The 140091-nt window shown below is 38.4% G+C and overlaps 3 protein-coding genes across 4 annotated transcripts; all 3 read right to left on the minus strand.

Annotated features, from left to right (window-relative positions):
* Positions 1 to 19984: 19984 nt before the first annotated feature.
* Positions 19985 to 44620, minus strand: LOC103113912 (UDP-glucuronosyltransferase 2B31-like). Its single transcript, XM_007523512.3, has 6 exons — positions 43868 to 44620; positions 41908 to 42056; positions 36620 to 36751; positions 35636 to 35723; positions 26792 to 27011; positions 19985 to 20588 (listed from the first exon to the last, which is right to left on the minus strand). Exons 1-6 carry the CDS (start codon positions 44589 to 44591, stop codon positions 20309 to 20311), a joined length of 1593 nt encoding a protein of 530 aa, XP_007523574.2. The 5' UTR covers positions 44592 to 44620; the 3' UTR covers positions 19985 to 20308.
* A 14548-nt stretch (positions 44621 to 59168) lies between these two features.
* On the minus strand, positions 59169 to 85335 carry LOC103113914 (UDP-glucuronosyltransferase 2B17-like). Its single transcript, XM_007523516.3, has 6 exons — positions 84598 to 85335; positions 82332 to 82480; positions 76114 to 76245; positions 75095 to 75182; positions 72697 to 72916; positions 59169 to 60350 (listed from the first exon to the last, which is right to left on the minus strand). Exons 1-6 carry the CDS (start codon positions 85319 to 85321, stop codon positions 60071 to 60073), a joined length of 1593 nt encoding a protein of 530 aa, XP_007523578.2. The 5' UTR covers positions 85322 to 85335; the 3' UTR covers positions 59169 to 60070.
* A 25851-nt stretch (positions 85336 to 111186) lies between these two features.
* Positions 111187 to 124918, minus strand: LOC103113916 (UDP-glucuronosyltransferase 2B18-like). Of its 2 annotated transcripts, none has more exons than XM_007523520.3 (6): positions 124174 to 124918; positions 121294 to 121442; positions 116993 to 117124; positions 114848 to 114935; positions 113695 to 113914; positions 111187 to 112761 (listed from the first exon to the last, which is right to left on the minus strand). In XM_007523520.3, the coding sequence occupies exons 1-6, from the start codon at positions 124895 to 124897 to the stop codon at positions 112482 to 112484; spliced, it is 1593 nt and encodes a 530-aa protein (XP_007523582.1). In that variant the 5' UTR covers positions 124898 to 124918; the 3' UTR covers positions 111187 to 112481. The 2 variants fall into 2 exon arrangements, with proteins under 2 accessions (XP_007523582.1, XP_060043805.1); XM_060187822.1 differs by lacking the exon at positions 124174 to 124918 and adding an exon at positions 123772 to 123853.
* Between the last annotated feature and the right edge of the window lie 15173 nt (positions 124919 to 140091).

Here is a 140091-nt window from a genome sequence, read left to right on the forward strand (position 1 = left end):
ATTGTATTTGAATCAGTGAAGATGTTGCAAAGGCTTATGTATGGACAACTTTTGTGCAAGTTTTCCTCTAAGTATTTGATGGCTTCTAGCCTAACCTCTAAATCTTTCATCTATTTGGAGTTAACTATTGTATATGATGAAATTTGGTGGTTCAGTTTCACTATGCTAAATGTTTCAACCCAGTTTCCCCAACACTATTTGTTGACTAGGCTCTCTTTTTTCCTTGTTTTGGGCTCTCATAAAAAATTAGTTGACTGTAGGTGTGGGGGTGATTTCTTGCTCTTAGTTCTATTCCACTGGTCTGTGTTTCTCTTTTGGTTCTGCTACCAGGCCATTTTGATTATAATGGCTCAATAGTATGTTTTTTTGTTGTTGTTGTTGTTTTTCCATTCTTTTTATTTCTCAGGATCCCATTTTCATTGTCATGTGATCTCTAATTATCATTTCTTTTTTTTAATTTAAGAAAGTATTAATTAACAAAACCATAGGGTATAGGGTAGGAGGGGTACAATTCCACATGATTCCCACCACCCATTCTCCATATCCCACCCCCTCCCCTGATAGCTTTCCCATTCTCTATCCCTCTGGGAGCATGGACCCAGGGTCATTGTGGGTTGCAGAAGGTAGAAGGTCTGGCTTCTGTAATTGCTTCCCCGCTGAACATGGGCATTGACTGGTCGGTCCATACTCCCAGTCTGCCTCTCTCTTTCTCTAGTAGGGTGGGTCTCTGAGGAAGCGGAGCTCCAGGACACATTGGTGGGGTCAAAAGTCTAGGGAAGCCTGGCTGGCATCCTGATGACATCTGGAACCTCATGACTGAAAAGAGAGTTAACATACTAAGCCAAACAAATTGTTGAGCAATCATGGACCCAAAGCGTGGAATAGTGGAGAGGAAGTGTTAGGGGGGTACTCACTGCAAACTCTAGTGTACTTCTGTTTACAGATATATATTTTGCAGTAGTTTACGGATACGTGTGAACATATGCTCTCTCTCACAGAAACTGGTGTATATCTAGGTTTTGGGACTTTGTTACAAAGTGAACCACCTGAGTTGCAATTAGAGTATACTATGAAAGGAAAGGTCTCACCCGAGTGATGAAGCTGAAGGGTTGTCATTCCACATGTGTAGTCTCTGGACACAGTCTGAAGTGAAGCATGTTGAGGTGGCAATCATTGTGTTGGTTAGGTTATGATCGGCTGATGCAATATTATTTGATATGGATTGGGAGAGGCATACGGGAAAGTGGGCCCTATCCAGTGGTTCCAATATTGGGGGAAGTAGGGGCTCTATAGTGGAGATGTGAGGTTCCTGCTGTCTTAGGGTTCAAAAAGACAATCGATAGTTAATGTTATCATCACATTATTTGGTAATTGGGTTAACTTTGAAAAGTCCTTTTGTTAGGGTTTGCTGTACAGTAGCCAGTATCTTGTATATAGCTATGCTATTGGTTGCTTCTGATCTACTTGGTCTAGGCTTTTGAGAGAGTCCGCATATCAGTTACACTGCATATATTGAGAAAAGATTCAGTTTGTGTTTTGAAAAACTTCGAGATAATTAATTTTCCCCCTCTCGTATTAATTAACTACTGATTTATATGGCTACATTTTACTAGGAGTGTACATAAACACCATTCCCACCACCAAAAGACTGTGACCCATCCCTCCCACCCACTCCCACCCCCCGCTGTCCCAGGAAGCTGCATGTCTACCCCTCACCTCAGGGTTATTACTTTGGTACCTCTTACAATTTGGTCAGGTCCTGCTTTTAGTTTCCCTTTCAGATCTTCTTCCTCAACTTCTGTTGATGAGTGGGATCATCCCATACTCATCTTTATCTTTCTGATTTATCTCACTTAACATAAATACTTCTAGCTCTGTCCAAGATGGGTCAGAGACGGTGGGTTCATTGTTCTTGATAGCTGCATAGTATTCCATTGTGTATATATACCACGACTTTCTCAGCCACTCATCTGTTGTTGGGCACCTGGGTTGCTTCCAGGTTTTAGCTATTATGAATTGTGCTGCTATGAACATAGGAGTACACACCGCTTTTTGGTTGGGTGTTAAGCAGTCCTTGGGGTATAACCCCAGGAGAGGAATTACTGATTCATATGATAGGTCCATGTCTAGCCTTGTGAGACTTTTCCAGACTGCTCTCCACAGAGGCTGTACCAATTTACATTCCCACCAGCAATGGAAAAGGGTTCCTCTGTCCCCACAAGCTCTCCAGCATTTGTTGCTGCTGTCCTTTTTGATGTATGCCATTCTTCCAGGAGTGAGGTGGTATCTTAGTGTTGTCTTAATTTGCATTTCTCTGACAATCAGTGACCTAGAGCAGTTTTTCGTATGTTTGTGAGCCTTTTGGATCTCCTGTGAGGTGAATGTTTTGTTCATATCCTCTGCCCATTTTTGGATGGGGTCATTTGTTTTTTTGGTGCTAAGTTTGCTGAGCTCTTCATATATTTTGGTGATTAGTTCCTTGTCTGATGTCTGGCATGTGAAGATCTTCTCCCATTCTGTGAGGGGTCTCCTTGTTTGTGTGATAGTTTCTTTGGCTGTGCAGAAGCTTTTCACTTGGATGCATTCCCACTGATTTGTTTCTGATTTAGTCTTCTTTGCATTTGGGTTTGTATCTTCAAAGATGCCCTTGAGGTTTAGGTGGGAAAGTGTTCCACCAATGTTTTCCTCTAAGTACTTGATAGTTTCTGGTCTGACATCTAGGTCTTTGATCCATTTGGAGTTGATTTTTGTTTTTGGTGAGATAAGGTGGTTCCATTTCATTTATCTGCATGTTACAATCCACTTTTCCCAGCAGCACTTATTGAAGAGAGCCTCCTTCTTCCATATAAATACTTTGGGGCCACTGATCAAAGATTAGATGTCCATAGTTATGGGAGTTTATTTCTGGGCTTTCAATTCTGTTCCACTTGTCTGTGTGCCTATTTTTGATCCAGTACCAGGCTGTTTTGATGATGATGGCCTTATAATATAGTTTGAGATCTGGGAGTGTGATGCCTCCATTTCTGTTTCTTTTCCTCAAGATTGCTTTGACAATATAGACCAAAAATGGACAAAAAACTGCTGTGGTGTATTTCCTTCTCTCTCTCTCTCCATATAAATGTGTATATATATATATATATATATATAGTCATCTTTTCATTGTTATTGATATTATTGATGTCGTCATTGTTAGATAGGACAGAGAGAAATAGAGGATGGGGGGACAGAAAGGGCAAGAGAAAGACAGACACCTGCAGACATACTTCACTGCCTTTGAAGTAATTCCTTTGCAAGTGGGGAGCTGGGGTTCGAACTGGGATCCTTATGCTGGTCCTTGCACTTCGCCCCACGTGGCTTACTTACCCTGCTGTGTGACAGCCCAACTCCCCTGTGTGTTCCCTTTTATCTATGTAAAACACTGATGCTGCTATCATAAAATGAGTAGAAAGCAAGCTTAGTTAGTAATAGTAAGGGAGGCTTCTATACTGTCTTCTGTAGTGGTTAAGTGATCTTGCTAACCCACAGAGGTTAAAACAGACAGGTTCATCACGGCCATTCATCTTCTAAGTAGCCAACGGAACAAAACAGAAAACTTGCCTGATCAAATGAGTGCATGCCCAAGTTCATCACAATGCTCGGTGCCAGACTTGGAGAACCATCCAGATGTCCAAGCACAGATGAGTGGGTAAGGGAATTGAGCAGATATGCAGAATGGATGCTACTCAGCTGTAAGAAACAGTGGCATTGGCTCTCTTGTGATGGCATTGGAGGGGGTCATGATCAGTGAATAAGTTAGAGGGAGAAGAGCACATAGCTGATGAGCTGGCTCACAAGAAGGTTTAAGAAGCAAAACAGCAGAAGGGTGGATGCTCAGTCAGCTGTGGGCTGTCTCAGTAGATCCCTGGATTCCCAAGGGCAGAGGGTGGTTTATGCTTTTGTATAACAGAAGGGACCAACATAACAGAGGGTCTCTTTCTGGATCCTGCGCAGATTCTAGCTATGGGAGGCATCCGTTTCCTCATTGCTGCAGAAAAAAAAACCAAAATGAGAGTAAGACAGAGGGCAGAGAGCACTGTTGTAGCACTCACAGAACTTCCTTTCCATCCAGTTCTTCCTTGAGGGTCAGATTAGTTTCTAGAAGAAATTTGTTTTTAGATGTTAGAAGTGGGATTTTTGGTCCATTTGTTCTGATGTCAGTACACATTTCGGACTCATCTCTGAGCAAACACGCCATCATTTTAAATACACGAATGCCAGCCAAAGTTAACTTTTATTTAGTACTGAGCAGGAGGAAAGTGAGGTCATATGAGTGGTGGTGATTATGTGAAAACTGCACCCTTCCAATATTGCTCTCAACTCCATTACATCACATTTCTCTGGGGAGACAGCATAATGGTTTTGCAGAAGGCATTTATCCCAGGGAGTTGGGCAGTAGCGCAGCAGGTTAAGCACAGGTAGCACAAAGCACAAGGACACAGGTAAGGATCCCAGTTCAACCCCCTGTTCCCCACCTGCAAGGAAATCGCTTTATAAGCGATGAAGCAGGTCTCTATTTTTCTCTACTCCTCTATGTCTTCCCCTCCTCTCTCCATTTCTCTCTGTTCTATGCAGCAATGATGACATCACTAACAACAACAATAAAACAACAAGGCCAACAAAAGGAAATAAATAAATAAATAAATAAATAAATAAATAATATTTAAAAAGAAGATATTCATCCCAGACCCTCTGGGGTCCCAGGTTCAGTCTCCTGTACCACCAGCTCTGGTCGGTCTGACTCTCTCTGTGCATCATTCTTATCACAGATCTATTTTCTCATAAAAATCAGTATTAACAGAACAGATTTATTTCCTTTCTTCTTCAAAAGTATATTTTCTTTGTTGGAGTTTAGTGAGAGAGTGAGGTCCAGGTTATTTTGTAGCGCAGGAGAGTGTGTCTCTGACCCTCTCTGCAGTCTCTCCCCAGCCACCTTCTCTGTGTAGAGGACTATTTCCTGACAAGAGCAGGACTGTAAGTAAGCACATGAGCAGGGTTCTTTCCTATTCCCTGTTGCCTCTGACCAGGAGCCACAGGGTCATCTATAAACCCCCTGCTGAGTCAGAATGTCTTGGTTTGTTGCTTTTGTAGGAATCCAGTGTTAGAATTCATATGTGTGCTTTTGTGTGTGGCAGGGTCACTCTCAAATCAGGGGAAGAAACTGGGAGTTAGAATGAAATGACGGCACAGATACTCTGACTTGGGGTTGCCTGATCTTGATGGCTGCCTGCTCTGGATTAGCATTCTATGAAAATATGGTAATGGTTAGCTGGGAGCACACAGTACAATGGGCCAAGTTCTGTGAGCCCATCCAGTGACACTGGAGTAGACTGGGTGGGGCCCTGTGGTGGTTTCTGAGGGCATATTGTGTCAGAAAGCCATTTGGTTCCTTGTAGGGAGACTGTCGCTAAGCTCAACAGGGAAGGACTGGGCTTTGGCAGTTGACCACAAAGCCAAACTTTGAACTCAACTAGACTTTTGAGGGGAACATGTGGGAGAGAACAGTGTCTTCTGTCTGGGGTTAGGGACTTGTTCTGTTAAATTTTGCAGTTGTGCAGCTTGCCAAACAAAGGTGCTGTCTGATGGGTGTCAGAAGTGAGGGTGGGGGTTGGTGCAGTGGCTTTGGGAGGCTGTTTCCCTGTCTTCTGGGATTTCCACCTGGGGATTGTGGGGGTGGGGAGGTTGAGTGCCTAGGTGCTGTCAAGGAGGGAAAGCAGCTCTGGTGGTGTTCTTAATAGCTGCATAGTTTTCCATTGTGTATATGTACCACAGCTTTCTCAGCCACTCATCTGCTGTTGGGCACCTGGGCACCAGGTTTTAGCTATTATGAATTGTGCTGCTATGAACATAGATGTACACACATCTTTTTGGTTGGGAATTATGGAATCCTTAGGGTATATCCCCAGGAGAGGAATTACTGGGTCATATGGAAGGTCCATGTCTAGCCTTGTGAGAGTTCTCCAGACTGCTGTCCAGAGAGGCTGGACCAATTTACATTCCCACCAGCAGTGTAGAAGGGTTCCTTTGTCCCCACAGCCTCTCCAACATTTGTTGCTGCTTTCCTTTTTGATGTATGTCATTCTCACAGGAGTGAGGTGGTATCTCCATGTTGTCTTTATTTGCATTTCTCTGACAATCAGCCACCTGAAACAGTTTTTCATACGTTTGTGAGCCTTTTTGATCTCCTCACAAGTGAAAGTCTTGTTCATAGTCTCTGCCCATTTTTGGATGGGATCACCTGCTTTTTTGGTGCTAAGTTTGCTGAGTTCTTTTTATATTTTGGTGATTAGTCTCTTGTCTGATGTATGGCATGTGAAGATATTCTCCCATTCTGTGAGGGGTCTCTTTGTAGGATAGTTTCTTTGGCTGTGCAGAAGCTTTTCAATTTGATGCAGTCCCATTGGTTTGTTTCTGCTTTAGTCTTCCTTGCAATTGGGTTTGTTTCATCAAAATTGTCCTTGAGGTTTAGGTGGGAAAGTGTTTCATCAATGTTTTCCTCTAAGTATTTGATAGTTTCTTGTCTAACATCCAGGTCCTTGATCCGTTGGAGTTGATTTTTGTTTCTGGTGAGATAAGGTGGTTCATTTTCATTCTTCAGCATGTTTCAACCCAGTTTTCCCAGCACTATTTATTGAAGACAGACTCCTTCCATTTAATACTTTGGTCACCCTTATCAAAGATTAGATACCCATAGGTGTGGGGTTTAGTTCTGAGCTTTCAGTTCTGTTCCAATTATCTGTGTGCCTATTTTTGTTCCAGTACCTGGCCGTTTTGATGATGGTGGCCTTATAATTTAGTTTGACATCTGGGAGTGTGATGCCTCCGTTTCTGCTTCTTTTCCTCAATATGTTTTTGGCAATTCTAGGTGTTTTCTGGTTCCAGATAAATGAATGTAGTTTTTGTTCTATTTTCTTAAAGAAGCTTGGTGGAATTTTGATGGGTATTTCATTAAATTTGTATATGGCTCTGGGGAGAATATTCATTTTGATGATATTTATTCTTCCAATCCATGAGCATAGGATGTCTTTCCATTTCTCGGTATCAGTTTCTATTTCCTTGAAGAGTGACTCATAGTTTTCAGTATACCAGTCTTTCACTTCTTTGGTCAGCTTTACTCCTAGGTATTCTATTGATTTTGTTGCAACAGTGAATGGGAGTGATTTCTGGATGTCTTCTTCAGTTTTAATGTTTGCAAAGAGAAATGCCACTGATTTTTGTACATTGGTTTTGTAGCCTGACACCTTGCTATATTGACTAATAACTTCCAGTAGTTTTCTACTGGATTCTTTAAGTTTTTCTATGTATACTATCATGTCATCTGCAAATAGTGAGTTTGACCCTTTTCCTTCCAATCTGTATTCCTTTGATTTCTTTCTCTTGCCTGATTGCTATGGCAAGAACTTCCAATAGTATGTTGAAGAGTAATGGTGATAGTGGGCAGCCCTGTCTAGTCCCTGATCTGAAGTTAAATGCTTTCAATTTCTTTCCATTGAGTATGATGCTGGCTGTAGGTTTGCTATATATGGATTCCACTGGTTTGCTATATATGGATTCCACTATCTTGAGGAATTTCCCATCTATTCCCATTTTTTGTAGAGTTTTGAGCATGAAATGGGTTTGGATTTTGTCAAAGGCTTTCTCTGCATCTATTGAGATAATCACATGGTTTTTGGCTTTGCTTTTATTGACGTGGTGAATGGCATTGTCAGACTCTGAAAAGTTTGGCACATGTTCAAGCCCCCCATTCTCACCTGCAGGAGGAAAGCTTCACAAGTGGTGAAACAGTGCTGCAGGGTTCTCTCTCTCTCTCTCTCTCTTTCTCCCTCTTAATTTTTCTGTCCTACTGATTTAAATAAAGTTAAAAATCTTTTAAAAAGTTAAATGCTTTTATATAATTTATATGGCATATTTTCTATAGTAATTTCTCTGTGTTAAACCTTTATTGATTTTTCTTTTTTAATAGCCTTAATCCAAATTTCCAGTTGTGTTAGTTAAAAATGTAATTATAACATCTCTTTCTTATATTTGTTTTTCTAGGTATGTCCTATTCATCAGCTTCTGTTTTGTGGGATTAGAAGCAACTGGATTGCATTACATTTTTCTCACCTTTACAGTTCCATAAAGTCGTCCAAGTCCTCTCTTGTTGTGGCCCCAGATTACAAATATTGTGTCCCATAAAAATTGAAGGCTTTCTACATGCTGGTCACTACTTCATGTGTATATTTTTCAATTCATGAACTTGGGGGCCAGAGATTGCTCACAGGACATCCATTATCATATGCAAAGTCCAGGGCTCAAGTCCTTGGTCCCCACTTCCAGGGTTGGGAAGAGCTTCATAAGTGGTGATATAGTGCAGCAAATGTCTCTCCATCTCTGTCTCCCTCTCATTCTTCAACTTTTGGTGTGATAAAAATAGACAAAAAAAACAAATAGGCCACTGGAAATAGTGGAATCATTGTGCAGGTACCTTGAGATACCCTGGTGGTGAAAACCAAAGAAGTATCATGCAAATGTTAGAGATCAGACTTCTGACTCACTTAACTGGATTAGAGTTCTTGATTATGGTAGCTCAGCAAATTGCCTTGCTTTGTTTTTATTTTTTGTATGTGTCTGTGCTTTTAAGAGAGACACTGGGACAGAGTCTAGAAAACCCTTCCAGCATTTGTGAAGTTTCACTTTCATTTTTCGTTTTTCTTGGGTGGTCCTGGAAATAGAACCTGTGGTCTCCTGCATGTAGGCCATTCACTCTACTTCTAATCTCTTCTTTGACTCCTTACTTTGCTTTTTTAAAAAAAATATTTATTAATTTATTCCCTTTTATTGCCATTGTTGTAGTTATTATTGATGTCATTATTGTTGGATAAGACAGAGAAAAATGGAGAGAGGAGGGGAAGACAGAGGGGGAGAGAAAGACTCCAGCAGACCTGCTTCACTGCCTGTGAAGCGACTCCCCTGCAGGTGGGGAGCTGGGGGCTCAAACCAGGATCCTGATGCCGGTCCATGTGCTTTGAGCCATGTGCGCTTAACCCGCTGTGCCACCACTCAGCTCCTACTTTGCTTTCATAAAATCCTTGCTTATGTACATTTCAATTACCATCTGACTACTTAATTTAATGTTTCCTCAAAGTTTTAGTTAACAATCTAGTTTTGCTTACTATAAAGTGCTCTCTCATGAACAGGTGCTGTAAGTGTAACAAGGGTTCTTTTTTTTCCTGAACTCTTCACAATTCTAGCTAGTTTGCATTCTCATCCACACATTAGTAAATATTAGGCCTTGCGGGTTGGGCAGTGGCATGCTGGATTAAGTGCACATAGGACCAGGCGCAAACACCTGCACAAGAATTCTGGTTTGAAGACCCCGGCTCTCCACCTGCAGCCTTGTTACTTCTCAAGCAGTGAATGAGGTCAGCAGGTTTTTATCTTTCACCCCTCTCTCTGTGTTTCTCCTCTCTCAATTTCTCTATGTCATATACAATATAACAGAAAAAATAGGCTTCCAGGAACAGTGGATTTGTAGTGCTGGCACTGAACCCCATTGATAACACTAGAGGTAAATCATAACAATAATGATAATAATGATAATAATCAAATAAAAAATGAAATAAGCTTAAAAATAAATAAATAACTACAAGGGCTTAACTATTTGCCAAAGTGATAGCACTTTAGTCAACTCCCCTATCAGATGATCAGCATTGTTTTGCCTTAACTGGTGGCTAAACTGTACACTATTTTATTATTAACATTAACATTCTTAATGATTTGTGTGAACATGCTTTCCTTCCTACTCTTTATATAACTAGCTAGCATAAAATTTCTGGTTATATGATAATTTTGAGTATGCTCTTTGAAAACAAGAAAGGGCGAACCCTGGCTCCCCACCTGCAGGGGAGTCACTTCACAGGCGGTGAAGCAGGTCTGCAGGTGTCTCCTCCTCTCTGTCTTCCCCTCCTCTCTCCATTTCTCTCTGTCCTATCCAACAACGACAACAACAATAATAACTACAACAATAAAACAATAAGGGCAACAAAAAGGAATAAATAAATAAAATAAATTTAAAAAAAAAGAAAATAAGAAAGGGTAACCTCTACCTAAGTTCTGTAACAGTTTTCATTCTAACCAGCAATATATGATAGTTTCAATTGTTGTATATCCTTGCCAATCCTTTTTTTCCCTTATATATAGGGTCCTTTGATGCAGTCATGTATGTATTAAACTCTTATCTCACTTTATCTTTGAATTGTAGCTCCCTGATACTTAGTGATGTTATATACATATTGAGGGAGTAATAGAGAAGTCTTATGGTTAATCTGCTTAACCATTGAATGAAAGAAAACAGTTTTTCTCCACAGAGACACACCCTACTAGGGAAAGAGAGAGGCAGACTGGGGGTATGGACCGACCAGTCAACGCCCATGTTCAGCGGGGAAGCAATTACAGAAGCCAGACCTTCTACCTTCTGCAACCCTCAACGACCCTGGGTCCATGCTCCCAGAGGGATAGAGAATGGGAAAGCTACCATGGGAGGGGGTGGGTTATGGGGATTGGGTGTTGGGAATTGTGTGGAGTTGTACCCCCCTACCTTATGCTTTTGTTCACTAATCCTTTCTTAAATAAAAAATTTTAAAAAAAAAGAAAGAAAAATGTAGTAAATTACAATAAAGAGGGGAATGCTATTTAAAAGGATGAAAGTTTATGAAAAATATAAATGTGAAGGGATTTGATAATCTTTGTTACATACCTACCTTCTGGAGCAGTGTGGGTGTGAAGAATTTTGTCATCATTAAAGAGAAAATTTAAAATGAAAAAGAACAAGACAGCAAAGCAGATGTCAAACATGCTTAATTAGCTAGGTAGGGTTAAGACTTTCAGACTTGAATTCAAAGTCTGATTTGCAATATTTGTATTGATGTTTTTACTGGTAAGTAGCAATGTGGTCTGAAGAATTTTCCACTGATTAAAGAAAATTGAATTAAAAATAAAAAAAAAAAGAAAACAGTTTTTCTGGTGGAAATTGGCATTGACATACCTTATTCAATTCACTCCAATAGTCCTGTAAAATATTTGTCACTGTTCATGGCTTTCCTAAGGCAGTTCTACCCCAGGCATTAGTGTTCTTTATTTATAAGAAATAAATTTTAAACTATCTTCTTCACAGTTCATCCAAGGACACAGAACAATTCTGTATCACAATACTGTCCCACCAAATGATGGCATACACAACACCAAAGTTCATGTTATTTATTACCTGAGTGATTAAAGGTTAGAAGTTCACATGAACTATTTCTAGACTTTAGACTTTGCAATCACACATTGAGGTTGTTGTCTGCATTTGCTCAGTTATGAGCTAGAGACTCAAGTTTCCTTCTTCAGATTCAACTTATTTGCTACAACTTTCTATCTGTCTTCATTTGCTTAGAATCTCTTTCCTGTCCTACTATAATATGTGTCTGATCTCTGATAATTTCTTTTTTTATAGCATGTGGATGGATATATTATATATTAGATCTTAATTTTATTTACATCTCAAAGAATGACAGAAAATCATTATAGCTACACTTGAAGAAAAAAATAACTTTGAAAATCTGGTCTAAGATATTTAAAAAAGAGCTAAAAAGGCATGAGGATTTCCTAATTAAAGAGAAAGAAGACTAAAAGTAAGTTCTATTTCTGATAGTAGTGTTTCATTTTTTTCTTGAATATTCTTCCTACTTCCTCTTCTATTTCAAATAATATTGTTTTGATCTTAAAATCCTGCTATTTTTTCCTCTGTGCTATTGAGTCTACCTGTGAAGATTTTCAGGTTCCACTGACTTTTATTCAATGCACTTTTCAAACAAAAGGTAGCTTAGAAGCTCATATCTGAAGGACATTTTCTTATGAAGTCATAGTCTTTGTAAGATAACCAGATACTTTTCACAAAGTATGGATATGTAAATTGTCACATTTAATTTGGCTCATTGCATATTAAATCAAAACATGTTTTACTATGTAGACTAATGACTTGTATCCAACAATATTTCAGGTCTTAGGAGGTAGTCTTTATGCACTTGGTGCAAGATGTGTAATTATTAGAGACCTTAAAGTATAGATTCCTGAGTATAAAATAGTGATACCATCTCTTCATAGAACAAAAATTCTTCAAGTAATGTGACAAAGTATCTGAAATTAAATAAAGAAACATGAGAAAGAGATAAGACATTTTACTCAATGCACCATACCTAATTGAGTTAGAAATATTTAACTCCCTAGTCTACATAACTGCTTTGATCAAGACAATTAATACAATTTTAAATATGGACTTTTAAGGATTCAAAGAGTACATCAGAGTGGATGTGTGGAGAGCTGGCAATAAAACTATTACTACGGGAGGGGGGGTGAAGATGGCGGACTGAGAAGCTGCTAGCAGCGTGTGCTCTGATCACATCTGGAAACGGTAGGATTTTCTGCCTTTAGCAGGCCAGTCAACAATTATAGTCACCAAAGAGGTGACTATAATTTAATTTGGGTTAAGAATTAGAGTAAAGGTGGCACGGACTAGCGGGCGGGCTGCTCCAGACTTCCCGGGTGGCGCCGGGCAAGGCGGGTGGGCCAGGCATTTTCCTCCTCCCGGGAAGGCGGCTCCGCCGGTTGCAGAGGGCTGCTGGACGGCCAGCAGAGGACCCGGAGGGAGCACTATAACTCAGGGGCTTTCTCTTGGGAGTCTCCGGGGACCACCGCGACCCTGAGGGCGGATCCAAAGACTTCTTAAGTATAGCTCTCATTGGATCAAAGGACTTGGAGCTAGTTTTCATTTTTGAGAAATCCTTTAAAAAAGTCTGGAGGGGGGGGTTTCCCGGAAGATGGTGGACTGAGAAGCTGCTAGCCGCTGAGGTCTGAACACATTCCCTGGAAACAATAGAAAAATCCCCTGGATTTTCTGCCTTTAGCAGGCCAGCCAATAAGGTGTCATAGCGGTGACAAGGAGATGACTATAACTTAATTTGGGTTAAGAATTAGAGTAGGGGAAAAAATTCTTATTTATTCCTTTTAATTTTCAAGCATACCTCCTACCCCCACCACCATAAGCAGTCCCTGGGGACCAGCTCCTAGCAGGATACCCCACACCACCAAACAGGGTGCTTTATGAATTCACTGATACACATTTGGGAAGTTCCTTGCACTGCTCTTTAATTACAACTCTTTTTCTTATCTTCTCCCTTTTCTCTCTCTTGTCTCTCTCTCTCTCTTTTTAATCTTGTCATACACTTCTTCCTTCATCTTTGCCTTTCTGAATTTGTGAATTACTTTGGGGAAGAAATCTGACTCAGAGTGGACTCTCTATGTGTGTATCTCTGCTCTAGTTCCCTTTCCCCTATTTTTACCCCTAGAATATATGGTGGATAGTAGATTTGCATAACTGTCTATCCTTGCTATCCTCTCTTTCTTTTCTCTTTCTTCACTGGGATTTGGTTACTATTTTTTCATGGACTGGAGAAATTGTTTGGCTAACTGGTAACGATTAAACTACTTCAATACTTACTTCAGTTGCTACTGTAATTCCGGAGGTTGGTGACTGCAATTGTCATAAAGGTATTTAGTATAGTGTTACTTGTACTCAAGACACAACAACTGAGGAACAACAGAGCATAAAAAAAAGAAACACATAAATAAAAAAATGGGTAGATCAAAAACAAGTAAAACTGCTACCCCAATGAATTAAGACAAGAGCCCAGAAGAAACTACAAATCAGCCAGAAGTAACCATAGATAAGAAAAGTATGCAAGCAATAATAAACTTATTAATCACAGAAATGAAAACAACATTGGAGGAAAGGAATGGCAGTATTAGGGAAACAACAGTTGAGATGCCCAAGGAAAATACTGATTATCTTGAGGCAATCAGAGAACTGAAAGCTGAAATAGCTGTAATGAAGAAAGAAGCTGAGGCAAGGGAAAGCAGACTAACAGAAGCAGAAAACAGAATTAGTCAGACAGAGGATGAGTTAGAGAAAACAAAGAAAGAGGTGAAAGAGCTTAAAAAGAGATTGAGAGACACTGAAAACAACAACAGAGACATATGGGATGATCTCAAAACAAGTAACATTCGTATAATTGGCCTGCCAGAGGAAGAAAGAGAGGAAGGGGGAGCAAACATTCTAGAGGAAATAATAGAAGAAAACTTCCCAGACCTGAATAACAGAAAGGATATCAAGGTTCAAGAGGCCCAGAGAGTACCAAACAGAATCAACCCAGACCTGAAGACACCAAGACACATCATAGTCACAATGAGAAGAAGTAAGGATAAAGAAAGGATCCTAAAGGCTGCAAGAGAGAAACAAAAAGTCACATACAAGGGAAAACCCATAAGATTATCTGCAGACTTCTCCACTCAAACTCTAAAAGCCAGAAGGGAGTGGCAAGATATCTATCGAGCCCTGAATGAAAAAGGGTTTCAACCAAGGATAATATATCCTGCTAGACTTTCATTCAAACTAGATGGAGGGATCAAAACCTTCTTAGATAAACAACAGTTAAAGGAGGCAACCATCACCAAGCCGGCCCTGAAAGAGGTACTCAAAGACCTTTTATAAACAAGAACATCACTATAATACTTGCAATATATCAGAGCAAACAAATATGTTGTAGAACAATGGCACTACAATACATTAAATCCATAATATCAATAAATGTCAATGGCTTAAACTCACCCATCAAAAGGCACAGGGTGGGGGGATGGATCAGAAAACATAACCCAACCATATGCTGCTTGCAAGAATCCCATCTGTCACAACAAGATAAACACAGACTTAAAGTGAAAGGATGGAAAACTATCATACAGGCTAACGGACCACAAAAAAGGGCAGGAACAGCCATTCTCATCTCAGACACGATAGATTTTAAATTAAATAAAGTAATAAAAGATAGGCAAGGACATTACATAATAATTAGAGGATCAATCAGCCAAGAAGACTTAACAATTATTAACATCTCTGCACCCAATGAGGGACCATCTAAATACATTAAGCAGCTACTGAAAGAATTTCAAAATTACATCAATAGTAATACAATAATAGTGGGAGACTTCAATACCCCACTCTCACACTTAGACAGATCAACAAAGCAGAGAACCAACAAAGATACAAGAGAATTGAATGAAGAGATGGACAGACTAGACCTCTTGGACATTTTCAGACTCCTCCACCCCCAAAAACTGGAATACACCTTCTTTTCAAATCCACATAACACATACTCAAGGATAGACCACATGTTAGGCCACAAAGACAGCAGCAACAAATTCAAGAGCATTGAAATCATCCCAAGTATGAGTAAAACTAACATTTAACAACAAACGGAAAATTATTAAAAGACACAGAATTTGGAAACTAAACAACAAGCTCCTTAAGAACCACTGGGTCAGAGACTCACTCAAGCAGGAAATTCAAATGTTCCTGGAAACTAATGAAAATGAAGACACAACCTATCAAAATATTTGGGACACAGCTAAAGCAGTACTGAAAGGGAAACTTATAGCCATACAATCACATATTAAACACCAAGAAGAAGCTCAAATGAACGACCTTACTGCACACCTCAAGGACTTAGAGGAAGAGGAACAAAGGAAGCCTAAAGCAACCAGAAGGACAGAAATCACTAAAGTTAGAGCAGAAATAAAAAACATAAAAAATAAGAGAACCGTACAAAAGATCAATGAAGCCAAATGTCGGTTCTTTGAAAGATTAAACAAAATTGACAAACCCCTAGCCAGACTCACCAAACAAAAAATAGAGAAGACTCAAATTAATAGAATTGTAAACGATGCAGGAGATATCACAACTGACACCACAGAAATCCAGAGAATCCTGCAAAACTTCTATAAAGAACTATATACCACCAAGCTAGAGAATCTGGAAGATATGGAACAATTCCTAGAAACCTATGCACTTCCAAAACTGAACCAAGAAGAACTACAAAATCTAAATGCACCAATCACAGACAAAGAAATTGAAACCGTTATTAAGAATCTCCCCAACAACAGAAGTCCTGGACCAGATGGCTTCACAAACGAATTCTACAAAACTTTCAGGAAACAGTTAATACCCATACTTCTTAAGCTATTCCATAAGATTGAAGAAACAGGAATACTCCCTTCCACCTTTTATGAAGCCAACATCACTCTGATATCAAAAGCTGATAGGGACAGAACAAAAAAGGAAAACTACAGACCAATATCTCTGATGAACATAGATGCCAAAATATTAAACAAGATCTTGGCCAACCGGATACAGCAACACATCAAAAAGATTGTTCATCATGACCAAGTGGGATTCATCCCAGGAATGCAAGGCTGGTTCAACTTCCGTAAGTCAATCAATGTCATTCACCACATCAATAAAAGCAAAGCCAAAAACCACATGATTATCTCAATAGATGCAGAGAAAGCCTTTGACAAAATCCAACACCCATTCATGCTCAAAAGTCTACAAAAAATAGGGATAGATGGGAAATTCCTCAAGATAGTGGAGTCTATATATAGCAAACCTACAGCCAACATCATACTCAATGGACAGAAGGTGAAAGCATTCCCCCTCAGATCGGGGACTAGACAGGGCTGTCCACTGTCACCATTACTCTTCAACATAGTATTGGAAGTTCTTGCCATAGCAATCAGGCAAGAGAAAGAAATCAAAGGAATACAGATTGGAAGGGAAGAAGTCAAGCTCTCACTATTTGCAGATGATATGATAGTATACATAGAAAGACCTAAAGACTCCATTAGAAAACTACTGGAAGTTATTAGGCAATAGAGCAAGGTATCAGGCTACAAAATCAATGTACAAAAATCAGTGGCATTTCTTTATGCAAACACTAAATCTGAAGAAGAAGACATCCAGAAATCACTCGCATTTACTGTTTCAGCAAAATCAATCAAATACCTAGGAATAAAGTTGACCAAAGAAGTGAAAGACTTGTATGCTGAAAACTATGAGTCGCTACTCAAGGAAATAGAAACTGATACCAAGAAATGGAAAGATATCCCATGCTCATGGATTGGAAGAATAAACATCATCAAAATGAATATTCTCCCCAGAGCCATAATACAAATTTAATGCAATACCCATCAAAGTTCCACCAAGCTTCTTTAAGAGAATAGAACAAACACTACAATCATTTATCTGGAACCTGAAAACACCTAGAATTGCCAAAACCATCTTAAGGAAAAGAAACAGAAATGGAGGCATCACACTCCCAGACCTTAAACTATATTATAAAGCCATCATCATCAAAACAGCATGGTACTGGAACAAAAATAGGCACACAGACCAGTGGAACAGAATTGAAAGCCCAGAAGTAAATCCCCACACCTATGGGCATCTAATCTTTGATAAGGGGGCCCAAAGGATTAAATGGAAAAAGGAGGCTCTCTTCAATAAATGGTGCTGGGAAAACTGGGTTGAAACATGCAGAAGAATGAAATTGAACCACTTTATCTCACCAGAAACAAAAATCAACTCCAAATGGATCAAAGACCTAGATGTCAGACCAGAAACAATCAAATACTTAGAGGAAAACATTGGTAAAACACTTTCCCACCTACACCTCAAGGACTTCTTTGATGAATCAAACCCAATTACAAGGAAGACTAAAGCAGAAACAAACCAATGGGACTACATCAAATTGAAAAGCTTCTGCACATCCAAAGAAACTATCACACAAACAGAGAGACCCCTCACAGAATGGGAGAAGGTCTTCATATGCCAGACATCAGACAAGAAACTAATCACCAAAATATATAAAGAGCTCAGCAAACTTAGCACCAAAAAAGCAAATGACCCCATCCAAAAATGGACAGAGGATATGAACAAAACATTCACCTCAGAGGAGATCCAAAAGGCTAACAAACATATGAAAAACTGCTCTAGGTCACTGATTGTCAGAGAAATGCAAATTAAGACAACACTAAGATACCACCTCACTCCTGGAAGAATGGCATACATCAAAAAGGACAGCAGCAACAAATGCTGGAGAGCTTGTGGGGACAGAGGAACCCTTTTCCATTGCTGGTGGGAATGTAAATTGGTACAGCCTCTGTGGAGAGCAGTCTGGAAAACTCTCAGAAGGCTAGACATGGACCTTCCATATGATCCAGTAATTCCTCTCCTGGGGTTATACCCCAAAGACTCCATAACACCCAACCAAAAAGAGGTGTGTACTCCTATGTTCATAGCAGCACAATTCATAATAGCTAAAACCTGGAAGCAACCCAGGTGCCCAACAACAGATGAATGGCTGAGAAAGCTGTGGTATATATACATAATGGAATACTATGCAGCTATCAAAAACAATGAACCCACCTTCTCTGACCCATCTTGGACAGAGCTAGAAGTATTTATGTTAAGTGAGCTAAATCAGAAAGACAAAGATGAGTATGGGATGATCCCACTCATCAACAGAAGTTTATTAAGAAGATCTGAAAAGGAAACTAAAAGCAGGACCTGATCAAATTGTAAGTAGGGCACCAAAGTAAAAACCCAGTGGTGAGGGGTAGACATGCAGCTTCCTGGGCCAGTGGGGGGTGGGAGTGGGCGGGAGGGATGGGTCACAGTCCTTTGGTGGTGGGAATGGTGTTTATGTACACTCCTAGCAAAATGTAGACATATAAATCAGTAGTTAATTAATATGAGAGGGGAAAATCAATTGTATATCTCAAAGTTTCTCAAAACACAAACTGAATCCTTTTAATATATAGGCTGTGTATTTGATATGCAGACTCTCTCAAAAGCCTAGACCAAGTAGATTAGAAGCATCCAATAGCACAGCTATATACAAGATACTGGATACTGTACAGCAAACCATAACAAAAGGACTTTTCAAAGTTAACCCAATTACCAAATAATGTGATGATAACATTAACTATCGATTTTCTTTTTGAACCCTAAGACAGCAGGAACCTCACATCTCCACTATAGAGCCCCTACTTCCCCCAGTCCTGGAACCCTTGGATAGCACCCACTTTCTCATATGCATCTCCCAATCCAAACCAAATAATATTGCATCCACCGATCACAACCTAACCAATGCAATGATTGCCACCTCAACATGCTTCACCTCAGACTGTGTCCAGAGACTTCACGTGTGGAATGACAACCCTTCAGCCTCATTACTCGGGGGAGACCTTTCCTTTTATAGTACACTCTAATTTCATCTCAGGTAGTTCACTTTCTAACAACGTCCCATAACCTAGATATAGACCAGTTTCTGTGAGAGAGAGCTTATTTGCACACATATCCATAAACTACTGCAAAATATACACCTGAAAGCAGTAGTACACTAGAGTTTGCAGTGAGTACCTCCCTAACACTTCCTCTCCACTATTCCAAGCTTGGGATCCATGATTGCTCAACAAATTGTTTGGCTTCATATGTTAACTCTCTTTTCATTCACCAGGTTCCAGATGCAACCAGGATGCTGGCCCGGCCTCCCTGGATTGAAGACCCCACCAATGTGTCCTGGAGCTCAGCTTCCCCAGAGACACACCTTACTAGGGAAAGAGAGAGGCAGACTGGGAGTATGGACTGACCAGTCAACGCCCATGTTCATCGGGGAAGCAATTACAGAAGCCAGACCTTCTACCTTCTGCAACCCTCAACGACCCTGGGTCCATGCTCCCAGAGGGCTAGAGAATGGGCAAACTATCATGGGAGGGTGTGGGTTATGGAGATTGGGTGGTGGGAATTATGTGGAGTTGTACCCACACAATTGTCAAAACTCAGGAAATCTAGCACTATGACAGTAAGTGCTGGTATAATCTAGAGACATGAAGGCAAATAATGTGAAGGAGCAGGAATTAGCTGGGAAGTAGCTCCTCAATATTATCTATTGCAAACAAGTAAAAAGGATTTAATGTGCAATTGTTTCAATTTTTCTACCATTTCTCTCTCTCTCTCTCTAATCACAGCACTACTCAGCACTGGCTTTTTATTTTCCTTTATTGGGGGATTAATATTTTACAGACATCAGTAAATACAATAGCTTGTACATGCACAATATTTCTCAGTTTCTCACATAACAATACAACCCCCACTAGATCCTCTGTCATCCTTTTCCAGGACATGTATTCTCCCCCCCGTCCCGCATCATCCCACACCAGAGTCTTTTACTTTGGTGCAATACACCAACTCCAGTTCAGGTTCTTCTTAGTGTTTTCTCTTCTGATCTTGTTTTCAACTTCTGCCTGTGAGTGCGATGGAGGAGTCCCATCTATGAAGCACACCAGATCCTGGTTTCAGATGCAGCTAGTCTCTTTTTTCTCTCTTCCCTGATTTAGTACACTTCCGGAAACAAAACAGACAGCCTGCTGTGATGATATATACAGTAGCTGCCACACACGCCAGCAGGAATCCAATGACATCCAAAGAGTGGTACTGGACCCAGGTGAGGTCATGGGCAGCTGGCCTTAAGTGCTTGGCTCCTTTGTGGCGCATGACAAACTCGATCCAGAAGACTGCTCGGTCTAGAGGCTTCACTGGCTGATCATGCTGAATCCTTGATAACTTCATGGCATTCTCTTTATACCTAGGAAGAAACACAAAAACAGAGACATTGAAGAGATGAATTAACCCAAGTATATTATTCCATAAAATCTCATTAAAATCTTACACATATTGTTCAAAATAATTATTTGAAGCATTTATGGCTTGTATATTATTTGGAGCTTCATAGATATTTGATGTTTAAGTTGGAATTTTGTGATTTACAAATACATGTGAGACTTAAGAGGAAATAAAAGATAGTGTTTTATAAGCCATTGTAGAAAGTATATATAAGATTGTTTTAATACATCCTTAGAATAATCTTTATGAATTATTTATAGGAGAATTATGGTTATGAGTGAAATACCCCCTCTGTGTTCCCTGTTATCTACTCTTTTTCCTTCTACGTTTGTTTCCACCATTATATTCAGTTTTTCTTAAAATATTCATCTTTTATGATATACTTTATTCATTTTTTGCATCTGAATTCTCATCCCAATTATAATGAATATAAATATAGTGTTTCTGTTCTTAAATATTTTATTTATTTTTTGAATAGAGATAGAGAAATTGAAAGGCAAGGGGAAGATAGACAGCAAGGGAGAGAGAGATATCTGTGGCACTGCTTGACTGCTTGTGAAGCTTTCCCTCTGCAAGTGGAGTTTGGAGGCTTGAACCTTGCGCATGGTAACATGCATTCAAGGGCACTGGGCTGTAGTGCAGCAAGTTAAGTGAATGTGACAGGAAGCACAATGAGGGGAGGTAAAATCCCTCTTTGAGCCCATGGTTCCTCACTTGCAAGAGTGTCACTTCATAAGCTATAAAGCAGATGTCTATCTTTCTCTCCCCTTTTCTGTTTTTCCCTCTTCTCCTGATTTCTCTGTTTTATCCAAAAACAAGGGCAACAAAAATGGGAAAAGTGGGGATTCGTAGTGCAGGCACTAGGCCATAACCCATCCCCAAATATGGTGTTTCTTTGCTGTCCAGGACTTAATATGTTCATACACTGAAAAAATATAATTTTCCCCATGTACACTATGATGTAGTTTCATCGATCTTCTAGCAATTCACTAAAGTCCTCGAAAATGTTCTCAACGGGCAGCTTTGCATTTTAGGCCCCACTGTTCTCTTCTATGGCTCTCTTTTGGCAACATTCCAAGGCATGTTTCTATTCTTTAAAGAGACATCAATTTCAGAGTTGGAGCTCTTTTAAGATTCTACTGATGATCATTTCATGATAGTACTCTGTATTGTTTCTTCATTTGTTTGACTGTCTGGACATGTTTTTCTTTTACATTCTAGAATTTATTCTAGAATTTTAAAATTCCATAATATTTCTAAACCTATATATGCATACATTCTATTGGGTATATAAGTTGAAGAGGAATTGTTGAAATATTGCACAGGCTCTTGTGCTAAATGTAAATATATATGGGCCCTAGGTTAGGTGGCTGAGGTACACAGTTAATTGTATTCATAGGTTTTTTTTTTCAAGAATGAGATCTACTCTCAGTCCTGATCCAGCTTTTTAGCCCTTTTTTTCTGCTCTGACACCATCTTCTCAGACAATTGTCCAACTCCATGTTAGATATCAAACTCAAGCAAAACTATGACAGTTGTGCTCCCCTTGGAACATAGTTACGACGGTAGCTTCTTTCCACCCTATGATTCCTATTCTTATCTGCTCTATTCCTACTTTTAGTTTCCTGTTCATTAATCATTTGTCCAACTTTATATCTTGCTGTTTTTTACAACCAAGTTGTAAATGCTATTATGATTCCATTCTGATTTCCCTGGGCAGGTGACCTCACCAATGTGTCTTGGAACCTCACTGCTTCAGACCCTTGCCCTACTAGGGAGAGTTAGAAGCAGGCTACGGGATATGGATTGACTTTCTAATTCCCATGTCCAGCAGATAAACAATTACAGAAGCCAGAATTCCCACCATCTGGATCTCCAAAATAATTTTTTTCCATATTCCCAGTGGGGGAGAAATAATGAGAAGAGGACCAGGAGCCTCTGAGATGTGACTCCATCAGGATCTGGAGAGGGAGGAGGCAAAAAGGAGGGATATTTGGATGTAATAAAAGATATATGACTTAGAAAAGAAGACAAATGGGGCCTATAATAAAGTGTGGCAAATATATATATAAATATAGACAGATGTAGAAATAAAAGTCAACCCATATATGCAACCTTAGGAGAACTGCAGTAGCTTATAATAGAGGGATTGGGGATCCAGAACTCTGGTAGTCAGTATGGTGTGGAGTTGTACCCCTGTTATCTTGTAATTTTGTAAATCAATATCAAATCACTAAGAAAAATTTGAAAAACAGGAAAGAAAGAGAAATTGTTGAAATATAGTGTACTCATGAGGTTAGGTACATACAAAATCATATTTGTGTGTAAAAGTTATGTAAGTACATATTACTATTTTTTATTTTAATGTATTTATTTATAAAATGGAAACATTGACAAGACCATAGGATAAGAAGGTGATAGGGACATCTTTGATGGAACAAACCCAATTGCAAGAAAGACTAAAGCAGAAACAAACCAATGGGACTACATCAAATTGAAAAGCTTCTGTACAACCAAAGAAACCATCACACAAAGAGACCCCTCACAGAAGATCTTTACATGCCATACATCAGACAAGAGACTAATCACCAAAATATACAAAGAGCTCAGCAAACTTAGCACCAAAAAAGCAAATGACCCCATCCAAAAATGGGCAGAGGATATGAACAAAACATTCACCTCAGAGGAGATCCAAAAGGCTAACAAACATATGAAAAACTGCTCTAGGTCACTGATTGTCAGAGAAATGCAAATTAAGACAACACTAAGATACCACCTCACTCTTGTAAGAATCGCATACATCAAAAAGGACAGCAGCAACAAATGTTGGAGAGGCTGTGGGGACAGAGGAACCCTTCTGCACTGCTGGTGGGAATGTAAATTGGTCCAGCCTCTCTGGAGAGCAGTCTGGAGAACTCTCAGAAGGCTAGACATGGACCTTCCATATGATCCAGTAATTCCTCTCCTGGGGTTATACCACAAGGACTCCATAACACCCAACCAAAAAGAGGTGTGTACTCCTATGTTCATAGCAGCACAATTCATAATAGCTAAAACCTGGAAGCAACCCAGGTGCCCAACACCAGATGAGTGGCTGAGAAAGCTGTGGTATATATACACAATGGAATACTATGCAGCTACTAAGAACAATGAACTCAACTTCTCTGACCCATCTTGGACAGAGCTAGAAGGAATTACGTTAAGTGAGCTAAGTCAGAAAGCTAAAAATGAGTATGGGATGATCCCACTCATCAACAGAAGTTGAGAAAGATCAGAAAGAAAACTAAAGCAGGATCTGACTAAATTGAAAGTAGGGCATCAAAGTAAAAACCCTGTGGTGAGGGGGAGGGTAGATATGCAGATATGCGGCCCCTGGGCCGGCGGGGGTGGGGGTGGGGCTGGGGACAGGGGGGTGCGGTGGGACACAATCTTTTGGTGATGGGAATGGTGTTTATGTACACACCTACTAAATTGTAGTAATATAAATACTATTCAATTAATAGGAGAGGGGGAAAATTGATTGCATGTCTAACAAAGGGACATTTCAAAGCTAACCCAATTACCAAATAATGTGATGATAACAGTAACTATCCATTGTCTTCTCGAACCCTAAGACAGCAGGAACCTCACATCTCCACTATAGAGCCTCTACTTCCCCCAGTCCTGGGACCCTAGGGTAGGGCCCACTTTCCCGTATGCTTCTCCCAATTCTTATCAAATAATATTGCATCTGCTGATTGCAACCTAATGAACACAACGAGTGCCATCCTAGCAAGCTTCACTTCAGACTATGTCCAGAGACTTCAGGTGTGGAACAACAACCCTTCAGCTTCATCACTCGGGTGAGACCTTTACTTTCATAGTATTCTCTAATTTCATTCCAGGTGGTTCACTTCCTAACAAAGTCCCAAAACCTAGATATAGACCAGGTTCCAGGAGATAGAGCATATGTTCACAGGTATCCATAAACTAGGGCAAATATATACCTGAAAGCAGTAGTACACTAGAGTTTGCAGTGAGTACCCCCAATACTTCATCTCCACTATTCCAACCTTTGGGTCCATGACTCTTCAACAATTTGTTTGGCTTTGTATGTTTAACTCTCTTTTCAGCCACCAAGTTCCAGATGCCATTAGGATGCCGGCCAGGCTTCCCTGGACTGAAGACCCCACCAATGCGTCCTGGAGCTTAGCTTCCCCAGAGATTCACCCTACTAGGGAAAAAGAGAGGCAGACTGGAAGTATGGATCGACCAGTCAACATCCATGTTCAGTGGGGAAGCAATTATAGAAGCCAGACCTTCCACCTTCTGCAACCCACAACGACCCTGGGTCCGTGCTCCCAGAGGGATAGAGAATGGGAAAGCTATTGGGGAGGGGATGGGATATGGAGATTGGGTGGAGTTGTACCCCTCCATCCTATGATTTTGTTAAATAAATTTTCTTAAATAAATTAATTAAATAAATAAATTTTCTTAAATAAATTAATTAAAAAATAAAAGAATGTGATAGGATCTTAACAAATATATACAAAACTTCTACACACAGAAGTGTGACCTATGTAAAAAAAAGATCAGAAAAGAGAATGCTGGTGAATCTTTGAACAATTCAGTTCTCTTGTTATATGCATAGGGAAATAAATTTAAAAAAATAAAAGGAATTTTCATAAAAACATCTTACTGAATGGGAGAGATATTTATACATGTGGCAAGGAGTAATGCCTCAAATATACAAGGAACTCATAAAACTCAACAAAAAAGCAAATACCTGGATTAAAAATTGGATTGGGACCTATATAAATGCTTCTTCAAAGAAGACACACAGAGGACTAATAGGCAAATGAGAAGATGTTTATCATCTGTTATCATTGAGAAAATTCAAATAAGAACATGGAATTATCACCTCATACCTATGGGAATGACCATTATCCAAAAGAGAGGAAATACATATACAGTATGTATAAAGAGGTGACTCATATAAATGTTGGTGGGGTTGTAAATAAGTGCAGCCATTATGGGAAACAATATGGAGATTCCTTAAAAATAAAAACAGACACTTAAAGTGAACCAACTGTCCCACTAATTTGAAGAGATAAGTGGCATTCCAATGTTTACTGCTGTATTTTTTTATCCATATAATCTGGCAACAGCCTAGGCATCCATGACCATCTTGGTAGACAAATGATGTAACACATACCTATGTATGTACATATAAACACATGCATATACAATACATATATGAATATTTTCATCAATAAAGATGGAAGCTTGTTATTATAAAAGCATGGGTGACTGAGATTATTATGCTAAATGAAATGAGTCAGACAAAGATACACTCAATGTGAATGACTTCAGCTTTAAGTGCTTACAGAGAAAATTAACAGATAAATTAAAAACAACAATAAAAATATTGGAAAAAATAAATAAAAATTGTGGAGTATAAGATATGTTTATGGTTATCAGAATAGAGGGAGGAGAGGGAAGTGAACATTAAGAAATATGTTGGTTTATCTCATTTAATATGATTTTTTTCAAGCTCCATCCAAGATAAAGTAAAGAAGGTGAAGAATGAATATGAGATGATGTCACTCATGGACAGGAGTTGAGAAATTAGAAAAGAAAGGGGAAACACAAAGTAAAACTTGGGCTGAGTTTGATGTATTGCACGAAAGTAAAGGACCCATGGGGGTGAGGGTGGGTGTTTCATGTTCTCCTGCTTGATGGTGGAGGAGGAGCTAGGCTGTGTTTGACAGTGTTTTCCAGCAAACTGAGAAATTTTGTATATGTATCAAAAAATGTATCACACTAATTCCTCCAATAAAAATAAATAAATAATAAAATAAAATTATAAAAAGACATTGGGGCATTAACAGGAGAAAAAGAAACTCTCACATATTAATAACTTGTGACCCACACCTGAAATCTTTATAATGTTATAATACAATGATGCTTCAGTAAGAAACATGGTTTTAATTGCTTCAGTAAATGGTTAGCTCTTATCATTGATGCTAAAATCTAACATTGAAATATCTGATTAAAATAGATTTATGATTAGTTATGTCATACTATTAATTTTATAATTAAAATTTCAAAGATAGGAAACTCATATTAACTTATGACACTAGCCCTGTCTATAAATATTATCAATGAAAATTTGGTGATACTCACGAAGGGTCATTAATTACTGTCTTCAGTGCACTGAGCAAGTCTTTGCTTGACATGGTGTCTAAGTTCAAACCAACAGCTGCTCCCTTTGCCTTCATATGAGCAATGTTGTCAGGTTGATCAGCAAACAGAGGAATGCCCACCATAGGGACCCCATGGTAGATGGCTTCATAGATGCCATTGGTCCCACCATGAGTTATAAAAGCTTTGGTTTTTGGATGACCTAAAAAGAGGTGGATTTTAGGAAATTATTAACTATAATTTGGAGAAATAAATGAAAACAAACAATATAAGGCAGCAAAGGAGACAGTATTTCAGACAGCACATGATTTAATACATAAATTAATTAAATTATTTTAGATCTCAAGAAAATGTGATTTTTTTTTTTTTGCTAGGCTGGTAAATGAACAAAGCATATAACTTGAAAACTGAATACACAAATACTAGATGAATAGACTAAAAAGATCATTCTAGGTAAAATAAACATCTTGTATGTATATAAATAAGGAATTAGTGATGGCATATTAGAACAGAATGTTGTAAATAAGTAGTGAAACCACCTAGTCTAACATGCAAGAAATTGACAATGTTGGCACTGCAAATAGAGAAATTATATATATATATATATATATATATATATATATATATATATATATGATGTACGTTGCAGCTTTACAAAAATGATGCTATTTTGTTCTAGAGGAAATGATGAGTTAATGTCAATATATGAGGGATTGTTGTATTTCTTTCTTTTTTTTCTTTCTTCAGAGTTATTGCTGGAGCTCAGTGTGGCAACTACAAATCCACTGTTCCTGGTTATTATATTTTTTAATTTTTTTTAATTGGAAAGGACAGAGAGAAATTGAGAGAGGAGGAGACAGAAAGATAGAGAGGAAGTTAGACACCTGAAGACTTGCTTCACAGCATTTGAAGTGTTCCCCCTCCAAGTGGGGAGCCAGGGCTCTAACCCAGATCCTTGAGTGGATCCTTGTGCTTAGTACTGTGTGTGCTTAACCAGGTGCACCACTGCCTAGTCGCAGAATGGTTATTTTTCAATTTTTCCAAGTACCTATTTGAAAAGAGAAAAAAAAAAAAAGCAATGAAATGTGAGAACTAAGAGAGAGAAAATCCTGGAACTTGAAACGTTTTCTATGAAAAGTAACTACGCGGGGGTTCCAGGAAGATGGCAGACTGAGAAGCCGCTAGCGGCGTGAGCCCTGATCACATCTTCTGGAAACGGTAGGATTTTCTGCCTTTAGCAGGCCAGTCAATAAGGGGCCCTATCGGTGACACCAAGGAGGTGACTATAACTTTATTTGGGTTAAGAATTAGAGTAAAGGTGGCATGCACTAGCTGGCGGCTGCTAGAGACTTCCCAGGCGGTGCCGAGCAAGGCGGGTGGGCCAGGCATTTTCCTCCGCCTGGGAAGGCGGCTCCTCCGACGGTTGCAGAGCGCTGCTGGGCGGCTGGCAGAGGACCCGATGGGAGCACTATAGCTCAGGGGTTATCTCTTGGGAGTCTCCAAGGACCACTGCGACCCTGAGGGCGGATCCAAAGACTTCTTGAGTGTAGCTCTCTTTGGATCAAAGAACTTGGAGCTAGGTTTCATTTTCGAGAAATCCTTTAAAAAAGTCTGGAGGGGGGGGTTTCCTGGAAGATGGCGGACTGAGAAGCTGCTAGCCGCTGAGCTCCGAACACATCTCCTGGAAACAGTAGGATTTTCTGCCTTTAGCAGGCCAGCCAATAAGGGGTCCTAATGGTGACACCAAGGAGGTGACTATAACTTAATTTGGGTTAAGAATTAGAGTAGGGAAAAAAGGGGAAAAAATTCTTTTTTCTTCCTTTTAATTTTCAAGCATACCTCCTTCCAGGCCCCCCCCCATAAGCAGTCCCTGGGGACCAGCTCCTAGCAGGATACCCCACACCACCAAACAGGGTGCTTTTTTGAATTCACTGATACACATTTGGGAATTTCCTTTCACTGCTCTTTAATTACAACTCTTTTTCTTATCTTCTCCCTTTTCTCTCTCTTGTCTCTCTCTCTTATTTTTTTAAATCTTGTCATATACTTCTTCCTTCTTCTTCGCCTTTCTGAATTTGTGAATTATTTTGGGGAAGAAATCTGACTCAGAGTGGACTCTCTATGTGTGTATCTCTGCTCTAGTTCCCTTTCCCCTCTTGTTACCCCTAGAATATACGGTGGATAGTAGATTTGCATAACTGTCTATCCTTGCTATCCTCTCTTTCTTTTCTCTTTCTTCACTGGGATTTGGTTACTATTTTTTCATGGACTGGAGAAATTGTTTGGCTAACTGGTAACGATTAAACTACTTCAATACTTACTTCAGTTGCTACTGTAATTCCGGAGGTTGGTGACTGCAATTGTCATAAAGGTATTTAGTATAGTGTTACTTGTACTCAAGACACAACAACTGAGGAACAACAGAGCATAAAAAAAAGAAACACATAAATAAAAAAATGGGTAGATCAAAAACAAGTAAAACTGCTACCCCAATGAATTAAGACAAGAGCCCAGAAGAAACTACAAATCAGCCAGAAGTAACCATAGATAAGAAAAGTATGCAAGCAATAATAAACTTATTAATCACAGAAATGAAAACAACATTGGAGGAAAGGAATGGCAGTATTAGGGAAACAACAGTTGAGACGCCCAAGGAAAATACTGATTATCTTGAGGCAATCAGAGAACTGAAAGCTGAAATAGCTGTAATGAAGAAAGAAGCTGAGGCAAGGGAAAGCAGACTAACAGAAGCAGAAAACAGAATTAGTCAGACAGAGGATGAGTTAGAGAAAACAAAGAAAGAGGTGAAAGAGCTTAAAAAGAGATTGAGAGACACTGAAAACAACAACAGAGACATATGGGATGATCTCAAAAGAAGTAACATTCGTATAATTGGCCTGCCAGAGGAAGAAAGAGAGGAAGGGGGAGCAAACATTCTAGAGGAAATAATAGAAGAAAACTTCCCAGACCTGAATAACAGAAAGGATATCAAGGTTCAAGAGGCCCAGAGAGTACCAAACAGAATCAACCCAGACCTGAAGACACCAAGACACATCATAGTCACAATGAGAAGAAGTAAGGATAAAGAAAGGATCCTAAAGGTTGCAAGAGAGAAACAAAAAGTCACATACAAGGGAAAACCCATAAGATTATCTGCAGACTTCTCCACTCAAACTCTAAAAGCCAGAAGGGAGTGGCAAGATATCTATCGAGCCCTGAATGAAAAAGGGTTTCAACCAAGGATAATATATCCTGCTAGACTTTCATTCAAACTAGATGGAGGGATCAAAACCTTCTTAGATAAACAACAGTTAAAGGAGGCAACCATCACCAAGCCGGCCCTGAAAGAGGTACTCAAAGACCTCTTATAAACAAGAACATCACTATAATACTTGCAATATATCAGAGCAAACAAATATGTTGTAGAACAATGGCACTACAATACATTAAATCCATAATATCAATAAATGTCAATGGCTTAAACTCACCCATCAAAAGGCACAGGGTGGGGGGATGGATCAGAAAACATAACCCAACCATATGCTGCTTGCAAGAATCCCATCTGTCACAACAAGATAAACACAGACTTAAAGTGAAAGGATGGAAAACTATCATACAGGCTAACGGACCACAAAAAAGGGCAGGAACAGCCATTCTCATCTCAGACACGATAGATTTTAAATTAAATAAAGTAATAAAAGATAGGCAAGGACATTACATAATAATTAGAGGATCAATCAGCCAAGAAGACTTAACAATTATTAACATCTCTGCACCCAATGAGGGACCATCTAAATACATTAAGCATCTACTGAAAGAATTTCAAAAATACATCAATAGTAATACAATAATAGTGGGAGACTTCAATACCCCACTCTCACACTTAGACAGATCAACAAAGCAGAGAACCAACAAAGATACAAGAGAATTGAATGAAGAGATGGACAGACTAGACCTCTTGGACATTTTCAGACTCCTCCACCCCCAAAAACTGGAATACACCTTCTTTTCAAATCCACATAACACATACTCAAGGATAGACCACATGTTAGGCCACAAAGACAGCAGCAACAAATTCAAGAGCATTGAAATCATCCCAAGTATGAGTAAAACTAACATTTAACAACAAACGGAAAATTATTAAAAGACACAGAATTTGGAAACTAAACAACAAGCTCCTTAAGAACCACTGGGTCAGAGACTCACTCAAGCAGGAAATTCAAATGTTCCTGGAAACTAATGAAAATGAAGACACAACCTATCAAAATATTTGGGACACAGCTAAAGCAGTACTGAAAGGGAAACTTATAGCCATACAATCACATATTAAACACCAAGAAGAAGCTCAAATGAACGACCTTACTGCACACCTCAAGGACTTAGAGGAAGAGGAACAAAGGAAGCCTAAAGCAACCAGAAGGACAGAAATCACTAAAGATAGAGCAGAAATAAAAAACATAAAAAATAAGAGAACCGTACAAAAGATCAATGAAGCCAAATGTCGGTTCTTTGAAAGATTAAACAAAATTGACAAACCCCTAGCCAGACTCACCAAACAAAAAATAGAGAAGACTCAAATTAATAGAATTGTAAACGATGCAGGAGATATCACAACTGACACCACAGAAATCCAGAGAATCCTGCAAAACTTCTATAAAGAACTATATACCACCAAGCTAGAGAATCTGGAAGATATGGAACAATTCCTAGAAACCTATGCACTTCCAAAACTGAACCAAGAAGAACTACAAAATCTAAATGCACCAATCACAGACAAAGAAATTGAAACCGTTATTAAGAATCTCCCCAACAACAGAAGTCCTGGACCAGATGGCTTCACAAACGAATTCTACAAAACTTTCAGGAAACAGTTAATACCCATACTTCTTAAGCTATTCCATAAGATTGAAGAAACAGGAATACTCCCTTCCACCTTTTATGAAGCCAACATCACTCTGATATCAAAAGCTGATAGGGACAGAACAAAAAAGGAAAACTACAGACCAATATCTCTGATGAACATAGATGCCAAAATATTAAACAAGATCTTGGCCAACCGGATACAGCAACACATCAAAAAGATTGTTCATCATGACCAAGTGGGATTCATCCCAGGAATGCAAGGCTGGTTCAACTTCCGTAAGTCAATCAATGTCATTCACCACATCAATAAAAGCAAAGCCAAAAACCACATGATTATCTCAATAGATGCAGAGAAAGCCTTTGACAAAATCCAACACCCATTCATGCTCAAAAGTCTACAAAAAATAGGGATAGATGGGAAATTCCTCAAGATAGTGGAGTCTATATATAGCAAACCTACAGCCAACATCATACTCAATGGACAGAAGGTGAAAGCATTCCCCCTCAGATCGGGGACTAGACAGGGCTGTCCACTGTCACCATTACTCTTCAACATAGTATTGGAAGTTCTTGCCATAGCAATCAGGCAAGAGAAAGAAATCAAAGGAATACAGATTGGAAGGGAAGAAGTCAAGCTCTCACTATTTGCAGATGATATGATAGTATACATAGAAAGACCTAAAGACTCCATTAGAAAACTACTGGAAGTTATTAGGCAATAGAGCAAGGTATCAGGCTACAAAATCAATGTACAAAAATCAGTGGCATTTCTTTATGCAAACACTAAATCTGAAGAAGAAGACATCCAGAAATCACTCGCATTTACTGTTTCAGCAAAATCAATCAAATACCTAGGAATAAAGTTGACCAAAGAAGTGAAAGACTTGTATGCTGAAAACTATGAGTCGCTACTCAAGGAAATAGAAACTGATACCAAGAAATGGAAAGATATCCCATGCTCATGGATTGGAAGAATAAACATCATCAAAATGAATATTCTCCCCAGAGCCATAATACAAATTTAATGCAATACCCATCAAAGTTCCACCAAGCTTCTTTAAGAGAATAGAACAAACACTACAATCATTTATCTGGAACCTGAAAACACCTAGAATTGCCAAAACCATCTTAAGGAAAAGAAACAGAAATGGAGGCATCACACTCCCAGACCTTAAACTATATTATAAAGCCATCATCATCAAAACAGCATGGTACTGGAACAAAAATAGGCACACAGACCAGTGGAACAGAATTGAAAGCCCAGAAGTAAATCCCCACACCTATGGGCATTTAATCTTTGATAAGGGGGCCCAAAGGATTAAATGGAAAAAGGAGGATCTCTTCAATAAATGGTGCTGGGAAAACTGGGTTGAAACATGCAGAAGAATGAAATTGAACCACTTTATCTCACCAGAAACAAAAATCAACTCCAAATGGATCAAAGACCTAGATGTCAGACCAGAAACAATCAAATACTTAGAGGAAAACATTGGTAAAACACTTTCCCACCTACACCTCAAGGACTTCTTTGATGAATCAAACCCAATTGCAAGGAAGACTAAAGCAGAAACAAACCAATGGGACTACATCAAATTGAAAAGCTTCTGCACATCCAAAGAAACTATCACACAAACAGAGAGACCCCTCACAGAATGGGAGAAGATCTTCATATGCCAGACATCAGACAAGAAACTAATCACCAAAATATATAAAGAGCTCAGCAAACTTAGCACCAAAAAAGCAAATGACCCCATCCAAAAATGGACAGAGGATATGAACAAAACATTCACCTCAGAGGAGATCCAAAAGGCTAACAAACATATGAAAAACTGCTCTAGGTCACTGATTGTCAGAGAAATGCAAATTAAGACAACACTAAGATACCACCTCACTCCTGGAAGAATGGCATACATCAAAAAGGACAGCAGCAACAAATGCTGGAGAGCTTGTGGGGACAGAGGAACCCTTTTCCATTGCTGGTGGGAATGTAAATTGGTACAGCCTCTGTGGAGAGCAGTCTGGAAAACTCAGAAGGCTAGACATGGACCTTCCATATGATCCAGTAATTCCTCTCCTGGGGTTATACCCCAAAGACTCCATAACACCCAACCAAAAAGAGGTGTGTACTCCTATGTTCATAGCAGCACAATTCATAATAGCTAAAACCTGGAAGCAACCCAGGTGCCCAACAACAGATGAATGGCTGAGAAAGTCGTGGTATATATACATAATGGAATACTATGCAGCTATCAAAAACAATGAACCCACCTTCTCTGACCCATCTTGGACAGAGCTAGAAGTATTTATGTTAAGTGAGCTAAATCAGAAAGATAAAGATGAGTATGGGATGATCCCACTCATCAACAGAAGTTTATTAAGAAGATCTGAAAAGGAAACTAAAAGCAGGACCTGATCAAATTGTAAGTAGGGCACCAAAGTAAAAACCCAGTGGTGAGGGGTAGACATGCAGCTTCCTGGGCCAGTGGGGGGTGGGAGTGGGCGGGAGGGATGGGTCACAGTCCTTTGGTGGTGGGAATGGTGTTTATGTACACTCCTAGCAAAATGTAGACATATAAATCAGTAGTTAATTAATATGAGAGGGGAAAATCAATTGTATATCTCAAAGTTTCTCAAAACACAAACTGAATCCTTTTAATATATAGGCTGTGTATTTGATATGCAGACTCTCTCAAAAGCCTAGACCAAGTAGATTAGAAGCATCCAATAGCACAGCTATATACAAGATACTGGATACTGTACAGCAAACCATAACAAAAGGACTTTTCAAAGTTAACCCAATTACCAAATAATGTGATGATAACATTAACTATCGATTTTCTTTTTGAACCCTAAGACAGCAGGAACCTCACATCTCCACTATAGAGCCCCTACTTCTCCAGTCCTGGAACCCTTGGACAGGGCCCACTTTCCCATATGAGTCTCCCAATCCAAACCAAATAATATTGCATCCGCTGATAACAACCTAACCAACGCAACGATTGCCTCCTCAACATGCTTCACCTCAGACTGTGTCCAGAGACTTCACGTGTGGAATGAGAACCCTTCAGCTTCATTACTTGGGTGAGACCTTTCCTTTTATAGTACACTCTAATTTCATCTCAGGTAGTTCACTTTCTAACAAAGTCCCATAAGCTAGATATACACCAGTTTCTGTGAGAGAGAGCTTATTTGCACACATATCCATAAACTACTGCAAAATATATACCTGAAAGCAGTAGTATACTAGATTTTGCAGTGAGTACCTCCCAACACTTCCTCTCCACTATTCCAAGCTTGGGATCCATGATTGCTCAACAAATTGTTTGGCTTCGTATGTTAACTCTCTTTTCAATCACCAGGTTCCAGATGCCACCAGGATACTGGCCAGGCTTCCCTGGATTGAAGACCCCACCAATGTGTCCTGGAGCTCTGCTTCCCCAGAGACACACCTTACTAGGGAAAGAGAGAGGCAGACTGGGAGTATGGACCGACCAGTCAATGCCCATGTTCAGGGGGGAAGCAATTACAGAAGCCAGACCTTCTACCTTCTGCAACCCACAATGACCCTGGGTCCATGCTCCCAGAGGGCTAGAGAATGGGCAAACTATCATGGGAGGGTGTGGGTTATGGAGATTGGGTGGTGGAAATTGTGTGGAGTTGTACCCCTCCTACCTTATGTTTTTGTTCATTAATCCTTTCTTAAATAAAAAATTAAAAAAAAAGAAAAGTAACTACGCCTAAAATAGAGACATTTTAATTCTAACTGTAAGAGATTTCTGACTACAATATATTGTCAAGCTATATCTTATCCTTTCTCCCACAATACTTGAAAATAAATATAAGAAAATCAAAATTTACTTTTGAGTTCTTTCATTAATAAATGGACAATAATTCTCTTTTTTGAATGAACTGTTGTTGGAGTGATATCAGTCCAGTTTTTTAAAATTTCTCCCAGAATCTTACCAAGAAGGTCATTCTGGGGAAGCCACTTATACAGCCGAGTATTTTTCCCTAATGTGTCTGGTTTCTTGCCTTCAAACCTCCATAGAACCTAGTAGGGAGAAAAAGGTTTCTTATTCCAATGGACAAATTCAGTTTTACCAAATTCTAATTCTAAAAAGATTATGAGATAACTGTGTTAAATGGCCTTCCTATTAGACAACGAGGAAAGTAAGTAAACATAAAATTAAATTAAATTAAATCCAATGGAACAACAGTGTTACTGTCATTTTTTTTGGTCAGAGACAGCCTGAAAAGGACCACAGCATTGAAGTTTCCTTCACTGCAGTGGAGGCAGGCTCAAACTTGAAGGATCTGCAAATAGATATTTAAATAAATTCCAGCACACCATACACATGAGACATTTCATATGCACATTTATTGTTCATTAAAAACTCCCTTTGTCCTGTTTTCACATATAATTTGTTTTTTAAATAATATTTTATTTCTTTATTTCTTTTTGCTTTTTATAGTTTTTTTTAATGTTTTGCCTCCAGGGTTACTGTTGGGGCTCAGTGCCTGCACTATGAATCCGCTACTCCTGGAGGCTATTTTTTCCCTTTTTTGTTGCCCTTGTTTATGGTTGTTGTTATTATTGTTGTTGTTATTGCTGGATAGGACAGAGAGAAATCTAGAGACAAGGGAAAGACAGAGAGGGAGAAAGAAAGACAGACACCCGCAGACCTGGTTCACAGCTTGTGAAGCGATCCCCCTGCAGATGGGGAGCCAAGGGCTCGAATTTGGATCCTTATGGCTGCCCTTGCGCTTTGTGCCATGTGCCCTTAGTCTGCTGTGCTACCTCCTGGCCCCTCTAATTTGTATAGGTTAGTTTAATATTCAAGAAATCGGTTTTATCATGAACTACCACACCTGAACTTTCTATAGTCACATCCTTTACAGATTGAACTGACGTTAATAGTTGCACACTGTCAGGGTGGCTCATCTAACCTTTTGTGGAATCTGCGCAAGGCCTGACGCAATCATGTTGGCAGTCTCCTCTGACATGTTTCTGACCATTGATCCCAGAGTAAAGACCACAATGCCGTTTTCTCCAGAGCTCTGAACAAACTGTTCCATTTCCTGTGAGGAGATAATGTACTCCATCATAAGTGAACAACAGGACAGCACACAGTAGTGAAAAGATTACTAGAACAAGTAAAACGAGAACATGAAGTATTTCAAGAGTTTTCAAGGTCATAATATTTACGAATTACAGTAACATATGCATGATATAACATTTATCATTTAAACAATTTCTCAGTGCCCATTTCTGTATTCTTTTTTTTACTTTCTTTTTTTTTTGTAATTTTTATTAATTTTAATATGTGAGAGAGATACAGAGAGAAAGATGAGAGTACTGCTCAGCTCTGGCTTATGGTGGAACTGGGGATTGAACCTGGGACTTCAGAGCCTCAGGCAAGAGAGCCTTTTGCATAACCATTATGCTGTCTCCCCAGCCCCCATTTCTGTATTCTTAAGGATAGTCCTGTTCTTGTGAAGTCTCTGCAATGTTAATGTTACAAAACTGGAATTCTATAAACAATAAATTTTAATGGTATACTTCCTCTTTGGAAGCCATCATTCTGATTTCAGTGCCTATGAATCTGACAATCTGACACCTCATATAATTGGAATTGTAGAGTTTCAGAGTGTTTTGTGCCACTTGGCATAATGCAGCTAAATTTGTTTATGCTCAAGAATGTAGCAGAGCCTTCCTCCTCTTTAATATTGAGTAATATGCTATGGTATTTATATAGTCACTTCTTTTTTACTATATACAACTAATCAAATAAAGTTACTGAACAATCCTGTGCAAGAGATGTTTTTTGACAATATAGACCCAGACTTTTGATTAACAGTTTTAACAGCTTATATGTATTCTTTATGGAAGACATATATCATGATCTTCGTTCTTTACTTTTTAAAATATTTATTTATTGGTTAGAGACAGCCAGAAATGGAGAGGAGAGGGGAGATAGAGTGGGAAAGAGACAGAGAGACACCTGCAGCCCTGCTTCACCACTCATGAAGTTTTCCTTCTGAAGCAGACCAGGAGCTTGAATCTGGGTCCTTGCGCATTGCCACATATGCGATCAAGCAGGTGCACCACCTCCTGGACCCCCAGTAGGACCTTAGTTCTCTTTAAATTCTTTATCATTATTTTTTCTCTTAATAGCTTTGTTTTGTGCCATATATTTTCCTTGACTCACATGCTGTATCCAGGTAACCTTTCAGTAGTTTGCCTATGGTGGGGGATGGCTCCTACACTATTATAATAACAATAACATCCCTTAAAATTTTGTTTTATATAATAACAATAATCTATCTTTTATAATTTTCTTTTATGATAGCACTGCTTGACTCTGGCTTATGGTGTCATGGCGAATCCAAACTGAGACCTTAGAGCTGCAAATAGGAGAGTCTCTTTGCATAACCATTAGGCTAATATGTGTGTGGCATATATCTAGAAAATAATAATTATTCAATTTTTGTTTCACTAAATACAAGACTGCCCTATTATGTTCACTAAATGCAAATTATTTCATCATTTTGGAAATATTTACTTGAATAACTGATAAATATGGTTATTGTATGTTGATTATTTTACCTACTAGCTTCATTCAGATTCTAATGTTGCAAAAATCATGATGCCAATTATCATTTTTCTTCTTCTAAATAAAGTATAAATATTATGGATGAGAGTTTGAAAATAGAAAGCAAGTAGTTTTCTGTTAATATCATCTTTGTAGTACAAAAATAAGGCCATGTCTCTCTGACTGATTTGAACACAAGTCTTGTTTGGCAACAAATGTTAACAGTTTCTATTAGTATTACTGTGATTGAGGTATTCATTTTTCTTCTCCAAGATCTACCACGTTTCACTTTAGTTTCGCTTTAGTTTGATGTTCAGGGAGAAGTACTGAGAGAACAGAGTTTGATTCTACTATAAATGTTGATATAAGGCCTTCCCCAAATCAATCTGCTTCCATGCTTGCATGAAATAGATAGCTACATCAGATGCATTTCTCTCTTAGACAACTCCAGGAGCCATCAATAGTTAAGTAACTTTTATGGATAGACTATCTTTATCAGCCTATTTCTAAGTAAGCTGTTCCCATCAGTGGATGACTACATAAAGAAAGTGTGATATACTTTGCAGTACAAAAGACCTGGATTCAAGTTCCTGCCTACTGGTATTTTTCTCTTCTCTCACTTAAAAAAAATAAAGTGTTATTTATTATTATTTTATAAAAAAGGAAGAAGCATAAATTGCTAAGCTGTATTTCATAGTGCCTGTATCATTTTACATCCCCAACTCAGCAATACATGCAAGATCCAGTTTCAATGCATTTAGTGTTGTCATTTTTTAATTGAACCATTTTAATAGTATGCAGTGAACTCTCATTGTGAGCACGTTATAGTTTTAATTTACATGTTCTTGACGGCTAATAAAATTAATATTTTTCCACATGTGCAGGGACCAGCGTAAGGATCCTGGTTTGAGCCCCCAGCTCCCCACCTGCAGGGGAGTCAGTTCACAGGCGGTGAAGCAGGTCTGCAGGTGTTTATCTGTATCTCCCCCTATCTCTCTTCCCCTCCTCTCTCCATTTCTCTCTGTCCTATCCAACAATGAATGACATCGACAATGGCAATAATAATAATCACAACGAGGCTATAACAAAAAGGGGGAAAAATGGCCTCCAGGAGCGGTGCATTCATGGTGCAGGCACTGAGCCCAGCAATAACCCTGGAGGGGAAAAAAAAAAAAAGAGAAAAAAATATTTAAAAAAAAGGAAGTGTGATATATCTGTAGGATGATATACCATCTCACTATACAAATCAATAATACATTTGACTGTTGTGACAATAGGGACAGAAGTCAAGGGTGTTAAAATACATGAAATAAGTTTAAAAAAAAAGTGAAACTTCCTCTTTTTTTTTTTTTTTCAGAAGGAAACAAAAGTGAATAACAGCAGCAACAAAAAAGTATCAACACTCTGACAACAGAATGATGATTACTAGAGAAGAGGTGGAGGTGAAATACTGGTAGGTTAAGGGAGCTGAGTGCTTGGCTGTGGAAGGTAACTGGCATATGTGGTGGATGTGGATGATATAGCTGTAATTATTAGGGATACATCTGGGGGTACCTACGGTGATTTAACAGTCTTCAATTAAAAGAGGACATGGACAGAAATTTCACGGAGGAAGAGATACAAGGGGGCAACAGATATATGAAAAGTTGCTCAACGTCAATGATGATCAGAGAAATGAGAATAAAGACAAGGATGAGATTCCACTTTACACCTGTGAGAATGTCATACATCAGAAAGGACAGAAACATCAAATATTGCAGAAGATGTGGAGGAAAAGGGAAATTTCTGTAGTGCTGGAGTAATGGTCCAACCATTATGGAAAGCAGTCTGGAGGCTTCTCAGCACACTAGAAATCAACATACCCAGCAATTCCTCTCCAAAAAGAAACAACGACATATATCAGAAGAGATCTATGTATACCTATGTTCACAGCAGCACAATTTGTAATTTCCAGAACTTGGAAGCAACCCAGATGGCCAACATCATATGAGTGGCTAAAAAAATGTGGTATATATACATGATGGAATACTACTCAGCTGTCAAAAATGAAGTCATCTCCTTTGCATCATCTTGGACGAAACTTGAGGATATCATGTTAAGCAAGATAAGCCAAAAGGAGAAGGACAAATACGGGATGATCTCTCTTATAAGTGGGGCATAATAAATATATAGGGAAAGAAAGTGAAGGATCAAAGTGAAATGTGGACTGTTAAGGTATATTGTATCAAAGCAATAGGACCCTGGGTAGATGGGAAGAATTGAGTTCTTCACTGCAAACTAAGTTCCCAAAAGGAAAAAAAAATCTTATACTAATAGAACACTATTATGTTGCTTTAGCAAGTCACCTGCCAACAACTCTTGTAATAAAACACATTTTAAAATAAAAAAATAAAAATAAAGAATATACTTGATAAGTATGATCAAAGTTTTATGGTGCTGCCCATTTCAAAGTAAACAAACAGGATGTCTTAAAAGATCACAGGGGCAGGACTGTGGCACCTAGTTAATTGCACATAGTACCATGTGGTAGGGTCCAAGTTACAGTGCTCACTGCCAACAGCAGGTCAGCAGAAGTCTTCTCTATTCCTTTCTATCACTCCCTCCCCTCTCCATTTGTCTCTGTCTTATAAAATAAAATAGAAAAGAAAAAAAGGAAAAATGGCTTCTGGAGCAATGGTTTGTAGTGCTGGCACCAAGCCCCAGTAGTAACCCTGGAGGCAAAAGGAGAAAAAAAAAAATAATCAAATACTTTGTAAAAGGTTGTTCTTAAATTATATCACAATAATATATCAACCAAATATTTTTTCTGTTCTTAGCATACCATCTATGTGTAACAAAATTCTTTGTCTTTGGGAAGATCAGGGGCTGCCCACATGCATGAAGTTATGCTCCTAGGTGATGATTTTCATTCAGTTAGAGAGACAGAGGTACAGGGAGAAGAGAGACGCTATAACACTGAGATGTCTCCAGTGTCTTTGCATTCATGAAACTCAACTGTTTTCCTGTTCTGTATATAATGTGGATATTTGGGGGCCCTGTTGTTGTTATATTTGGTTGAGTGTATGCATTACAGTGTGGGAAGACCTGGGTTCAAGCTCCAAGTCTCTACCCGCAGAGGGAAAGCTCCATGAGAGGAGAAGCCATGATTCAGATCTCTCTCTTTCTCTTTTATCTCCCCTTTCCCTTTTAATATTTCTCTGTCTCTATCTATAACAAATAAGTAATAGACTAAATAAAAAAACAGACTGTTGATTGTTGTAACAAAGAGGTGCCAGAAATTATCTGTTCTCTAATTATTTTTTAGAATTTGTAGCTATTATTATATAAGCATTTTATTTGCAATAATTCAATTAGCTAAGATATCAAGAACCATGTTCTACTGGGCATACTTTTCATATATTGTATAGACTTGTTGTATGCAGAAAACAACTGTTCTAGAAAGTGCTTTGAGCTTTCAACTTCTGGAATCTCATTGAAGAATTATCTTAATATTAAAGTGATGGCAAATCAACTTTGAGTTTCATCTAAACGTGTTGTGAGTCCACATCTTTGTTTCTGAGGAAAAGTTTTCCTTTTAAGCTAGAATACTTAGAATACTATGAAGAGGCTTCAAGTAGAGAAAACTCCATAAGAAGAGATTACCTTAGGCAGGGATTTGGCAGGTTTACAGTGGAGCCCTCCAATAAATTCAAAGTTCGGCAAGAAAGGACGAGGAAATTCAAAATCCCAATAGGTTCGAATGAGCCACATTTCAGCTTTCTTCATAGTCTCATGTAATGTAGTGGGTCTGCCTGTATCATAAAAGAGTAGCAAAAGACAGAGGAGATAATATTATTGTGCTATGAATATACCAGGTAATTTATTGCAAGAATCTTGGAATAAAGTAGTCAATAATGCTATATATATTAATATATACACACAGCTTCACGTATATATGCAACTACTGAGTTGTTGGAAATGTCCTGATGCATTCTGGCATAGAACACAGAAAACTATGTCACAGCTTTTCTGACAACCCAATAAAATATATGCATACAAATCGCACATTACATATGTAGATCATATATATACAAAATACAAAGTGAAAAGATTTTTTGAGGGTGCCAGGCAGTGGTAAACCAGGTTAAGCACAAGCATCAAGCGTAGGAGCCTGGTTTGAGCCCTTCTCCCCACTTTCAGGAGATCTGCCTCACAATCACTGAAGCAGGTCAGCAGGTGTCTATCTTTCTCTCCCACTCTCTACCTCTCCATCCTCTCTCAATTCCTCTCTATCCTCTCTAATAAAAAAAGAAAGGAAGAAGAGAGACTTAAAAAAAATTAATCTATAGAAACCCTACCTAAAGAGGATAAAAAACTAGGAAGAATGTGCCACTCCCTGAGTAAATGAATAAGGTGCAGGATACCTTCACCTCCCGCAGGAAGTGGTATTTGCCCTCCCTTTGATCTTACAAGAGGTGTTCCTAGACTCAGAAATAACTGTTTGTCCCTATGTGAATGGACTCCAATCTGCACTCCTTTTTGTGACTTGTTTCTGACTAAGATCATGCTGTTGGAATAACTCATTGCTTTTGTTTGAGGTCCACATTTGCATGTCTGATGTCTAATTGTGAAAGAGTTCCTCAGATAATATGGCAAAAATACTTAAATTAGATAAGGAAACTGATGAGAAATAAGCACAAACTTTTACTAAATTCTTCTAGAAAGTTGTTCTAGAACTATATAACTCCCAGGACCAGATGGTGGTGGGTGCACCTGATTGAGCACACTTGTTACAAGATGCAAGGACCTGGGCTCAAGCCTCTGGTCCCCACACGCAGAGGGAATCTTTGGGAGTGGTTAAGCAATGTTGCAGCTGTCTCTGTATCACCATCCATCTGTCTTGATTTCTGGCTGTCATTTTCCAAAAAATAGATAGGGAACTTAAAAAAATTAAGGATTTACATAACTGCTTAATCTCTGCGTGCATTAAGCTAGTTAATAAAGTTTTAATGCCACTTTTAAGAGTTGAAAAGTCAGCACAGCACGTAGAATTTTGAAGGCCGTGAAACTACAGTGTATAAAAAGTACTGGTGGATAATGTCATTACAAGTTGTTAAAAACCATATCATGTGTAACACCATTATATTGGAGTGAACTTAAATGTAAATGTATGGACTAAAGAAGACTAAAATGTCAGTGAAGCATCAACATTTATAGCAATTGCACCAATCCATCAGTACATTTCAATAATGGAGAAGTCCATGGAATTATGTGACTTGAGATTAGTGGGGAATCTCAATTTAGGACTGTGGACCTCATGTTTCTGTTTGAAATAAGGACTATTGCAGATGAGTAAACGAGACTGGACATGGAATTAGTTAAATAAATAACAGTGGATCAAGCTGTGATTGCTGGAGTGGAGATTCCTTTTAATGGACCATGCAGTCCTAAGTGGCCCTGTAATTTGAGTTTTTCTGTAACAGTTGTGAGGCTAGAGAACATTTTATATGTTAATTTCATCATCTCAGTTTCATCACCACTTGTAAAGTCCAAAGCTAAGTTTAGATACTTTCAGGAACTTGGGATGTAAGGGCATCAGGTTACTAAGTAAAACATTACTTACCTAAGACTTCACTGTAAAAGGGATCCCACAGTTTCTCATTCACAAATTGAAACCAGAAGTCAAAATAAAGAACATAAATCATGTTTTTGACCCTCTGCATGAATGACATATGATCACTTAATTCTGACAAAACAACAGGCACATAGGCTGGTGGAAGGGGCATTCCTCCTTGATGCCGCTCTAACTCATAGCCTGGAGTAAAGCGGAGAGTGTACATGAAAGGGACATTAAGCAGCTCTCCCAGGAGTTCAGCACATGGAGAAACAGGATCTGAAAGAACAAGATCAAACTTTGATTCTTGTAGCTTCATCATGAGATTCTTGTTCAGAACTGCTTCTCTACAGAGCTTATAAACCACAACATGAAATTTCCAAAGTTGTTCTTGTAGTATAGAAAAATGTGACCAAAATGCATCTTTTGGCATCTTGTAGATCCATGTATGAATCACTTCCATGATAACATTGTTAAATTCATCTTTAGAGACTGATGTGGGGTAAGTCTCAAATTTAATAGCAGATGGTTTGCTGGGATCAATGAGAATGGAAGCCGAAGATGTCAGAACAGTCACTTCATGACCTCTCTGGGCAAGCTCATCTAGGATTGTCTTGATGTTCATCCAATGACTGTATTCTGTGGGCCACACCAGCACCTTTCCACACTTCCCAGAGCTAAAGCAGCAAGCCACTTGTAGCAGCAGAAGAACTGAAATACCCTTCATCGGCATCTTGGTGGAATAGGATTCCACTTTGCAAATATCTGTGCCTTTTTGCTATTGCAAATGCTTATATCCATAGAGAAATCAATCAAGAAGTTAAAATGTAACTGACACTCTGCAACATATTTACGTAGGAAGGACAACCAAAGTATTTAGATAAATATCAGATTGGAAAACAGAAAGGTATGGGGGGTCGGCAGTTAAGCACATATACTTTTCTGCACAAGGACTCAGGCCAGAAGCTGGAATGGAGCCCCCATTCTTCACTCCCCAACTGTAGCAGGGGTTCTTTACAAGTGGTGAACCATGTATGCGATTGTCCATCTTTCTCTCTTCCCTCTTTGTCTTCCTTTCCTCTCTAAATTTCTTTCTGTCTTATGAAATTAGAGGAGGAAAAAAGTAAAGAAAAGAAGAAATGGCCACCAGGAGTGGTGGATTGGTATTGATGTCAAGACCCATTGATAACACTTATCCATAACATCTTATCTTTTGACCTTGTAAGTTTTAAAATACAAGGAGGTTCAGACACCACTAAAAGCATTCAGATCATAGTGAAATTAAGTATAACTCAGATACTTAGCGCCCCAACTAACCTGGCTATAATAATTAATTATTGATATTTTAACTTTCTCTAAGATGATAAGAAACCCTCTGCATCTTCTTTAAGACCTGCATTTCTCCTAGTCCTGGTATCTCTAGGATATGCCCATACTTCCTGAAATTCCTTTTCTATGATTCCTTACCACCATACCAACCCTGTCAACTTTAACCAAATCTCTACTGGTGCTGCCACCCCGCATTGTGCTGCTATTGAAATCCTACTGTGGACTATAACGTCAGATACCAGACTGAGAAGTCAACCTCGTAACTCTTCAAATCTGGTGCTCCACTCTGACACCATTCTCTCAGGCAACATTCTCATCCAACCTCAGGCTAGTTACCAAACTCAAGCAAAACTATTATAGTTGTATGCCCCCAGGAACATGCCTAAAATGGTGTCCCTAGCTTTCTTCTACCCTAAAGTCCCTAATCTCATCTGCTCTGATACTACTTCCTGGTTGCTGTTCATTAACCATCTTGTCTCAATTTAGATCATGCCACCTTCCAGGTACCAGGCTGCATGACTCCACCCCAACTTCTCTGGGCAGATGATCTCACCAATGTGTCCTGGATCCTCGCATCTCCAGTGCTCTGGTCCACTAGGGAAAGATAGAAACAGGCTGGGGGTATGGATCGATCTGTCAACACCCATGCTCAGTGGAGAAGTAGCTACAGAAGCCAGAACTCCGACCTTCTGCTCCCCATAAACAACCTTGATCCATACTCCCGGTGGGGGAGAAGTGATAGGAGGAAGATAAGGGGACTCTGCACTCCAGCTCCATCAACACCTGGAGAGAGAGAAGGGAAAGGAGAGGGACATATGGAGGTAGCTTTGATGTCATGAGTGGTTTAGAGGGAAAGAGAGGACTGAATCAGGAAAAGAAGGGGTAACTGTATGAATGTGAACAGATAGTTGTAGAGAAGATGTTTGGCCATGTCTACAACTTTAGGGGAACTGTGGTGGATTGCAGTGGGGAGAGTGAAGATTCAGAACTCTGGTAGTGGGAATGGTGTGGATTCAAACCCCTGTCGACATGTAATCCTTAAATTTAAAACTTAAAATTTAAAATTTAAACAAAAATAAATATAAATAAATAAAATTGAAGACCTTGTATATGCTGGTCACTAACTTAAGTGTGTATTTCTCAGTTCATGAACTTGGGGTCCAGAGATAGCTCATATGGCATCGCGTACATATTATCATATGCAAAGTCCGGGGCTCAAGTCTTTGGTCCTCACTTGCAGGGTTGTGGGGAGCTTCAATGTGCTAGAGCAGTGCAGCAAGTGTCTCTCCATATCCTTCTCATTCTTCATCTTTTAATGTGATAAAAACAGAAGAACAAAAAGGCCCCTGGGAATAATGGAATCATTGTGCAGGTACCCTGAGATAGCCTGATGGTGGAAACCAAGGAAGTGTCATGCAGGGTTAAAGATCGGTCTTCTGACTCACTAACTGGATCAGAGTTCTTGATTATGATAGCCCAGCAAATTGTCTTGCTTTGTTTTATTTTGTGTATGTGTCTGTACATTTAAGAGTGATACTGGGACACAGGCTAGAAAACCCTTCCAGCATTTGTGAGGTTTCCCTTTCATTTTGTTCTTCTTGGTTGATTCTGGAAATAGAACCTGGGGTCTTCTGTGTGTCGGCCATTCACTCTACTTCTAATTTCCTCTCTGACTCCTTGCTTTGCTTTCATCAAATCCTTGCTTATGTACATTTCAATTACTGTCTGACTACTTAATTTAATGTTTCCTCAAAGTTTTAGTTAACAATCTAGTTTTGTTTACTATAAAGTGCTCTCTCATGAACATGTCCTGTAAGTGTAACAAGGGTTCTTTTGTTCCCTGAACTCTTCACAAATCTAGCCAGTTTACATTCTCATCCACACATTAGTAAATATTAGGGCTTGAGGGTTGGGTGGTGGCTCACCGGATTAAGTGCACATAGTACCAGGTGCAAACACCTGCATAAGAATCTTGGTTTGAAGGCCCAGGATCACCATCTGCAGGCTTGTTGCTTTTCAAGCAGTGAAGAAGTTCTGCAGGTATTTATCTTTCTCTCCCATCTCTATATTTACTCCATCTCAACTTCCTTCTGCTCTATCCAGTTAAATGAAAAAAAAAAAAAAAGGCTTCCAGAAGCAGTGGATTTGTACTTCTGGCACTGAGCCCCATCGATAACACTAGATGGAAATAATAATAATAATAAAAATAAAAAATCATAGAAAAATGAAATAAGCTTAAAATAAATTGGTAAATATTAGAGCTTCACTCTTTACCAAATGTGATAGCACTTTAGGAAAATCCCCTGTCAGGAGATGAACATTGTTTTTACCTTAATTGGTGGTTATTCTTGTACACCTTTTAAAATTAACATTCTAATGATTTTCGTGAATGTGCTTTCCTTCCTAGTCTTTATATAACTAACTAGCATTAAATTTCTCTTTATATGATAATTTTATGTATGATCATGGAAAATAAGAAAGGGTAACTTTTCCCTAAGTTCTGTAACAATTTTCATTCTAACCATCATCTTTGTGATAGTTTCAATTGCTGTATATCCTTGCCAATCCTTTTTTTTTTCTTATATATTGGGTCCTTTGATGCAGTCATGTATGTGTTAAAGTCTTATCTCACCTTATCTTTGAATTCTATTTCCCTGATACTTAGGGATGCTATATATATATTGAGAGAGTAGTACAGAAGTCTTCTGGTTAATCTTCTTAACCATCAAATGAAAGAAGACAGTTTTTCTGGTGGAAATTGGCATTGGCATGCCCTATTCAATTCACTCCAATAGTCCTGTAAAATATTTGTCACTGCTCATGGCCTGTGTAGTGGTGCCTCTCCTAAGGCAGTTTTACCCCAGGTATTAGTGTTCTTTACTTAAAAGAAATAAATTTTAAACTATCTACTTCACAGTTCATCCAAGGACACAGAACAATTCTGTACCACAATACCAAATGATGGCATACACAACACCAAAGTTCACATTATTTATTGCCTGACTGATAAAAGGTTAGAAGTTCACATGAACTTTTTCTAGACTTTAGACTTTGCAGTCACACATTAATGTTGTTGCCTGACTTGCCCAATTATGAGTTCAGGTTCAATTTATTTCCTAGAACTTTCTATTTTTCTTCATTGGCTTAGCATTTTTTTCTGTCTTCCTATAGTATGTGTCCTGATATCTGAAATTTTTTTTGGAATGTGGATGTATCTACTATTTATTAGATGTTAGTTTAATTTATTGATGAGGAAGAGAAACATTATTCACTCTAGCATGTGTGTTGAGGGGTGGGATTGAATCTGGGACCCTAAAATGGCAATCCTGCACTCTACCTGTATAACATCTCACAGGTCTGTGGCCTGTCAATTCTGTTTAGTCTTTCTCTGTTTTCTGTTTGTGAAGTGGGCCTATCTCTACCTAAAGCAATTATTGGTAGACAAGTACTTGTTGCCTTTTTTCTGCTTTGCAGTCCTTTTTCTTCTCCTATGCCTTTGCTTTTTATTTCCTGTGTGGATGTAGATTTGATGGCAATTTAATGATTTTCTGTAATGAGAAATCAGAATTATCTAATATTTTTTGGTTTTAGATAGAGGCAGAAAGAGTAAAAATACACAGGCCTGATGCTTTCTTCCATGGAGTGGGGGCAAGGCTTGAATGCTGGTCCAGAATCCTTTTATCTATTTCAAACATTTATTTCAGAGGAGACAGAAATTTTCCTATGTAAATAAGTGGAGAAAGACTGACAGTGAGAGTGAGACTAGCCAGATCACCACTCCAATACTCCAGCATGAGACTGGGGATGAGAAAAGAAGCTTCAGGCAGGCAAGTCCTGAATCCACCAGCAGAGCTAGTTTCCCAGCCACTCTGTTTATCCTTTGCTTAAGACAGGTCTGCTTGATGGTACCAGGACATTCTCATATAACAGCTGACACTTATGACAATCTATTTGAATTTCGTTACAACTGAAGTTTATTTATTTCAGCATTCATTTTCTTTTCTTTCCTTCTTCTTTTCCTTCTTTCTTTTTTTTTTTTCTAGAGCACTGCTGAACTCTGGCTTATGGTGATGCTATGGTCTGAAACTGGGACCTTTGGTAGCTCAGGAATGAAAGTCTTTACATAACCATTATGCTGTCTCCCCAGTTCCTATTTCAGCATTTCCCTTTTTTAAATTGAGAGACTGAGGGCTTTATCAGAGCAATGCCCAGTAATGGCATGCCAATGCGAAACACTGAACCCGCAGTCTCTGAGGCCCTGGGCATTCAAGGAATGTGTTCTCACGCAGAGCTCTATTTTCCAGGTCATAGCAATTTATGCTTACATGATATTTAAAGTGTTCTTCCTCTTTCTCCTACTTTCTTAAGTTTCGGCTGTGAGATCATCTGTTATTCATCTTTGTCCTTTTGGGTGATCTCATTTAACATGATTTGTTTGAGCACCTTCCATCCAAGATGAATAAATGAGGTAATTTTGTCATTTTTAATAGCTGAATAGTATTCCATTGTATATATATATCATAACTTTCTTTTTTGATTTAATTGTATTATCAGCTCTGGCATATGATCTTGCTAGCGATTAAACATGGGACCTGTGTTGCCTCAGGCTTTTTTTTTTTTTTTTCATTACCAGTCTATGGACTTCCCAGCCCTTAGCACAACCTTCTTAACCACTCACATTTTGCTGGGCATCTAGGTTGTTTTCATGTTTGCACTATTACAAATAGTGCTGCCATGAACAAAGAAGTTGTTGAATAAATCTCTTTCAATAGGCGTTTTGCCAAGTGAATCCTGACAGGACTCAAATCAAGCATTTACATAAAATAAAATGAAGAATTCCTTTTTAAAGTGTGCAGTTTCAGACACAAAGCTAAAATGTGACTCATAAAGAAAGACATGTTGGGGATGATGATGATGATTATTTTTTACCAGACCACTGTTCATCTGTGCTTCATGGTGGTGCCAGTGACCAAACTTAGGACCTCAGAGCCTCAGGCATGAAAGTCTTTTGTGCAAAACTACAACCTTCCTCTCACTCCAGATGGGGCAATTTTAAGAGGAATAAAAGAAGGCAAGTGATTAAAGAACATACAAATTGGGCTATGTTGGTATACCTTCTCTGCCATGTAGGTGACTCAGATTTGAGACAGGTGCCCTACTATGCTAGGAAAAGTTTAGTGGTGTGGTGCGTCAGTCTTTCTCTCTGATGTCTATCTTAGAGAAATTTGGAAGTAGATCCCAGTGAGAAGAAAAATAATGCAAATCAACATTTCCCCAATAAAATAATAATGAAATTAGAATAAAATTCATGGGCTCAAAATGGTTGGAATTAGAGGTGATTATGCTCAGAGAAGTAAACAAAGAAATGAAAGACAGCTAATGGATGGTTTCACTCATATTTGGATTCTAGAGATTGATACACATGAACTTACAAAACAAAAGAACAAAAAACCCAAAACCAAAACAAAACAAACAAACAAAACCCCAAAGCAAGCAATTTCTGAGACTTGTGAAAACAATGGTGGTTGTTTTTGGAAGGTGGGAACACAGAACTTTGGTGTGGAACTACCATACCCATGTACAGATACCCTGTGATCTTACAAATGTGTAACCCACTATAATCACAAACACGAAAAAAAGAATAAAGAAAAAAAGAAAGGAAGGGGAAAAAGTCATTGACTCAGTTAAAAGAAACAGTTATAATGGTGGAAAAGCGCCAAAACTGGTGGTGAGGGGTGTTTTGCAGACACCTTTTCCTGGGAGATGAAAAATTTTATCCATGTGTTAACAGCGTGCTATAAACCAATAACCTTACAATAAAATGATAAATGAATAAAAAAGAGAAAGGTAATGCACATTCTCTATAATAAATAACCAGGCTTTTTTGTTTTTGTTTGTTTGTTTAGGGGGGTAGAGAGAAAGCTGCACACTGTTCTTGGACCAATATTTTTTATCCAGAGACGATATGTAGGGAGAGATACTACAGCAGTAGGGTTCCCCTCCTGAACATTGAAACTCCACTGGTGCCTGGGGTCTTTGTAAGCTGTGTGCCCTTCCTGGTAAGCTGTGCCTCAGCCCAATTTAAAGCTGGTTTCACTGAAGTCAAATTTTCACATCATTTTCCTCTATTTCATGAAGGTCTTTGGTGAGATTTTAATTTGCTATTTTGTTTATACATATTCCTCTGTTTCCTCATGTTCCTTAAGTCTCTTGGTTTCTTCTCATTAAACAGTGTCCACGTGTCACTGTCTTGAAGGAGTGGCTTGTGTAAAAGATGAATTTCATCACATACCCCTGCCTCACCTCTATTTGTCTCTTGGTGTTTTGTGGCTAATCAGTAGCCCTATTTTACTTTTAGGGCTTCCTGTAGTGAGGGTTTGACAAAAGCTGTCCATGTGCCAAAGGGAAGTTAAAATAAACTTTGAGTTAAAAACAAACTTTCAGGCTGGGGAGACAGCATAAAGGTTATGCAAAAAACTTTCATGCCTGAGGCTCTGAGCTCCCAAGTTCTTCTGTCCCCAACACAAACAAAAGCCAGAGCTGAGCAGTGCTCTGGTCTAAAAATAAATAAGTAAACAAAAATTAAATTATCTAGGCTTACTCCTAGATAATTTATTGTTTTTATTGCTATAGTAAAAGGAATTGATTTCTGGATTTCAACTTCTAACTTAGTGTTTGCATAGAGGAATGCTACTGACTTTTGAATGTTAATTTGGTAGCCTGACACCTTACTGTATTGTATTGCCTGATGATATCCAAAAGCTTCTTGCTGGATGCCTTAGGTTTTTCCATGTATGCTATCATGTCATCTGCAAATAGGGAGAGTTTGACTTCTCTTCCAATCTGTATCCCTTTACTTCTTTGCTCCTGCCTGATTTCTATGGCAAGAACTTCCAACACTATGTTGAATAGTAATGGTGATAGTGAGCAGCCCTGTCTAGTACCTGATCAGAGTGGAAATGCTTCCAATTTTTCACCACTGAGTATGATGTTGGCTGTAGGTTTGCTATATATATATAGATAGTAGACTATCTATATATATATAGATAGTCTATAGACTCTACTATCTTCAGGAATTTTCCATCTATTCCCATTTTGTGTAGTGTTTTGATCATAAAGGGATGTTGGATTTTGTCAAAGGCTTTCTCTGCATCTATTGATATGACCATGTGGCTTTTGGTCTTGCTTTTATTGATGGTATAAACCCCACTTGGTCATGATGAACAATCTTTTTTAATATACTGCTGTATCCAGTTGGCTAGAATTTTGTTCAATATTTTAGCATCTATGTTCATCAGAGACATTGGTCTATAGTTTTCTTTTTCGGTTATGTCCCTATCAGCTTTTGGTATCAAAGTGATATTGGCTTCATAGAAGCTGGAAGGGAGTATTCCAGTATCTTCAATCTTCTGGAAGACTTTTAAAAGTAGAGGGATTAGTTCTTTTTTGAGGGTTATGTAGAATTCATTTGTAAAACCATCTGGTCCAGGACCTTTATTCTTGGGGAGGTTTTTGGTAACTGTTTCAATTTCATTAGCTGTGGTGGGCCTGTTCATGTTACCTAGTTACTCTTTACTTAGTTTTGGAAGTTGGTAGGTATCTAGGAAATTGTCCATTTCTTCCAGGTTCTCTAGCTAGGTGGCATACAGTTGTTCATAGAAGCCTCACATGCTACGCTGAATTTCTGTAGTAACTGTTGTGATACCTCCTCTATCATTTATGTGCCAATTTATTTGGTTCTTCTCCCCTTTTTGTTTTGTGAGTCTGGCTAAAGATTTGTTGATTTTGTTCACTCTTCTGAAAAATCAACATCTATTTTTGTTGATCTTTTGTATGGTTTTCTTATTTTCAGTGTTATTTATTTCTGCACTACCTTTAGTTATTTCTGTTCTTCTGGTTGCTTTAGGGTTCCTTTCTTCTTCTTCTAGGTCTTCAAAATGTAAAATCAGGGTGTTTATTTGTGCTTTTTCTTGTTTTCTAATGTGTGCTTATATGGCTATGAACTTCCCTCTCAGTACTGCCTTAGCTGTGTCCCAAATATTTTGATAGCTTGTGTCTTCATTTTCATTGAACTCTCAAAGTATCTTGATTTCTTCCTTTATTTTCTCTTTGACCCAGTAGTTGTTAAGGAGTGTACTGTTGAGCTTCCACATTTTGGGACTGTTACTAGTCTTTTGCTGATTGTTAAGTGTTAGTTTAATTCCACTGTGGTCTGAGAAGATGCTTGGGATGATTTCAATGCTCTTGAATTTGGTGATGCTGTCTTTGTGGCCTGACATACAGTCTATCCTTGAGAATGACACATATGAAGTTGAGGAGAATGTGTATTCCAGTTTCTTGGGATGGATGACTCTGAAAATGTCCTATAGTTCTAGTTTATCTATCTCTTCATTTAGCTCCCTCATGTCTTTATTGATCTTTGGCCTGGATGATCTGTCATGTTGAGAGAGTGGGGTGTTGAAGTCCCCTACTATGACTGTGTTGCTGTTAGTATATTGCTGTAACTCTTTCAGTATGTGTTTGATGTATTTAGATGGCTTCTCATTGGGTGCATAGATGTTAATAATTGTTGTCGTCTTGATTGACTGATCCACTGAGCATTAAGTAGTGTTCATTCCTATCTTTTAAAATTTTATTTATTTTAATGTTTATCATGTCAGATATGAGAATAGCTGTTTCTACCCTTTTTTGTGGGCCATTAGCTTGTATGAGAGTTTTTCATCCTTTCACTTTGAGTGTGTGTTTGTCTTCTGGAGTTAGGTGGGTTTCCTATAGACAGCATAATGTTGGGTTGTATTTTCTGATCCATCTTCCTACTCTGTGCCTTGTAATAGGTGAATTCTGGCCATTGACATTTATTGACGTCAGAGATTGAAGATATTTTAATGCCATTACTGTAGATTTTTAGAGTGTTGTGATCTATGGCCTTTTTATGGTGGTCTGACTGTTTATAGAAGACCTTTCAGAACTTCTTTCAGGACAGGCTTGGTGATAGTTGATTCCTTCAACTGTTGCTTGTCTGAGAAGGTTTTGATGCCTCCATCTAGTCTGAATGACAGTCTAGCAGGATACAGTAGTCTTGGTTGAAAGCCTTTCTCATTGAACACTCGATAGGCATCTTGCCATTCTCTTCTGTCCTGTAGTGTTTGTGTGGAGAAGCCTGCTGCTAATCTTATGGGTTTTCCTTTGTAGGTGACTCTTTGTTTTTCTCTTGCAACCTTCAGGATCCTTTCTTTATCCTTGTTCCTTTCCATTCTAAGTATGATGTTCTTTATGTCTGAGTTAATTCTGTTTGGGACCATCTGGGTTTCTTGAACTTTTATGTTGTTTATACTAGAGAAGTTCTCAGCTACTGTGTCCTGAAGAATGCTTTCTTCCCCTCTTTCTCTTTCTTCCTCTGGTAAGCCAATAATGCATATATTAGTTCTTTTGAAGTCATCCCATACGTCTCTGTTGTTGTTTTCAGTATCTCTTAATCTCTTTTTGAGATCTCTTACTTCTTTTTTAGTTGTCTCTAATTCACCCTTGATCTTGTTAGTTCTGTCTTCAGCCTCATTAATTCAATTCTCTCTCTCCTGTACTATTTTCTGGAGTACATCTATTTTGTTACCCTGTTCTGCTACTGTTTTAGCTTGTTCACCTAGTTGTGTTCTTAGGTGAGCTATTTCAGCTTTCAGCTCTCTAATAACCTTGAGTTAATTAATGTTTTCTTCCATAGTCTCATTGGTTGTTTCTGCATTTCTGATGACAATTCTTTAAAACTCTTTACTCACTCCTGTGATTATTTCTTTAACTAGTGTTTGGCTATTGACCTCATTATTTTGTGCTTCACCCTTTGGAGGGATTTTAGCTGGACTCTTGTCCTGGTTTATTTCTTCAGTATTTCTTCTTGTTGGTTTAACCATTGTATATATTGTTATGAGGTCCCTCTCTCAGTACTTTTCAAATTACTGATCACTTTTGCCTGGATTGACTTGTGTCTAAGTAATGTAATTAAAAGGTTGACAGTTGTGGAAATTGATAGTTGTTTCAATATTATTTTAATCCCTGAGTTGGAGCACAGTGGCTTTTCAAGCCTCTTTTGTTCTTTGTCTTCCCTGTAGGCTATTGGAGCCTTAGGGCTTTTAAACTATAAGAAGGCTTCTTAGCTTAATTCCTCACTCCTGACAACAAGATATAGCTGGGTGGGGTAAGATAACATAGTGGTCATGCAAAGAGGCTCTCACACTCCAATGATCCAAAGCTCCAGGCTTAATTCAGCTTTTCTGCCTAGCTGCGCAGCACTGCTAGGCCCTGTGAGTTTCTAAACAAGTCTTGTTTATAATCTGTAGGTATGGAGGCAACTATTTTCTATGTTCTCATGAGTAGAACAACATGGAAAGTCTCACATGACACAGCCCCACCACTAGGCCACCAAGGTGTAGATCTGCCTCTCAGTTTTCTGGTCAGTTCTCTGTCCCTAGGTGTTAGCACAGGACCTCTGAGGGCAGTAGCAATGCAGACTCACAGTTGCATTTCGTGAGTCATAGGAGAGTCTTCTCCTCCATTCAGCCATCTTTTTGTTGGTAGAACAGAATGGAGGTGGTGCCTCAACTTGTAAACTGCTAGACTGTTACCAGCCACTTAATTTCTCCCTAGACTTCTCTCTGTCATTGAGCCACATGTATTTGCTCTCGCCAGTAATTTGGTGGGTTCTTGAAGTTGTTCTAGTCCTGTCTTATTGTGGTCTCAGATGATATTTGGTCCATCTTATTTCATTTTCTACCTAAACAGAAACCTCCTCAAATTTTTCCTCAGCTCCTTATCATATTGAAAAAAGATATAGTTGGTAGGAAACTTGATTTATTCAGGGTTCTTAAAAGTATATGTGTCCCCTGAGTCAGACCTTTATTGAATTATTTGCTATACTATTTAATTTCCTCTAGAATTCTTATTTCAATTTATTTTCAAGTGAAGTCATGACTATACTAGAACTCATTATGACTATAATTTATCTGTGATGGGTGATACAGGAGACTCCCAAGGTAGAGGCTGTACTTGGATTCCAAGTTCTCTGCCATGAATTGTAATTTTCTGTTGAGAAATAGTCTTGGCCTACAGTTAATAACATTGTTCATGTTCAAGGGTTAATCCTAAACTAGATAGAGAATCTCTATCAATTGTTAAAGTATTGTCATTTAACTTTAAGGAAGTTGTCTACGCTACTGCATTTATGATTCTATTCAATACATCATGAACCGAAAATATGAGATGACTAATAGGTCCACATCGTTTGACATAATAGTAGCATGATCAAGAATCCCAAAGTTGGAAACAACCCAGGCATGACTAACAGATGAGTGGCTGTGTAAGTTTTGGTATATATACCTAATGGAATACTACTCAGCTATTAAAAATGGTGATTTCACCTTCTTCACTTCATCTTGGGTGGAGCTTGAAGGAATCATGTAAAGTGAGATAAGTTAGAAACATAAGGATGTATATGGTATGATCTCACACATAGGTAAATGATGAAACAAAAGATCAGAAGGGAAAACACTAAGCAGAATTTGGATTTCAGTAGGTGTACAGCACCAAAATCAAAGACTTTGGGATCTGGGGGGAGGATTCAGGTGCTAGATGATGAGGGCTTAGGAGAACCTAGTAGGAGTTTTATTGTTATGTGAAAAACTGCTCATATTATTCATGTACAAAATATTATATTTTACTGCAGAGTGTAAACCATTAATCTTCAAAAAAAATCAGAATCCCAGTCATGTTTCAGACCTAGAAGCCACAGATTCAATCTCTGGCAAAATCTTATGCCATAACTGAGCAATGCTCTGTTTCTCTCTCTCTCTCTCTCTCTCTCTCTCTCTCTCTCTATATATATATATATATACACATACATATATATGTTTATATATATACATATGTATATATGTATATATACATATATATGTTTTTATATATGAACCTTAGAAAATAAAATAATAATACAGTATCAAAGCCAACAAAAATCTAAACTCAAAGTATAAAATAAAAAAACAACTACCAACTCATAGCTGGGTAGGTGGGCCCACAAAGAGAACTCATCCTTCCTATGTTTGGTGACATATGTTTGATCCTCAATCCAATATGTGGCAGAGCACTGTTCTGTTAAATATCTGTCTTGTTACTGTCTATCATATCTATGTAAATATCTATATCTACCTGCTTATCTCTATCTATCTACATATATATATATATGTATATATATATATATATATATCTTCTATGTTTCATTTATCTCTCATAAATAATAGAGCAAGAAGGGCAGAGCCATGACAGAATGGTCACCAGCAGCCTATATGTTCATTTAACTACTATATAATTATCCCCCACAACATACTCCAAAGCATCACTAGCTTATACTGAGAGACACAAGTATCTATATAGCTAAAATTGGTGAGAGGACCTACTCTCTTCCCTGATCCAGCTTTCTGGTCCTTTTTTCTGCCATGACGTCATCCAAAGGGAGGATGGACAACATACTCTATGCTACACTGGAGGAAGATGAGTCCTGATATTGGGGCAACATGCAACATTCCTACTCATGATAACAGAATGTGAGGTTGGATCTCCAGGGATGCAGAGGTCACATAGGCTCCTAAGCTGAATATGGGACCCAGATCACATCAAATAAATGGGGTTTACAGTCAACAATATTTATACACCTTTCCCATATTTGGGAGCTACTCTTTTCCCTGATCCAGCTTTCTGGTCCTTTTTCCATCCATGACATCATCTTCCCAGACAATAACTTGGATCCACCTGCATATCAGATTTCATGCTCAGGGGAAAAAAAAAGAAAAAGAAAAAAAAAGCTAGTATAGCCTTAGGCCCTTTGGAATATAACTAAAATATGCTTACTAGCTATCTACAAAACAGAGACCACACCAACTTTTAATATGCACTATTCCAGCCTTTAGTTTCATGATCAGTCAACAATTTGTTTGGCTTTATATGTTAACTCTCTTTTCATCCACCTGGTTGAGATACTAGCATGATGACAACCAGACTTCCCCGGACAGACAACCCCACCAATGTGTCCTGGAACTCTGATTCCCCAGAAACCTGCCCCACTAGGGACAGAAAGAGGCAGGCTGGAAGTATGGATTGACCTGTCAATAGCCTTGTTCAGCGGGGAAGCAATTACAGAAGCCAAACCTTCCACCTTCTGCATCCTACAATGACCTTGGGTCCATACTCCCAGAGGGTTAAAGAATGGGAAACTTATCAGTGGTGGGGATGGGATATGGAGTTCTGGTGGTGGGAATTGTGTGAAGTTGTACCCCTCTTATCCTATGGTTTTGTCAGTGTTTCCTTTTTATAAAAGAAAAAAAATTATCCCAGTTAAACTTAGAAAATCAGGTCTAAGATATTTTAAAAAGAGCCAAAGAGGGAGTCAAACTGTAGCTCAAAGGGTTAAGCACAGGTGGCCCTAAGTGCAAGGACCAGCAGAAGGATCCCAGTTGGAGCCTCTGGCTCCCCACCAGCAGGGAATTCGCTTCACAGATGGTGAAGCGGGTCTGCAGGTGTATATCTTTCTCTCACCCTCTCTGTCTTCCCCTCCTCTTTCCGTTTCTCTCTGTCCTATCCAACAACTGCAACATCAGTAACAACAACAATAATAACAATAACAACAACAACAATAAAAACCAACAAGGGCAACAGAAGGGAATAAATAAATAAATATTTTTTTAAAAAGCCAAAGAAGTATGAGGATTTCTTTATCAAAGAGATAGAAGATTAAAAGTAAGTTTTATTTCTTATAGTATTATTTAATTTTTCTTGAATGTTCTTTCTACCTCCTCTTTTCTTTCAAAATTTATTTTCATTTTATCTTAAAATCTTGATATTTATTTCCTTTGTGATATTGAGTTTACCTGTAAAGCTTTCCAGGTCCCAGTGACTTTTATTCAACCCACTTTCTACATAAAAGGTAGTTTAAACAGCTCAATCAGATTTGAAGGGCCTTTTCTTATGAAGTATTTGTATGATAACCAGATATTTTTCACAAAGTATGGATATATAAATCATTACATTTAATTTGGCTCATGGCATATTAAATGGATACATTGTTTTAAAAATATAAGATAATGACTTGTATCTTTTAAATGATATTTCAGGTCTTAGGAGGTGATCTTTATGCACTGGGCAAAGATGCGCTATTATTGAAGAGCTTAAAGTATAGATTCCTGAGTCTAAAATAGTGATAGTATCTCTCCATGGAACAAAAATTCTTCAAGTAATGTGACAAAGTATCTGAAATTAAATAAGGAAATTGAGGAGAAAGAGATGAGAACAGTTACTCAATGCACCATACTTAATTGAGCTAGAAATATTCAACTCCATAGTCTACACAACTGCTTTGATCAAGACAGTTAATACAATTTTAAATATGGTCTTTTAAGGATTCAAAGAGTACATCAGAGTGGATGTGTGGTGAGCTGGCAGTGAAACTATTACTACAAAATAATGGTGAATACATGTCACCATGAATTGTCAAAACTCAGGAAGTCTAACACTATGACAGTAAGTGCTGGTGTAATCTATAGATATGAAGGCAAATAATGTGAGGGAGCAGGGATTAGCTTGGAAGCAGCTCCTCAATATTGCTTATTGGAAACAAGTAAAAAGGAGTTAATATGCAGTTGTTTAAATTTTTCTACTTCTCTCTCTCTCTATGTCTCTCTCTCTCTCTTTCTTTCTTTTTAATCACAGCACTACTCAGCACTGGCTTTTGACAGTGCAAATATTCATTTTATCACAATAGGTAGTAGCCTTTCTTCACATCTTTTAGCAGGAATAAAGTGGAGGAGTCCCATCTATGAAAACACCAGATCCAGGTTTCAGATGCAGCTAATCTCTTTTTTCCCTCTTCCCTGACTTAGTACACTTCCGGAAACAAAACAGACAGCTTGCTGTGATGATATATACAGTAGCTGTCACACAGGCCAGCAGGAATCCAAGGACATCCAAAGAGTGGTACTGGACCCAGGTGAGGTCATGGACAGCTGGCCTCAAGTGCTTGGCTCCTTTGTGGCGCATGACAAACTCGATCCAGAAGACTGCTCGGTCTAGAGGCTTCACTGGCTGATCATGGTGAATCCTTGATAACTTCATAGCATTCTCTTTATACCTAGGAAGAAACACAAAAACAGAGACATTGAAGAGATGAGTTAACCCAAGTATATTATTTCATAAAATCTCATTAAAATCTTACACATATTGTTCAAAATAATTATTTGAAGCATTTATGGCATGTATATTATTTGGAGCTTCATATATAGTTTGATGTTTAAGTTGGAATTTTATGATTTAAAATACATTTCAGACTTCTGAGGAAATAAAAGATAGTGTTATATAAGCCAGTGTAGAAAGTGTATATATAATATTGTGGTAATACATAGAATAATCTTACTGAATATTTATAGAAGAATTATGATTATGAGTTAAATTCCTCTCCTCCTCTGTAGTCACTGTTATTGTGGGTAACTTCTTTCTTCTACTTTTGTTTCCATTATATTCATAGTTTTTCTTGAAATATTCTTATGACATAACTTACTCATTTTTTGCATCTAAATTCTCATCCCAATTATAATAAATCCAAATATGTTTTTTCTGCTTTTTTAATACTTTATTTATTTATTGAATTGAGATAGAGAAAATGAAATGGAAGGAGAAGATAGAGAGGGAGAGAGAGAGAGAGGGAGACAGCTGCGGCACTGCCTGATTGCTTCTGTATCTTTCACCCTGCAAGTAAAATATGTGTGCTTGATCCTGGTTCCCTGTTTATATTGACATGTACATTCAACTAGGTGAACCACAACCCATCCCAAAATATGGTATTTCTTTGCTGTCCAGGACTTAATATGTTCATATTCTGAAAATTTTTTTCCCATGTACACTATGATGTAGGTTCACTAACCTTCTAGTAATTTATAGAAGTCATCAGAAATGTTCTCATCTGGCAGCTTTGCATTTTCTGCCCCTCTGTTCTCTTCTAATGCTTTCTTATAGCAACACCCAAGGCGTGTTCCTATTCTTTAAAGAGATATCAACTTCAGAGTTGGAGCTCTTTTAAGATTCTATTGATGATCACTTTATGATAGTACTCTGTATCATTTCTTCATTTGTTTGACTGTCTGGGCATGTCTTTCTTTTACATTCTAGAATTTACTTTAGAATTTTAAAATTAGAGTTCAACTTCCAGAGGTGGGGCTACGAGCAGCAGCAGATCTCTTTCTCTCCTCTCCTCTCCTCTCCCAGATCAACTAGGAATACCAAAGGAGACCACCTGGGACTGAAACAAGACAGGACTAGAATGACTACAGGAACCCACCAAATCACCAGTGAGTGCAAACACGTGAAGCTGGTGACAGAGAGGAGCCTAGTGAGAGATTAATTGGCTGGTAATAGTCCGGCAGTTTATCAGTTGAGACACTACCTCCAGTATGTTCCACCAACAAGGGGACAGCTGAAGGGAGGAGAGGACTCCCTGGAGACTCACCAAGTGCAACTCTGATTCTCCATTGCTACTGCCCTCAGAATCTGGATCAGCAGCAGGAAGGGACATCAGGGGACAGAGATATAACCAGGCAACTCAGGAGAAGACCTATATACTTCAGTGGCATAGCAGTGGGGCTGTGAAAGTCTCTTTGCATAACCACTGGATTATCTCTGCCACACTCTGCTTTATCTCTTGGTCAGGAATCAGTAATTAAGCTAAGAAGCCTACTTATAGTTTAAAAGCCCTCAGACTCCCATAGCCTACAGGGAAGAAAAAAGAAAGAGGCTTTTAAACCACTGAGCTCCAACTCAGGGATTAAAATACTTTTGAAACAACTGTTAAATTCCACTACTGTGAACCCTTTAATTAACTTACACACAAGTCAATCCAGGCAATAGTGATCAGTAATTTGAAAAGTACTGAAAGAGGGAACTCATAACATAATATATAAAATGGGTAAACCAACAAGAAGAAATTGGAGAAACTAACTAGGAAAAAAGTCCAGCTAAAAGCCCCCCAAAGGGGGAAGCACAAAATAAGGAGTTTAACATCCAAACACTAGCTAAGGAAATAATCACAGGAGTGAATAAAGAATTTGAAAGAATTGTAATCAGAAATACAGGAACAACAAATGAGACTCTGGAAGAAAACACTAATTATCTCAAGGTTATTAGAGAGCTGAAAGCTGAAATAGCTGAGCTAAGAACACAACTAGCTGAACAAGATAAAACAGTAGCAGAACAGGGTAACAAAATAGATGAAATCCAGAAAACAGTAGAGGGCAGAGATAATAGAATCAATGAGGCTGAAGACAGAATTAGCAAGATTGAGGACGAATTAGAGACAACTAAAAAAGAAGTAAGAGATCTCAAAAAGAGATTAAGAGATACTGAAAAAAACAACAGAGACCTACGGGATGACTTCAAAAGAACTAATATACACATTATTGGCTTACCAGAGGAAGAAAGAGAGGGAGAGGAAGAAAGCATTCTTCAGGCCATAATAGCTGAAAACTTCTCTAGTCTAGACAACATCAAAGACATAAAGATTCAAGAAGCCCAGAGGGTCCCAAACAGAATTAACCCAGACTTAAAGACACCAAGACACATCATACTTAGAATGGAAAGGAATAAGGATAAAGAAAGGAGCCTGAAGGCTGCAAGAGAAAAACAAAGAGTCACCTACAGAGGAAAACCCATAAGATTAGCAGCAGACTTCTTCACACAAACACTACAGGCCAGAAGGGAACAGCAAGATATCTATTGAGTGCTCAATGAGAAAGGCTTTCAACCAAGACTACTGTATCCTGCTAGACTGTCATTCAGACTAGATGGAGGCATCAAAACCTTCTTAGACAAGCAACAGTTGAAGGAATCGACTATCACCAAGCCTGTCCTGAAAGAAGTTCTGAAAGGTCTTCTATAAACAGTCATTTATGTTCTATAAATAGGACATAAACCAGAACACTCTAACACTCTACAATAATGGTGTTACAATATCTTCAATCTTTGATATCAACAAATGTCAATGGCCTGAATTCACCTATTACAAGGCACAGAGTAGGAAGATGGATCAGAAAATACAACCCAACAATATGCTGCCGACAGGAATGTCACCTAACTCAACAAGACAAACACAGACTTAAAGTGAAAGGATGGAAAACTATCATACAAGCCAATGGCCCACAAAAAAGAGCAGGAACAGCTATTCTCATATCTGACATGATAGAATTTAAAATAGATGAGATTTAAAAAGATAGGAATGGACTCTACTTAATACTCAGAGGATCAGTCAATCAAGTGGACTTAACAATTATTAACATCTATGTACCCAGTGAGAAGCCATCTAAATACATCAAACATCTACTGAAAGAGCTACAGCAATATATTAACAGCAACACAATCATAGTAGGGGACTTCAACACTCCACTCTCTCAACTTGACACATCATCTAGGCAGAAAATCAATAAAGACATAAGAGAGCTAAATGAAGAGATAGATAAACTAGAACTATTGGACATTTTCAGAGTCATTAATTCCAAAAAACTGGAATACACATTTTACTCAAATCTACATGGGTCATTCTCAAGGATAGACCATATCCTTTGTTAGGCCACAAAGACAACATCAGCAAATTCAAGAGCATTGAAATCATACCAAGCATCTTCTCAGACCACAGTGGAATTAAACTAACACTTAACAATCAACAAAAGATTAGTAATAGTCCCAAAATGTGGAAGCTCAACAGTACACTTCTTAACAACTTCTGGATTAAAGTGGAAATAAAGGAAGATATCAAAATGTTTTGAGAGTTCAATAGACACAAGCTATCAAAATATTTGGGAAACAGCTAAGGCAGTACTGAGAGGGAAGTTCGTAGCTATACAAGCTCACATTAGGAAACAAAAAAACCACAAATAAACAGCCTGATTGCACATCTTAAAGAACTAGAAGAAGGAGAACAAAGGAACGCTAAAGCAACCAGAAGGACAGAAATCACTAAAGTTAGGGCAGAAATAAATAACATTGAGAATAAGAAAACCATACAAAAGATCAACAAAAGTAAATGTTGGTTATTTGAAAAAGTGAACAAAATCGATAAACCTTTAGCCAGACTCACAAAACAAAAAAGGAAGAAGACCAAAATAAATCAGATAGTAAATGAAAGAGGAGATATCACAACAGACACCGCAGAAATTCAACATATCATGTGAGCCTTCTATGAACAACTCTATGCCACCAAGCTAGAGAACCTGGAAGAAATGGACAATTTTCTAGATACCTACCAACTTCCAAAACTAAGTAAAGCGGAAGTAGATAACATGAACAGGCCCATCACAGCTAATGAAATTGAAACAGTCATCAAAAATCTCCCCCAAAATAAAAGTCCTGGACCAGATGATTTTACAAATGAATTCTACAAAACCTTCAAAGAAGAACTAATACCTCGACTTTTAAAAGTCTTCCAGAAGATTGAAGACTCCCTGCCAGCTTCTATGAAACCAGCATCACTCTGATACCAAGAAAAAACAGGGACACAACCAAAAAAGAAAACTACAGACCAATATCTCTGATGAACATAGACGCTAAAATATTGAACAAAATTCTAGCCAACTGGATACAGCGGTATATTAAAAAGATGTTTATCATGACCAAGTGGGGTTTATCCCAGGCATGCAAGGTTGGTTTAATATACGTAAATCAATCAATATGATCCTCCACATCAAAAAAGCAAGACCAAAAACTACATGGTCATATCAATAGATGCAGAGAAAGCCTTTGACAAAATACAATATCCCTTTATGATCAAAACACTACACAAAATGGGAATAGATGGAAAATTACTGAAGATAGTGGAGTCTATATATAGCAAACCTACAGCCAACATCATACTCAATGGTGAAAAACTGGAAGCATTTCCACTCTGATCAGGTACTAGACAGGGCTGCTCACTATCACCATTACTATTCAACATAGTGTTGGAAGTTCTTGCCATAAGCAATCAGGCATGAGCAAGGAATTAAAGGGATACAGATTGGAAGAGAAGAAGACAAACTCTCCCTATTTGCAGATGACATGATAGTATGCACAGAAAAACCTAAGGCATCCAGCAAGAAGCTTTTGGAAATCATCAGGCCATACAGTAAGGTGTCAGGCTATAAAATTAACATTCAAAAGTCAGTTGCATTCCTTTTATGGAAACACTAAACAGAAGAAATCGAAATCCAGAAATAAGTTCCTTTTACTATAGCAACAAAAACAATAAAATATCTAGAAGTAAACCTAACCAAAGAAGTGAAAGATTTGTATTTACTGAAAATTATGAGTCACTACTGAAGGAAATTGAAAAGACACAAAGCAGTGGAAAGATATTCCATGTTCATGGGTTGGAAGAATTAACATCATCAAAATGAATATACTACCCATAGCCATATACAAACTTAATTCTACCCCCATCAAGACCCCAAGCACATTTTTTAGGAGAATAGAACAAATGCTACCAAATGTTTATCTGGAACCAGAAAAGACCTAGAATTGCCAAAACAATCTTGAGACAAAAGAACAGAACTGGAGGCATCACACTCCCAGATCTCAAATTGTATTATAGGGTCATTGTCATCAAAACTGCTTGGTACTGGAACATGAATAGACACACTGACCAGTGGAATAGAATTGAGAGCCCAGAAGCGAGCCCCCACACGTATGGACATCTAATCTTTGACAAAGGTGCCCAGACTATTAAATGGGGAAAGCAGAGTCTCTTTAACAAATGGTGTTGGAAACAATGGGTGGAAACATGCAGAAGAATGAAACTGAACCACTGTATTTCACCAAATACAAAAGTATATTCCAAGTGGATCAACGAGTTGGATGTTAGCCCACAAACTATTGGATACTTAGAGGAAAATATTGTCAGAACTCTTGTCTGCATAAATTTTAAAGACATCTTCAAAGAAACGAATCCAATTACAAAGAAGACTAAGGGAAGTATAAACCTATGGGACTACATCAAATTAAAAAGCTTCTGCACAGCAAAAGAAACCACTACCCAAACCAAGAGACCCCTCACAGAATGGGAGAAGATCTTTACATGCCATACATCAGACAAGAGTTTAATAACCAACATATATAAAGAACTTGTCAAACTCAACAACAAGAAAACAAATAACCCATCCAAAAATGGGGAGAGGACATGGACAGAATATTCACCACAGAAGAGATCCAAAAGCCTGAGAAACACATGAAAAAATGCTCCAAGTCTCTGATTGTCAGAGAAATGCAAATCAAGACAACAATGAGATATCATTTCACTCCTGTGAGAATGTCATACATCAGAAAAGGTAACAGCAGCAAATGCTGGAGAGGGTGTGGTGTCAAAGGAACCCTCCTACACTGCTGGTGGGAATGTCAGTTGGTTCAACCTCTGTGGAGAACAGTCTGGAGAACTCTCAGAAGGCTAGAAATGGATCTACCCTATGATACTGCAATTCCTCTCCTGAGGATATATACAAAGGAACCCAACACATCCATCCAAAGAGATCTGTCTACTCATATGTTCTTGGCATCACAATTTGTAATAGCCAAAACTTGGAAGCGACCCAGGTGTCCAGCAAAAGATGAGTGGCTGAGCAAGATGTGGTATATATACACAATGGAATACTACTCAGCTGTAAAAAATGGTGACTTCACCATTTTCAGCCGATCTTGGATGGACCTTGAAAAATTCATGTTAAGTGAAATAAGTCAGAAACAGAAGGATGAATATGGGATGATCTCACTCTCAGGCTGAAGTTGAAAAACAACATCAGAAAAGAAAACACAAGTAGAACCTGAAATGGAATTGGCTTATTGCATCAAAGTAAAAGACTCTGGGGTGGGTGGGTAGAGAGAGTACATGTCCAAGAAGGATGACAGGGGACCTGGTGGGGGTTGTTTTGTTATGTGGGAAACTGGTGGGTGTTATGCATGTACAAACTATTGTATTTACTGTTGAATGCAAAACATTAATTCCCCAATAAAGAAATTTTTAAAAATTTAAAAAATTATAATTACGTAATATTTTAAACCCAGATGTGCATATATTCTATTGGGTATATAAGTTGAAGAGAAATAGTTGAAATATCACACAGGCTCTTGTGCTAAATATAAATATATATATATATGAGCCCTGTATTGCGTAGGTGAGGTAAATAGTTAATTTCATTCATAGATTGTTTTTTTAAAGAATAAGAACAACTCTCTGCCCAGATACAGCTTTCCAGCCTTTTTTTTTTTTGCTTTGATACCATCTTCACAGACAATATTTTTGTCCATCTCCATATTATATATCAAACTCAAGCAATATTATGATAGTTGTGGGCCCCTTGAATCATACTTAGAATGGAAGTTTCTTTCCACCTTATGATTTCTATTCTCATCTGCTCTACTCCTTTTTGTTTGCTGTTCATTAATCAATTTGTCCAGCTTTATAGCTTGCTGCTTTTCAGCCACTAAGTTACAAATGCTATCATGATTCCATCATGATTTCCCTGGGCAGACGACATTACCAGTGTGTCTTGAAACCTCACACCTCACTGCTTCAGAGTCCTGCTGCACTAGGGAAAGACAGAAGCAGGCTGGGGTTGGGGGGATAATGGATCCACAAGCAGGCTGGGGGGTATGGATCGACTTGCTAATGCCTATGTCCAGCAGAGAAGCAATTACAGAAGCTAGAACTCCCACCTTATGCAACTTCCAAATATTTTTTTTTCTTTGCCTCCAAGGTTGTTATTGCTCAGTGCCTGCACTATGATTCCACTGATCCTGGAAGCTATTTTTTCCCTTCAGTTGTCCTTGTTGTTTATTGCTGTTGTGATTATTGCTGTCGTTGTTGGTTAGGACAGAGAGAAATTGAGAGATGAGGGGCAGACAGAGAGGGAGAGAGAAAGATAGACACCTGAAGACCTGCTTCACTGCTTGTGAAGCTACCCCTCTGTAGGTGAGGAGCCTGGGGCTCCAACTCAGATCTTCACAGGGTCCTTGTGCTTCTCCCCATGGGTGCTTAACCCCTGCCCTACAGCATGGCCCCCAATAATTTTGATCCATACTCCATATTTGTGGGGGAGAAATGATAAGGGGAAGATGGTCAGAGGGATCTGGACTCTGACTCCATCAGGATTTGGAAAGAGAAGAAGGCAAAGGGGAGGAATATTTGGTTGTAATAATAGGTGCATGTATGACTTAGAAAAGAACATGCGGCCTATAAGAAAAGAAGGAATATATCTATATCTACATATATATCTATATCTACATCTACATCTACATCTATATCTATATCTATACCTATATACAAATGTAGAAATAAAAGTCAACCCTTATCTGCAACCTTGGGAGAACTGCTATAGCTTACAATGGAAATTGGGGATCCTGAACTCTGGTAGTAGGTACAGCTTGCAGTTGTATCCCTGTTATCTTGTAATTTTGTAAATCGATATCAAATCACTAAGAAAAATTTAAAAAATGGGAAAAAATAGAAATTGTTCAAATACAGAGTATGGATGAGGTTAAGTACATACAAAGTCACATATGTTTGTAATTATTATATAATATATAATATATATGCCTTATGTAAGCTATTAGGTGGTAGAATCTTAACAAATGTATACAAAAACTTCCACACATATGAATCTGGCCTAATTAAAAGAAGATTAGAAGAAAGAATGCTGGTGAGTCTTTGGACAATTCAGTTCCCTTATTATGCATGGGGAAAGAAATTTTTAAAAAATTCAGCTTAGGAGCCTATGTAACATGTGTATCCCTGTAGATATGAGTTCACATTCTGTGGTCATAAGTAGGAACGTTCCAAGATGCACCAATATCAGGACCCATCTTGCGTAGGTGTAGCATAGAGTATATTGTCCGGTCTCCCTTCTGAGGGTGGAACATTATCTACCATTGTTGATCCAAGTACAAGGCAAGGTCCTATGGGGGGCCACAAAGGGGTCTATTGTTTGTTCCTGATAGAAATGACTAGTAGCAATGGAGAGAGGGATTTATTTGAGGTCTAGGCTCATCATGCCTGTTTGGGAATCTCAGGACTCCCCAAATAGGGCCCCAACTGATGGGGTGGCCTGATAGTAACTAAAGAGTTATTGTTAAAGTATGCCGGTTTCTTGCCCTTATTAAGCTTTTGCAGTCCTTGCCTTGATGAGGTTATCTAGGAATGAGTGAGAGAACTGTAATAGGAAGTAGGTGAGGAGGGTATCTAAGTAGACTTTATTTCATTATGAACTTTATACTAACTCACTACAGACCTGTGTATTTTTGCTTTCAGGTATATACTTTGCCCTAATTTATGGATACATGTGAACATATGCAGAGGTCACATAGGCTCCTAAGCTGAATATGGGCCCCAGGTCACATCAAATCGATGAGGCTTACAATCAACAATATTTATATAGGTTTCCCATATTTGGGAGCTACTTTCTTCCCTGATCCAGCTTTCTGGTCCTTTTCCCAGCCATGACATCATCTCCCCAGACAGTAACTTGGATCCACCTGCATATCAGATTTTATGGTAAGTGGAAAAAAGAAAAAGAAAGAAAGAAAAAAAAACTAGCACAGCCACAGGCCCTTTGGAATATAACTAAAATGTGCCTACTAGCTATCTACAAAACAGATTCCCCCCCCCCCCCCCCAACTTATCATTTATACTATTCCAGCCTTTAGGTCCATGATTGGTCAACAGTTTGTTTGGCTTTGTATGTTAACTCTCTTTTAAACCTCTAGGTTCCAGGTGCTAGCATGATGCTGAACAGACTTCCCTGGACAGACAACCCCACCAATATGTCCTGGAACTCTGCTTCCCCATAGCCCTTCCCCACTAGGGAAAGAGGGAGACAGGCTGGGAGTATGGATCACCTGTCAAAACCCATGTTCAGTGGGGAAGCACTTACAGAAGCCAGACCTTCCACCTTCTGCATCCCACAATGACCTTGGGTCAATACTCCCAGAGGGATAAAGAATAGGAAGCTATCAGGGAAGCAGATGGGATACAGAGTTGTGGTGGTGGGAATTGTGTGAAGTTGTACATCTCTTATCTTATGGTTTAGTCAATGTTTCCTTCTTATACATAAAAAAATTTTTCAAAGGAAGTCGTACGGTAGTGCAGTGGGTTATGTGCATGTGGCTCAAAGCAAAAGGACCGGTGTAAGGATCCAGGTTCGAGACCCTGGCTCTCCACCTGCAGGGGAGTCGCTTCACAGGTGATGAAGCAGGTCTGCAGGTGTTTATCTTTCTCTCTCTGTCTTCCCCTCCCCTCTTCATTTCTCTCTGTCCTATCCAACAATGACATCAGTAACAGTAATAACTACAACAATTAAAACAACAAGGGCAACAAAAGAAAATAAATAAATAAATGCTTTGAAAAAAAAAAAAGATGGCATCCAGGAGCAGTGTATTCATAGTGCAGGCAATGACACCAGTGATAACCCTGGAGGCAATAAAAAAACAGATTAAAAATAAATAAAAGCAATCTTCATAAAAACATCTTACTGAACAGGAGGCATGTGGCAAGGACTAATGCCTCCAATATACAAAGAATTCATAAAAGTCAATAAAAAAGCAAATAGCTGGATTAAAAGTTGGAGACACACAGAGGACTAATAGGCAGATGAGAAGATGTTTATCATCTGTTATCATTGGGAAAATTCAAATAAGAACAAGTAATTATCACCTCAAACCTATGGGAATGACTATTATTCAACAGAGAGCAAACACATATACAGGATGTAGAAAGAGGTGACTCATATAAATGTTGGTGGGGTTGTAAATAAGTGCAGCCATTATGGCAAACAATATGGAGATTCCTTAAAAATAAAACAGACACTCGAAGTGAACCAACTATCCCACTAATTTGAAGAGATAAATTCACTCTCATGTTTACTGCTGTATTTTTATCCATATGATCTGGAAACAGCCTAGGCATCCATGACCATCTTGGTGGACAAATGATCTTACACATAGCTGTGTATGTACATATAAACACATGCATATAGACATACATATATGAATATTTTCAGCAATAAAGATCAAAACTTGTTATTATAAAAGTATGGATGGGGACCCGGTGGTGGCGCACCTGGTTGAGTGCACATGTTACAGTGCAGAAGGAGCCGGGTTTGAGCCCCCGGTCCCCACCTGCAGGTGGAAAGCTTTGCGAGTGGTGAAGCAGGTAGGCAAGTGTCTCTCTGAATCTCTCCCTCTCTATCTCCCCTCCTCTTCTCTATTTCTGGCTGTTTCTATCCAATAAATAAAGGATGATATTTAAAAAATTATAAAAGCGTGGATGACTGAGGCCATTGTGCTAAATGAAATGAGTCAGACAGAGATGTACTCAGTGAGTCACTTCAGCCTTAAATGCTTACAGAGAAAATTAACAAAAAAATTAAAAACAACAATAAAAATTTTGGAACAAATAAATAAAATTTGTGGAATATAAGACCTATTTATGGTTATCAGAATAGAGAGAGGACAGGGAAGTGAACATTAAGGACAATGTTGGTTTATTTCATTTAGGACGATTTCTTCTGCTCCATCCAAAATAAAGTAAAGAAGGTAAAGGATGAATATGGGATGATCTCACTCATGGACAGAAGTTGAGAAATAAGAAAAGAAAGAGGAAACACAAAGTAAAACTTGGCCTGAGTTTGGTGTATTGCACCAAAGTAAAGGACTCAGGGGGGTGACGGTGGGGGTTCAGGTTCTCCTGCATGATGGTGGAGGAGGAGCTAGGCTGTGGTTGAGAGTGTTTTTCAGCAAACTGCGAAATTTTACATATGTATAAAAATTGTATAGCATTAACTCCCCAATAAAAATAATTTAATTTGGGAGTCAGGCAGTAGTGCAGCAGGTTAAGTGCAGGTGGCGCGGTTCGAGACCCCCAGCTCCCCACCTGCAGGGGAGTCGCTTCACAGGCGGTGAAGCAGGTCTGCAGGTGTCTATCTTTTGCTCCCCTCTCTCTCTTCCCCTCCTCTCTCTATTTCTCTGTCCTATCTAACAATGACAACATCAGTAACAACAATAATAATAAATACAACAATAAAACAACAAGGGCAACAAAAGGGAATAAATAAATATTTACAAGTAAATAATGAAATTAATTAAATAATAAAATAAAATAAAAAGATGATGGGGCACAGGTAGGAAAAAAGAAATCTCACATGTTAATTTCCTGTGATCCACACCTGAAATCTTTATAATGTTATGATACAATGATGTTTCAGTAAGAAATATGATTTTAATAGTTTCAGTGTATAGTTAGCTGATATCATTGAGGCTAAAATCTAACTTTGAAATAAATGATTAAAAATAGGTTTATGATCAGTTATGTCACAGTAATAATTTTATATTGAAATTTCAAAGATAGGAAACTCATAGTTTCCTATGAGACTAAACCCATCTATAAATATTATCAATGAAAATTTGGTGATACTCACGAAGGGTCATTAATTACTGTCTTCAGTGCACTGAGCAAGTCTTTGCTTGACATGGTGTCCAAGTTCAAACCCACAGCTGCTCCCTTTGCCTTCATATGAGCGATGTTGTCAGGTTGATCAGCAAACAGAGGAATGCCCACCATAGGGACCCCATGGTAGATGGCTTCATAAATTCCATTAGCCCCACCATGAGTTATAAAAGCTTTGGTTTTTGGATGACCTAAAATGAGGTGGATTTTAGGAAATTATGAACTGTAATTCTGAGAAATAAATGAAAGTGAACATTTTATGTCACCAAGAGAGACAGTAAATGATTCAATGCACAAGTTCATTTATCTATTTCAATCTCAAAGAAAATGTGACTTAATTTGCTAGTCCGGTAAATGAAGAAATCTTATAACTTGAAAATTGAATACACAAATACCAGATGAATAGACTAAAGAGATCATTCTAGGTAAAAGAAATATCATGTATGTGTATAAATAAGAAAATAGTGATGGCATATAGGAACAGAATGTCTTTGATATGTTGACTTAGACCTTAAAAGCTTAGACCAGGGAGAACAGAAGCAACCGGTGGCACAGCTATATACAAATAATGTCAAAGGACATAAATTATGGTGATGTTGTGTATGATACAGCAAATCCTAACAAAGGAATAATTCACAATTGCCAGATAATGTGATTATAGCAATAACTATCTATTGTCTTCTTAAACCCTAAGACAGCAGGAACCTGCTTCTTCTTTAGAGCCTATTATTTCCCCAGTCCTGGAACCTCTTGGGTGGGGCTCACTTTCCTGCATGCTTCTTTCAATTCATATCAAATGATATCGCATCTGTGGATACCAACTTGATCAGTACCACCTCAGCATGCTTCACTTCAGCCTGTGTCTAGAGATATCAGGCATGGAATGTCAGCCCTTCAGCCTCATTACTCGGGTGAGACCTTTCCTTTCATAGGATTCTCTAACTCCATTCTAGGAGGTTCACTTCCTAACAAAGTCCCAAAAACCTAGATATACACCAGGTCATGTAAGATAGAGCACATGTTCACATGTATCCATAAATTAGAGCAAAATATATACCTGAAAGCAAAAATACACAATAGTCTGTAGGGAGTCAGTGTAAAGTTCATAATGAAATAGTGTCTACTTAGACTTAGATATCCTCCTCACCTATTTCCTATTACAGTTCTCTCACTCACTCCAAAGCAAGGACTACAAAAACTAAATAAGGGGAAGAGACTGGCATATTTTAATGATGATGCATTAGTCACTATCAGGTCACTGCATCAGCTGGGGCCCTACTCCGGGAGTCCTGAGATTCCCAAACAGACATGATGGGCCTAGACCTCTAATAAATCCTTCTCTCCAATGTTACTGGTCATTTCTATCAGGAGCAACACAATAGACCCCTTTGTGGGCCCCCATAGGACCTTGCCCTCAACTTGGATCAACCACGTTAGAGAAAAATCCACTGCTCTTGGAGGCCATATTTTCCATTATTAAAAAAAAAAAATGGACAGGACATAGAGACATTGAGAGAGGAAGAGGAGACAGAAAGATAGAGAGAAAGAAATCTGTAGACCTGCTTCAGTACTTGTGAAGTGCCCCTTCTGCAAGTGGGGAGCCAGGGGCTCTAGCCTGGATCCTTGCATGGATCCTTGTTCTTAGTACTATGGGTACTTAGCCAGGTGCACCACTGCCTGGCCCCAGAATGGTTATTTTTCAATGGTGCCATGTACCTATTTGAAAAAGCAAAAACAAATAGCAATGAAATGGGAGAACTAAGAGAGAGAAAATCCTGAAGCTTGAAACTTTCTCTATGAAAAATAATTACACCTAAAATAGAGACATTTTAATTCTGACTATAAGAGTTATAAACTATAATGTGTTGTTAAGAGTTACATTTACCCTTTCTCCTACAATACTTGAAAATAAATATAACAGGGATTCGGGCAGTAGTGCAGCGGGTTAAGTGCAGGTGGCACAAAGTGCAAGGACTGGCATAAGAATCCCGGTTCGAGCCCCTGCTCCCCACCTGCAGGGGAGTCGATTCACAGGCAGTGAAGCAGGTCTGCATGTGTATTTCTTTCTCTTCCCCTCTCTGTCTTTTCCTCTTCTCTCCTCCATTTCTCTCTGTCCTATCCAGCAATGACGACATCAATACAGCAACAATAATAGCTACAACAACAACAAAAAATCAACAAGGGCAACAAAAGGGAATAAATAAATAAATAAATAAATAAAAACCTTAAAAAAGAAAGAAAATAAATATAACAAAACCAAAATTTACTTTTGAATCCTTTCATTAATAAATGGTCAATAATCATGTTTTCTTGTGAACTCTTGTTAGAGTGATCTCATTTCAGTTTTTTTTTTTCTTCCAGAATCTTACCAAGAAGGTCATTCTGGGGAAGCCACTTATACAGCCGAGTATTTTTTCCTAACGTGTCCGGTTTCTTGCCTTCAAACCTCCATAGAACCTGTTAGGGAGAAAAAGGTGTCTTATTCCAATGAACAAATTCAGTTTTACCATGCTCTAATTCTAAAAAGAAAATGAAAATAAGTGACAAAAATAAAATCCATTGAAACAACAGTGTTACTGTCTTTTTTTTTTTTTCTTGTCAGAGACAGAGAAGGCAGAGAGACAGAGCGGGTGAAGGAAACCACAGCATTGAAATTTCCTTCACTGTGGTGGGGGCTGGGCTCCAACCTGAGGCCTGTGCAGAGCAGAGCGGGATACTATGCACATGAACTATTTCACATGCACATTTATTGTCAATTAAAATCTCCCTATGGGTGGGAGTATAGCATAATGGTTATGCAAAAAGACTTTCATGCCTGAGACTCTCAAGTCCTGAGTTCAATCCCCCACACAGCCACAAGCCAGAGCTGAGCAGTGCTCTGGTAAAAAAAAAAGAAAATAGAAAAAAAAACCCCTCCCTTTGTGCTATGTTCACATCCAGTTTGTATATGTTAGTTTAATATTCAAGAATATCTGTTTTATCATGATTTACCACCCACATGTGAACTTTTTATTTTTTTATAATATTTATTTATTTTCTTTTTTGTTGCCCTTGTTTTTTATTGTTGTTGCCATTATTATTGTTGTTATTATTGATGATGTCATAGTTAGATAGGACAGAGAGAAATGGAGAGAGGAGGGGAAGACAGAGAGAGGGAGAGAATGATAGACACCTGCAGACCTGCTTCACCGCCTGTAAAGTGACACCCCTGCAGGTGGGGAGCCAGGGCTTGAACTGGGATCCTTATCCAGTTCCTTGGGCTTCCTGTCACATGTGCTTACCCGCTGCACTACTGCCCGACTCCCTACTCCTGAACTTTCTATAATCACATCCTTTACAGATTGAACTGACATTAATAGTTGTACACTGTCAGGGTGGCTCATCTAACCTTTTGTGGAATCTGTGCAAGGCCTGATGCAATCATGTTGGCAGTCTCCTCTGACATGTTTCTGACCATTGATCCCAGAGTAAAGACCACAATGCCGTTTTCTCCAGAGCTCTGAACAAACCGTTCCATTTCCTGTGAAGAGATAATGTACTCCATCATAAGAGAATAACAGGATAGCACACAGTAGTGAAAAGATTACTAGAACAAGTTAAATGAGGACATCATATATTTCAAGAGTTTTCAAAGTAGTAATTTTACAATTGCAGTAATACATGCATGATATAATTTATCATTTAACACTTTCTCAGTGCTCATTTCTGTATTCTTAAGGATAGTCCTGTTCTTGTGCAGTCTCTGCATTGTTAATGTTGTAAAACTGAAATTCTATAAACATTAAATTTTAATTGTATATTTCCTCCTTTAGAACCATCATTCTGTTTTCAGTGTCTGAATCTGACACCTCATATAATTGGAATTGTAGAGTTTCAGAGTGTTTCGTGCCACTTGGCATAATGCAGCGAAATTTGTTCTTGCTCGAGAATGTAGTAAATTCTTCCTCTTCTTAAATACTAAGTAATATACCATGGTATTTATATAGTCACTTCTTTTTTTTTTTTACTATATACAACTAATCAAAAAAGTTAATGAACAATCCTGAGCAAGAGATGTTTTTTGACAATATAGACCCAGACTTTTGATTAACATTGTTTTAACAGATTATATGTATTCTGGATGGAAGACATATATCATTATCTTCATTCTTTATGTTTTAAAATCTTTATTTATTGGATAAAGACAGCCAGAAATGGAGAGGAGAGGGGAGATAGAGTGGGAAAGAGACAGAGAGACACCTGCAGCCCTGCCTCATCAGTGTGAAGTTTTTCTTCTGAAGGGGACCAGGAGCTTGAATTCGGGTCCTTATGCATTGCAACATGTGTGGTCAAACAGGTGCACCACCACCTGGACCCCACCAGGACCTATTTTTTCTCTTAATAGCTTTGTTTTATGCCATACAATTTTCTTGAATCAAATGCTGTATCTAGGTAATATTTCAATAGTTTCCCTACTGTGTGATATGGTTCCTGTACTATTATAATAACAATAATCTCTCATTTGAAAATTTTGTTTTATCACAGCATTGCTGTACTCTGGCTTTTGTTATTGTTGTTCCTCTGGTAAGCCAATAATGCGTATATTAGTTCTTTTTAAGTCATCCCATAGGTCTCTGTTGTTATTTTCAGTATCTCTTAATCTCTTTTGGGGATCTTTTACTTCTTTTTTATTTGTCTCTAACTGGTCCTCAGTCTTGCTAATTCTGTCTTCAGACTCATTTATTCTACTATCTCTCTCCTCTACTGTTTTCTGGAGTTCATTTATTTTGTTACCCTATTCTGATACTGTTTAGCTTATTCAGCTAGTTGTGTTCTTAGGTGAGCTATTTCAGCTTTCAATTCTCTAATAACCTTGAGATAATTAGTATTTTCTTCCAGAGTCTCATTTGTTGTTTCTGCATTTCTGATGACAATTTTTTCAAACTCTTTACTCACTCCTTGATTATTTCCTTAACTCGTGTTTGGATGTTGATCTTATTATTTTGTGCTTCAACTTTTGGGGGGCTTTTAGCTGGACTCTTGTGCTGGTTCATTTCTCCAATATTTCTTCTTGTTGGTTTAACTATTTTATATAGTATGTTATGCAGTACCTCTGTCAGTACTTTTCAAATTACTGATTACTCTTGCCTTTATTGACTTGTGTCTAAGTAAAGTAATTAAAGGGTTCACAGTCATGGAAATTGACAGTTGTTTTAATAGTATTTTAATCCCTGAGTTGGAGCTCAGTGGCTTAAAAGCCTCTTTTGTTCTTTATCTTCCCTGTAGACTATGGAAGACTTAGAGATTTTAAACTATAAGTAGGCTTCTTAGCTTAATCACTGAGTCCTGACCTAAAGATAAGTCAGGGTGGGGCAGAGATAATCCGGTGGTTATGCAAAGAGACTTTCACAGCCCCACCGATAGGCCACTGAGGTATACATCCTCTCCTGAGTTTCCTGGTTAGTTCTCTGTCCCCTGGTATCTGCACAGGGCCTCCCTACCACTGCTCCAATTTCTGAGGTCAGAAGCAATGGAGACTCACAATTGCATTTGGTAAGTCTTACTGGAGTCTTCTCCTCCCTTCAGCTTTTTGTTAGTGAAATAGACTGGAGGTGGTGTCTCAACTGGTAAACTGCTGGACTGTTACCAGCCACTTAATCTCTCCCTAGTCTCCTTTCTGTCCATAAGCCACATGTGTTTGCACTCAACAGTGTTTTGGTGGGTTCCTATAGTCTTTCTAGTCCTGTCTTATTACAGTCCCTGATGTTCTCCTTTGGTATTCCTAGTTCACCTGGTAGAGGAGAGGAGAGAAACACAGCTGCTGCTGCTCTGTAGCCCTTCCTCCAGAATACCAACTGCATTTCTCTCTTAGACAACTCCAGGAACTATCAATAGTTAAGTGATTTTTATAGATAGACTGATATTGATATATCAGCCCATTTCTCTTAAGTGAGTTATTCCTATCAAGAGATGACTGGATAAAGAAAGTGTGATATATCATCAGGATGATATACCATCTCACTATAGAAATTAATAATACATTTGACTGTTGTGATAATTAGGACATAAGTTAAGGATGTTAAGGTAAATGAAATAAGTAGAAAAAAAAGTAAAATATTCCCCTTTTTTCAGAAGGAAACAAAAATGAATAGCAGCAGGAACAAAAAAAGTATCAAAACTCTGACCACAGAATTACCAGAGAAGAGGTGGAGGTGAGATATTTGTAGGTTAAAGGAGCTATGCACTTGGGTGTAGAAAGTAACTGGCATATGTGATGGATGTGGACTATATAGCTGTATCTGTTAGGTGTACATCTGGGGTATCTACAATGATTTAATTAAAAATATGCCTACTAGCTATCTACAAGACAGAGACCCACCCCAACTCTTCATCTGCACTAGTCCATCCTTTAGGTCCATGACTGGTCAACAATTTGTTTGGCTTTTATGTTCACACGCTTTTCAGCCACCAGATTCCAGATACTAGCATGACGCCAACCAGACTTCCTTGGACAGACGACCCCACCAATGTGTCATGGGGCTCCAATTCCCCAGAGCCCTTCCAAAATAGGAAAAGAGACAGGCTGGGAGTATGGATTGACCTGTCAAAGCCCATGTTCAGCAGGAAAGCAATTACAGAAGCCAGACCTTCCACCTTCTGCATCCCATAATGAACTTGGGTCCATATTCCCAGAGGATTAAAGAATAGGAAAGGTATCAGGGGAGGGGATGGGATACAGAGTTCTGGTGGCAGAAATTGTGCGAAGTTGTATTCCTCTAATTTTATGGCTAAGCATGAGGTCCTAAGTTCATTTCCGGGCAGCACATGTACCAGAGTGATATCTGCTTCTTTCTCTCTTTCCTATCATTTGTCATGAATCAATAAATAAGATCTTTAAAAAAAATAAAAATAAAGTGAAATGTGGACTGTTCAAGGTGTATAGTCTCAAAGCAAAAGAGTCTGGTCAGGTGGGTGGAAATGATTTCTCCACTGTAAACTTAGTTCCCAAAAGAAAAAAATAATAATATATTATACTAATAGAACAATACTATGTTGCTTTAGCAAGTCACCTGCCAACAATTCTTGTTGTATTAAATATTGTATTTTAAAATTAAAAATGTTTATAGAACGTAATTGACATGTATATTACTGCCCATTTCAAATTAAACAAATAGAATGCCTTAAAAGATCATGGGGGGCCAGGTGGTGGTGCACCTGGTTGAGCGCACATGCTACAGTGCACAAGGACCCAGGTTCGAGCCCCCAACCCCCACCTGCAAGGGGAAAGCTTCACAAATGGTGAAGCAGTGCTGCAGGTGTCTCTCTGTCTCTCTCTCCCACTTTGCCACCCCTTGCTGTCTCCATTTCTAGCTGTCTCTATATAATAAATAAGGATTACATAAAAAAAAATTTAAAAAGATCATAGGGGCAGGACTGTGACACATATAGTTAAGTGCACATAGTACCGTGTGCTAGATCCATATTTGAGTGCACACTTCCCGTCAGCTGTGGGGATACTTCAATAGCTGTGAAGCAGGTCAGCAGCTCTCTTTCTCGGTTTCTTTCTATCTATCCCTACCCTCTCTGTTTTTCTCTGTCTAATAAAATTAAATGGCAAAGAAAAAAGGAAAAATGGCTTCTGGGAGCAATGGTTTATAGTGCTGGCACCAAGCCCCAGCGATAACCCTGGAGGCAAAAGGAGAAAAAAACAAAAAGATTATAAAATATTTTGTAAAAGGTTGTCCTTAAATTATGTCACAATAATATATCAATTTTAAACATTTTTCCCTTCTTAGTATATCATCTGTGTGTAACAAAATTCTTTGTCTTTGGGAAGATCAGGGGCTGCTCACAAGCATGACATTAAGGCTCCCAGACGAGTATTTTCATTCAGTTAGAGAGACAGAGGTACAGGGAGAAGAGAGAAACTATAACACTGAAATGTCTCCAATGTCTTAATATTCATAATCTTAATAATGAAGTGATGGCAAGTCAACTTTGAGCTTCATTAAACATGTTGTGAGTACACATCTTTGTTTCTGAGGAAACAAATAAGATATAATACTTAGTATACTATGAGGACTAGGAACATTCCAAGCTGCCCTAATTTCATAGCCCAACTTCCTCAGGGGTAGCATAGAGTATGTTGTCCAGTCTCCCTTCAGAGGATGGAACATTCTCTACCATTGTTAATCCAAGTTGAGGGCAAGGTCCTATGAGGCCCACAAAGGGGTCTATTGTGTTGTTCCTGATATAGATGACCGGTAGCAGTGGAGAGAGGGATATATTTAAGGTCTAGGCCCATCATGTCAGTTTGGGAATCTCATGACTCCCTAATAGCTGATGGGATGGCCTGATAGTGACTAGAGTCATCGTTAAAGTATGCCAGTCTCTTGCCCTTTTGTAGTCCTTACTTTGATAAGGTTAGCTTGGGATTGAGTGAGGGATGTGTAATAGGAAATAGGTGAGGAGGGTATCTAAGTCTAAGTAGGCACTATTTCATTATGAATTTTATGGTGCCTTTAGGTCTCCCTACTTGCTTGCTGCATATACAGACTCACTGCAGACTATTGCTCGTTTTTGCTTTTAGGTATCTATTTTGCCCTAAATTATGGATACATGTGAACATATGCCCTATCTCATGGGACCTAGTCTATATCTAGGTTTTGGGACTTTGTTAGGAAGTGAATCACCTAAAATGGAATTAGAGTGTCCTATGAAAGGAAAGGCCTCACCTGAGTAATGAGGCTGAAGGGTTGACATTCCATTCCTGATGTCTCTGGACACAGTCTGAAGTCATTGTGAACCCAGATCTACAGGAATGCAGAGGTCACATAGACTCCTAAGCTGAGTATGGGCTCCAGATCACATAAAATCAGTGGGGTTTACAGTCAGCAATATTTATATACCTTTCCCATATTTGGGAGCTACTCCCTTCCCTGATCCAGCTTTCTGGTCCCTTTTCCAGCCATGACATCATCTCCCCAGACAATAACTTGGGTCCAATTGCATAACAGATTTCAGGCTCAGAAAAAAAAAAAAACTAGTATAGTCATGGGTCTTTTGACTATAACTAAAATAGTCCTACCAACTATCGACAAAACAGAGAACCCCAAATCTTCATATGCACTATTCCAGCCTCTAGGTTCATGATTAATCAATAATTTGTTTGAATTTATGTTAACACTTCTTTCAGCCACCAGGTTCCAGATTCTACCATGATGCCAAACAGACTTCCCTGGGCAGACAACTCCACCAATGTGTCCTGGAGCTCTGCTTCCCCAGAGCCCCACCCTACTAGGGATAGAAAGAGCCAGGCTAGGAGTATGGATTGACTTGTCAACACCCATGTTCAGCAGGGAAGCAATTACAGAAGCCAGACCTTCCACCATCTGCACCCCATAATGCCCCTTGGTCCATGCTCCGAGAGGGATAAGATTTTAGGGGAGGGAAGACGGGATATGTAGTTCTGGTGGTGGGAACTATGTTGAGTTGTATCCCTCTTATCCTGTGGTTCTTATCAGTGTTTCCTTTTTTATAAATAAAAATAATAAAATAATAATAATAAAAGAGAATACTATGAAGAGGCTTCAAGTAAAGAAAACGCCACAAACAGGAAGAGGTTACCTTCGGCAGGGGTTTGGCAGGTTTGCAGTGGAGCCCTCCAATAAATTCAAAGTTTGGCAAGAAAGGACGAGGAAATTCAAAATCCCAATAGGTTCGAATGAGCCACATTTCAGCTTTCTTCATAGTCTCAAGTAATGTAGTGGGTCTGCCTGTAGCATAAAACAGTAGCAAAAAACAGAGGAGATACTAATATTGTGCTATGAATATGCCGGGTAGTTTACTGCAAGGAGCTTGGAATAAAGTAGTCAATAATGCTACATATATTCATATATACAGACAGCTTCATGTATATGCAACTACTGAGTTGTCAGAAATGTCTATGCATTTTTGCATGGAAAGACAGAGAAAACTATGTCACAGCTTTTCTCACAACCCAATATAACATATGCATACAAATCACACATTACATATGTAGATCCTATATGTACAAAATACAGTGAAAAGACTTTTTGAGGGTACGGGGCAGTGGTGTACTGGTTTAGGCACACCTATAACCAAGCCCAAGGAGCCAGAATAGAGCCCTGCTCCCCACTTTCAGAAGGTTTTAAGCAGGTCAGCAGGAAACTTTCTCTCCCTCTCTATCTCTCTGTCTTCAATTTCTCTCTATAGTATTTAATAAAAAAGATAGAATGAAAAAAAGAGATTTTTTTTGAAAATCTTTAGAAACCCTACTTACGGAGGATGAAAAACTGGGAAGAATGTGCCACTCACTGAGGAAATGCATAAAATGTAGGATACCTTCATCTCCTTCAGGAAGCGATATTCCCCGTCCCATAGATCTTACAAGAGAAGTTCCTAGACCTGGACTCAGAGAAATAACTGTTTGTCTCTACATGAATGTACTCCAGTCTTCACTCTTTTTGTGACTTGTTTCTGAATAAGCTCATGCTGTTGGAATAGCACATTGCTGTTGTTTGAGGTCAACATTTTCATGTCTGATGTCTAATTGTGAAAGATTGCCTCAGGTAATATGGAAAAAATACTTAAATTAGATAAGGAATCTGATGAGAAATAAGCACAAACTTTTTCTAAATTCTTCACAGAAAGTTGTTCTAGAACTGTGTAACCCCCAGGACTGGGTGGTGGTGCACCTGGTTCAGGACACATGTTAGAAGATCCAAGAACCTGGGCTCGAGCCTCCAGTCCCCACCTGCAAGGGGAAGACTTTGTGAGTGGTGAAGCAGTGTTTCAGGTGTCTTTCCATCTCTCTTCCTCTCTATCACCCTCTTCTGTCTTGATTTCTGGTTGTCACTTTTCAATAAATGAATGAAGATAATTTTAAAAATTAAAGATTTACAAAACTCTTTAATCTCTGTGTGTGCATTAAGCTAGTTAATAAAGTTTTAATGCCATTTTTAAGGGTTGAAAAATCAGCACAGCCCATGGAATTTTGAAGGTAGTGAAACTATAGTGTATAAAAAGTAACAGTGGAGTGTGTCGGGATGTAGCGCAGCAGGTTAAGCGCAGGTGGCGCAAAGCACAAGGACCGGCATAAGGATCCCGGTTCGAACCCCGGCTCCCCACCTGCAGGGGAGTTGCTTCACAGGTGGTGAAGCAGGTCTGCAGGTGTCTATCTTTCTCTCCTCCTCTCTGTCTTCCCTTCCTCTCTCCATTTCTCTCTGTCCTATCCAACAACGACAACAACAATAATAACTATAACAATAAAACAACAAGGGCAACAAAAGGGAATAAATAAATAAAATATATATTCAAAAAAATTTTTAAAAAGTAACAGTGGATAATATTATTACAAGTTGTTAAAAACCATATAATGTGTAACAATTGCATTGGAGTAAACTATCATATAAATGTTTAACTTTAGGTGACGAAATGTCAGTGAAGCATCAACATAGCGATTGCACCAATCCATCACTAAACTTCAATAATGTAGAAATCCATGGAGTTGTGTGACTTGATGTGAGTGGGGAATCTCAATTTAGTACTGTGGACCTCATATTTCTGTATGAAATAAAAACTATTGCAAATGAATAAATGAGACTGTACATGGTTTTTGTTCAATAGATAACAGTGGATCAAGCTGTGATTTTAGACTTGCTGGAGTGGAGATTCCTTTTAATGGACCATACAGTCCTAAGTGGCCCTGTAATTTGAGTTTTTCTGTAACAGCTGTGAGGCTAGAGAACATTTTATATGTTGATTTCATCATCTCAGTTTCATCACCACTTGTAAAGTCCAAAGTTGAGATACTCACTTTCAGGAACTTGGGAAGTAAGGGCATCAGGTTACTAAGTAAAACATTACTTACCTAAGACTTCACTGTAAAAGGGATCCCACAGTTTCTCATTCATAAATTGAAACCAGAAGTCAAAATAAAGAACATAAATCATGTTTTTGACCCTCTGCATGAATGACATATGATCACTTAGTTCAGATAAAACAACAGGCACATAGGCTGGTGGAAGGGGCATTCCTCCTTGATGCCGCTCCAGTGCATAGCCTGGAGTAAAGCGGAGAGTGTACATGAAAGGGACATTAAGCAGCTCTCCCAGGAGTTCAGCACATGGAGAAATAGGATCTGAAAGAACGAGATCAAACTTTGATTCTTGTAGCTTCATCATGAGATTCTTGTTCAGAACTGCTTCTCTACAGAGCTTATAAACCACAGCATGAAATTTCCAACTTAGTTCTTCCACAGTTGAAAAATAAGACCAAAATGCATCTTTTGGCATCTCGTAGGTCCATGTATGAATCACTTCCATGAAAACATGGTCAAATTCATCTTTAGTGACTGATGTGGGGTAAGTCTCAAATTTAATAGTAGATGGTTTGCTGGGATCAATGAGAATGGAAGCTGAAGATGTCAGAACAGTCACTTCATGACCTCTCTGGACAAGCTCATCTAGGATTGTCTTGATGTTCATCCAATGACTGTATTCTGTGGGCCACACCAGCACCTTTCCACACTTCCCAGAGCTAAAGTAACAAGCCAGTTGTAGCAGCAAAGGAACTAAAACACACTTCATCGGCATCTTGGTGGAATAGAGTTCCTCTTTGCGAATATGTGTACCTTTTTGCTATTGCAAATGCTTATATCCATGAAGAAGTTAAAATGTAACTGCCACTCTGTTACATAATATGAACATCCAAAGTATTTAGATAGATATCAGACTGGGAAACAGGAAAGTATGGGGGCTGGGCATTCATGTACTAGGTCAAGCACACATAATATTATGCACAAGGTCCTTGTCAAGTATTTGGGATCCAGCCCCCCTCTGCACACCCCACCTGCAACAGGTATGATTCACAAGCTGTGAAGCACGTCTGCAGGTGTCCATATTTCTCTCAAATCTACCTCCCAAATATGGGAAAGGTGTATAAATATTGTTGACTGTAAACCCCATCAATTTGACTAAACCATAGGATAAGAGGGGTAGAACTCCATACAATTTCCACCACCAAAACTCTGTATCCCCTCCCCTCCCCTGATTGACAGCCTTACTATTATTTAACCCTCTGGGAGTATGGACCCAAGGTCATTGTGGGATGCAGAAAGTTGAAGGTCTGGATTCTATAATCCTATAATAGTTCATCATTTTAAATAGATAAATAGTATTCTATTGTAAATATGTATCATAAATTTCTTTTTAACTTTAATTTTATTATTTATTTACTAGAACACTGCTCAGCTCTGTCGTATGATGGTGCTAGGGCATTAAACCTGGTACCTATGTTGACTCAGGCATTTTATTTTATTTTATTTATTTATTTATTTTGCGTAACCAGTATACTGCCTTCCCAGCCCATAGCACAACCTTCTTAACCACTCACCCTCTGTTGGACAAACATGAAAACATTGGTTGTTTTCATGTTTGCATTATTACAAATAGTGCTGCCATGAACAAAGCAGTTGTTGAATAAATCTCTTTTAATAGACATTTTGCCAGGTGAATCCTTATAGGACTCAAATCAAGCATTTGCATGAAATAAAATGAAGAATTCCATTTTAGAGTGTACAGGTTCAGACACAAAGCTATGTGACTCATAAAAAAATAGAAGATGGGGATTTTTTTTTTAACCATACCACTGGTCATCTGTGTTTCATGGTGGTGCCAGTGACCAAACTTAGGACCTCAGAGCCTCAGTCATGTAAGTCTGTTGTGCAAAACTACAGGGTTCAGGTCCTGGAACATGATAGCATAGGACTTACTAGAGGGTTGTATTGTTATGTGAATAACTGGGAAATGTTATGCATGTACAAACTGTAGTATGTACTGTAGGCTGTAAAACATTGATCCCCTAAAACAAACAAACAAACAAGCACTTCAATTCCCCTCTTACTCCAGACAGGAAAGTCTTAAAAAGTAAAAAACTAAGGTAAATTATTAAAGAACATATAACTTAGTCCATGTTGGTACTCCCGTTCTGTCATGTAGATAATTTATGTTTGAGACCAGTCCCATACCACACTAAAGAAAGTTTAGTGGTGTGGTGCCTCTGTTTTCCTCTCTGATGTCTATCTTAGGGAAATGTGGATCCTAGTGAGAAGAAAAATTCTACAAAGCAACATTTCCCCAATAAAATAATAATGGAACTGAAATAAATTTTGTGGGCTCAAAATGAATGGAATTAGAGGTGATTATGCTTAGAGAAATAAACAAAGAGATGAAAGACAGCTACTGGATGGTGTTTTCCAGTGAAGAATAATAGAAGGTTGGTTCAAATTTTCTCCTGTCTGAGCTGTAGCCCACATGAACTTAGAGTAGGTATCAATTGAGACAAACACATATTTTTGTTTGCCAAAGTTGGGTAAGTTGGTGACATCAATTTGCCAAAGAGCATTGGCTTTTAAGCCACGGGGGTTAACCCCAAGAGTTTGAACAGCGGATGTCTTGATTAGACCTGCACAGATGGAGCAAGTGGCTAGAATGTGCTTTAGTTGTGAAAGAGGGGGCATTAGGGAATCAGGTCCTAAGACCCTTAAGGTTGACATGATCAGGAAATGGAAGTCAGCAGGATCACAGGCGAAGGTTAAGAAAATTCCTGTGGTGAGTCCAGTGGTAGCACATCAGGTTAAGTACAGGTGGTGTGAAGTGCAAGGACAGGCATAGGGATCCCGGCTGGAGCCCCTGGCTCCCCACCTGCAAGAGAGTCGCTTCACAAGTGGTGAAGCAGGTCTGTGGGTGTCTATCTTTCTATCTCCCCTTCTTTGTCTACCCTCCTCTCTCCATTTCTCTCTGTCCTATCCAACAATGACATCAATAACAACAACAATAAAAAATGGCAACAAAAGGGAATAAATAAATAAATATTTAAAAAAAGAAAGAAAATTCCTGTGGAGGCAAGGCGGTCTGCTGCAGCATTGCCTTCAGATAGCAGGCCAGGGAGAGGACTGTGAGAGTGGAGATGTTGGATGCATAGTGAGTAGGTGCAAGAGCAGAGCATAGAGGGGATTTGTATGAGGAGAGGGGAGAGTATCCAGTTTAACATAAGAGTGTACGAGCCAAGGGAGGAGGTTGACAGTGTAGATACTCTCAGAAAATAGTTTAAAGGGTCTAGGTACAGCCTTTAAAGCTAGATAAAAAGCATAGAGTTCTTTATACTGTGGGGAGTTGGTGGGGAGTTCAACTAAAAGAGGTGTGGGGCATGGTTTACCTGGGTAATATATTAGGGCAGCGGCTCCTTTCTTGCCACCATCTGTGAAAATTGTCGGGGCAGAAGGAATGGGAGCATGGGAGAAAAGTCTAGGCGCCAATAGAGGCAACAGGGGCAGTGAAACTACCCATTATTGTCCGGAAGGTAATGATTATTTAATTGTCCTGAGAACCCCATTAAGCTTATGGCAAAGTGGGAATGATGACATAGCAGTCATTCTGTATCTAACAGGGAAAAAAGATGAAAATGGTGCCTGGTTCTCTCCCCAAAACCTGTGTGGACCTGTCTCTGCCCTGATGGATCATGGATGCCAGGGCATCAATTTCAGTGAGAAGGTGAGGGGCTCCACCTATAGGGGTGTGAAGCCACTCAAGCATACCTGATCAAAATAGCCAGGGGAAAATTTTGCCTCTGCCTGATGGAGACCTGTTTCCCAACTCCCTACTCCAAAAAGGGCCTCAAAATCCCAGTTAGGCTGGTTCTGACTGTTCCTGTGGGATTTCTGCAGGCATTTATATCTGAAAAAGGGTTCCCATTGAAGGAGGAGTGGACTCGGGAGGGTAGAGCGAGCTATATCCCTCCAGTCTTGGGGAGTGTTATGGTTCTAGAGAAGGCCTTGCAAAATAAATCTGGTCCATGGAGTGTGAACTTCTTCCTCTTTAACCACCTGGAAAAGTTCCTTAAGATCTGTGGAGACATGTGGATACCATGTCTGAGGTCTCTGTCTATTGGGGATAACATTTACTGGGAATGTGTGGACTTGCTCCAGAGGAAAAGCTCCATCACGAATCCTGCAAAGGTCCAATATAGGCATAGCTGCAGGGGGAGGAGCTGCAGTAGAAGGAGCCACAGAAGTGGCAGGGGTAGGCAGAGATGCATCTGTTGTAAAGGGAGCCACTGGTGAAGTGCATAAGGCTTAGAATGGGTCAGGATTGGGGCTCAAGAAATTTTGCTTTCTTTGGAAGGCGTGTATGGTACTGGGCAAACAGAATGACCTTCTCCTTTAAATCTTGGATCGCAGCCTCAAGGTCCCTTAGACTGGGGCAGTTTTCCAAGTTGCCACTCTCCATGGGAGACACAGGAGGAGGAACTGGGAAAGTCTTAGGGGGAATGTCCTTGGTCTTTTTGGGAGGGGGCCCTGCATATCTCCTGAAAGGTGCGATCATGGTCAAGAGGGACCAAGGTGCTGTCCAGAGCAAAATGTCCCAGAGACAGAGAACCTGTCTAGTGAAAAATGAGTAGAGGATTTGGGGATCCTCTTGATAAGAAGGAAGGTTGCCCATGACAGAGGGGTCTCAGGAAAATAAGAAGAGGGAGAAAAAGAACCACAGTGCCTTTATAAACGTGAGCCTGTGGAGAGCCAGGTGGCAGTGTACTTACCTGGGGCTGTGGCGCATTCGTATATCTGCCGCTTGTGTGAAGCCAAGCGGGGTAGGCCCCACATTGGGCGCCAGATGCTGGGATAGCGTGGGGTGCCTCTTCCTGGGTGTGTACTCTCTGGGTTGGAGAGAACGTGACTGGAGCCAGCCTGGGCTGCTACTCAGCAATGTGAAGGAGATGACTCAGGAAAAGAGCTTATGGTAGCAACACAAATTCAGTTCTCTATTGATCAGGGAGCCCAAGCTTTTAAAGGTCAGACCTAGAAATGGCAAGTTGGAAATGGCTTGACATGGTTTGAAAAGGGGTGGAGAAAGGCAAAAGGGAGCTGGGAATGGTAACTTCCTTAGCAACTATTGAGTAGAGTGCCTGCAATGTCAGTCACACAGCCAAGTTCAACTTCCATGTCTCAAGGGAGGTGCTATAGCACTGAAAGAAACTCTAGCATTGTGGTGTCTCTTTCTCAGTCTACTTGATAAAAAAAATAATAATAAGGCAGCAAGTGGATATGCAAGGAAGAAAACGCTCTAGGCTAGGAAAAACATGTTGCAGGAGTTTGAACATTCTCTTGGCCAAAAGGGACAGTTTATTCCTTCAACCTGAACCACTTCCATCATAAAGTTAATTTTCAGATATATTGCTATTTAGAAGGTGGTGCTGAAGATGGAACCTATGATTTCATGGCATGCCCTGTCACTGAGCCACCTCAACACTCCCAGCTGTTCTTCATATCAAACAGGTCATATGAACACAGTGCTCTTCAAAATTCTTACATGCTAACCTATTATTTAGGTACTTTATGCTAATAATAAAGGTGTTTACCATTTTCATATGATGATAATAGATTAGGGTATTTATTTTTTCTTTTGTTTTGACTACTGTGCAGTCCTAACCAGAGTAATTAGGCAAGAAAGCAAATAAAGAAATTCAACTAGATTATCTATCTAAGATTGTCAGACAAAGAAATAAAACAATTTATAACCACATATAAACTGTATACCTTAGAATGAATTAAACCCAAAATGAATAATTTATATAAAAATACAACCTAATAAAAATCATTTATTGAAAGCCACTGAGCACTCCTGGGTGGGGTGTAGCACACAGTGCAGTGGACTTGAATGGATGAAGTCCTTAGGGCTAAGCCCAGCACCACACATGTAAGAGTGATTTTCTGATTCTTTTTCTTTCCTTTTAAATTTCTTCCTTTTTAAAAAATAGAAATTAAAAAAAATATTTATTTTTTATTATTGGGTAGAGACAGAGAGAAATTGAGAGGGGAGGGAGAAAGAGAGGGAGGCAGAGAGACACCTGTAGCTCTACTTCACCACCTGTGAAGCTTTTCCCTTGCAGGTAGGGACCAGGGGCTTGAACCCCAGGCCTTGAACACTGTATTATGTGCACATAACTAAGTGTGCCATTGACTGGCCCCAATTCTCTCCCCCAACCCCCTTTCTTTCTTTCTTTCTTTCTTTCTTTCTTTCTTTCTTCCTTTCTTCCTACCTTTCCCTCTTTCACTCATAAATAAATAAACATGACACAGAAACATTATATTCAATGGTGAAAAGCTAGAAATTTTTCTTTTTTAAAAAACATATTTTATTCATTTAATATTTTATTACTTATTGGATAAACAGAAGAAACTGAGAGGGAAATTGGAGATACAGAGAAAGAGAGAGACACACACAGAGAGACCTGCTTCATTGTTTATTAACCTCCCCCCACAAATGGGAAGTGGGAGCTTGAACCCAGATCCTTATTCATCATAAAAGGTGTGCTGAACCAGGTACACCACCTGGAGCTTTTCTTATGATCAGAAACAAGACAGGGGTGTTTAGTCTAATTAGTACTATGAAATTAGGCAAGAAAAGAAATATTATGTATAACTTTTCTTAAGATCAGAAACAAGACAAGGGTGTTGAGTCTAATCAATACTATGAAAATAGGCAATAAAAATATTATATATAACTAGGCAAGAAAAGGGCATAAGAGGAATCCAAATAAAAAATAATCAAGACTGTCACTACTTGCTGATAGTATGATAATAAACAGAGAAAAATTATAAGAAAAGTTCAACGATAATCTGTAAGAAAGAATAAATTAATATAACAAAGTGTCAGACTACAAAATTAATATCTACATCTGTTTCATTTCCTTAAAAATGTTTAATTAGCTTTACTTATTGGATAGAGACAGCCAGAATTTGAAAGGGAAGAAAGAGGTAGAGAGGGAAAGAAACAAAGAGACACTTGCAGCCTTCTTTCACCACTTGTGAGTGAAGCTTTCCCTCTGCAGGTGGGGACTGGGGCTTGAACCCAGTTCCTTGTGCATTGTAACATTGTAACATATTCGCTCAACCAGGTGTGCCACACCTGTACTCCCCCCTCTTTTTTCTGTTTTGTTTTATTTATAAAAAGGAGACACTGACAAAACCATAGGTTAAGAGCAGTTCAACCCCACACAATTCTCACCACCACAACTCTGTATCCCATCCCCTTCCTTGATAGATTTCCCATTCTTTTAAAAAAAAATATTTAAAAAAGGAGACATTAACAAAAACATATGATAAGAACTCCACACAATTCCCACCACCAGATCTCTGTATCTTATCCCCTCTCCTGATAGCTTTCCTATTCTCTAACCAGCTGGGTGTATGGACCCAAGGTCGTTGTGGGATGCAGAAGGTGGAAGGTCTGGTTTCTGTAATTGCTTCCCCAATGAACAAAGGTTTGACAGGTAGATCCATACTCCCAGCCGGTCTCTCTATTTCCCAAGTAGGGTGGGGCTCTGGGGAAGTGGAGCTCCAGGGCATATTGGTGGGGTTGTCTGTCTTCCATAGGGAAGTCTGGTTGGCATCCTACTAGCATCTGGAACCTGGTGGCTGAAAATAGAGTTAACATATAAAGCCAAATAAATTGTTGAACAGTCATGAAACTAAAGGCTGTAGTAGTGCAGATGAAGAGCTGGGTGGGGGCGTCTCCATTTTGTATATAGCTAGTAGGCATGTTTTAGTCATATTCCAAAGAGCCTGTGGATATTTTTTTTTCCCTTAGCCTGAAATCTGACATGCAGGTGGATCCAAGTTATTATCTGGGGAGATGATGTTATGGCTGGTAAAAGAACCAGAAAGCTGGATCAGGGAAAAGAGTAGCTCCCAAACATGGGAAAAGTGTATAAATATTGTTGACTATAAACTCCATCGATTTGATGTGATCTGGAGTCCATATTCAGCTTAGGAGACTATGTGACCTCTGCATCCCTGGAAATCTGAGCTCACATTCTGTGGTCATGAGTAGGAATGTTGCAAGCTCCCCCAATATCAGGACTCATCTTCCTCAGATGTAGCACTGAGCATGTTGTCCAGCCTCCCTTTGGAGGATGGAACATTCTCTACCATTATTAATCCAAGTTGAAGGCAAGGTCCTATGAGGGCCCACAAAAGGGTCTGTTTTGTCATTCCTGATAGAGATGACCAGTAACAATGGAGAGAGGGATATATTCCAGGTCTAGGCCCATCTTGTCTTTTTGTGAATCTCAGGACTCCCTAACTAGGGCCCCAGCTGATGGGGTGGCCTGATAGTGACTAGAGTCATCGTTAAAGTATGCCAGTCTCTTTCCCCTATTCAACTTTTGCAGTCCTTACTTTTATAAGGATAGCTTGGGAGTGAGTGAGGGAAGTATAAAGGAAGTAGGTGAGGAGGACATCTAAGTCTAAGTAGACACTATTTCATTAGGAACTTTGTACTGACTCACTGCGAACTATTTTGCCCTAAATTATGGATACATGTGGACATATGCCCTAACTCATGGGGCCTGGTCTATATCTAGGTTTTGGGACTTTGTTAGGAAGTGAGTCACTCAAAATGGAATTAGTGAATCCTATGCAAGGAGAGGTCTCACCCGAGTAATGAGGCTGAAGGGTTGACATTCTACATCTGACATCTCTGGATACACTCTGAAGTGAAGCATGCTGAGGTGGTACTCATTGAGTTGATTAGGTTGGGATCCATAGATGCGATATCATTTGGTATGAGTTGAGAGAAGCATGCAGGAAAGTGAGCCCCACCCTAGAGGTTCCAGGACTGGGGAAATATAGGCTGTATTGAGCAAGTTGGAAGGTTCCGGTTGTCTTAAGGTTTAAGAAGACAATAGATAGTTATTGTTATAATTGCATTGTGTGGCAATTGGGTTAACTTTGAAAACTCCCGTTGTTAGGATTTGCTGTATCATACACAACATCACCATAATTTATGTCTTTTGACATCATTTATATATAGCTGTGCCACCAGTTGCTTCTGTTCTCCCTGGTCTAAACTTTTAAGAGAGTCAACATATCGAAGACTCGGCCTATGTTGTGTGCATTAAAAAGTTTAAGAAAGAGCACTGATGAGCTCCTGCTTATGGTGGTGTGGGGGATTGCACCTGGGACTTTGGAGCCTCAGGCATGAGAGTCTGTTTGTATAACCATTATAAAATCTGCCCCCTCTCCTGTTTCATTTCTACCTACAAATAATGAGATAGCAGAAAGTAGAATCAACAATCCCATTGACAACTATTACAAAGAGGATTAAGCACCTTTGAACAGGGACCAAGAAGTCAACAATGCAACCTGAAATTTAATGTCATAATGTTATTTAAATGTTTACAGTGATTGCTTAACCTTAAAGTCATAGATGGGTCTTAAGAAACAAGGATGGAGTTGAGGGTAGTGCAGCAGGTAAAGTGCACGTGGCACAGAGTGCAAGGACCTACATAAGGATCCCGGTTCGAACCCTCGGCTCCCCACCTGCAGGGGAGTCACTTCACAAGCGGTGAAGCAGATCTGTAGGTGTCTATCTTTCTCTCCCCGTCTCTGTCTTCCCCTCCTCTCCCCACTTCTCTCTGTCCTATCTAACAATAAGGACATCAATAACAACAACAGTAATAACTACAACAACAATAAAAAGCAACAAGGGCCACAAAAGTGAAAATAATTAAATACTTATAAAAATTTAAAAAAAAATGAAACAAGGAGAGGGCAACTCAAGAGGTGGCACAGTAGACAACACATTGGACTCTCAAGTATGTGGTTCCAAACTCAATTCCAAGCATCCCTTGCATCAAGTAATCAGATAATATAACATATCAAAGGGGATAATATTCTAGATAAAATATGATTTAACATATTTTAACATAACATAACATACATTAACATCATTCAAACTTAGAAGATTTTTTTCTGTTAGTGTAGAAAATGAAGAAATTGGGTGAGTTGAAAAAATTATAACAAGTTTTCTAGGTGAACAGATTAAAGAGAAAGAATAGTAGATTTTCTTTTTTGTGTGTGTTTGCTTTTTTTTTTCTTTTTTGTTTAATAAAGGATCAATCAACAAAACCATAAGGTAGGAGGGGTACAACTCCACACAATTCCCACCACCCAATCTCCACATCACACCCCCTCCCCTGATAGCTTTCCCATTCTCTATCCCTCTGGGAGCATGGACCCAGGGTCATTGTGGGTTGCAGAAGGTAGAAGGTCTGGCTTCTGTAATTGCTTCCCCGCTGAACATGGGCGTTGACTGGTCAGTCCATACTCCCAGTCTGCCTTTCTCTTTCCCTAGTAGGGTGGGTCTCTGGGGAAACGGAGCTCCAGGACACATTGGTGGGGTCTTCAATCCAGGGAAGCCTGGCCGGCATCCTGACGACATCTGGAACCTAGTGACTGAAAAGAGAGTTAACATACGAAGCCAAACAAATTGTTGACCAATCATGGACCCAAAGCTTGGAATAGTGGAGAGGAAGTGTTAGGGGGATATCACTGCAAACTCTAGTGTACTTCTGCTTTCAGGTATATATTTTGCCGTAGTTTATGGATACGTGTGAACATATGCTCTCTCTCACAGAAACTGGTGTATATCTAGGTTTTTTGGGACTTTGTTAGAAAGTGAACCACCTGAGATGGAATTAGAGTATACTATGAAAGGAAAGTCTCACCTGAGTAATGAAGCTGAAGGGATGTCTGTCCACACGTGAAGTCACTGGACACAGTCTGAAGTGAAGCATGTTGAGGTGGCAATCATTGTGTTGGTTAGGTTGTGATCAGCAGATGCAACATTATTTGATATGAATTGGGAGATGCATACGGGAAAGTGGGCCCTATCCAATGGTTCCAGGACTGGGGGAAGTAGAGGCTCCACAGTGGAGATGTGAGGTTCCTGCTGTCTTAGGGTTCAAAAAGACAATCGATAGTTAATGTTATCATCACATTAATTGGTAATTGGGTTAACTTTGAAAAGTCCTTTTGTTAGGCCACTGGCCCAGGAAGCTGCATGTCTACCCCTCAACACAGGGTTTTTACTTTGGTGTCCTACTTACAATTTGGTCAGGTCTGCTTTTAGTTTCCCTTTCAGATCTTCTTCCTCAACTTCTGTTGATGAGTGGGATCATCCCATACTCATCTTTATCTTTCTGACTTAGCTCACTTAACATAATTCCTTCTAGCTCTGTCCAAGATGGGTCAGAGAAGTTGAGTTCATTGTTCTTGATAGCTGCATAGTATTCCATTGTGTATATATACCACAGCTTTCTCAGCCACTCATCTGTTGTTGGGCACCTGGGTTGCTTCCAGGTTTTAGCTATTATGAATTGTGCTGCTATGAACATAGGAGTACACACCTCTTTTTGGTTGGGTGTTATGGAGTCCTTGGGGTATAACCCCAGGAGAGGAATTACTGGGTCATATGGAAGGTCCATGTCTAGCCTTGTGAGAGTTTTCCAGACTGCTTTCCACAGAGGCTGGACCAATTTACATTCCCACCAGCAATGTAAAAGCATTCCTCTGTCCCCACAACCTCTCCAGCATTTGTTGCTGCTGTCCTTTTTGATTTATGCCATTCTTACAGGAGTGAGGTGGTATCTTAGTGTTGTCTTAATTTGCATTTCTCTGACAATCAGTGACCTAGAGCAGTTTTTCATATGTTTGTTAGCCTTTTGGATCTCCTCTGAGGTGAATGTTTTGTTCATATACTCTGTCCACTTTTGGATGGGGTCATTTGCTTTTTTGGTGCTAAGTTTGCTGAGCTCTTTATATATCTTGGTGATTAGTTTCCTGTGTGATGTATGGCATATGAAGATCTTCTCCCATTCTGAGGGGTCTCTTTGTTTGTGTGATAGTTTCTTTGTATGTGCAGAAAATTTTAAATTTGATGTAATCCCATTGGTTTGTTTCTGCGTTAGTCTTCCTTGTAATTGGGTTTGATTCATCAAAGATGTCCTTGAGGTTTATGTGGTAAAGTGTTTTACCAATGTTTTCCTCTAAGTATTTGATTGTTTCTGGTCTGACATCTAGGCCTTTGATCCATTTGGAGTTGATTTTTGTTTCTGGTGAGATAAAGTGGTTCAATTTCATTCTTATTCATGTTACAACTCAGTTTTCCCAGCACCATTTATTGAAGAGAGCCTCCTTTTTCCATTTAATACTTAGGGCACCCTTATAAAAGATTAGATGTCCATAGGTGTGGGGATTTATTTCTGGGCTTTCAATTCTGTTCCACTGGTCTCTGTGCCTATTTTTGTTCCAGTATTATGCTGTTTTAATGATGATGGCTTTATATTATAGTTTAAGGTCTGGGAGTGTGATGCCTCCATTTCTGTTTCTTTTCCTTAAGATGGTTTTGGCAATTCTAGGTGTTCTCAGGTTCCAGATAAATAATTGTAGTGTTTGTTCTATTCTCTTAAAGAAGCTTGGTGGAACTTTGATGGGTATAGCATTAAACTTGTATATGGCTCTGGGGAGAATATTCATTTTGATGATATTTATTCTTCCAATCCATGAGCATGGAATATCTTTCCATTTCTTGGTATCAGTTTCTATTTCCTTAAGTAGCGACACATAGTTTTCAGTATATAAGTCTTTCACTTCTTTGGTCAACTTTATTCCTAGGTATTTGATTGATTTTGCTGAAACAGTAAATGGGAGTGATTTCTGGATGTCTTCTTCTTCTGATTTAGTGTTGCATAAAGAAATGCCACTGATTTTTGTACATTGATTTTGTAGCCTGAAACCTTGCTATAAGCCTAATAACATCCAGTAGTTTTTGGTTGGATTCTTTAGGTTTTTCTATGTATACTATCATATCATCTGCAAATAGTGAGAGCCTGACTTCTCCCCTTCCAATCTGTATTCCTTTGATTCCTTTCTCTTGCCTGATTGCTATGGCAAGAACTTCCAATATTATGTTGAAGAGTAATGATGACAGTGGACAGCCCTGTCTAGTTCCCCATCTGAGGGGGAATGCTTTCAGCTTCTGTCCATTGAGTATGATGTTGGCTGTAGGTTTGCTATATATAGACGCCACTATCTTGAGGAATTTCCCATCTATTCCCATTTTTTGTAGAGTTTTGAGCATGAATGGGTGTTGGATTTTGTCAAAGGCTTTCTCTGCATCTATTGAGATAATCATGTGGTTTTTGGCTTTGCTTTTATTTATGTGGTGAATGACATTGATTGACTTGCAGATGTTGAACCAGCCTTGCATTCTGGGGATGAATCCCACTGGTCGTGATGAACAATCTTTTTGATATGTTGCTGTATCCGGTTGGCCAAGATCTTGTTTAATATTTTGGCATCTATGTTCAACAGAGATATTGGTCTGTAGTTTTTCTTTTTTGTTCTGTCCCTATCAGCTTTTGGTATCAGGGTGATGTTGGCTTCATAGAAGGTGGAAGGGAGTATTCCTGTTTCTTCAATCTTATGAAAAAGCTTAAGAAGTATGGGTACTAACTGTTTCCTGAAAGTTTTGTAGAATTCGTTTGTGAAGCCATCTGGTCCAGGACTTTTGTTGTTGGGGTGGTTCTTAATAACGGTTTCAATTTCTTTGTCTGTGATTGGTGCATTTAGATTTTGTAGTTCTTCTTGGATTAGTTTTGCAAGGGCATATGCTTCTAGGAATTGTTCCATTTCTTCCAGATTCTCTAGCTTGGTGGCGTATAGTTCTTTATAGAAGTTTCACAGGACTCTCTGGATTTCTCTGGTGTCTGTTGTGATATCTTCTCCATCGTTTATAATTCTATTAATTTGAGTCTTCTCTCTTTTTTGTTTGGTGAGTCTAGCTAGGGGTTTGTCAATTTTGTTTAATCTTTCAAAGAATCAACATTTGGCTTCATTGATCTTTTGTATGGTTCTTTTATTTTTGATGTTGTTTACTTCTGCTCTAACTTTAGTGATTTCTGTCCTTCTGGTTGCTTTAGGGTTCCTTTGTTCCTCTTCCTTTAAGTCCTTGAGGTGTGCAGTAAGGTCATTCATTTGAGCTTCTTCTTGGTGTTTAATTTGTGATTGTATGGCTATAAGTTTCCCTCTCAGTACTGCTTTAGCTGTGTCCCAAATATTTTGATAGGTTGTGTCTTCATTTTCATTTGTTTCCAGGAACATTTGAATTTCCTGCTTGAGTGAGTCTCTGACCCAGTGGTTCTTAAGGAGTATGTTGTTTAGTTTCCAAATTCTGTGACTTTCATGAATTGTCTGTTTGTTGTTAAATGTTAGTTTTACTCCACTGTGGTCTGAGAAGATACTTGGGATGATTTCAATGCTCTTGAATTTATTGATGCTGTCTTTGTGGCCTAACATGTTGTCTATCCTTGAGTATGTGTTATGTGGATTTGAAAAGAAGGTGTATTCCAGTTTTTTGGGGTTAAGGACTCTGAAAATGTCCAAGAGGTCTAGTCTGTCAATCTCTTCATTCAATTCTCTTGTATCTTTGTTGGTTCTCTGCTTTGTTGATCTGTCTAAGTGTGAGAGTGGGGTATTGAAGTCTCCCACTATTATTGTATTACTATTGATGTATTTTAGAAATTCTTTCAGTAAGTGCTTGACGTATTTAGATGGTCCCTTACTGGGTGCAGAGATGTTAATAATTGTTAAGTCTTCCTGGCTGATTGATCCTCTAATTATTATGTAATGTCCTTGCCTATCTTTTATTACTTTATTTGATTTAAAATCTATCGTGTCTGAAATGAGAATGGCAGTTCCTGCCCCTTTTTGTGGTCCGTTAGCCTGTATGATAGTTTTCCATCCTTTCACTTTAAATCTGTGTTTATCTTGTTGTGACAGATGGGATTCTTGCAAGCAGCATACGTTTGGATTATGTTTTCTGATCCATCCCCCAACTCTGTGCCTTTTGATGGGTGAGTTTAAGCCATTGACATTTATTGATATTATGGATTTGGTGTATTGTAGTGCTAAAAAAAATTTTGTTTGCTCTGATATATTGGAAGTATTATAGTGATGTTCTTGTTTATAAGAGGTCTTTTAGAACCTCTTTCAGGGCTGGCTTTGTGATGGTTGCCTCCTTTAACTGTTTTTTGTCTAAGAAGGTTTTGATCCCTCCATCTAGTTTGAATGAAAGTCTAGCAGGATATATTATCCTTGGTTGAAACCCTTTTTCATTCAGGGCTCGATAGATATCTTGCCACTCCCTTCTGGCTTTTAGAGTTTGAGTGGAGAAGTCTGCAGATAATCTTATGGGTTTTCCCTTGTATATGACTTTTTGTTTCTCTCTTGCAGCCTTTAGGATCCATTCTTTTTCCTTACTTCTTCTCATTGTGACTGTGATGTGTCTTGGTGTCTTCAGGTCTGGGTTGATTCTGTTTGGTACTCTCTGGGCCTCTTGAACCTTGATATCCTTTCTGTTATTCAGGTCTGGGAAGTTTTCTTTTATTATTTCCTCTAGAATGTTTGCTTCCCCTTCCTCTCTTTCTTCCTCTTGCAGGCCAATTATACGAATGTTACTTCTTTTGAGATCATCCCATATGTCTCTGTTGTTGTTTTCAGTGTCTCTCAATCTCTTTTTAAGCTCTTTCACCTCTTTCTTTGTTTTCTCTAACTCATCCTCTGTCTGACTAATTCTGTTTTCTGCTTCTGTTAGTCTGCTTTCCCTTGCCTCAGCTTCTTTCTTCATTACAGCTATTTCAGCTTTCAGTTCTCTGATTGCCTCAAGATAATCAGTATTTTCCTTGGGGGTCTCAACTGTTGTTTCCCTAATACTGCCATTCCTTTCCTCCAATATTGTTTTCATTTCTGTGATTAATAAGTTTATTATTGCTTGCGTACTTTTCTTATCTATGGTTACTTTTGGCTGATTTGTAGTTTCTTCTGGGCTCTTAATTCATTGAGGTAGCAGTTTTACTTGTTTTTGATCTACCCATTTTTTTTATTTATGTGTTTCTTTTTCTTATGCTCTGTTGTTCCTCAGTTGTTGTGTCTTGAGTACAAGTAACACTGTACTAAATACCTTTATGACAATTGCACTCACCAACCTCCGGAATTACAGTAGCAACTGAAGTAAGTATTGAAGTAGTTTAATCGTTACCAGTTAGCCAAACAATTTCTCCAGTCCGTGAAAAAATAGTAACCAAATCCCAGTGAAGAAAGAGAAAAGAAAGAGAGGATAGCAAGAATAGACAGTTATGCAAATCTACTATCCAGTGTATATTCTAGGGGTAACAAGAGGGGAAAGGGAACTAGAGCAGAGATACACATATAGAGAGTCCGCTCTGAGTCAGATTTCTTCCCCAAAGTAATTCACAAATTCAGAATGGCAAAGAAGGAAGAAGTGTATGACAAGATTAAAAAGAGAGAGAGAGAGAGAGAGAGAGAGAGAGACAAGAGACAGAAAAGGGAGAAGATAAGAAAAAGAGTTGTAATTAAAGAGCAGTGCAAGGAACTTCCCAAATGTGTATCAGTGAATTCATAAAGCACCCTGTTTGGTGGTGTGGGGTATCCTGCTAGGAGCTGGTCCCCAGGGACTGCTTATGGTGGTGGGGGTAGGAGGTATGCTTGAAAATTAAAAGGAAGAAAAAAGAATTTTTTCCCCTACTCTAATTCTTAACCCAAATTAAGTTATAGTCATCTCCTTGTCACCGCTATGACACCTTATTGGCTGGCCTGCTAAAGGCAGAAAATCCAGGGGATTTTTCTATTGTTTCCAGGGAATGTGTTCAGACCTCAGCGGCTAGCAGCTTCTCAGTCCGCCATCTTCCGGGAAACCCCCCCCTCCAGACTTTTTTAAAGGATTTCTCGAAAATGAAAACTAGCTCCAAGTCCTTTGATTCAATGAGAGCTATACTTAAGAAGTCTTTAGATCCGCCCTCAGGTTCGCGGTGGTCCCCGGAGACTCCCAAGAGAAAGCCCCTGAGTTATAGTGCTCCCTCCGGGTCCTCTGCTGGCCGTCCAGCAGCCCTCTGCAACCGGCGGAGGAGCCGCCTTCCCGGGAGGAGGACAATGCCCGGCCCACCCGCCTTGCCGGGCACCACCTGGGAAGTCTGGAGCAGCCCGCCCGCTAGTCCGTGCCACCTTTACTCTAATTCTTAACCCAAATTAAATTATAGTCACCTCTTTGGTGACTATAATTATTGACTGGCCTGCTAAAGGCAGAAAATCCTACCGTTTCCAGATGTGATCAGAGCACACGCTGCTAGTAACTTCTCAGTCCGCCATCTTCACCCCCCTTCCCGTAGTAATAGTTTTATTGCCAGCTCTCCACACATCCACTCTGATGTACTCTTTGAATCCTTAAAAGACCATATTTAAAATTGTATTAGTTGTCTTGATCAAAGAAGTTATGTAGACTAGGGAGTTAAATATTTCTAACTCAATTAGGTATGGTGCATTGAGTAAAAGGTCTTATCTCTTTCTCCTGTTTCTTTATTTAATTTCAGATACTTTGTCACATTACTTGAAGAATTTTTGTTCTATGAAGAGATGGTATCACTATTTTAGACTCAGGAATCTATACTTTAAGGTCTCTAATAATTACACATCTTGCACCAAGTGCATAAAGACTACCTCCTAAGACCTGAAATATTGTTGGATACAAGTCATTAGTCTACATAGTAAAACATGTTTTGATTTAATATGCAATGAGCCAAATTAAATGTGACAATTTACATATCCATACTTTGTGAAAAGTATCTGGTTATCTTACAAAGACTATGACTTCATAAGAAAATGTCCTTCAGATATGAGCTTCTAAGCTACCTTTTGTTTGAAAAGTGCATTGAATAAAAGTCAGTGGAACCTGAAAATCTTCACAGGTAGACTCAATAGCACAGAGGAAAAAATAGCAGGATTTTAAGATCAAAACAATATTATTTGAAATAGAAGAGGAAGTAGGAAGAATATTCAAGAAAAAAATGAAACACTGCTATCAGAAATAGAACTTACTTTTAGTCTTCTTTCTCTTTAGGAAATCCTCATGCCTTTTTAGCTCTTTTTTAAATATCTTAGACCAGATTTTCAAAGTTATTTTTTTCTTCAAGTGTAGCTATAATGATTTTCTGTCATTCTTTGAGATGTAAATAAAATTAAGATCTAATATATAATATATCCATCCACATGCTATAAAAAAAGAAATTATCAGAGATCAGACACATATTATAGTAGGACAGGAAAAAGATTCTAAGCAAATGAAGACAGATAGAAAGTTGTAGCAAATAAGTTGAATCTGAAGAAGGAAACTTGAGTCTCTAGCTCATAACTGAGCAAATGCAGACAACAACCTCAATGTGTGATTGCAAAGTCTAAAGTCTAGAAATAGTTCATGTGAACTTCTAACCTTTAATCACTCAGGTAATAAATAACATGAACTTTGGTGTTGTGTATGCCATCATTTGGTGGGACAGTATTGTGATACAGAATTGTTCTGTGTCCTTGGATGAACTGTGAAGTAGATAGTTTAAAATTTATTTCTTATAAATAAAGAACACTAATGCCTGGGGTAGAACTGCCTTAGGAAAGCCATGAACAGTGACAAATATTTTACAGGACTACTGGAGTGAATTGAATAAGGTATGTCAATGCCAATTTCCACCAGAAAAACTGTTTTCTTTCATTCAATGGTTAAGCAGATTAACCATAAGACTTCTCTATTACTCCCTCAATATGTATATAACATCACTAAGTATCAGGGAGCTATAATTCAAAGATAAAGTGAGATAAGAGTTTAACACATACATGACTGCATCAAAGGACCCTATATATAAGGAAAAATAAGGATTGGCAAGGATATACAACAATTGAAACTATCATACATTGCTGGTTAGAATGAAAACTGTTACAGAACTTAGGTAGAGGTTACCCTTTCTTATTTTCTTTTTTTTAATATTTATTTTATTTATTTATTCCTTTTTGTTGCCCTTGTTGTTTTATTGTTGTAGTTATTATTGTTGTTGTCGTTGTTGGATAGGACAGAGAGAAATGGAGAGAGGAGGGGAAGACAGAGAGGAGGAGAGAAAGATAGACACCTGCAGACCTGCTTCACCGCCTGTGAAGTGACTCCCCTGCAGGTGGGGAGCCAGGGTTCGCCCTTTCTTATTTTCAAAGAGCATACTCAAAATTATCATATAACCAGAAATTTTATGCTAGCTAGTTATATAAAGAGTAGGAAGGAAAGCATATTCACATAAATCATTAAGAATGTTAATAATAAAATAGTGTACAGTTTAGCCACCAGTTAAGGTAAAAACAATGCTGATCATCTGATAGGGGAGTTGACTAAAGTGCTATCACATTTGGCAAATAGTTAAGCCCTTGTAGTTATTTATTTATTTTTAAGCTTATTTCATTTTTTATTTGATTATTATCATTATTATCATTATTGTTATGATTTACCTCTAGTGTTATCAATGGGGTTCAGTGCCAGCACTACAAATCCACTGTTCCTGGAAGCCTATTTTTTCTGTTATATTGTATATGACATAGAGAAATTGAGAGAGGGGAAACACAGAGAGAGGGGTGAAAGATAAAAACCTGCTGACCTCATTCACTGCTTGAGAAGTAACAAGGCTGCAGGTGGAGAGCCGGGGTCTTCAAACCAGAATTCTTGTGCAGGTGTTTGCACCTGGTCCTATGTGCACTTAATCCAGCATGCCACTGCCCAACCCGCAAGGCCTAATATTTACTAATGTGTGGATGAGAATGCAAACTAGCTAGAATTGTGAAGAGTTCAGGGAAAAAAAAGAACCCTTGTTACACTTACAGCACCTGTTCATGAGAGAGCACTTTATAGTAAACAAAACTAGATTGTTAACTAAAACTTTGAGGAAACATTAAATTAAGTAGTCAGATGGTAATTGAAATGTACATAAACAAGGATTTTATGAAAGCAAAGTAGGAGCTGAGTGGTGGCACAGCGGGTTAAGCGCACATGGCTCAAAGCACATGGACCGGCATCAGGATCCTGGTTTGAGCCCCCAGCTCCCCACCTGCAGGGGAGTCGCTTCACAGGCAGTGAAGCAGGTCTGCTGGAGTCTTTCTCTCCCCCTCTATCTTCCCCTCCTCTCTCCATTTCTGTCTGTCTTATCCAACAATAATGACATCAATAATAACTACAACAATGGCAACAAAAGGGAATAAATTAATAAATACTACCATTTCCATTTCCAGAAGATGTGGTCAGAGCTCAAGCCACTAGCAGTTTCTCAGTCCTCCATCTTCCGGGAACCCCAGAAAAGTAGATTTTCAAAACCATGAAACAGAAGACATAGAATAGTCATATAGTGAAAAATAATTTACTAGTATGTATTTTTTAATTTCCCTAAATTTATTGTGATCAAAACCATTCAACTTGCTTTTTAAATATTTATTTTTTTATTATTCTTTTGAAGCCAGGTAGTTACACACCTGGGTAAGCACACATACATAATTCTATATACAGGAATTCAGATTTGAGCCCCTGATCCCCACCCACAGTGGGACACTTCATGAGCTGTCAAGCCAGTCTGCAAGTATTTAAATTTCTTTCTTTCTTTCTTTCTTTCTTTCTTTCTTTCTTTCTTTCTTTCTCTCTCTCTCTCTCTCTCCACCTGCGTAGTATGTACTTTTATGAAGAGGTGTAACAGAAATTTTTCTGTGATAAGATTCCTTTTCATTCACTCTTTATCATATCACCTTTTTCTTCATTATATTATAAATCACTGTGACTGGCTTAAGTACTTGGTTATAGCTATTGAATTATGGCTGTAACATCTGTGAATATATTGTGAAAGAAGCACACTGTACAGGCCTATTTCTAAACATAGAGGAAACGAGTCATGGACAACACAAAAACAAACTGTATTACATCTTCATATTTTATTGATTTCTGACTAAGGTTATTATTAAAATTTAACTCCTTTCTGATAACACACAGAGTATACATCCTGTCCTCAGAAACCCCATAAAGAAAAGAGGTTACAGTGAGCAGAGACCGGATTCGAGCCCCCAATCCCCACCTGCAGTGGGAAAGCTTTGCAAGTGGTGAATTAGTGCTGCAGGTGTCTTTCTGTCTCTCTCCCTATCATCCCCTTCCTTCTCGATTTCTGGCTCTCTCTATCCAATAAACAAAGATAACTTAAAAATTGAAAAAAAAGATATAAATGATAGGATGGAACTTACTCATAAAGCCATTGTAATATCAAATGCAGTCATAGCACTTCTCCAGCACTGCAGGTGGGAGACAAGGGCTTATACTAGGGTTCTCTTGCACAGTGTGCACAGCTTGTCTCCTAAATATATTGCATTATAATCATTATGTTAAATCATAGTGTGATTTTTAAAATACCTTGTGTGCTACTTTCCCACCTAATTTGTATATTTTTGTTTAAACTAATGATTAAGTATATCAAAGTTATTATAATATACCATTCATACATGGAATTTCTTTCTTTTTCCAGGAATTTTAAACTTTATTCCAGAAAATTGTGAACTTTCACATGAGGAGAGAGAGAGAGAGATAGAGACCACCTCAGAGGTCTTACTCACATAATGACCAACTGGGGCTCACCTAGGCAGAGAAAGAAGTTATACCCACAGGCCTAGTTTATAGCACCTAAGCCCCGCCAAGCCACACCCATCACCACTCCCATTTCCTATGCTGCCCTCACCACTTCCCCCTCTAGGAGTATGGACCCAAAATTCATTTTGGAGTGCTGAAGGATGGGGTTTCATGCTTCTGTAACTTCTTCCTGCTGGGACATGTGCTGTAGCCTGGTTGATCCATACTCCTAGACAAACCAGTTCCATCCCTAATCTTTACCTAGTAGGGAAGGGCTCCAGAGAGATGAAGTATCTGGACAGTTTACCATGTAGTCATCTGTGTAGTGAAGCTAGGATAGGGTCATGGCAGTATCTGGGACTTGATGGCTGAAAGATAGCAAGGTATACAAATGTTGAATAAGTGGAGGGCCAAAATATAGGATTAGAGCCAATGAGAGTTAAAAAACCCCACCAATGAGAGTTAAGAAACTCCTTGAGAGTAAAGTAATATAGTAATTCCTATTTAGGTGTAAACATTCCTATGAGACTAGGACTCTAACAATCTTTGAGCTATTACCATGAAGACAGGCTTGAGAAATATGTAGGAGGATGGCATTAGAATATAGGATTTGAGAAGTAGAGAGTGGCTCCCATATTGAAATAAATAAATATATATGCATATAGAATTAGCTGTACCACATCAATCTGGCCTGGGGCCTATGTCTATTCATATTTAATCAGCAGCCTGTATGACTTCTGGGTCTCTGTCAATTTATGTTAACACTCTGTGGTCACAGCTGGGGTCATGTCTGCGGGTTGCATGACCATCTTTTCTCAGGTGACAGAGTAGAATGACCCAGCCTCTTTTCAGAGAGTGGGACTGTCTTTATCAATGTTACTGCTGAGTGAGGACAAAGTTCTGAGAGGTCCATGGTAGGGCAGAGAGTCACCCCTCATGGAAGTGACCAGTGATGAAAGACAAAGAGATCTCTTGCAGGTCCGGGCTCAGAACTAGGACTTTAGATGATGAGGTGGCCTGTCATTGGCCAAAGTAGCCAAACTAGATAAGCATATTTCATCACCATCCAGTTTCTGTAATCCATCCTCTATCTAATAAGCTCAAACTGTCTCCCAGTTGCTGAGGCCTTGAAGACCATTTGTTATACAGTAACTGAATAAGCATTACATAATATGCTGGACTTCAGTCTAAGCTAGTCCTACATGGAATTTCTAGAGTTACCTTATTTACAGATTTAGCAAATAGTTAGTAGTGGTAAACATCAAGGGAATTCATCTAACCTCTAGCGGATTCAGAGCAAGGACAGATGCAATCATCTTGTTTGATTGTTCATCTAACTTGTTTATAACAACTGACTCCAGAGTAAACACCACACAGCCATTTTAGAGTTCTGAGCAAAACCTTGCACTTCTGTTAAGAAAGCATTTGTCTCATCTTCAGAGAGCAACAGACTAGCACATAGTTTTCAAAGGATTGCTATAAGTGAAGTGAAAATCAATTATTTAAGAAATTTTCCAGGGAGTCAGATAGTAGCACAGAGGGTTAAGCGTACATGGTGCAAAGTGCAAGGACCGGTGGAAGGATCCAGGTTTGAGCCCCTGGCTCCTCACCTGCAGGGGAGTCGCTTCATAGGCAGTGAAGCAGGTCTGCAAGTGTCAATCTTTCTCTCCCCCTCTCTGTCTTCCCCTCCCCTCTCTATTTCTTTCTGCCCTATCCAACAACAACTGCATCAATAACTACAACAATAAAACAACAAGGGCAACAAAATGGAAAAAATAATATTAAAAAAAGAAAATTTCCAAATAGTAATGTTTATAAATTATAGTAAAATATGCATAACATTTACAGTTTTAATCATTTCTAAGTGCTCAGTGCAGTACTATTAAGTATATTCTTATTTTTCTGTATTTAAAAATATTAGTGATTTAATAAATTATAACATAACGGGTATAATTTCTTTTTTTTTCATTTTTTACATTTATTTCCTTTGTGGTCCTGGTTGTTTTATTGTGGTAGTTATTATTGATGTTGTTATTGGCTAGGACAGAGAGAAATGGAGAGAGGAGGGGAAGACAAAGAGGGGGAGAGAAAGACAGATACCTGCAGACCTGCTTCACCACCTGTGAAGCTACTCCCCTGCAGGTGGGGAGCCTGGGATCCTTACGCAGATCCTTGGTTTTGCACCACTTGCGCTTAACCCGCTGTGCTACCGCCGACTCCCCCTCTGGTATAATTTCACACCACCAAAGATCTATGTCCCCATTCTCTCCATTAGAAACTGCATTCGTCCTCCCAAGATCACAGATACGCATTGATTATTATTTTTACCTATCTATATTTAATATGTATTTGCCCATGTTTTCTATGATCCTGCCTTTTCTTCCTTTCTTAGTCACACCTACTACCTCTGAATGTCCTTCTCCTCTGTTTTTTTTTTTTTTTTTTCCTTTTCTCTCTTTGGGTCCTGATGGATTTGGAGTTCATAACCATTTGGCTATCTTCCCCTAAACTTACCCCTTTGGAAGTATGGACCAAAATTCTTTTTTGGGGTGCAGAAAGTAGAAGATAGAAGGTCTGGCTTCTGTAATTGCTTCTCTGTTGGACATAGGCATTGGCAGGTTGATCCATGCCTCCAACCTGCTTCTATCTATCCCTAGTGAGGTAGGGCTCTGGGGAGGTGAGGTCCAGGACACATTGGTGAGGTCATGTGCCCAGGGAGTTCTGGATAAAATCATAGTAGCATCTGAAACTTGGCTAAATGCAATAAGATATAAAACAGAACAAAATGTTTAATAAACCAGCACCAAAAAACAGAAGTAAAGCAGATAGGAATAAGGATTTTAAAATGAAAAAGAAGCTCATAAGTGTCTTTTTAAAAATTTATTCCCTTTTGTTGCCCTTGTTGTTTTATTGTTGTAGTTATTATTATTGTCATCGTTGTTGGATAGGACAGAGAGAAATGGAGAGAGGAGGGGAAGACAGAGAGGGGGAGAGAAAGATAGACACCTGCAGACCTGCTTCACCACTTGTGAAGCGACTCCCCTGCAGGTGGGGAGCCAGGGCTTGAACCAGGATCCTTCCGCGCGTCCTTGCGCTTTGAATCACATGCGCTTAACCCGCTGCACTACAGCCCGACTCCCATAAGTGTCTTATAGGCATGTTCTCAGGGGCCCATGACTATGGTAATATTTGCTGGAGCTTCAGAGCTAATATGTAGGTGGACTAAAAATATTCTCTGGGAAGATGGTGTTAAAGTTGAGAATAGGACTCAGAAAGATATTATTGGTACAAAAACAAGAACATACTTAAACAATGCAAACATATGGAACTTGGGGTCTGGGTGGTGGCACAGTGGATAAAACTGGACTCTCAAGCATGAGGTCCTGAGATCTATTCCCAGCAGCACATGTAACAGAGTTCTTTCTCTTCTCTCTCTTCTCTCTCTCTCTCTCTCTATATATATATAAACATTAAATTTTGATTTTCCACATCCTCTTTCACCAGTCTCTGTGACTTACTTCTTGTTTCTATGAATTTTACCAATTGCTAGTTATAACTCACAATTTTCCTTGACTTTTAAGTGAAATTCAATGTTTTGAGAATGTGGTTCAATTTCTACTACCACATTTGGATTGTGTTAGGAGTTTAATAATATGTTGTATTAATTACTTATACCCAGTAATTAGTATAATTATTTTTTTTAACAAATTAAAGAAATTTAAGTGTTTTTTTAATTCACTTTTACTTAATGTGTGTTTAATTAGAAAAAGATTTAAAAAATATGGAATAGGTGGCCCAGGAGGTGGCACAGGGGATAAAGCATTAGATTCTCAAACATGAGGTTCAGATTTTGATCACTTGACATCACATGTGACAAAGTGGTTCTCTGGATGTCTGTCTCCTGTATCATTGCTAAATAAATATTTTTTAAAAGGATAAAGTTATTTACAGAATAAGAATCTATATTATTGCTCTTTAACAAGATTTTAGGCCTTTATTAGGTAATTTGTAAGCACATAGTGAAAGAATGTATAAGTATTAGAGGATTCAAAGTATAGTTACTGAGTCTGATATAGTGACAGTAATTTTCCATTGTGAACAATTTCTTCAGATAGAATGGTGATAATTAAAATTAAATAAGGAAGCTGGGGAGGAAAGAACACAAAATTTTTTCCATAATACTTTACAAAAAGTTATAGTAGAAATATGTAACTTCCCAGTCTATGTGTGTGTTTTACACTTAACAGAAATTTTGAAGGGGGGATTTTATTTTAAATTTTATTTATTTATTTGATAGAGATGAGAGAGAGAAGGAAGAAATAAGGAAGGAGAAAAAAAAAAGAGAGAGAGAGAGAGAAAGACACCTGAAGCACTGCTTCAATGTGGGAAGCTTCCTCCTACACGAGAACCAAGATCTTGAACCCAGGTCCTGGCACATCGTAACGTGCAGCCAGTCAGGTATACCACACCCAAGCCCCAGGTAGCATAATTCAATGCTGTTTTTTTTTCTTTTAAGAATGGAAAATTCAGGACAACACATAGGATTTTGAGGATAGTGAAGCTACTATATATCATAAATACACTCCTTCTTACAACTATTATAATTGGAAAATATCCACTATGAGACTTTTTTGAAATTTTTAAAAACTAATCAAGATACTTAGTTATTTTACCTATATGAGCAACTTCAACCATAAAGTTACATTTTTGATATGTTGTTTTTAGCAGAGTCTTGGTTTCTCCTGGGTTTGATATACTTATTTTCAAAAGTAAAAAGTTAAGTTTCATATATTTTTAATTAAAAATATTTTTGTGTTAGAAATTCTTTACTCTTCCAAATCACTTTTCACTGAATAACTAAATAAGTTTAATATGTGTGTATGTGTCTCTGTGTGTGTGTGTGTGTGTGTGTGTGTGTATGTGTGTGAGTGTGAGTGTGTGCGTGCGCATGTATATATATTTGGATTTAATTTTTTTTTTTTTTTTTTACCGAAGTGAATGACCATCTTCTGGGAAGTATAGGTTGGATTTAATTTTAGGGTCATTTCATACATAACATTAAACTGAGTATGGAAAAAAAAATCACAGCCCAATCAGTGTCACTGACATAAGGTAAACTGGAGAATAGGAGGTACTTTCTTTGAATGTCTCTGAAAGAAATGAATGTTAAGCCAGACTTACTAGAAGGGTGATAAGTTGTCATACATCTTGTCTGTGAAAGGGCAATCATCTCAAGCTGATTAGTCACCAAGTTACTTTTCCTATTATAGTGCATTGTGATTTGTTATGGCTTTTGCAAAAAAGAAAATCCTTCAGATTGGATTGTACACAAGTTTAGAAACTTTAGAGTTATAACTTGTAACACAAAAATATTTTAATTTTTCATGAGAGGGATAAGATATATATATGTATATATATACATATATATATATATAGAGAGAGAGAGAGAGGGAGAGGGAGAGAGTGAGAAAGAGAGAGAGAGAGAGGGAGAAGAGGAGAGAAGAGAAAGAACTCTATTACATGTGCTGCTGGGAATAGATCTCAGGACCTCATGCTTGAGAGTCCAGTTTTATCCACTGTGCCACCTCCCAGACCCAAAGTTCCATATGTTTGCATTTTTATTTACATGGCCATAGTGTGCTAATTATTGATTTTTCAAGTGAAAGGATTTTGTTTCAATATTAGTTCAATGGGAGGGATGAGATAACAGGTTTCTAATGAAATGAGGAATGATACACCATAGATGACTACTTAATGTTCCTGGACCCAAAGGGGCAGGGTGGTGGCACACCTGGTTGAGCACACATATCACTATGCACGAGAATCTGAGATTGAGCCCCCACTCTCTACTTGCAGCAAGGATGCTTCACAAGCAGAGAAGCAGGTCTGAAGGTGTTTATCTCTCTATTTACTCTTCTACTCTCAATTTCTCTCTCTTCTACTAAACAAAATAGACAGACAAATAAATAAATTAATAAATAAAAGGAGGAAAATGGCTGCAAGGAATGGTGAATTCCTAGTGCTGATACTGAGCTCCAGGCATAACACTGGAGGCAAAAAGAAAGTTCTTGTTCCCATGTTTGAAAAACTGTTAAGATCTATATTTTTATACAGTTGTGGAAAAGTTATATGCCCTTTAATATATAACCATGCAAATATTTTATTTTTGCTTAATTAATATATATATATATTTAACATATATCTAACCCCGAGGAAGTTATTTTATTTCTTGTAAAGAAATTTTGGACTGCAAATTTGAATAGTAAAATACTTATTATGTCAGGATAAAAAAGTTCCCTATTCCACAAGTCTTCTTGCTGGAACATATTAGAGAAGCCCATCTGTAGAATCAGTTTTAGGGACTCAGATACAATTAATCATTTTTCTTTCTCTTCCCTGATTTAGTACACTTCCGGAAACAAAACAGACAGCTTGCTGTGATGATATATACAGTAGCTGCCACACAGGCCAGCAGGAACCCAATGACATCCAAAGAGTGGTACTGGACCCAGGTGAGGTCATGGGCAGCTGGCCTCAAGTGCTTGGCTCCTTTGTGGCGCATGACAAACTCGATCCAGAAGACTGCTCGGTCTAGAGGCTTCACTGGCTGATCATGGTGAATCCTTGATAACTTCATAGCATTCTCTTTATACCTTAGGGCAAATATAGAAATAAAAGCATTTAAAATGTCCGTGCTATATATTTTCTTACAATAGAAAAATGATAAGGCAAATAATAATATTAAAAATGGATAGGGGCCAGAGATATAGCTCACCACATAAAATGTCTACTTTATTATACTCCTGGCCCAGATTTGAGTCTGGCTCCATACTGGAGGTTTGTAGAAAACAAAGAAATCATATCACAATTCACTGTAATGTTTGTAATAATTAACTTTCATTGGCAAAGGAACATCATATCCTTAGATTAGGAATGAACACTTTGGAGAATAGCTTGGCAGTTCCTCATAATTAAAAAGTTATGATAAGACGTAGTCATTCTATTATTAGAGATTAGCTAGAGTATGTATAACAATATATGCAGCATCATTATTCACCATGAATAAAAGTTTAGGAATCCAGGTTGTCTACATCTGATGAATGGATAATAAATATGTAGTATATTTACACAAAAAATATAGTTAATCAAAAAAGTAGCAAAGTACTGGTGCCACAATATGAATAAAATGCGCATTTTGCTTAGTGAAAAGTCAGTTGCCAAAAAATATTTATTGTATGATTCTATTTATAGGAATTGTTTACAGCAGCAAATCTATAGTCATCACTCTGCTTCTCTGTTTCTATCTAATATAAAATGAAATAGTTTAAAGCATTTGAGCTTCCTAAATGAGCTATGTAAGTTTTAAAATGTTTGCACGGAAAATTATTGCTCTAATTGGTAGCCCACAAAGCCTACAGAATTAAATTGATACCTAAATAACTTTGGTTTAATGTACAAATAAAAGTTCAGTTTTGTTATATTACTTTACTCAGTTCAAACTAGTTCCATAATAACAGGAGAAATCTATACTGTGAAATAGAAAATACATCTTTAAAATTATCTAGTTATCAATGAGATGTACTTACGAAGGGTCATTAATGACTGTCTTCAGTGCATTGAGGAAATCTGTGTTCGTCATTGTGTTCAAGTCCAATCGAACAGCTGTTCCCTTGACCTCCATGTGAGCAATATTATCAGGTTGATCAACAAACATGGGGAGTCCTACCATAGGAACTCCATGGTAGATGGCTTCATAGATGCCATTGCCACCACCATGAGTGACAAAAACTTTGGTTTTGGGGTGACCTAAGGAAAATGTCAATGGAACAATACATTTTTATTTACATAGTAATGTGGAACAAAACAGCATAAATTTTAAAAAAGCAATATTGTCTACACAGAGTTACAATACTCATGGGATGATGTAAACAACTACAGATTTCCAAAGGATCACTTTCTGGGGGAAATGAGAGAAGTTTTACTTCAGAGACGGTATAGAGTGAAGTTTGCTTTTCTTTTCTTCTTTTGTCTTGTAGACAAGTGCATAGTGAATCAAAGAACACTATGTTCAAAATCATGGAGATGAAAATATTGCTTCTTTAGCAATGACTAATTCAGTTTGATACTCTGTAGGTTATCTTGGGGATTTTCAGAATTAGAGGATAAATGATAGATGAGGATAGATGCTAGAATTTTATATCCTATTTAATTTTCTTTATCTTAGGCAATATGTGTGACTGAAAGTTCATAGAAATTGTGTTTTCCTATATTACCTAGAAAAAAAACACTGGAGCATAAAAACAGTGATAAACAGATCTGTGGTAGAGAGAGAGACATGGATGTATGAAGATGAATCAAGGAGTTATCGACATAGACTCTTGTCCATGCCTTCAAAGCAAATATTGCATTACCTTGCTGTTGCACTATTTTCCCTCAAAATTTAAAAAAATATTTATTTATTTTCCCTTTTGTTGCCTTTGTTGTTTTATTGTTGTCGTTATTGTTGGATAGGACAGAGAGAAATGGAGAGAGGAGGGGCAGACAGAGAGGGAAAGAGAAAGATAGACAACTGCAGACCTGCTTCACTACCTATGAAGGGACTCCCTTGCAGGTGGGGAGCTGGGGGCTCAAACCAGGATCCTTCTGCTGGTCCTTCGGCTTCTCCACGTGCGCTTAACCCACTGCACTACCGCCCAACTCTCCTCCCTCAAATTTTTATATTATCTGACACATTCTTACCAAGAAGATCATTCTGAGGGATCCACTTGAAGAGTCGAGTGTTGGGTCCTAATGTGGCTGGCTTCTTGCCATCAAATCTCCATATGACCTATTAAGATGAATAAAATGTTCTCTGTGAATAAGAACACAACTTTAGAAAATTAAACAAAATTATAGTCTACTAAGAAACCACCTTGTCCAGCATATTACGTCTGACTTTGCATTTACATGTTACCATGTGCAAAAATTGGTCTTTGAAGCCCCACTCACCACCTGCCAGGAAGAGGCTTCAAGAGAAGTGAAGCAGGTCTGCAGGAGTCTCTCACCATTTCTATCTACCCCTCTTTTCTCAGTTTCTCTCTGTTTTATCTAATAAAATAGGGAAACAAAGGGGAAAATGGGTGCTAGGAGAAGAAAAGAGGAAATAAAAGGAATAAATGGGTACTAGGAGAGGTGGATTCCTTGTGTAGGCACCAAACCCCAGGGATAAGCATATGTTCACCTTCCCTATAAAGCTTTCTGACAAAGCTTATCTTCCTATTCTATGTTGTCAGCAGTGTATGTTCTTCTGTTTGGGACAAAGAGATTAAATGCCTTCTTTTTTGCAGAAGGGATATAAATTATTTTGTATTCAACATCACACTCATAATTTTTAGCAGTTCTTTTTTCTTCTTAATTAGAAATTTTCCAAGGTATTACTTTAGGTGTTTTTTTTTCCCAAAGCATTAACAATATATATATATATATATATATATATATATATATATATATATATATATATATAATGCTAGAATTGCAGATTAATAATAAAAGTGATCATTTTCAATTTAGCAATAACATATTAATAATATTAATGGAGAGAATTAGCTGAAATGGGCAAGTTATCAGGTAGATTGAGAGATCTGTTTACATAATAAAAAGCACTAATTCAGAGTGCCTCATGTATCAAAGATGTTACTTCATGTTCTAAGTAGTGACTAATACTGAAAGTATAAATTCCCAATGGACTGAAATTCCAAGGAATACTGGGTGAATGGGCAATTTGTATTAGGTGATAAATAGTTATTTATCACCTGTCAAGGCAGTTAGCCTAGGCTCCTGGAAATAAAATTCTATGTTGTTTGGCAGTAGACTATTTCTCTGAAGTTGGCAGCTAGTTCACACTTAATGAGAGAGCACAGATCAATTTTGTAGTTTAAAAACTGGCTAAGAGGTCCTGTTTGGAACTCGATCCTACCCACCTCTTCCTAGACTTTGCCTTTTTCCTTTTTTCCTCTCAGAGAAAGTAGTTGTTAACAAAGCTGGTCAGAACAGTGTACTGATTAGGCAAATTACTAATGGATAGGGCTAGTAAAACGGAAAGTCAGAGTTCACGCTCTTTCCTTCCTACCACCCTCCTTTGCTTTTCCTGGAATCAAGTCTTAATTAAGTTCATCCCACTGTTGTACCTAGAGCACAAAGAGGCCCACACTTCTCTGTGATCTCTTCAAGAGCACCAACTCTAAGATAAAAATTATTTTCATTTTGGGAAAAGGAGAAGAAGCAGGAAGAAGGATCTGAATCTTCATGTTCTAACTCTGACTTTTTCAGAAAAAAAAAAAAAGTCGATTTTTATGAGGGAAGTAAGAATCAAGAGCACTGGTCAGTTCTAGCATATTGCCATGCTAGGAATCAAACCTGGGACCTCTGGCATGCTTGTCCTACCTATCTTCAGATGCTGAGCTAATTCCTTGGCCCCCAAAATTATAACTTTGGTTTGACTGCTTATGCAGCTACTACTTAAACTATAACTGATTTCTTTCTGCTGTGTATTGCTTCCAGGATTACACCAAAACCCATTTGGGAAAAACTTCAACTTACCAGAAAAGATTTGGGCATTCTTGTATTGGCATACAATTAATCATGATAGCACCAAAACCTCACATACATTCATTAATGTATAAATCAATATCTCTGGTAGTAAAGTACAATTCAAATGAGAATATTTAAGGTAATGTGTCCCTTCCCTTTTCATAGTGGCTTAAAAAGAAAAATAGAAGAGTTCAATTTGATCTAATTTTATTATGAAATTTTTCTAGCCTTTGCAGAAACTATTTTAATAAATCCACTCAACACATGCTAAAGAGTTTCCAAATAGTTATTCAACACAAAAGCAATATATCAGACCTTCTGTGGAAGCTGAGCAAGTGTTGATGCAATCATGTTAGACCTCTCTTCTGGAAGGGTTTCCACCATTGACCCCAAACTAAATACTACAATGCCATCTTCTCCAGAGCTTTGGACAAACTCTTCCATTTCCTGAAAAGAAATAATTTGTTGTACTGTGATGAATCATCAGAATTGAGAGACTGTTATTGTTTATTTCATTTGTTCTCCCCCACCCCTCTAGTTTGTTAGAAGGAAAAGAATACATGTCTTTTTTTTTTTTTTTTTTAACCAGAGCACTGTTCATCTCTGGTTTATGGTGGTGTGGGGGATTGAACCTGAATCTTGAAGCCTCAGGCATGAGAGTCTCTTTGCATAACCATTATGCTATCTACCCCCACAAGTGTCTTCTAAACAGAAAAATTATGAGAATAGTACTGTTTTCTGAAAGAAAGGAGGAAGGAAAGAAAGAAAGAAAATCTACTTCCTTTAGGAGACGTGTTATGCATAAAATGTGTTATGAATAAAGTCCATTTTCTTTTTCCTAGTATGTTGTGTGGCGAATAGACCACTTACATATGCAAATTCAGCCCTACTGGACTGCTTTTTCATATACATAGAGATGACAAGTGAAGAAGAATCTTTATAGCACTGGGGCACCAGCTGCCTTTGCTGAAGCACTCCCACATTGTGCTGGGATCAAACATGGGTCAGGTGACACACATACTAACATAGTGTGTGTGTTATCAACTCTGGGGTCTCATATAAGCATTCCACCTGCTGAGCTAACTCTCCAGCCACAATAGTTGTCAGTTTTGTTTTTAATTTTCAACTAGAACACTGCTTAGCTTTGACTTCTGACTTAATGACGGTGCTGACGATTGATCTTGGGACGTTAAGCCTCAAGCCTCTAGCATGGAAGTTTATTTCATAAATTGTTCTGCTATTTTCCAAGCTTGGGTTAAATTATTAAACACACATTTTTCTGTTTTTTTTTTTTTTATTTTATTTCAAACCCCACCACATATGGGTTACTTGAAGAACTACTCAAATAACAATCTTTTCGTCTTTTTTTTTTTTTTTGGTTATATTAAATTAATTGACTGAAGGAAACAAAGGATTATGAAAAAATAATTTTCCCTTCCTTAAATCTTACTTTGTTTTCTTCATGACACATTCTCTGCTAATGTTGGGCATGTTATATTATTCTCATATCAAAGAAATGCATTTCTAAAATTTCCTGACATTTTTAAAAATTTCATTTAATGTCCTAATGACAATTTTATGATGTGTATTACCATAATTTAATATAAATGATTGAATACTGAACATAATCTAATTCTTATTCAGATCATGACCAGAAAAGAAATTAGAGTAATATTTAATAATGAATGTGAACATATTGACTAAGTCTATTTAGGTGAATTCTACTTTATGAGAGTAGGATTTATAGGGTGAAATGTGCTTGAGGACCATGACAAAAAAGTTTACTTATATCTCTACATTTGTATTTAGTCCTGCTTGCTAATATAAAAACCAAACATTGTCACCCTGTTATCTGCTTTTTTACTAAAAAAATAATTGATTTCCAACGTTATATTTATGTTTCACATGTACATTAAATATCAACATCTGAGTTCACTACACTATGTAACAATTTCTTTTAAAACATAAAAAGGAAGGGGCTGGGCAGTAGCGCAAGTTAAGCACACGTAGTGCGAAGGGCAAGGACCAGTGTTAGGATCCTGGTTCGAGCCCACCTCAGGGAGTTCGCTTCACAAGCGGTGAGGCAGGTCTGCAGGTGTCTATCTTTCTCTCCCCCATCTGTGTCTCCCCTTCCACTCTTGATTTCTCTCTATCCTATTCAACAACAGCAATGGCAATGGCAACAATAACAACAACAAGGGCAACAAAATGGGAAAAATGGCCTCCAGGAGCAAAGGGTTTGTCGTGCAGGCACCGAGTCCCAGCAATAACAAAAACGTTGGAGGCAAAACAAAAGCAAGCAAGCAAGCAAACAAACAAACAAAACGCCCAAATAATGGAAATGTTTACTGGCTATAAACAATGAAAATAATATATCTGGTTATAGTTTTTTTTTTTTACATCAAATGTGTAGCATTTATGACTTTAAAAAGTTTTGTCAGGAGCTGATAGTACAACTGGTAGAGTGCACACTTTGGTTTGGCATGCATGAGGACTCAGGCTTGAGGCCTTGGTACCACATAGGAACAACATACACAGTGTCAGGGGAAGTACCACAAACAGGGAAGCAGCCCTGTGGTGCTGTCTTCTCTCTTTGTCTTTTTCTATGTAAAATTAAACAAATAAAAATCCTTCAGGACCATTGGAATTAGGGACCATTGGAATTAGGCAGATGCATGATCCTGGTAGCAATAAATAAATAAATAAATAATCAAGAGCAAAGTAAAAAAAAATCACTTCATCTTAGGGGAAACTTATTATTTATATGTAAATACTATTACTTTGGTACTGACAATTCTGGTTTATATTTTTTCTGGATCAACTACTTCTGTCTCGAAAAAATTGGTCATTTTATAACAGATGTTGGCAAGGTTGTGGAGAAAAAGAAACTCTGCTACACTGCTGGTGGGAATACACACTAGTATAGTGCCTTTGGAAGACTGTGTGGACAGTCCTTAAATAAAAATGGTGGTTTGGGAGGTGGCGCAGTGGATAAACATTGTACTCTCAAGCATGAGGTCTGAGTTCAATCCCCAGCAGCACATGTACCAGAGTGATGTCTGGTTCTTTCTCTCTCTCTCCTCCTATCTTCCTAATAAAATCTTTAAAATTAAAAAAAAGGAATTGCATTATGCCCCAGCAATACCACTCTTAGGCACTTATCCAAAGGACACTCAAATACTAATTAGAAGGGATATTTGCACCTCTATGTTCATAGCTGCATTATTCACAATAGCCAAAGAGTGAAGGCAGCCTAAATGCCTACCAACAGATGACTGGTTAAAGATGTTATGGGATATATATTCCATGAAATAATACTCTGCAATCTAATGAGATGATATTGTATCCTTTGAAACAAAAATGGATGGAACTGGAGGTGATTTTGCTTAATGAAATAAGAGATGAAAGACAACTACCAGATGGTTTCATTCATATGTGGAATATGGAGATCTGATACACATGAACTTGAAAAAAAAAAAAAAACAGAAGCAACAGCTTCTAAGACTTGTGAGAATTATGGTGGTTATCTTTGGAAGGTGGGTGGTTTGGAATACCGAACTTTGATAGTGGTGTGGTATGGAAATATGTGTGTGTGTGTGTGTGTGTGTGTGTGTGTGTGTGTGTGTGTGTGTGTGTGTGTATACATTATAACCTTGGAACCTTGGAACCTAATATTAACCACAAATAAAAAAAGAAAAAAATTAATCATTTCAGATTCTTATGTAACAAAATGTATTTAGTAGGTTTTTAGTCATCAGACATTTTTTTTTTTTTATGACTTCTCTCCTTTTCTGGCACTTTAAGGGGAGACAGTAATGACTTGGGCCAACAGGCAATAGGTAGAGTTAGTTAAAAGCAAAGCAGAAAACAGACTTTCTTAATTCTGAATCACTATTAATTGGACAATCTGTGACCTGGTAATCAATAGTTAATTTACATGAAGCAGTTTGTTTTATAGGACTCTGATAATGGGCTATCTCATACTATAACTGTATTTTGTTGCAAGTATTTATATATACTAGCTAGAACTTACAGATTTTTTTTGACCAACTAATTTCATCAATATATTCTTCAAGAAGGCCGAGTGGCAACAAACCTGGTTGAGTGCTCATGTTGTAATGCACAAGGACCCAGCTTCACAAACCACGGGTGCCTACCTGCAGAGGGAAACCTTCACTAGCAGTGAAGCATTGCTGCAGGTCTCTCTCCCTCTCCCTCCCCCCTCTCCTTTTCTCCTCAGGTTCTCTCTGTCTCTATTTAATAAACAAATAATCATAATAAAATTTTAAAATTTCTTCAAGACCTGAGACTGACTATGTGTAATCTTGACCACTTTTCCTCAGGCACTGTGCAGTATATAATATGAATCTGTATATCACATCTTCATTGAAAAAAACACTTTTCTTTTTGATTGAGTAGTAAGATTTTTTTGTTATCACTATATTCACCTAATTGTTGGTCCCTTCTATGCTTTTTTGCAGCTATTGTGCAAACCTGAATTCTTATAACAGAACCATACTTTTTGAGTGTGAAGAAATTAACTGTCTTTTCCATAAGTCAATACTTGGATTGGAAATAAAAAAAAAAAAAACTTTTGGAAGAGATAAAATATTTACCTTGGGTAGAGGTTTGGCAGGTTTGCACTGGAGTCCTCCAACATATTCAAAATTGGGTAAGTATGGATGCGGAAACTCAAAATCCCAGTAGGTTCGTATCAACCATATATCAGCCTTTCCCATCAATTCACACAAGGTAGTAGGTCTTCCTGAAAAAGAAAACATAGAAAACAAAACATCTAAGTTTATAAACCCATTTTCTTCTTAGAAAATAAAGTAAACAAATTTCAGATATAGCCTCAGGCATGAGAGTATTTGCATAAACATTATGCTATCTACCTCCACCCTCTACTAAGAACTTTTTTTTTTTTCCCTCCAGGGTTATTGCTGGGCTTGGTGCCTGCACCATGAATCCACCGCTCCTGGAGGCCATTTTTCCCCCTTTTGTTGCCCTTGTTGTTGTAGCCTTGTTGTGGTTATTATTATTGCCATTGTTGATGTTGTTGGATAGGACAGAGAGAAATGGAGAGAGGAGGGGAAGACAGAGAGGAGGAGAGAAAGACACCTGCAGACCTGCTTCACAGCCTGTGAAGCGACTCCCCTGCAGGTGGGGTGCCGGGGGCTCCAACCGGGATCCTTACGCAGGTCCTTGTGCTTTGTGCCACATGTGCTTAACCCACTGCGCCACCGCCCAACCTCCTACTAAGAAATTTTTAATGATCTATGGTTTTAGTTAATTTTTAGCACATTCATGTGAGAAACTTGGCCTTTGGATTATTTATTTAGTCTTTACTCTTTACAGACCTACCCACCTTCCATCCCACTCATTCTCTCTCTTTTAAAAAAATAGTTTTAATTTATTTTTATTATTGGGTAGGGACAGAGAGAAATTAGAGGGGTGGGGGAGTTACAGCAGGAGAGAGACAGAGAGACAACTGCAGCCATGCTTCACCATTCGTGAAGTGTTCCCTTTGTAAGTAGGGACCAGGGGCTTGAACCTGGGTCCTTGAACATTGTAATGTGAGCACTTAACCAGGAGCGCCACTGCCTGGCCCCTTTCATTCTCTTTTTATTGTTATCAACATTTGTTTTTCTACAGCGTCATGCATGATTATAACATTTCATTTAAGAACTCTTTTCTATGATCTTTTCATAGCTATTAACAGATTTATCTTAGAGAATTTCATCTTTCTGTGATTTCCTTAGGACTTTATTGCTTACTGATATAGTTGATTGTCCTTAATACTTTGCTTTTCAACTACTTTGCATATCTTTTCAATGGAGTCTTATCTAAGAAATTGCTTTCTATAATATTGATTTGCGATGCATTCTCAATAGAATTATTTAAGATTTATGAAAGATTGTAAAGTTGTTTCTTGCATGGAGCTTATAATAGGAATCTTGTTAAGTGAGACCTAACAAGGAGTAAAATGAATACCATCTGATCTCACTTATACATAGAACCTAACAGGTAAGGAATAGAACTTGAACCAGATATGATTATGGAAACGGGTCAAGGAAGTGGACGGAGGGGTAGAGGTGGCATAGAGTGGTTCCTGAGCAGCCAAAGCACAATGTTGCACAAGGACCTACGCTGGTGATGGGATCAGTATGCAGGTATCAGTATCAGTATCCTATCATGGAAGGATGAGAAGTTGTACATGACCATGTACATGATACATGATGGCATCAGTATCCTATCATGGAAGGATGAGAGGTTGTATTACTTCCCTAAAAAAAGCAAATTTCAAAGTTAATATTAGATTATCAGGGATATAAAGATCTGAGTTAATAAACATTAACCTTTGGCTCTACATCTAGTCAAGTTATATGTCTGCATAGCATTATGGGTGGCAGTGATCTTGGGTCTCCATGTACACAAAGGTCAGAAATAATAAATTTCCCTCCTGATAGTGATAATAACATTGAAGAAAAACCACAAGTAAAAATAATAGACAACTGAATACAGAAAAAAGATTTGATTCTGAAAACTAAATGGAAATCTATTTATAAGCTCACTAAAATGTTTAATTTTGGAGGCAAGCAACCAGCCTAGTTTACACAAAGTGGCTATGGTCTTATATAGCTGGAATTCTTACAGGAAACTGATTTAGAAAATACTTTGTTTTGGCTGACTTTCCTTTGATTTGACAATCATGTTCAATAAGGTTTCTTTTTCTTTTCTTTACTAGAGACAGAACTTTGATTTTTTTGGATAAGCTTTCTGGAATGATTAAGAACTTACCATATTTCCTTTTGTCATTGCATCTTATACAATATAAATATTTATTTTAGTTTTATATACTATGTACTGATTTGGTCTATCTGAATTGGGTAGATAAAGACATGTAAGGCAACTAAGAGTACAAACAATACCCTGTCCTTCTCTTACCGGCTTGCTTCTTTGGACTTTGAACTTTGTACACTTTTTACACCCTTTACTGACAAGAGGCGTTTTCTGTGCTCTGAACTCAGTGGAGAAGTTTTAAGGGAGAGTGTTAGTTTCTTCACTCCTTGAGTCAGGGGGGCCCTTTTTACCTTAGTACTTTCTCCCATGCACTTCTCCCTAACCATTCCTAGGTCTTTGCTTTGATCTAGGCTAGTCAAGCTCTTCTGGGAAGTGAGTGGAATGGAGAGAAGGGAAAATCCAGCAGTGTGAGAGTTTCAATTTCCACATACTTTTACTGTTGATCCAGGATTACTGGTAGGAAGATAAGAGAACACATGGTTGGTGGCATTAAGCCTCCTCTTCTTGCCCTGGGAAGGCAAGAATCAGCACATAACTCCACACTTCTGGAGCCCTTGCAGGATCCTGACACTCTTAGCCAACTCAGATTTTATAAAAATGAATTGAATATCTCAAAACTGGGGAGTACATTGTACAAATGAAAGAAAATAGTTTCCACCCACTACAAGGAAATATAAAAATAAAACACTTACCTAACACTTCAGTAAAAAATCTGTCCCATTTCTTTTTATTAAAAGTCTCAAATGCAAAGTCAAAATATAAGAAATACAACATATTTGTCACCCTCTCCATAAATGTCATTTTGTCACTAAGTTCTGATATGACAACAGGTACATAAGAAGGTGGTAATGGAAGTTTTCCACAGAGTTTTTCATAGGTATTGCCAGTAGTATATCGAAGAGTGTAGACCAGTGGTATGTTAAGTATCGCAGACAGCAGCTCACTACAAGGAGCAATAGCATCTCCAAGAACAACATCAAATCCAATTTCTTGGAGCTTCTTCATAAGTTTCTTGTTTGAAACTGCATCTTCACAAAGCTTTTGGACTGTATCAGAATATTCATAATATGTTTCTTGCATCCTTGAACCATATGCCCACAATGAGCTCTTTGGTAACTCGTATGTCCACATCTTTATAAGTGTCATAAAAATAGAATCAAGTTTATCCTTTGTAAAAGATGTAGTAAAAACCTCAAATTTAACAGCAGACTGTTTGCTTGGGTCCACCAGAATGGAAGCTGAAGATGTCAGCACAGTCACCTCATGACCCCTCTCAGTAAGTTCATCCAATATTGTCTTTAAATTGATCCAATGACTGTATTCCATTGGCCACACCAGAACCTTACCACTGGACCCACAGCTGAAACAGCAATATAATTGTAGCAAGAAGAGAAGAGAAGCCCATTTCTTAGCCATGCCGGTAAAATCCAGCCCTTCTTTTAACTTCTCATGTGGTGCTGACTTCTATTCAGGAAAGAATAAACAACTTAGTTAAACTATAACCAGCATAAATCAGGGTCACAGCCATTAAAGAAGTAACACAGATGTTGTAAAAAAAACATAATAAGGGTGCACATATATTCACAGTATTGACTACTGTAAATGCAGTTACCTCTAGATGAAGAGGAAATTACTTTGTGTGGCTCTATATAAGAAAGTAGCATGAATTAACCCATAATTTCTAATCTCTCTCACTCTTTACACATAAACAAGGCTCTTATATCCACCTCTTCCCCCAAAATATGACTCAATTCACCTGTAGTTTTGTATTGTTTTGTTTAAATATTTTTCCTTCCTTCCCTTCTTCCTTCCTTCCTTCCCTTCTTCCTTCCTTCCTCTCTTTCTTTCTTTCCTTTTTCATTATAGGATAGAGACAGAGATAAATTGAGAGGGGAGGGGAAATAGAGAGGGAGAGAGACAGAGAGACAGAGAGACACCTGCACCCCTGCTTCACAGCTCATGAAGCTTTCCCCCTCCAGGTGGGGACCAGGGCCTCATACAGGTTTGACACCACTCAGACTCTATAATAAGTTTTTTTAAATAAGTGATCTTTTTAAATGTTATGTTTATTTATTGTTGGATAGACAGAGAAATTGAGAGGGGAGAAGGAAGTAGGGAAGGAAAGAGAGGGGGGGTCTAGGTGGTAGAGTATCTGGTTGAGCACACACATTATAGTGTGCAAGGGCCCAGCTTAAAGCCCCTGGTCCCCACCTGCAGAGGGAAAGCTTCCCAACTTGTGAAGTAGGGCTACAGGTCTCTCTCTCTCCCTCTGTATCTCCCACCTCCCTCTCAATTTCTCTGTCTCAAACAGATAACAGATAAATATTTGAGAGAGAGAGAGAGAGAAAAAAAAAGAGAAGGAAATAGAAAGAAACCTGCAGCCCTGCTTCACCACTTGTGAAGTTTACCCCCCAGAGGTGGGGACCAGGGGCTTGAACCTGGGTCCCTGCACACATAATATATGCATTTAACCAGGTGCATCACCACCTGGTCGCTTTACTTAAGTTTTTATTTCACTACCAAGAGACTATTGCATCTTCTTTGTCTTATATCACATTCATTTTTCAATCAAATTTTTATCATTTTATTGGGGAAGGGTTTACAATACAGTTGCTGATACATGGGTAAAATTTCTCATATCACCATGATAAGTGTCTGCAAAGCACTCTCCCAATTGATAGGGCAGTGCATTTGAAGAAGTAAGGAAAAAAGTAGAGCCATTCTTGTTGAACAGAAAGACTTCCAAAAGGAATCTTCTTTCAAGAGTGATCATAAGGAAATAAAAACAGATGCACGGTGAAAAATAGATAGTAGGGAATTGGGTGGTAACGCAGTGGGTTAAGCACACGTGGAGCGAAGCACAAGGACTGGCATAAGGATCCCGGTTCAAGTCCAGGGCTCCCCACCTGCAGGTAAGTTGCTTCACAAGCAGTGAAGCAGGTCTGCAGGTGTCTTTCTCTCTCTCCCTCTCTCTGTCTTCCCCTCCTCTCTCCATTCATCTCTATCCTATCCAACAATGATGACATCAATAACAACAATAACTACAACAATAAAACAAGGGAACAAAAGGGGATAAGTAAATAAATACTTTTGAAAAATAAAAAGAAAAATGTATGGTAAATAAAGTAAAAGCAGAGAATATTCTGGCTTCTTGTCAGGCATTAACCCCCCTGCTCCACCCTGCATTCCTGATACTATGGCCTATTTACATAATCATTGTTTTGCCTGAAAGATCCCCACCCATTCCATTCCTTTGATCTATCTTCTTCAAGACCTGCCCTGCCTGCACGGTAACATTAATCCCCCTACTTAAAACCATTGCAACAGTTGCTAAGGAAGTTTATACTTTCCCAGCTCGCTTTTCCTAGCCATTTCAGTTTCCAACTTGCCACTTCCGGTTCTATCCCATAAAAGTGTTGTCTATGATCAGTAAAGGCTGCATTACCTCTCACCCTGTGTTTGGTTCCTGAGTCATCTATCTCCCGAGTTGCTGAGTGAGTAGCAGCCCAGGGTGGCTCCAGTTGAGTTCTCTCCAATCTAGAGAGTATGCCCCTGGGAAGAGGCACCCCCACGCTAGCCTGGCAGCTTCTAAAAAAGAACTATGTCTAAAATATTGAAAGTTTATTTTGATTTAAACAATAATTAAAATATATATATTTGCCTGGTGATTATATTTCAAATTAGAATGCAGTTGATGTATTAGATTCATGCTTGTCAATGATGTTTATTGTAATGATGTTTGATGCTATTTTTCCCAGTAAAACAAAATAAATATTCTATTGTTGGAAAAAATACAGAAAACATCATGGGTTAGAACAGTGGCAACAAATCCTTTCTGATTTGTTTTGATAACCTTAAACAGGCTTTCAAAATTCCCTCTTCAGTATTTTCACAAATGTTATTTTAGTTTCATTTTAAAATATTTTTACTGGAGGGATTAGTGTTTTACAGTAAATACAGTTATTAATGCATGTGCAAAATTTCTCAGTTTTTTTCAACACACCCTCACCTCCAGCCTAAGCCTCTTTTCTCCATCATGCACTGGGTCCTGAAAGCCCCACTGCCTCTCCCCACCCCACCCCAAAGTCCTTTACTTTGGTGCAATACACCAAACCCCATCCAAGTTCTACTTTTTGTTTCCCCTTTATGTTCTTATTTGTCAACTTCCATTACCTTCATTTTATTCTTTTTGCATTTGCTTTTTCTGCCTGCAGATATTACTTTCTTTTTTTTAATATAAACATGATTATCTTTCAAGTATCATTTTAGTTACTGTCCATCATTTGAACAAATTATCTCTAAATAATGAGATACATAGTATCCCTTTAGTATATACTCTTTGATTTACTAGTGACAATACCATTGACAAACTATGGCAGAATTATGTTACTGTCTTCTTACGTACCTGTTATATCAGAACTTAGAGACAAAACGACAATTATTTTTATTTTCTGAACATTTTCAATATTTTAAATCATCATTACTTCCCCAATATTTACTCTTAGAAAGTATTTATTGTAGAACAAGGAGATAACTTGCCCTAAAGAACACATGTTTTGCCATGTATGAGACCCTAGGTTCAAGCCTTAGAAATACATGGAGACGCCATGGATGTCAATGGGAGTTTCATGAAAGGTGAAGCAATATTGTATTTCTGTGTAGATATTGATCCAGACTATTCATGTTGCCCATTACTTTTTCCTTGCTCACAATTAAATTTTATGAAAAATGACTACATTTTCTCATATTTCCTTATGTTCTATTCTGCTACATATTTTGTTTCTATGTCTCTCCTTAACTCTCTAAATTAAAGAATAAATATTTTATCTCTGAAGCTCTTCCCCACTAGGGAAAGAGAGAGACAGTCTGGGAGTATGGATCAATCTGTCAATGCCCATGTTCAGCGGGGAAGCAATTAGAGAAGTCAGAACTTCAACCTTCTGTATCCCACAATGATCTTGGGTCCATACTCCCAGAGGGGTAAAGAATAGGAAAGCTATCAGTGGAGGGGATGGGATACGGAGGTCTGGAGATGGGAATTGTGTGAAGCTGTACCCCTCTTATCCTATGATTTTGTCAATGCTTCCTTTTTATAAATAAAACATTAAAAAATATTAGCTCTGAAAAACCTCTCAAATGCGGTATTTGGCATCTGTGTGGTCACACTGCCATATACACACAGAAATATATCCAGTGTAATCTTAACAGTATTAACTCTAGACTCCATGTTTATGGTAAACCACCCCCAACTTCCCAGTAATATGACATTAGAATTATTTAATTTGACTTCTGGAGGCGGAGCTACGAGCAGCAGATCGCTTTCTCTCCTCTCCTCTCCCGGATCAACTAGGAATACCAAAGGAGACCACCCGGACCGAAACAAGACAGGACTAGAATGACCACAGGAACCCAGTAAATCACCCGTGAGTACAAACACGCGTGGCTGGTGACAGAGAGGAGAGAGGGGCCTAAGGAGAGATTAAGTGACTGCTAACAGTTCAATAGTTTATCAGTGGAGACACCACCTCCAGTCTGCTCTACCAACAAGGGGACAGCTGAAGGGAGGAAAGGACTCCCCAGAGACTCACCAAGTGCAACTCTGAGTCTCCATGGCTACTACCCTCAGAATCTGGAGCAGCAACAGGGAGGGACACCAGAGGACAGAGATCTAACCGGGAAACTCAGGAGAAGACCTATACTTCAGTGGCATAGCTGAGGGGCTGTGAAAGTCTATTTGCATAACCACTGGATTATCTCTGCCACACCCTGCTTTATCTCTTGGTCAGGAGTCAGTGATTAAGCTAAAAAGCCTATTGATAGTTTAAAAGCCCTCAGGCTCCCATAGCCTAAAGGGAAGGAAAAAAAAGAGGCTTTTACATCACTGAGCTCCAACTCAGGGATTGAAAAAACTGTTAACTTCCACCACGGTAAAACCTTTAATTAAATTACTTAGACACAAGTCAATCCAGGCAATAGTGATCAATAATTTGAAAAGTACTGATAAAGGGAACTCATAACATAATATATAAAATGGTTAAAACAACAAGAAAAAATATTGGGGACTCGAACCAGGACAAGAGTCCAGCTAAAAGTCCTCCAGAGGGTGAAGCACAAAACAACGAGTTCAAAATCCAAACATTAGCTAAGGAAATAATAACAGGAGTGAATAAAGAATTTGAAAAAATTGTAATCAGAAACGCAGGAAAAACAAATGAGAATATGGAAGAAAATTCTAATAATCTCATGGTTATTAGGGAGCTGAAAGCTGAAATCGCTGAGCTAAGAAGGCAACTAGCTGAACAAGCTAAAACAGTATCAGAGCAGGGCAACAAAATAGATGAACTCCAGAAAGCAGTAGAGGGCAGAGAGAATAGAATCTATGAGGCTGAAGACAGAATTAGCAAGATTGAGGATAAATTAGAGACAACTAAAAAAGAAGTAAGAGATCTCAAAAAGAGATTAAGAGATGCTGAAAACAACAACAGAGTCCTATGGGATGACTTCTAAAGAAACAATATACGCATTATTGGCTTACCAGAGGAAGAAAGAGAAGGAGAGGAAGAAAGCATTCTCCAGGCCATAATAGCTGAAAATTTCTCTAGTCTAGACAACACCAAAGACATAAAGATTCAAGAAGCCCAGAGGGTCCCAAACAGAATTAACCCAGACCTAAAGACACCAAGACATGTCATACTTAGATTGGAAAGGAATAAGGATAAAGAAAGGATCCTCAAGGCTGCAAGAGAAAAACAAAGAGTCGCCTACAAAGGAAAACCCATAAGATTAGCAGCAGACTTCTCCATACAAACACTACAGGCCAGAAAAGAATGGCAAGATATCTATTGAGTGGTCAATGAGAAAGGCTTTCAGCCAAGAATACTATATCCTGCTAGACTGTCATTCAGACTAGATGGAAGCATCAAAACCTTCTCAGACAAGCAACAGTTGAAGGAATCAACCATCACCAAGCCTGCCCTGAAAGAAGTTCTGAAAGGTTTCCTATAAACAACCAGACCACCACAAATAGGACATATATCAAAACACTCTAAAACTCTACAAGAATGGCGTTAAAATATCTTCAATCTTTGATATCAATAAATGTCAATGGCCTGAATTCACCTATTAAAAGACACAGAGTAGGAAGATGGATCAGAAAACACAACCCAATAATATATTGTCTACAGGAAACTCACCTAACGCAACAAGACAAACACAGACTTAAAGTGAAAGGATGGAAAACTATCATACAAGCCAATGGCCCACAAAAAAGGGCAGGAACAGCTATTCTCATATCTGACATGATAGACTTTAAAATAGATAAGATTAAAAAAGATAGGAATGGACACTACTTAATGCTCAGAGGATCAGTCAATCAAGAGGACTTAACAATTATTAATATCTATGCATCCAATGAGAAGCCATCTAAATACATCAAACTTCTACTGAAAGAGCTACAGCAATATATTAACAGGAACACAATCATAGTAGGGGACTTCAACACCCCACTATCTCAACTTGATAGATCATCCAGGAAGAAAATCAGTAAAGACATAAGGGAGCTAAATGAAGAGATAGATAAACTAGAACTATTGGACATTTTCAGAGTCATTCATCCCAAGAAACTGGAATACACATTTTACTCAAGTCCACATGGATCATTCTCAAGGATAGACCATATGTTAGGCCACAAAGACAGCATCAGCCAATTCAAGAGCACTGAAATCATCCCAAGCATCTTCTCAGACCACAGTGGAATTAAACTAACACTTAACAATCAACAAAAGATTAGTAACAGTCCCAAAATGTGGAAGCTCAACAGTACACTTCTTAACAACTTCTGGGTCAAAGAGGAGATCAAGGAAGAAATCAAAATGTTTCGAGAGTTCAATGAAAATGAAGACACAAGCTATCAAAATATTTGGGACACAGGTAAAGCAGTCCTAAGAGGGAAGTTCATAGCTATACAAGCACACATTAGGAAACAAGAAAAGGCACAAATAAATAGCCTGATTGCACATCTTAAAGACCTAGAAGAAGAACAACAAAGGAATCCTAAAGCAACCAGAAGGGCAGAAATCACTAAAGTTAGGGCAGAAATAAATAACATTGAGAATAGGAAAAACATACAAAAGATCAATGAAAGTAAATGTTGGTTCTTCGAAAAAGTAAAGAAAATCGACAAACCTTTAGCAAGACTCACAAAACAAAAAAGGGAGAACACCCAAATAAATCAGATAGTAAATGAAAGAGCAGATATCACAACAGACACTGCAGAAATTCAACATATCATGCGAGGCTTCTATGAACAACTATATGCCACCAGGCTAGAGAACCTGGAAGAAATGAATGATTTCCTAGATACCTACCAACTTCCAAAACTAAGTAAAGAAGAAGTGGATAACATGAACAGGCCCATCACAGCTAATGAAATTGAAACAGTTATCAAAAATCTTCCCAAAAATAAAAGTCCTGGACCAGATGGTTTTACAAATGAATTCTACAAAACTTTCAAAGAAGAACTAATACCTCTACTTTTAAAAGTCTTCCAGAAGATTGAAGACACTGGAATACTCCCTGCCAGCTTCTATGAAGCTAACATCACCCTGATACCAAAAGCAGACAGGAACACAACCAAAAAAGAAAACCACAGACCAATATCTCTGATGAACATAGATGCTAAAATATTGAACAAAATTCTAGCTAATCGGATACAGCAGTATATCAAAAAGATTGTTCATCATGACCAAGTGGGGTTCATCCCAGACATGCAAGGTTGGTTTAATATACGTAAATCAATCAATGTGATCCACCACATCAACAAAAGCAAGACCAAAAACCACATGGTCATATCAATAGATGCAGAGAAAGTCTTTGACAAAATACAACATCCCTTTATGATCAAAACACTACAAAAAATGGGAATAGATGGAAAATTCCTGAAGATAGTGGAGTCTATATATAGCAAACCTACAGCCAACATCATACTCAATGGTGAAAAACTGGAAGCATTTCCCCTTAGATCAGGTACTGCCCACTATCATCATACTATTCAACATAGTGTTGGAAGTTCTTGCCATAGCAATCAGGCAGGAGCAAGGAATTAAAGGCATACAGATTGGAAGAGAAGAAGTCAAACTTTCCTTATTTGCAGATGACATGATAGTATACATGGAAAAACCTAAGGAATCCAGCAAGATTTTGGAAATCATCAGGCAATACAGTAAGGTGTCAGGCTATAAAATTAACATTCAAAAGTCAGTGGGATTCCTCTATGCAAACACTAAGTTAGAAGAAATTGAAATCCAGAAATCAGTTCCTTTTTCTATATCAACAAAAACAATAAAATATCTAGGAGTAAACCTAACCAAAGAAGTGAAAGACTTATATACTGAAAATTATGAATCACTACTCAAAGAAATTGAAAAAGACACAAAGAAGTGGAAAGATATTCCCTGTTCATGGGTTGGAAGAATTAACATCATCAAAATGAATATATTACCCAGAGCCATCTACAAATTTAAGGCTATCCCCATCAAGATCCCTAGCACATTTTTTTTTGGAGAATAGAACAAATGTTTATCTGGAACCAGAAAAGACCTAGAATTGCCAAAACAATCTTGAGAAAAAAGAACAGAACCGGAGGCATCACACTCCCAGATCTCAAACTGTATTATAGGGCCATTGCCATCAAAACTGCTTGGTACTGGAACATGAACAGACACACTGACCAGTGGAATAGAATTGAGAGCCCAGAAATGAGGCCCCACACGTATGGACATCTAATCTTTTACAAAGGAGCCCAAACTATTACATGGGGAAAGCAGAGTCTCTTCAACAAATGGTGTTGGAAACAATGGGTTGAAACATGCAGAAGAATGAAACTGAATCACTGTATCTCACCAAATACAAAAGTAAATTCCAAGTGCATCAAGGACTTGGATGTTAGACCACAAACTATCAGATACTTAGAGGAAAATATTGGCAGAACTTTTTTCCGCATAAATTTTAAAGACATTTTCAATGAAAAGAATCCAATTACAAGGAAGACTAAGGCAAGTATAAACCTTTGGGACTACATAAAATTAAAAAGCTTCTTCACAGCAAAAGAAACCACTACCCAAACCAAGAGACCCCTCACAGAATGGGAGAAGATCTTTACATGCCATACATCAGATAAGAGTTTAATAACCAACATATATAAAGAGCTTGCCAGACTCAACAACAAGACAACAAATAACCCCATCCAAAAACGGGGGGAGGACTTGGACAGAATATTCACCACAGAAGAGATCCAAAAGCCTGATAAACACATGAAAAAATGCTCCAAGTCTCTGATTGTCAGAGAAATGCAAATCAAGACAATAATGAGATATCACTTCACTCCTGTGAGAATGTCATACATCAGAAAAGGTAACAGCAGCAAATGCTGGAGAGGGTGTGGGGTCAAAGGAACCCTCCTGCACTGCTGGTGGGAATGTCAATTGGTCCACCCTCTGTGGAGAACAGTCTGGAGAACTCTCCGAAGGCTAGACATGGACCTACCCTATGACCCTGCAATTCCCCTCCTGGGGATATATCCTAGGGAACCCAACACATCCATCCAAAAAGATCTGTGTACACATATGTTCTTGGCAGCACAATTTGTAATAGCCAAAACCTGGAAGCAACCCAGGTGTCCAACAACAGATGAGTGGCTGAGCAAGTTGTGGTCTATATATACAATGGAATACTCAGCTGTAAAAAATGGTGACTTCACCGTTTTCAGCCGATCTTGGGTGGACCTTGAAAAAATCATGTTGAGTGAAATAAGTCAGAAACTGAAGGATGAATATGGGATGATCTCACTCTCAGGCCGAAGTTGAAAAACAAGATTAGAAAAGAAAACACATGTGGAACCTGAAATGGAATTGGAGTATTACACCAAAGTAAAAGACTCTGGGGTGAGAATACAGGACCATGAAAGATGATGAATGACATAGTGGGGGTTGTATTGTTAAATGGGGATCTGGGGAATGTTATGCATGTACAAACTATTGTATTAAAAAGAGAAAAAAAAAGAATAGCCCACTCTTGATTACCACTCAAAATTCCAACAATTCTTTTTAAAAAGGACAAGACTCATGATATAGGTTAAATAAATAAAAGACTAACTGCCCCATAAAGTCCTGCCATTGTAAGTAGATGACATATAGCCTATATTGTTGATATTGTTGGTTACTCATCCAACATCACCCATCTGCCTTGACCAGATGACCCGTGTGTGTGTGTGTGTGTGTGTGTGTGTGTGTGTGTGTGTGTGTGTGTGTGTGTGTAAAAGAGAGAGAGACCGAGGGGGGGAAGAGAGAGAGACTTGTCTCACTATCACCGAGGAATAAAACCCCATTGATTTACATCAGTTATGGTGGCAAACATTCTCCACAAAGATACATAGCAGAAGCTTTTGCATGTAGCCCAATTTTAGTCGATGATAACAGAAGACAATTCATCTGGAGGGAGAGAGATGGCTTCTTGGAGAACAGTTAGGGTAATTGCCCTATATACTTTATTCATGTACCAAGAAGTGTTATCTCTGATGTATGCCCAGTTCTCTTAGTCTTGCCATACCAGGAAGCAAAGAATTATTCCGAGCCTGATCCAACCATAGTCACTCCAGAGGAATGTGGATCAAGGAGGGATGTTTCCAATAAGCACCTGGGAAGACAATCCTTCAGTTTTCTTGAGATAACTGTTTACGATAGTGGAGCTGGGTAGAAACAATTAATAGGCTATTTGCTTACTAGCAATGCATTAACTCGAATTTTTATTAGTGCCTGTATTATGAAAACATCAACCAAATCACTTTTCCTGTCTCTCTTCGATGCCATTACTGTTTTGGAACCAGACACATTACTTAGAGGGACACTACAAGACTTACAAATTAGGTAATAAAAAAAAAAAAGAATTATTTAATCTGTCTGTCTAGATTTCTTTATCCCTAAAGTGTGCCCTAAATTAATATCCTTTTCCAGTAATATTGTGAGAATTAATAGAGTTTGTACAGTCAGGACTATTAGAATTAGTTGAAGCATTTAATATTAAGGAATTCTATGAAATTACATGCATATGTAAGACACACTATATTGTTTAATCAATTAATATAAATTCATGTGTATATTGATGCCAAATATTCGTGTTGCCTATTCTTCCCTGCTCATAATTAAATATTATGAAAGACTATATATTTTCTCATATTTCTTTATACTCTATTCTGTGATATATTTTTTGTTTCTATGACATAATGAAAATCGTTAGTGTTAGAGTGAGTGACAAAATTCCTAAATCTTCTTTTGTTTAATGACCTATACCTTAATATTGTGATTTAATAATATGGAATAATTCTAATTCTTTAAATACTGAAATTCTAACTTTTTTATGTACCAGTTTTTGATATACCAATTTTCTCTGTATATTTTCTTTTATTTTCCATTAGTTCAATTTCAATATTCTGTTCTAACCTGGAAGTTTTAACCTGTCTAGTAAAATAGTTTTCTTTTTTATTTATTTATTTTTTATTTTTAACCAGAGCACTCCTCAGCTCTGGTTTATGGTGGTGTGGGGAATTGAACCTGGGACTTTGGAGCCTCAGGCATGAGAGTCTATTTGCATAACCATTATGCTATCTACCCCCCACAATGGTTTTCTTTACTTATTCTCTGCATCAGTTCATATTTATTAGAAGCTCTCCATATGCCCAGAGAATTAACTAGATACTAGAGATAGGATAAAAAACAATATAGGTGAGGGTCTTACTTTCCATTATCTCTTTTTATTGACCAAAAAATATCTAAGAAATACACTTTATAAGTAGAATAACTGTGGAAGGGAACTTTATGAGGTAGGAAAGGACTTTTATTTTTTTTAAGGTAAGCTCAATTTTGCTTACTTAAACACATTTTGCAAAGTGAAATTTGGAGGTTTGACTAAGCTGGGAAAGATATTAATGGACAGGGGACAAAATGGAAAAAAGTACTTGTATTTGCACTACTCTCTGGATGGTGATATAGGAAGGAAAGGTTCAGGCATCTGGAACATAGTACTCATGTGGGGTACAGGTGGGGTAAGTGGCCAGAGTCTCCTCAGTGAGGAGCTTCCTGATGCGGTATGATAGATATTGAAGTGGACTTTGCCACTGAAATGAATTGATTGCAAGATAACATTGATTACTAAATTAAGAAATGGCTTTTGAAAAAAAGCCCTGAAATGTCAAAGAACAAAGTCTACTCATGAAACTCTGCAGAAGCAAACTTGCAAATTAATGATACATTTAAAGAATAACTTTGAGCAAGGAATAAAATATTTGAAATTGACTGGGTTCAAACCTAGGTCATGCACATGACAAGGTAGCACACTATTCAAGTGAGATAGTTAAGGAAACTACCTTTAAAAAAATGGATAATCATTTTTTTTTTTATGAAAGGCTGACAGTACTTTGGAATCAGAAGTTCTAATTTTCTCATTCTTTATTTTTTTATTGTTGTAGTTATTATTGTTATCATCATTGTTGGATAGGACAGAGAGAAATGGAGAGAGGAGGGAAAGACAGAGAGGGGGAGAGAAAGATAAACACCTGCAGACCTCCTTCATAGCTTGTGAAGTGACTTCCCTGCAGGTGGGGAGCTGGGGGTGCTCGAACTGGGATCCTCATGCCGGTCCTTGCGCTTTGTGCCACCTGCACTTAACCCACTGCACTACCACCCAACTTCCTTCTTATTCTTTAAAGTATAATTTGTTGTGGGATAGGAATATAGTACCATTTACAGCACAACAGAATTTTATGCCTGAGTTACTAGAGACCCCAGGTTCAATCCTGGGTACTACCATGAGACAGAGATAAGTAGTCTTCTGAAATAAATAAATAAATAAATAAATAATCAAGTATGCTATGTTAGGCTGAGCTATGTTTGATAACATCTTTTTATTCTCTGCTATTTAAAAAGAAAAGTTAGCTAAATGACTAAACTTATTCATTTACCATCTGACTGTCTTCTATTTCAGCCAGAATCACTGTGATCTTAGATATTCCTGAAAACACCAGAAACTTTTGTAACTGGTGTCCTCAGCACTGCTGTTCCTTAAAGTTTGCATACCAGCATTTAAAAAAAAATTTTTTTATAAAAAGGAAACATTGACAAAACCATAGGATAAGAGGGGTACAACTTTGCACAATTCCTACCACCAGAACTCCATATCCCATCCCCTTCCTGATAACTTTCCTATTCTTTACCCCTCTGGGAGTATGGACCCAAGATCATTGTGGGATGCAAAAGGTTGAAGGTCTGGCTTCTATAATTGCTTCCCCACTGAACATGGTTGTTGACAGGTTGATCCATACTCCCAGCCTGTCTCTCTCTTTCCCTAGTGGGGAAGGGCTCTGGGGAAGCAGAGCTCCAAGGCACATTGGTGGGGTTGTCTGTCCAGGGAAGTCACATACCAGCACTTTTAACTCAGTAGTTACTATCAAAACTTAAGAGAACTAAGGATTTCTCTTATCAGTAACAACACAATCATAGAAGGAGACTTTAAAGCACCACTATCTCAAATAGGTCAAGTAGTCAGAAAAATTAATAAAGTGAAAAAAAAGAATTAAATGAAACAATGGACTTACTGGACGTCTTCAGAGATTTACACCGTAAGAAAGTGTAATGTACATTCTTTGTAAGTCCACATGGAATATTATCATATCATGATTAGGCCACATAGTAGGCCACAAAACAGCATTAATGATTTTAAAACATTAAAAGCATTGTAAGCATTCTCTCAGATCACAGGGGAATTAACATTCAACAACAAACAAAGCCAAATAAAGTTTCTAACTCTGGAAACTCAAGAACACGCTACTGAACAACTACTAAGTTAAAATGGAAATTAATGAAGAAATCAAAGTGTTGGTGGAAATAAATGCAAATGAATACACAAACTATCAGAGTAGTTGGGACATAGCTAAAGTAGTACTATGAGGGAAAATCATAGTCATGCAGACACACATCAGGAAAGAAGAAAAAACTGAAATAAGCTATTTGATTGAATTATTCAAAGAGTTTTTAAAAAAAAAGACAAAGGAAACCCAAAAAGTTATTGTCTGGGGGAGATGTTGTCATGGCTAGAAAAAGAACCAGGGAAGAGAGCAGTTCCCAAATATGGGAAAAGTGTATAAATATTGTTGACTATAAACCCCATTGATTTGATCTGAGTGGGGCCCATATTCAGCTTAGAAGCCTGTGTGACTTCTGCATCCCTATAGATTTGAGCTCACATTCTCTGGTCATAAGTAGGAACATACCAAGCTGCTTCAGTTTCAGGACCCGTCTTCCTTTGGTGTAACATAGAGTATGTTGTCCAGCCTTTCTTTGGAGGATGCAACATTCTCTACTGTTGCTGATCCAAGTTGAGGGCAAGGTCCTATGGGGTCCAGAAAGGGGTCTATTGTGTTGTTCCATCAGCTGGGGCCCTAGTCGGGGAGTCCTGAGATTCCCAAACAGACATGATGGGCCTAGACCTCGAATAGACACTTTCTGTTTTTAACTTTGAATATGAGGATCACAATCTCATGGAGTTAAAAATGGAAATGTGTCTTCTATCAATTATAATTTACTATTTCCTTAGATGAGCTTATTTTTCATTATTACAAACTGAAGGCAAAGATTTGAAACTTACATTTTTCTTTTTTTTAAATTAATTTTTAAAAATATCTTTATTTACTTATTGGATAGAGACAGCTAGAAATCAAGAACCCTAAGACAGCAGGAACCTCACATTTCCACTATAGAGCCTCTACTTCCCCCAGTCCTGGGACCCTATGGTAAGGCCCACTTTCCCGTATGCTTCTCCCAATTCATATCAAATAATATTGCATCCGCTGATTGTGACCTAATCAACGCAACGAGTGCCACCCCAGCACGCTTCACTTCAGACTGTGTCCAGAGACATCAGGTGTGGAACGACAACCCTTCAGCTTCATCACTCGGGTGAGAACTTTCCTTTCATAGTATTCTCTAATTCCATCCCAGGTGGTTCACTTCCTAACAAAGTCCCAAAACCTAGATATAGACCAGGTTCCAGAAGATAGAGCATATGTTCGCATGTGTCCATAAACTAGGGCAAATATATACCTGAAAGCAGTAGTACAGTAGAGTTTGCAGTGAGTACCCCCCAACACTTCATCTCCACTATTCCAACCTTTGGGTCCATGATTCTTCAACAATTTATTTGGCTTTGTATGTTAACTCTCTTTTCAGCCACCAGGTTCCAGATGCCATCAGGATGCCGGCCAGGCTTCCCTGGACTGAAGAACCCACCAATGCGTCCTGGAGCTTAGCTTCCCCCAGAGACTCACCCTTCTAGGGAAAGAGAGAGGCAGACTGGGAGTATGGATCGACCATTCAACGCCCATGTTCAGCGGGGAAGCAATTACAGAAGCCAGACCTCCCACCTTCTGCAACCCACAATGACCCTGGGTCCATGCTCCCAGAGGGATAGAGAATGGGAAAGCTATTGGGGAGGGGAGGGGATATGGAGATTGGGTGGCGGGAATTGTGCGGAGTTGTACCCCCCCCATCCTATGATTTTGTTAA

The sequence above is a fragment of the Erinaceus europaeus genome, chromosome 3 (assembly GCF_950295315.1).
Source record: "Erinaceus europaeus chromosome 3, mEriEur2.1, whole genome shotgun sequence".
Lineage (NCBI taxonomy): Eukaryota > Metazoa > Chordata > Mammalia > Eulipotyphla > Erinaceidae > Erinaceus > Erinaceus europaeus.

What these genes read in the sequence shown, in the direction of transcription:
- LOC103113912 (XM_007523512.3), bottom strand. Translation starts at nt 44,591, where the DNA reads ATGCCGATGAAGGGTATTTCAGTTCTTCTGCTGCTACAAGTGGCTTGC. An exon ending in CTGCCAAATCCCTGCCTAAG is followed by an intron (nt 36,752 to 41,907) that starts GTAATCTCTTCT and finishes ATCTCCTCACAG; the next exon opens with GAAATGGAACAGTTTGTTCA. An exon ending in TTGCGCAGATTCCACAAAAG is followed by an intron (nt 35,724 to 36,619) that starts GTTAGATGAGCC and finishes TCTCCCTACTAG; the next exon opens with GTTCTATGGAGGTTTGAAGG.
- LOC103113914 (XM_007523516.3), bottom strand. Translation starts at nt 85,321, where the DNA reads ATGCCGATGAAGTGTGTTTTAGTTCCTTTGCTGCTACAACTGGCTTGT. An exon ending in TTGCACAGATTCCACAAAAG is followed by an intron (nt 75,183 to 76,113) that starts GTTAGATGAGCC and finishes TCTCCCTAACAG; the next exon opens with GTTCTATGGAGGTTTGAAGG. An exon ending in ACAGTAATTAATGACCCTTC is followed by an intron (nt 60,351 to 72,696) that starts GTGAGTATCACC and finishes GTTTCTTCCTAG; the next exon opens with GTATAAAGAGAATGCTATGA.
- LOC103113916 (XM_007523520.3), bottom strand. Translation starts at nt 124,897, where the DNA reads ATGGCTAAGAAATGGGCTTCTCTTCTCTTCTTGCTACAATTATATTGC. An exon ending in ATTTTTTACTGAAGTGTTAG is followed by an intron (nt 121,443 to 124,173) that starts GTAAGTGTTTTA and finishes TTTCTTTTTCAG; the next exon opens with GAAGACCTACTACCTTGTGT. An exon ending in ACAGTCATTAATGACCCTTC is followed by an intron (nt 112,762 to 113,694) that starts GTAAGTACATCT and finishes ATTTGCCCTAAG; the next exon opens with GTATAAAGAGAATGCTATGA.